Here is a 125859-nt window from a genome sequence, read left to right as displayed (position 1 = left end):
ACTGCGAGCCCTCGTGGTTCACACCGACTCCCAAACACCAGCATCATAAAGTTTGCAGATGTCTGAAATAAACCGGAGTCCGTTTAAAAACTCTCGAGTCTTCCTACACCCGGCCTCATCGCAGCAGATCCAGAGGTCTCAGAGGATCCTGCCGAACTCTGGAGACTCCTCACGTTAGAACAAACACAATTCAGCTTGTCTTTGGCTCGTCTCCACCTTCCAGCTGCAGCAGTCTGCAGCAGACAAAAGAACGAAGCGACTCCACCCTGCAAAGTTTCACATATCTGGAGAAAACACATTACAGGACATGATTCACTAAAAAGGTTTTCTGTCTTGAGGTCATTAGTCTCTAGTTCTGTCTTTGGTTTCCTTTGTTTCCTCTGGTATCGTGGTGATTTGGAGGGAAAGTTCTCACTTTACATAAGGCCTCATGACTAATTAACAGTAGTTGTGATGGATAAATTGTGTCAGCGTTTCCCTTTAGCACCTGATCTGCTTTTATAATTAAATTTGTTATTTTGCTTGACTGAACTGAAAGTGAATCTTGTGCAAAGGCCAAATAATGTGTTTCTAACCCAGTGTTATATTCTAAATGTTGAGTTTTTGTGTTTCAGTCGAGACTCGTCAGGTCTCGTCAAATCTCTAAAAGAAATAATCAAAGGGAAAACGTTAATAAACGATGGTTTCCACCCACTAGTGTTATCCAACCATTATGTCATTGTTTTATTCAATATATAAGATGGTGTCGTTCAATGAAAAAAGACATTTGGAAAATATGAGGTTGATTTGATAAAGTGTTGTTGTCACGCAGATCTGATGTCGTCCCACTTTCTCTTCATCAACACGTTTTCCAAAACACGGAAACGCTCGGTTGTATAGTTTTCAAATCAAGTTGTTTTTTTTTATGGTCGACATTAACGCTCAAAACATTGTGTCGGTTACACACAGACTGTATAAAGATGGATGACAGACCAGCAAGTAGAGCTCCCCCTGGTGGCTGACTGCAATATAGGTCATAAGCTCCACCCCCTCCATGTTAGTGGGCGGGACTTGGGCCAAACTAGAAAAAACATCAAATAATTTTTTTCAAGAATGATTTCCATAATTTTAAATATGATCTTTTTAAGATATAATTTTATTTTTGATTTCATGAACATCACACATATTTCTTTACAAAATCATCATGTTTTAGTAATGTGTAGAGTCCGGAAGCATAGATACATACATAGATTTCAGACAAAGGGTCTGGCTCCAAAGTCATAAAGATAGCTCCGCCCATATCCCCAGAAAAATTGCGCCAGTTTGTCAAATTAGAGGAAGTGGAGATGTGGCGTCCATATTTATATACAGTCTATGGAGGAGACGTGTTTAGTCCATATTTATATACAGTCTATGGAGGAGACGTGTTTAGTCCATATTTATATACAGTCTATGGCAGGGGTGTCAAACTCATCTTAGTTCAGGCGTGTCATACAGCCCAATTTGATGTGAGGGGGCCGGACCAGTAACACAATAGATTATTACCTGGTAAATAACAACAACTCCTAATATTTTCCCTTTGCTTTTGTGCAAACAAGTACAGCTACGTGTAATGAGCAACATTAAATATCTGAAGAAGTGCAAGGTGCAAGTGCAATTTCTTATTTTATCATAGATTTTCAGCTGATATCTTCAGTATAATTTTGCAAATTCATCTCATGGGCCAGAATGGACCCTCTGGAAGGCCGGTTTTGGCCCCCGGGCCTTAACTTTGACACCCCTGGTATATGGTGTTACATCATAATTTACCATAATTAGAATTTGACACAAATGTTGTCCAGAAACCAGGACTCATTGTGTGTTCACACAAACCAAAGCAATGAGGTCACATGGGTCTCACATGTGGACTGACACCAGATCAGTGTTCACACCTGGACTCTAGAGACCAGATCACTCAGGATGTTTCATGTGAAGGTCTGAACCAGGTCTACGCTGGAGGACTTAAACCCACATTTATTGTTGTCATTTCTACTCCCACACACAAAACAAAAGAAAAGTGAGTTTGTGCGTCCGGACACACATGTGCTGCAGTTTCCCTGCAGACTGTCAACATGAGGCTGGTGTTGTGTAGCAGGCGGTGACCCCACAGGATTCGGTTTCATACGTTCACCCCGCTCCGCTTCCTCCAGCGCACACTCACGCTGAGGAATGTGCTGCACTGTACGCTGAAATGTGAGCCTGTGGGCACAGCTGGGTGTGTGTCATGATGTGATGTACTTGGCTGCAGGAACGAAAACACGGCCTCAGCTGAAGTTTGCACAACCCTGTTGCAGCCTGAATCTTTTCCATCACTTCAGAGTCGCAGACTTGGATTTCCTGGAGACTCACCACGACCACCCCTCAAACCTAAACCCGGTCCTCCGCCTAAACGGGAATGTGTGATGCATGTGTCGGCCGTCACCTCCCTCTGATGTGTGGCAGTGTAGAAGCATTACTGGGCCCCAGTTTACCGTCCCCCAGGGCCCCCCCTCGCTTCTCTGTTCTACTTACAGATGTTCCAGCTGCGACGCCTCCCTCTGCATGAGCTTGTTCTTCTTCCTCATTGATCACAGATTTTCTTCGTTCTATGACATTTCACACGTTGCCTGGAAACAACAACAACAACAACAATAAGGAGAGTTTGAACAAAAGCATCTCAGCGGGTTTTTACGAGGGGAGGATGAGTCTGTCACCGTCGTTCTATGAAGTTATGTCACGAAGAAGAAGGATGACGCAAGAGAAAGTGACATATTCCAGGTCTGGAAAGGTCTGCGGCTCGTATTAGTCACCTCACAGACCAGTGACGCAGAAATTAATTTGTTAGAACCGAGGGTTGTTTATCTTACGCTGGTGTAAATTGTGAGCTGCTTTCTACAGTTAAAACCCAGATTCTGGACAAACTGAAGACGCCCGGAGCCTCCGATATCTTCTAGAAGCTCTGATCATCTGCAGCTGAAGGTTTTTCCCAGAGAAGTTCTCAGATCTTCGCGCTTCACGTTAGTGGAGTCGAGGCCTCGGCGCCGTCTTCATGCTCTGGTTCTGATGATCATCCTCTTCATCATTTATCTGATTCTACATTTGCAGACTTGTTGTCATTTGACCATCCAGAGCCACGAACAGCTGGTTGATCAACGGCCAAACGAGCAAAGAGAAGTTTCCTCAAAATGATCAGTCACCACGTCCTGTGTCTCCAACAGAACCAACCGGACATGACGACATGATGTTTAAAACGGTGAAGTAGGAAGTCTCTCTCTGTGACCTGCACCCTGACAGGGAGGAAGGAAGGAAGGAAACTAGGAAGGAAGGAACAAAAGATGGACGGAAGGAAGGAAGAGAAGAATGAAAGTAGGAAGGAAGGAAGGGAAGAAACTAGGAAGGAAGGAACAAAGGATGGGCGGATGGAAGGAAGGAAGGAAGGAAGGAAGGAAGGAAGGAAGGAAGGAAGGAAGGAAGGAGGGATTAGTCTCTCGTTTGTTCTCAGAATGTTTTAAAGTCTCGTCACTAATGAACAAACGTCTCTGATTCAGTGGATGAATGAATGAGTTCATTCGTTGGTTTTTAACGGGACCAGGACTCATTAAAGTGTCGAACTGATTATTATTATTATTATTATTATTAAAATGTGTTTATATGTTTGTACTTTGGATTAATGATGAAAACGTGACGAGTTAAAGCCCGAGGTGACTCCGAGACGAGGACGTCTTTACGCCACTGTATCACAATCAGCTGCTCAGTGACTCGGTGTGAACTCATACCCGACTTCCCCACATTTCAACAAACTTTTCATTGATAGAGACGAGGAGGAGGACGAGCAAGTGAAGAGGCTTCTAGAGGCAGTGATTGAGACAAGTTAAACTAAGTCTTATCTTTATTTTTCTTTCTCTACGTCTGAATTCACTGTCCTCCCTAGAAAATATTGTCATATCATAAAGTTTATTTAAACGCAGGCTTTTAATTGATTCTCCGTACGTTTTAAATTGTTTCTGCTTCTTAATTAGACCTCTGTTCAGAAGTTTTCATGAAACACGAGTAAAACCTGCTCCTGAATGACAGAGTAGAGGGATTTCATTCAGTGGGCCCATGTTCAGTTACACAAATACTTTCACAATGACACAACTTAGGATGAATGAATGAACTGTAGAGTAACTGATTAGAGTCAGGAGTAGCTTCCTAGCTTCCAGGCTAACAGTACTTCTTAGCCTCCTAGCTATTGGTAGCTTTTGCTAATGTCCTAGCTCATAGTTGCTCTTCCCAGCTAATAGTTGAACTCCTGAGCCGTCTCCTAGCTAATAGCAGCTTTTCCTGTCTCCTCTTTTGAAGGATGAATCCAGACTACTGCCACCTGCTGGTATGAGAAGGTATTTCCTCAGAGCGTAGCTACACACCAGCAGGTTGTTGGTTTTAGCTGTGGTGGCGGTGGTGCAACACGGGAGAAGTCAAACGGCATGTACAAACAAAACGCGACCGGACCTGTCTGAACTTGATGAGAAGTGAAACATCGAAAACAAGTTTAATGCAGACGCGTGGTTGTGGGCATCGTTTTAAGGAATTGGTGATTGAAGAGCGAGACAGAAAAAGAGGAAGAGGAGGAGGAGGAGGAGGTGGAGGAGGAGGTCAGAATGGAGGACAGTGACCAGAGGGTGAGGGTGGGGTGAGGAGGGTGGGTGAGGGAGGGTTGTGCGTACCAGTTGGTGCAATGTGTGTGAAATGTGAACTGTGTGTGGTGTATCTTTGTGAGGACCCCTCTGAGGGTTTGAACAGGCGTCTCTCTGGTCACATGGAAACTCTCTGACGAGCTAAGACTTGTCCGGAGGAGGTTTAACAGGAGGAGAGATTCAGGTGAGAGGAGGTGAACTGTGTCAGCGCGAGTCCTCACAGAGATAGATAGATAGAGGGAGATGTGGGAGTGTTTTTGTGCAGGGGAGGATCCTCTCTCCCCTTCTCTCTCCCTCTCTCTTAAAGCCGATCAGAAACAGAGGATCTGCAGAGCTGAGAGCGAGAGGCACTGAGGAGGGAACACACTTATACTGACTCTTAAACAACAACAAGTGGCCTATTGTGCAAACACACACACACACACACACACAAAAAAAAACAAAAAAACACACACACAGTTGTTTATCAGTTCTTCTTTGGACTCGGGACTGACCCCTCCAGGATACATCCTCTTTCGGACTCCCATCATGCACCAGCGGAGCCTGTTGGAGCTCCATGAGGTCGCCACCCAGTCGGGGGCCCCGACCCCACGGACTACCCAGGACGGAGACTCGCGGAGCTCCAGGCCGAGGAGGGAGTCCGGCCGCCTGTGTCCACCCAGGGTGACTCCTCTCTGGGCATGGCTGCTGCTGGGGGCCCTGGTGGTTCCCGGAGCTTGGAGCTTTCTGACCGAGGTGCAGGAGGAGATGCTGGTGGAGCTGCACAACCACTACAGGGGGCAGGTTTCACCCAGCGCCTCGGCCATGCTGCCCCTGGTAAGACGCCCTACCCACCATAATGGAGATTAAACTAGATATAATGAGCAAATATGGTCCATTTAGTCTTTGATTACAGCTGCACTCATACAGGCATTAGTTGGATTTAATCCCTGTCCATGTTATTAGTGTTTAACGTCTCTAAAAATGTGATTAACAACCTGTTTTTGGTTCATATTTAATGTCTTTTCCTGATTCAATGGGGACACTGGCCCCAAAAGTATATACCTTATCATTCATTCAATAGCTTTTTTTGTACCAAATGTTTTAGACAACAACAATATAAACTTAGAAATGATATTAAGTCACTTAAATGCATTTTAAAAAAAATTGTTTCCAACTTTACATCCTGAGACCAGAGCTTTTATTTACTCTGCATTTTTAATTTGAGACATATAAAAATAGACATCATCTTTGATCAGGAAGTCGTAGTTTTTTTAAAAAATGTCTTCATATGTGGACGCTGGGATTATTTCATTTTTTATATATAAGAAGTCACCAATGTGTGACACAATATTAAACTGTTCGTTTTAATACCTGAGCATGGCTGAGCAAAAACAGAATTGCAAGCAATGAAGTCCCAACGTCCTCAAACGAGTACTTGCTAATTAGCAAAAATTGTTAATTTGTTAAATTTCTGCATCACATCAAACTAGAAACGTTAATAAGCATAAATATTGCTAGATGGCAGACTAAAGCGTCCACTAATGAGGACAATGGGTTAACGTCCCCATATGAGGATCAATCAGTGCGATTTTATGGCGATCTGCATGTTTCTCTATAGTCATGTAACAGGTATTCCTATCAACAAACAAACATAAAGTACCTGACACATAAACATTTTTTGATCATTTTCTGGAGTTTTAAATCACTGGAGTCAAATTGACACCAATGATAATAAGTGTTAGAAGATTTGAGGGTAATAGGACGGTTAAATGAATCGGTCTCTGTCCTATTCTATCGCATCTTTTACCTTGACGTCCAAATAAACTTGCCTGATACTAAGTCTTCCAACTTTTTTAACTTTAACTTGCGTGTCTTCAACAATTCTTGACCATTCATCAAAAAAGGTTTAACTTGAAAGCTTGAAAAAGCAACAGTATATGTCGAATAGTGTACGAGTCCAGGAAGTTAGATTCTTTAGCTGAGATTGAAACTAGTCACTTTTGTTGCAACATTCATCACAGGCCAAAAGACATTTTAAAAAGGCAACTGGACTTGTAGAGTTTTGAGAAGATGAGGACGCAGGGTCTCAGGAGGTCAATCAGTGCGTTCGTCTGAGTAGCTTCTTCAGTTCTAAGGGACTTAAGAGAAGTTTGAGGTTTAAAATGGGAAACTTGTTGGTTAAAACCATCATTTAATCCTCAAATTCCCTCCAGTCCCTTAGAACGGAAGAAGCTACTTATATGAAACGTCTTCTCAAAACTCTACGAGTCCAGTTTCCTGTTTCTTAAACGTCTTTTGGATATAAACCCTGACCTGAATGACTCAAAACCTTCGTAGAAATTTAACACAACCTACGTCAGCTGTGATCCGTTGGATATTTTGTGGGTTTTTAGCAGTAAATGTGTCACTTCTTTAAGGAAGTGAGTGATGTAGATGTGCTCTGTGCCAACCCACATATAGGAAGTCTCATCTCAGTGGCTCGTCTCCCGTCACCGCTGGTTAAAAATGGAATGCAACAGCTGTAAATAGCGATAAGCTAACTATGGCTACAGTAGGGGCTGGGTTACTGGGACGGTGTAAAGGTTATGTTGAGTGGAGAGGTAGGACATGAATGAATGAACCAATGAGAAGCAGGAAACAAAATAAAATTTAATAAAAACATACAATATCAGGAGCAAAAAGCGCCGCAGGGCATCCAAATCCAAACAGCTGAAATCAGAAGCATGAGGAACTGAACCCAAACATCAAAGAGAAACCAATAAACCAATCAAAGAGGGGCGGACACAGACACTAAAGACGAGCTTCACAAAATAAAACCAGCAAACACGATAAAAAACCAAACAGGGTCAAAGAAAATAGTCCAAACTAACTCCAATGTGGTTGATGGCTAAACTTAAATGTTAAAGTTGTAACCTGACAGGCCGGTTTGTTCCGAAGGTTTATCCCCTGATCCTTTCATGATGGTGGACATTACCCTTCACATTAAACTGGCAACTGTTTATTTTGGGATCTGAACCAAGCTACTGCTGGTCAAAAAGTGACAGTTTAATCATTTCAGTGCAACATAATCTCTCTGGACTGTTTGTTGTTGTTTGGCTGCAGCCTTTGACCCGAGTGGATTCCATGGTTTGTGTGTAGATGATCTCCTACTACCACCTCATGAAAACATCCACATCACACTAGGTTCTGACTAAAGTCTGACTAACTTCGTTTTACACAGCGGACATGGTTAGACACTGGACTCTGGTTCCTCCTCTTCTTCTTGTTTGACGTCAGATCTGATCTTACTCAGCTTCTTCTTCTTTTGCTTCACTTGCTGCGTTTCCATGAAAGTTTGTACATGTTTCCATTGAAAGATGTTTTGTGATTGAGCTGTTACTCAGGTAAAGTCTCGTCTTAGCCTGGAAATATCCCATGATTCACGTTGAGGAAGACGGATTTCAAATGAACTGTTCATGTCCAGTGACGAGGAAATGCCACAAAAAAAGGTGTTTCCGTTGCACTACAGTGCAGAGATACAATTTTATATCGATACGTCTGAAAAACCACCTCAAGAGAGCGTGGAAGTTTATTAGTGGGATATTTAGGTTGTGCTCATTTCAAGGAGGAATGGAAACGCTGTCTTCTTTTACTGTGTTCTTCTCCTCCTCTTCTGGTTCTTCTTGTTCTTGTTATTTTCCTCAGAAGAGGGTTTGATGCCGCAGTGATGTGGTTTGGGTTTATGGCAGAGCTATAAACTAAAATCAGGGTCAGAGCCGATATCAATCTCCAGACACTAATCGGGACATCCCCAACTCTTCCACTTTCATTTTTTTATTTTTTAGATATCCCCATTTTTGATTCGCTGGTTGGAACGGATCCTGTTATGTGGATGTACTCAGTCAGCTGGGTCCTTTGACTTGGAACAGAACTGATGACTGATGACACACAAAAAAAGAAAAGACAAGAACACAGATTGATGGCGGACACAGGCTCGTCATTGTTCTGCTCTAAAGGTTTTCTAATCTAATCGTGCTGAATTCATAGCAACAGCTGATCTTCGTTGTATGAGGGTGAAGTGTCACTTCCAGACGTCGGAGATAAACTGGACATGGGGAAAATAGTTTCTTCTTCCCCCTGTTTGTTTGAGAACACAAACATCAGCTTAGATTCACCTCTTCAGTGGAAACTCGAAGCTGAGAGTTTTAAATATTTAAGTATTGAGAAACCGATTGTTGGTTTGGATCCGTGGCCCCAAAGGACTGAACTCATACAAGAGTAAAAACAAAAAACATTCAAATGTTGAAATGCAACGAGTATAAATAAATCTAAGAAACTATGTCAAAGAGAGACTGAGTCTCCTGATTCTTTAAGTTTTTAATACTTTAGAAGTTATCATTTATGATACTTTATAATACTGAATGAAACCGTCTCCATGAAGGTTCTGGTGCTCAGCTTTACTTTCTAATCACTCAGAGTGATGTTGATCCAACTATTGAACTGACATGTGTTCCTAATATTTTGACATATTACTCAGTGGGCTCAGTGAGTTTAATTGAATCCAGTTAAAAAGCGCCACACACTCCATCCTCCACTATCAGTCAACACCTTCTGATTATTTAGATGAGAATGAATTCACTACTGTACCTAATTAAGTGGCCACTCTGAGTGTTCATCACTTTTGCCTCCTACCCAATAGTAGCTCTTTCTAGCCTCCAAGCTAACAGTGACATGTCCTATCTCCCTAGCTAATAGTAGCCTTTCCCAACATCCTAGCTTATGGTTGCTCTTCCCAGCTAATAACGGCAGTTTCTACCCTCCTTCCAAAATGTGCTGTTTTGAGAACTACATCTCACAACAGAAACATCTTTTGTTTGCTTTTAAATGATCCTTGTGCATCAGGTGGGGGTGGATGGATGGGTCAATAAAACATTGGACTAACCCGGAAACCACCAATAATTTCCTGTTTTAAACCCGTCTGAACCCAGACTGTGCTCTCTCCCTGAACCTTAGCCAGGGCTGTTGTGTTTCCTCTAGTGTTCCTAATGAAGTGACTGTACAGACACTTTGATCATTTCATATCTGTCAAATACTATATTTAAGCTACTGAGTCCTCCACCTCCAATATGAATGAATGCATATAAGACATCAGGTGTCAATGAGATGTACTTTTACTCGTTTGATATTGTGGTGATGTGTGATGTCCCATCTAATCTCAACTAATCATCAATTAAAAAATCTCAGACGTCTGTGACTTTGTTGTTAATAGCTTCCTCTTCTTGTATTCGGTAGAACGGTGTAGACCAGGGAAGAGTTTATTTGACATTGTTTAAAAAGGTCCTGGGTGTCTATTAGTACAAGATGAGATCTAGTGTGAAGAGAAATGAAACCATCTGGTCTGAGACGTCCGTTTAGTAACAGCAACACAACTGATCCTGACTTCCTCTTAGTTCTTGTCTTTCTATTGTCTTTCCCAGAACACAAACACTCATGTACAGCTCTCGCTTTCTCTCCTCGTCTATTGTTCCTGCTCAGTCTTGTTGTAATTACCCTCGTCTGTATCAGGGTTTTGTCTACGGTGGCAAACAAAGCAGGACGACTCCTGCAAATACAGAAATGTGCTGCAAGACGCACAAACCACAACGAAAACGTTTCCAGAAAAAGAAAAGTGATGAACCTGCTGCTGTTCGCTTGCTTTAGTTCAAACTCATTTTAGCCCAATTCAGACCAGTAACACAACAGAATAATACATAACGAAGAACAGGTTATGTTTATATTTAATAAACTACCCTTTAAAAAATGAAATTTCACACTGTTTTGAGCCGTCGCTGATTTAATACACAGAGAGAAATCGATTTTTTAGGGTGTGATTGTTCACTTCAGTGAGGTCAGTGTAAAACAGTGGATAACAAATAAGGAATAGAAGTTATTTTCATTGAAAATTTGAAGTCTTCTATGTAATTTTCGCACTTTAAATTCATGCTGCGGACCAGATTAGACACTCTGGCGAGCCGTTTCTGGCCCACAGGCCTTATGTTTGACACCTGAGTCTAGAATATTAAGGAAAGTGTCATTTGGGATTTTCAATTTAAAAAGCCTAAAAAATGCTAAACCAGTAAATTTACCTTTGGTTCTTTAATGTATGAAACCAGAAAGAGAAGCAGATGAGAAACCAGTGGTTGTTGGATTCATAGAAAACCAGAAGTTTCTACCAGAAGTAGAAGAAGAAGATATTTCCGTTCGTCCGTTAGTTGATGCCTAAACGGAGAGTTGACGTTTATTCATCTGAAACATCCAAATGTTTTGTGCTGATCCATGAACATGTCCACAGTTTCATTTGAGAGACTCATAGATACTGTGTACACTGAGGCTAACAAGGCTCAGGTGAGAATAACGAGGGGGCGGGGCATGTAAAAACAAAACAGGTAAAAAGTACCTGTAGTAGCAGTAGTAGTATAGCAAAGTTTTAAAGATTATAGTTTGTGTTTGACTGGTCATTGCTGCTTTTACGTCCTGTTTCCTGATAAAATGTGCTCTTATCTCTCGTCTTATCACATTAGGAAACACTTGGTTTTAAAAGTGTTGAAGCCTGATACCACAGACGACCTGGAGTCTGTTTCTTAATCTCATCAACCAGGTTATTTCCCACATTTCATTCGTCCGTCCAAGATGCATATTGAGAAATAATCTAGTAAAGTTGTTCTGAAGCCTCTCTGTTGGGAACTGATTCTACCACCAGCTGTGATTGGTCCACGTGGTCACGTGGTGATTGGAAACAAGTGTTTCTGCTTCAGTATTTACAGCTGCTTCTCCACCTGCACAAACCTACACCATAGACATGGATTTGTTTGTTTGTTTTTTTAAATTATTTACAATTATTTCTTTTTTTTAAGCCCTAATCTGCGCTGCCTCATTTTGCACAAACCTCCACGTCACTATAGCAACTAATTTTATCAACTTTAACCACCACCACACTGTAAATACATAATGTCTTTTTGTTTCTATTTTGTCTCTATATATTTCTCAGAGTTGCCATTTTTTTAAATTTTTTATTCTAATATTTCCTGTTTCTTCTCTCTCTATATATATTCTCTTATTCAACCTCCAGGTCCATAGATTAATATGGTCAATAAAGATGGAACACACTGACTCACACGACTCGACTTTGGCAACATTTCAGTCGCCATTGTTAAAAGTGAAGCGGGAAGTAGAAATTAAAATTAACCCGACTGGTAAAAAAGACACAACGCCGCCTAGTGTTTGGGAGGAGTTCTTGCAGACGTTGAGACAGTGGGAACGGCCTCTTAATTAGGCAGAATTTGAAACCTTAATAACAAAAAGAAACAAATGAGTTAGACAATAATTCACCCCCGTACAGTTGTCATGAATGATGAAATAAATTATTGAGACCTTCAACAATTTATTTCACTATTCATGACAACTGTACGGGGTATTTGTACCAAACATGTTTAATGATGCTGTAAAGTTGGGCTTTTTAACATGGGGGTCTATGGGGATTTGTTCCCGTCTGGAGCCTCTAGTGGCCACTAGATGAACTGCAGATTTTTGCACTTGGCATGGGTTACTGCTCTAGTCCTGCAGATGGATAAACTCCATTTAACAGTAGTCAAACACGTCATCTGAGCCCCATGGAGTTGAATTAGTTCATAATGAGCCATTATAAACTCATAATTAAATCTAGAATTGTGTTACCAGAGGCTGATTCTAATAAGAATCGATGAATCTTGATGAAGCATTGTGACTTTTATTCGGGTGTTGTATGTGGTAAATAAATTTTATTAATTTAATTAAACATGATGAAACCCGAACTTGCGTAACTAACTTGCGTAACACCAGAACCGCAAGATCGGTGCGGTGGAGGAGAGAATTACTTCATGAGAATTTATCTTTCTGAGGTAAATTAAATTATGCAAACAAACAAATATATTCACTGTAAACCTGCAGCTTTGCTCCGGTAGGAAAAGAGTGAACGCTACAACAACTAGCGCAAGAAGGCAGTTTACGAAATATACTTTGGCTTCACTTCTACACGTTACACAGATCTTTATGTCCAGTCTATGACTCACACTAGCATAGGTCCAGATCTCTCTGGTCCAAGACAAACGCTCAGAGAGAAATCCAGATGACCAGATACCTTGTGTCAGAAAGTCTAAAATTAAATGTGAATATTGTTCCAGAGTCACGTCCGGGGCAGACTTTACAACAATGAACTCTAGATTCTTGACCTGAGTCCGTACGCTGAGAACAGACGGCTCATGTTCTCCATACTGTGAGCTGCAGATATGTATAGCCTGTATAAAAATAGGCTGCAACTCAGCACCATCAGTAGCATTTAATCCACGGCGTGTTTTTATATCACTGAAGCAACCAGTACAGCAACTAACCAGAGATAAAAGGTAGAGTTACTCATATAGTATTTTTATTTTAATTGAAACCCCTATTTACTTATTTTAGTTTTATTTTTGAGTCTAAAACCAAATTCAAATACCAAAAAGTACAAATAGAGACCCTTTACCTACAACATGTGTTCTATATTAAACGCAGTCATTTTTTTTTTTTTTTATCATTTTGCATTTAAAATTAAATAACAATATGCAGGTTGAAATATTTATTTATCTACTTTTTTATTTCAAACATGTCCAACAGCAGAGTGGCCGTGTAACTGCCGTAAACATAAACGTATACAACGTATTCAAGCTTTAATTTCACCTGGGGACTGAATAAGCTCTCTTGGCCGATTGTGATTGGCTCAGCAGCGATAGGGGCGGGGCCTACTGTGTACAGGGGACTTAGATTGACAGGTCCAGTGTGGTGCTCTGTGTGAAGCAGTGCTCCTCCATTTATCCCTTTACTAAAATATGCCGGGTTCATGTTAATGTTTATTTAAAGTCATTTAAATTTGTGGGGGAAATTTAAATACCGGTATATATAAAATGTCTAATCAACCAAAGATTTTGCGACTCATATCTGGTTCCTGGTCCTTAAACTAATGTAAACATGTATTTGTCACATTAGAACATCAGAGCTGATTCAGACACTTGTCAACATCATCACATTAGAAACATTAGGACACTTGTTCTTCTTCATGGTTCCTAATAAACCAGTTCAGAGGGGGACCTTGTAGACCACATTAGACCCTGATTAGACCTGACAATGTTTCCTGGATCTTCTCTGAAGTTATCAGATGTGGTTCCCCGGCCTATAAAGGGTTAATCAGGTGCCCTCATTAAATCGAGGGCTGGTTTCCAGAGAGCGTTTGGGTGTTTCCGTTAATGTCAGACAGAGCAGGAGTCAGGGAGTTGAGCAACGAGGGAGGACGAGGGTTGAGAAAGAGCTGAGCAGCGAAGGGAGTGAACGCAATGTTTAGGTAGAGAATGAATGGGGGTGGGGGGGGGTCATATCCACAGTAGAAAGAACATAATGATGAAGAAGGAATGTATGGAATGAAACATGTGAAAGAGGGTGAGAAGATAAGAAGGAAGAAACGATTTTTGAAGATTTTTATTTTTTTTTTAAAAAAAGAGGAGGAGGGTGGAGGAGTAAGATGAGATGTGGAAGAGGAGGGAGGTCCTGAGCTGAACTGGGAGGAAATTACAGAAGACAGATTTCAGTTTGTGTTGGCAAGAAGAAAAAAGTGATAAAATGTTACTGTAACCTGGACTGAGACATCAGGCCAGTAAGACTAGTTAATGTAGAACTGAAGAAGAAGAAGAAGAAGAAGAAGAAGAAGAAGAAGAAGAAGAAGCGAAAGAACAAAATATGAAGAAAAAGAAGATGAAAGACATAGATGACAGAGAAGAAGAAGAAGAAAAGGCAGAGGAAGAGTAGGAAGGAGGAGGAAAAGAAGAGGAGAAGAAGCTCCTCCCCCTCCATGTTAGTGGGCGGGACTAAAACACTAAAATACACGTCGACGATGGTTTCAGTCATTTTAGGTAAAACATTAAACATTAGAAACAGGATGTGACATGATGGCAACAACCAGTTGCCATGCCAACCACTCCGTAAAGAGGTCCTGTGTAGCAGCAGAGCGTAGTGTTAATTAAACACAAGCAAAAGGGGGTCTGGAGGAAGTGTGGGCGGGGCATCGACCGACATCGTGACTCCGCCCTCAGACCGTACTGATCAGACTACAAAGTGGCAAGATGGCGGCACCCGTATCCCCGGGAAAATAGTGTCAGTTTGGCTGATGGGTGGAAGTGGAGACGTGGCGTCCATATTTCTATACGGTCTATGGTCAAAACCTACAACTTAACATAAAGTGTGTTTGTTGTCTAAACAAGAAGAAGAAGAAGAGTCTGGATGTGAATCCTGGTGTCATCTATGAAAGTTGAGTGTTTTGTTCACCCATTATCCACCCCAACCACCTCCTCCAGTTCATAAATGTCACGTTTCACTCAAAATAGGAAAACAAAATGATTTTAGAAAGTTGCTATATTTCAAACAGACTGTACAACAAGGAGTCTTAAATCCAGCTGAGACCAACAGAAACTCGATCAGCTGTTCACCGAGCGGACAACCTCCAGCTGATCAGATGCAGATGACTGAGAGAGTTTCCTAACGCGGAGCAGATGTGGAATGTGAAAGAGACCCCTGACTATTGTTTGTGGTGTTGTGTGTCATTGCTGGACAAATAAACACACACACACACACTCACACACTGATATTAAACCCTCGGGATCCTGTTGTTCATTCTTTCGGTTTCTTAGCAACCGTGACTCAAACCACGAGACGGAGACGAGAGTTAAACATCTGCTCCGTCATCATGACGTGACGATCGTCATGTGAAACTTTTATAAAAATAAATAATAAAAATAATAATTATAATAATAATAATACTTAGGACTCTTCAACTAAATTATATCCAAAGATTTAATAACATTTCTGCATAAAAAAATGACAAAACATCAGTAGAGTCCTGAAAGTAAATGAAGAGAATCCAGACAATCACATGAAAATCAAATATTACTGCATCTCAGTGAACACTAGCTCCTTCTGGCATCACAGCTAATAGGAGCTAATTATTGCTATTATTATTATTATTATTATTATTATTATTATTATTAATAATAAAGCATCATGGCTTTTTCTCCTCCAACGTTATTCATAGATCATTTGGAACATTATAGAAAGACGGTGTGACATACAACAGTGTAACCATATGCTCTAGTTCAGTGGTTCCCAAGCTTTTATCCTCATCTAAGAAAAGCAGCTAACAACAGCTCATTCTAGCTTCCTAGCCTCCCAGCTAACACAAGCACTTCCTAGCCTCCTAGCCTCACAGCTAACAGCAGTTCTTCCTTGATTCCTAGCCTCCCTGCTAACAGTATCTCTGCCTAGCTTCCCAGCCAACAGAATCTATTCCTAGTCGCCTAGCCTCCCAGCTAACTGTAGCTCTTTCCAGCTTCCTGGTCTCCCAGCTAACAGAAGCTATTCTTAGCTTCCCAGCTCACAGCAGCTCTTCCTATATTCCTAGCCTCCCAGCTAACAATAACGCTTCCTAGCCTCACAGCTAAGAGTAGCTCTTACTATCCTTCTAGCATCCCAGCTAACAGCAGTCTTCCCTATCTCCCTAGCCTCCCAGCGAACTGTAGCTCTTCCTAGCTTCCTAGCCTCCCAGCTAACAGTAGCTTCTGCCTAGCCTTCATAGCCAGGAGTTCTTTGGTGTCAATTTTGTTTGGACCTTGACAGTGTGTCTCAGTTGAAGTTTGTTTTTAGTTTTTTTTTGGTAACAGTGGAGCTCATAAGTGCTTGCTCAGGCTTTGGATACACACCATGTCCTCGTGTGGTTTCAATATTTACTACTTCTTTGTTAAACTGGGCTCAAAAACCATGACTGGCATTTAATTCTCACACAACTCTGTGCCAGTGAAAAAAAAAACAATAACGAGAAAATGCTGAGCAAGGACAAAATTTGATTCCTCACAAGCATTCTAATTAACTTTTTATCTTTTTTTTTCCTTTCTGTTTTCTTCTTGTCTTATTTATTATTAAATGTGTTGCAATACAACACACATATATTAATATTCTACCACTTTATTCTTATTCACCTTACCCCCTCTCCAGGGTCTGGACGTTTATCGTGTAATAATTACCAAGATTTCAAAGATGCAAATAGGTGCAAATGTGTGTGCAACATTTACACTTTACAAGATTCAATCAAGCTCAAAATACACACAGACATGTTGATATTAATCGCACACTACATGGAAAATCAAAGTATTTTTATTTTATTTTGAAACTATAAAACATCTCGTAAAACAAGGGAATCTCAGGGAGTCTCATAAAATGGCTCTAAAATTGGGGAATCTTCCATGAATAGCTGCTTAAAATAAATAAACGATGGAGCTAGGAACTTCAAATGTGGTTCATCTGTTCCAGGGACACGGAGACTTGTCCCACTCTTCCTGCATCACTAACAACCGTGGGACAGACTATAAAAATGTCTTTGACCACATGAATTCCACTTTAAATTACCACGAAATTACATTTATTGCTAAGAATTACACTAAATAAGAATTACATGCACATTCCAGTTCTTCTCCGCTAGCTCTGGTATCAAAGAATAAATATGTGTAGCTAGCAACTATTTAGTTGTGTTTTATTCTCTTGGTGTCATGCCAGATTATCCAAGCCTGGGGCAGGATTACAGTTACTCTGGTTATAAGTTAGTATGATCGTCTGATTTATTACACAAACACTAATGAACATGTGTGTATAGAATAAAAAACAGGGACTGAAGGAGCCCACGTAAATCAGAAGAAAACAACACAACAAAAAACACATTTCCTTATATATTTATCAGATTTTGGGCACATTCCCCACTGTGCAATACCCCATAGTCGATGCTACTGTCGAGCACACTTGTACATATTTTTTTGCGTTGATTTGTGTATTCTTATTCTAATTGCATGCATTGCTCTTTGTTCTGAACACTGGTACACTCTGATGTGCTTACACTGCTGTAACTTAAAGTAATTTCCCCCTGGGATCAATAATAAGGCCGAGCGTATCGATTTAAATATCGACAGCATCGATACCAAGGCTAGTATCGGTACCGGATCGATACTAGTGCGCTGAAGCCGATACTTTTGTTCCAGTCTCTCTTCTATACATCCAGTAAATTATTCGTCACAGAGTTCATGCAGCTTCTCTCCAAGTCAAGACTCACTTCTTTGGTGGAAAATGAATAAGCAAACATTCAGATTATGACATTTTGTTACACTGTTCTTATTTTGACTTTTATTTTTACACTTGTGTGTAGTTAATACAAACAGGCTTATTTGCCTTAAATATTTGTCCTGTGTTTTATCATAATCAGTATCAACAAACTAAAGTTTTAGTTAGTTATTCAATGATGCGATACTAGCCCTGTATTAACTTGGTATCAGATCATTAGCAAAACTCCCAGTATCGCCCACCCCTAATTAGTAAAGTAGTTCTGATTGTGAGTCTGATCATCAGATGTTAAAAGCATCAGAGGAGCATGTCTGAAACTTTGGAGCGTTTCCAGTTAAATTAAATTAAGATGTTTGTTTCGCTGCCTTAAAGAAAAATCTCTGTTTTATGTGACTGCTGAGTCAAATGTGGTGACCCAAGTGTGGACTTTACCTTTCACCACGTCAGTTTACAGAGAGGACGCATCAGTGACGGTGGGGAGGAAACATGGTGACGGGTCGGACTGTGGTCGGAGGTCAGGGGTCAGACTGGGGGGGGAGACTCTCCTGGTTTATCTGCACTAAAGGAAACAGAATTAAAAACAAAAAAATGTGAGGCATGTTTTAAAATGTGTGACTCACGACAGAGCGACTTCCTGACCCAGCGTGTTTTGTAATAAATCTGAACGTTTCCTTTGTATGATATTAAACGTCAGCTGTTGGAAGTGACTTTCAGAGACGGAGCCAAACAGCAAAACTTAATGTCGCATTAAAAACGTCAAACTCCGTCCTTTTAAAAATCTCTGTGATCAGGATGACACAGCTGTGCAGTATTTGTATAACGTTCTCCTTGAGAGAGTTTTTACAGGTCATAAAGCGCAGATAAATCCAAAAACAGACGATTAAATTATCACGATAATTAAAAGCAGATTGAAGGGGGGTAAAAAAAAAAAACAACAAGCAATAAAACAAGTTTAATCTCATAACTCCACAAAGAGGCTGTTTACTTCTTCAGCTTCAGACGATTCATGAAAACAAAGACAAGAAAAAGAACTTTCTGTGAGTTCATTTAAAATTTATCGTTTCCCTTCGTGCTCGACGCGCTTGGACTCGTTTGTTCAGTCGTGTCTTCTGCACACATTGTTTTGCTTTAAATCGAATTAAACTTTCAGCTTCCAGGTCACAAATTGGACACAAATGTACAACACAGAGGCAGCGAGAGAAAAATCTACTGCAAGTTTTCTTATAAAAGGAGGCAAAGAGGGAAAAAAGAGGAGACACAGGAGATAAAGGTTGGAAGTTATATTTAAGTTACAGTTAAGTTCACGAACTTGCGTTGATGTTTGACTGCCAGTCACCTCGTTAGCAACGAGCCAACGAGAAAATGACTTCACATAGGAAATGAGGATGAGTACGGAAACCCTCAGCGGCCATGTGTTCATACATATTATTTCCTCCATTTTTATGTGATAACAAGTTAATTTCCTCTGTTTTCTCATGATCTTGAGTTATTTATCTCGTTATCTCAGGAAAACAAAGCTTAGATTTTTCGAGATCTCAACCAAATCCTTATCTAGCATACATTTAGGCACAAAAAAGGCTTGCCTTACAGTAGACCTATTATATTAGGTTATTATTTTACTACCTTATAGTGTTAAAGGCATCCATCAGTCACTATGACGGAACTCTATCAAATTAAATATATCAAGATAACGAGGTAAATAACTCTTGAGAGTTTGGATCCAGAGTCGGAGCCAGTTACAAAGAAATGTTGGATTATACACTGAATCTATGTATTTATTTAAACCCAGCCCCATTATGGAGTCAGACTTTGTAAATTCTAACTACCTATTGGTGACGTTATCCCAACAGAGCTCATTTACAGTGTCGTGTTTGTCTCACAAAACATTAAAGTTAAATTTACAGAAAAAAACTGTAAATATATTCGGTTAGTTTAGAGCACAACGACTCATTTAACAGCTTTGATACCGTTCTTTTTAAGGTCCTACAACACCCATTTCACGGTTTGGTTGTCAAAGGCAACTGTCAATCATCATGATGTCACATCCTGTTTTAATAGCATCAAATGCTGAAAAAGAAGAATGGACACTTGAATGCACAACATGATTATATTAACAGAAACTGTGTCCAGTTAAAACTAGTGCTCTCAAACGATTAAAATGTTTAATCAGATTAATCTCAGGGTTGCTGTGGATTAATTTCGATTAATCACGATTAATTTCATTCATTTTAATTAATTGGGTTTCATTGTTCATGAGAAAACAGATTCCAGAAAGAAGGGCATATATATATATATATTAAAAAATATATAATATTTAAAGTGTATTTTAGCATTTTAGTTTGGCCCAAGTCCCGCCCATGAACATGGAGGGGGTGGAGCTTATGACCTATACTACAGCCTCCAGCCACCAGGGGGAGCTCTACTAGCTTTGGCTTCAATTTAAAGGATTTTTATCTCTTTAAAGGACAAACAGTGAACCCAATTACTTTGCTCTGATTGGTTGGAGGACTGTTTAATGTTCTCTGGTTCCTCTTTAGAGGTGGGACCCGGCCCTGAAGCTGGTTGCCGAGGGCTACGCAGCCAAATGCATCTGGAACCACAACCCAGACCTGGAGGACACGGGAGAGAACCTGTTTGCTGGAACCGGGTCCCTGGACCTCAGTGCCGCCATGGAGAAATGGTTCCTGGGTGAGTTCATGGCAGATGTTTCACTGGTGGAGACAAAAAAAAAAAAAAGAAGAAGAATTAAAACAAGAGAATGAAAACGGGACATAAAACCTCCCTCCTTTTGTCTCCTTGATGTTGTTATTTGTTTGTGCCCCCTAGAGGCCAAAACGTGTAATGCCAGAAATAAAGTGATGCAGTTTCATTTTTTACTTTCAGAACATCTGGACTACGACTTCCAGAACAACAGCTGTGACGAAGATAAGATGTGTGGACACTACACACAGGTCAGACACACGCAGTGTTAATACACACAGACACACAGTATTAATACACACAGACATGCAGTATTAATACTGGTGTGTGTGTTTCAGATGGTGTGGGCGGACACACACAGAGTGGGCTGTGCCTTCCACCTCTGTAACACTATGGAGGGTCTGGACTGGGAGAGAGTTTTCTTCCTGGTCTGCAACTACTTCCCAGCGTAAGTACTACTACTACTACTACTACAGTATTACTACGACCACCACAGTACAACTACTACTACTCCCATAACTACTGAACTTCTACTGCACAACTACTCCTACTGCAATCCTGTGACCACCACTACATTATAAGTACTGCTACCAGTACTGCAGTACGACTAGCTCTACTGCAGTACAGAAATGACTATCATACTGTACGCTATTACTATTTGTACTACTACACCTCTTCTAGTACTTCTACTGCTCTTCCATCACTATTAGTACCACTTGTATATTTTCTGTTACTACTGTTGCAGTATTACTACTACCACAGTACAACTACTACTACTAGTACAATAACTACTGAACTGTTACTGCAGTATATGAACTACTATTACACAACTGCACTACTACTACTACTGTGACTACTAACTCTACTGCAGTACAGTAACAACTATGCTACTTCAGACTGCTACTGATTGTACTACTACACCTCTTCCAGAGACTACTACGTCAAATACTAGAGTTACTACGGCTGGTTCTGCTGCTCTTACTACTACAGATTATAGTACTAGTACTTTAAACAGGGGTCACCCCCACCACCAGTACTACAGTTATGGGATACTCTTGCTTCTACTTGTACTTTCACTGCTACTAGTACAGTAGTACACGTGCTCCCTCTAGTGGCCAGGAGTGATAGATAGATAGATAGATAGATAGATAGATAGATAGATAGATAGATAGATAGATAGATAGATAGATAGATAGATAGATAGATAGATAGATAGATAGATAGATAGATAGATAGATAGATCCAGATGTTGGTGTGTGTCTTTTCAGAGGGAACTATGAAGACCAGCGTCCATACGTGGAGGGAGACTGGTGCTCCCAATGTCCTGAAAACATGCAGAAATGTGAAAACAACCTCTGTGGTAAGACTCATAACAACAACAACAACAACAATAATAATAATAATAATAATAATAATGTTTCCATGGAGACCACATTAATAGATGTGTTTGCATCGGTCAGTGTAGAAGTTTAGTTGATGAAGAGGAGCATCACATCCACTGGAAGTAGAAGAAGGAGGTGGGGGGAGGAGGAGGAGGACAAGGGATGTTTATCCTCAACACTTAATTGATTCAGTAAAAGAAGAAAACCAGGATGTTTCCATGTGTCTGGAGAAAGAAAGAAGAGAAGAAGGGAGAAGGAGGGAGAAGAAGTAGTAGTACTATCTCTTCCATCTCCTCCTCATGTTCTCCTCACTCCTCACTCCTTGTCGTCCCTCATCTCCTCCTCCTCCATGTCCTCTTCCAGTCTCAGTCTTAGTCTTGTCTCCATCGTCACTGTCCTCATTGAATCTTTGGTTCATGTTTGTTTGTCCACCTCCATGTTTCTGTCCCTCCTTGAAACTCCTCAACCAGATTTAGTTCAGGAAGAACTAGAGAACCGAGACCAGGAATCGGCTGATTGGAGAAAGGAGATGCATTAGACCTGAAGCAGTTTAATATTAATACAGAAATTAACTTTTTCTTTGTTTTTTTTTTCTGCTTGGTGCAGTACTGGAGGAGTACGAGGATTTCACGTCCAGTCCTCCGAGCACCGACAGCCCTGATCAATTTACGGACACCCTACCACCGGCTACCTCCGAGGACACCACCCAGACTCAGGGCACCCCCACAGCTGAGGACGCCACCACGGATGAGGACGCCACCACGACTGAGGACGCCACCTCGGCTGAGGACGCCACACCCCCTCCTGAGGCCCCGTCACCAACACAGGAATCAGAGGAAATGACTGAAGTGGACACAGATGAAACTGAGGCGACAGAGAGAAATAAATCTTCAGGAAAGGAGAAGCCAGTGAGAAAGACAGACAGACAACAAACAAACACCAGCAACAAAGCTGGTTCAGTGTCCTCCCCGCCCGTCCTGTTAGCCTGTCTGACCGCCATCATGACTCTCAGGCTGTGAGGAAGAAGAGGAGGAGGAGGAGGAGGAGGAGGAAGAGGAGGACATGATAGCTTCTCCTCTTTTGCACTGACTGCACATCACCTTCTTAATCCGAAGTCTAAAGCAAAAACAGGTCAAGTAATAATTCACACTCACCAGGAAACAGCTGACGCCTTCGTCTAGTCCGACCAGTCACTGAAACCGCAGCTAACTTCCTAACGAGGAAACACATTCAGACGCTAACTGAATAAAATAAGAGTTCTGAACGGATGGGGAGCCTAGCTTAGCTTAAAGATGGACGCTGGGTTTCTACTAATGTGTCTAACTCATGAACAAGAGGACGCAAAAAACGTAACGAACGAGTTCCCTGCAGCTTTGGAAAAAAACATTTAATCATTTAAAATCATCTGATCCTGATCTGATGTTAAATGTCCTAGAGTTGGTCCCCTGTAGATTCCTAAAGTCTGTCCGCGTCTTCTCCTAGAGTCGAATGGATTCAGTCCAATAAATCTGTCTTGAAGTTAATGTAGCGTGGAGAGGGGAGCTCGTACCTTGTGTCCTCCAGCGCTGCCATAAACTCCCGAAACCCTCTCCGGAAGATTTGTTTCCAGGAAACTTCATTTACACAGCAGACCTGGTTAGAGACTGGATACTGGTTTTTAGTCTTCTGATTCTGATTTATTTCAGACCTGATCTTACACAACTTCTTTGTCTTTATTTCATTGTCTCATTTTCTTGTGGTTCTTCTTCTTCTTCTTCACTTGTTCATCTTCTAATGGTTCTTCTTCTTGTTTTTCCATTTGCTTCATTGCCTACCTTTTTGTGGTTCAGCGTTCTGTGTTTGTTGTTGCTTGGCTGCAGCCTTTAACCTGAGTTAAGCCATTTTATTTTTTGGTAGTATTGAATGATGGTCTCCTATCACCACCTCACCAAACCATCCACATTTCACCAGTTAGACATTAAACTGCTGTCTTTAAAACAGAAGAAGTTTAAAGTCTGGAGGTGGACCTTGTTTAGGTCCTAACTGCAGTAGAGATTAGTTTGATCCAGAATGCCCAGATCATCTGAATATTGATTAATTAAGGTTTTGTTTCCTTGTGTGAGGCTGAACATTTATTTGTCCCATTGTTAAAATGTTCTGGAAGCTCTGTTTTATTCAGCAGGTGGACAAAGACAAAAGACAAGTGACGCTTAATTCCCAGGAAACAAATGAAGCAACGTTTCTGAACATCTTCTTTAATCTGACAATGAATTTATCTGTTGGGTTTCCAGAAAGTCAGCCTATATTCCAATGAATGGTTGAAAAACATAAATGAATTATGTCATCTTACCCCTGTCTTGTTCTTCGTCTTCTGTGGTGGTTTAATGGCATTTAATGAAATTATTGTAGCGCCACCACTGTGTTCATCTCACTGATTAAATTGAAAGTTCCCACAAACTTGATCCAGAGTCTAAAACTAGGCCAGTTGTTACTTCATCTTCTAAAGACCCTGAATGTAAAGAGGTTTTATTTTTATCTTGCTAATAGCACCGTCAAAGAAATGCATGTTTTTACGATCAGAAATGTGTAAAACTAAAGGAGCAGAATGCTAAATGCTAATAAAGGAAGGGACTGCAGTGCTGTGAAGAGGCGGAGCTTCATACTGGGATTGTTGGTGACCCCGGTTTAAATGTACAGCGTCAACTCATGTGGAAAAACCACTGAAAAGCAAAAAGGAGCGGGAGACATTTTTATTTTAAGTTTAGCTGAAACATGAATTTCAAACTGACGACCCTGCTTCTTCTTCTACTTTCTACAAATATCTACGCTCAGACTGGGACGACACCTGGACAGACTCCAATGATTCACGTATCTCAGTTGATGGGAAATTACCACAGTTATCTTTAGTAACTTTAGCACAGATGGCTGTACGTTTCTGTATATAAGATTAATAAAGAAATAAACCTGGTTTCTTCTTCTTTTTTGAGGACTTATCTGGCTCCTTAATCCATTAATGTTTTCAAATAATAATAGCTCTTACTAGCTTTTTAGTCTCCCCACTAATAGTAACTGTTCCTAGCATCCCAGCTTCCTGACAAGGGCTACTTTTAGCCTATTGACCAGGAAGAGCTACTGCTGACTAGGAGGATAGGAAGAGCTACTGTTAGCTGGGTGGCTAAGAAGCTAGATTGAGCTACTACTAACTTGTTGCTTAGCTAGGAGGCTAGGAACTAGGAAGAACTACTATAAGCTTGAAGGCTAAAAGGCTAGGAAGAGCTACTATTTGCTAGGAGGCAAGGAACTAGGAAGAACAGATATAAACTTGAAGGCCAAAAGGCTAGGGAGAGCTTAGTGGGGAGATTAGTGGGGAGACTAAAAAGCTAGTAAGAGCTATTATTAGCTTGTTGCCTAGGAAGAGCTACTATTAGCTTGTTGGTTAGGAAGAGCTACTTTTAGCAGGAATTTAATGCCACAAAAACAAACTGTTCAGGCTGATTTAACCATTACATCCTAGATTTTCAGTAGCTAACCAACAGCTGCTTGTCATATCTTGACCTCCTGACGTCCTCCCTTTCCTCGTCCACGTCTCGTCTCAGTGGATGGATGAGAACAGGAAGGACCCTGCCTGGGTCCTCTGGCCACAGATTGAGACTCCTGCTGCAGAGTCCACAGTGACCCAGTGATGCTCAGGCCTCTGGTGATGACAATGACAGCAGCCTTTCCCCAGGCCCAGACAGTACAGAGGGATGGAGGAGGAGGACAGAAAGAGAGAGAAAGAGACTCACAGAAGATAAAGAAGAAATCAGAGTGACGTGACCTCCAGACGCCCTCCATCTTTGGCCCATTATTTTATTATCTCTCTTTCTTTTATTATCCGTCTCTGTTTTGATCCCAGAACATCTCTGAAAGAACTTCTTCTCCTTGTCCTCTTCCTCCGTCTTCTTCCTATCCTTATTCTCCTTCTTCTTCTCCTCCTTTTATCGTTACCTTTTTATCTTTTATCTGCTTCTCCTCCCTTTCCTTCTCTTCCTCCTCCTTCTACTTCTTCTTCTCCTTCTCATGATTTGTTGCAGACTCATATTTGATTGACCCGTCCTTCTCTCTACATCCACCGGGTGGCGCTTTAGCTGCTGCACATAACGACCTGAAGGAATGTTTTTATTTTTATTTATTGCGTTTATATTATTTGAGAAGAAGAAGAAAAACTCCCAAACACAGGAAGAGATAGAGAGAGATGTGGAGGAGAGAAAATATGAAACCCTGAATGGATGCTTCAGAGGAGGCTGCTCTCGACCAATCAGAGAGCTCTGTACCCCCTCCTCCTGAATCCAGGCTCTGTGATTGGCTGACAAGAGCAGGGAGCGAGGGGAGAATTAAGAAAGAAGAAACTGTCGGATGAGGACAGCTCTGATTATCACACCTCTGTGCCTCTCTCTCTTTCTTTCTTATTCCTGAGGAGAGACAGGAGGAAGGAGGAGGAAGAGGAGGAGGAGGGAGGAGGTGTAATGCGATGGACCTGCTGCCCACCCACCGACTGCTGCTGCTGCTGCTGCCGTTGACAGCGCAGCATCATGGGAGCTGTAGGAGGAGGAGGACAGCTGATTAGCCGAGGATTGTGGGTCATCAGAGTTGGAGAGATGTGAGCTCTGGTGGGCGGACGAGGCTCAACAATCTCTCTCTCTCTCTCTTCTGTTCTCCAGCTCTCGTCCTGTCCTCTAATCTCTCCATCTTCCCTCTCCTCCATCATATATCTTTATTTCTTTTCCTCCTAACTTGAACCTGTTCGAGGATAAAGGAAGGATGGGTTGTCGTTTCACTCGGACCAAGGTGAGTGAGCTTCTGCAGGTGTGTTTATGGATGAGGAGAGAGAGAGAGAGAGGGATGGTGACTAGGATATGGACAGAGGAGGAAGAGGAGGAGGAAGAGGAGAGGGTGGATGAGATGTGATGACCTGCTCCCCGTCAGATCCCCGTTAGACATGCAGCATGAACACAAACACTCATCTCTAACCCAGATAGCAGTGCAGAGAAGGAGGACGTGTTCAGACGTAGCGTTAGCTTCGGTCCACACTGATCTGGTCTCTAGAGTCCCGGTGTGAACACTGATCTGGTGTCAGTCCACATGTGGAGGTGGTCTGGGACCCATGTGGCCTCATTCCTTTAAACACCATGAGTCCTGGGTCCCTTTAAAGACCACCTACTCACCAGAAGAGGAGTTTAACTCATTCATTCATTCATTCATTCATTCATCCTAACCATCCTTATGGGTCATAACAACCTGAATACGTGACGTCTGTTCATTAGTAATTTTAAAAGATTCTGGCCTTGGAGCCGAGAACCAAACTAAACTAGAAACTGAACTAGAATAAACTCAGGAAATTATTGAATGTGAGAAGAATTTCTTGCTGGCTATGAAGAGCCACTATTAGCTCGTTGGCTAGGAAGAGCTACTGTTAGCTGGAAGGCTAGGAAGGTAGGAAGAGCTAGTATTAGCTAGGATTCTAGGAAAAGCAGCTATTAGCTAGGAGACTAGGAAAAGCTACTATTAGCTAGGGGGCTGGGAAAACTACTATTGGCTGGGAGGCAAGGAAAATTACTACTAGCATGTCGGCTAGGAAGAGTTACTGTTACCTAGAAGGCAAGGAATGCCTACTATTAGCTTGCTGGCTAGGAAGAGCTATTGTTAGCTGGGTGGACAGGAAGGTAGGAAGAGCTACTATTGGCTAGGAGGCTAGGAAAAGCTACTATTAGCTAGGGGGTTAGGAAATCTGCCATTAGCTGGGAGGCTAGGAAAATCTACCATTAGCATGCTATTACACACTTGTTGCATGATTTGTCTGGCTCTGATGTATAAGGAGCCGTGTGGACTTAATTCATTTCCTCAATAATCATGTTTACTAGCAGAGATCACAGCGGAAGCTTCCAGGGTTATAGGAAGTTATAACTTCCCGAGACCCAAAATTCTGTTTGGAATAGGCTCTATGTTTCATTTCTCCAAGGTATAAAAAAATCAGCTTTGAACAGGAAGTAGTTTTTAAAAAATAAATTTCCTCATATTTGGACACTGGGATTATTTCACTGTATATTAAAAGAAAATGTCACCAATGTAACAAATTATAAAGATATTTATTTTAATACCTGAACATGGCTGAGCAAAGACAGGATTACAAACAACAAATGACGTCCTCAAATGAGCTAATTATCATAGTTTGTCACTGTTGACAATAGTTGTTAAATGTGCAACTAGAACAGTTAATAATCATAAATCAAAAGTTTATTAAGAACAAAATCTGATGAGGCTCAAAAATTCCCACTATCATTTTTCTACACGACTACTGTATTGACTCTTCGCTACCACTAGATGGCAGACAAAAGCATCCACGTATGAGGACAAGGGGTAAAAATTAAGCAGAATAAGGAGCTGCCACAAACCTAAAACTTAAAGTCCCCATACGAGGACACAGGATCTCAGGAGGTTAATCTGAGTTGATGCATGTCTCTACAATAACGTCAATAAATAATAATGTACAGAAAAATGGCACAGTTCATGGTTCTGAACCAGCGTAGAGACGCATGGGCGGATGATGTCGAAGTTGGTTTATTTGCATACAGAGCGTGAAACTGAGATTGGATGTGGAGCTGTAGTCAGAGTCTTGGTTCAGCTCTTCATTGAACCTCGTCCAGCTTCAATCTTCGCGCTAATGGTTCACACAGTCAGTGAGAGAGCGACAAGCTGCACCACATTTCCAACACATTTTTGGTGAAGAGCGTGATGTCAAAGAAAGTTTGTCTGATATCATCTTCTTTTTGATGCGTCAACCAGTCGTGGCTTTGATTAGCCTCCCTCAGGATGATGCTGCAGCCACCATGCTTTACTGTAGGGTTGTCATGTCTCAGGAGATCAGAGAATATTTATTGGAGAAGTTTCTCTTTCCATTGATATAAAGCATCACATAGCTGGAGCTAACAGGCTAGCCTCAGCTAACATAGAAAACATGCAGCCAGACTAATCGAATTTTACAATGAAGAATTTGTTCGTCACTGTAAAATAGTTCAATAGTTCATAAAATCCAAAAGCAATCTAGAACAAATGGAGCTGATATTGTTTTTATGACCTTCTCTGGTCTTTTTGAGTCTCTTCCCTATTATTTTACATAAACTATGAACCACAGGGTGAGTGGACTGATAGAATCTGAACCATGTGTCTCCATCTAGTGGTCTAATTGTGATACAGATAATTAGCACAATGCAGCGATCTTGTAATGAAAGTTAGCTTAGCATCAATATGTAGCATGTAGCCTTGGTGGCTAGTATCTTATACATTGAGATACATTGAGACCTGGGTCACAGAGATCATTTTAGTTGGACTTACTAGAGACTGAATAAATAAAATATATTAAATTAAATTTTGCAAAAAAAAAAAGTAAAATCTGTCACTTCATTTCAAAGAAGTAGAACAAGTTATTATCAAGAGACAAGAATTATTCTCCAAACCTATAAAACTGTAGTTTAACACAAATAATGACACAAAGCTTTGACAGTAACTTTCTGCACCATATTAGTATCAGACTGAATCCTACGTCCAGTTTATTTTAGATAGTTCTTAGTTTACCATTGGGCCGCTTTCCATGTGAAATCTTTACTGTAACTTCCCAAACAGATGCAAGATAATTAAGTTTATTTCTTCATATTTATTATTTTAGCTCATTGCCAAATTTGTGAATATATTGCTTCAAACAGGCCATGAGGAGTTCTCTGGTTTCTTCACAGCCACGGATCAGTGCGTCCCTGCGAGTTTTTTCTTCTTGGAAAGTGTTTGTGTTGGTAACTGAACTCTCCTCCTGCTTGTTGGAGCGTGAAGCCACATCTCAGTAATCGCTGTCAGCTCGTAGCGTTGCCATGTTTTCACTTAGCGCAGCGTCTCCTGGCTGAACGCCTCCTCCATCAAAAGGCCTCGTCACGCTATTTACCCGAAGCCGAGCGATGGCAGGATGGAGGTTTTTCTGGAGATTATCCGGCTACGCGTTGACGCCGTGGTGCATGGAAACAACACACCTCATCAGAGCAAAAAGAACGAGAAGAGACCAACGCAGGAGGGAGGTCATAACTCGATCTGATGGCTGCTGAGGTGAACCCACCGCTGGACTCACGAGACATGAGACGCAGGACGTCCACAGACAGTCACTGCACATATCGGTCAACGCTTCCCGTCAACATGAGAGAGAAAAACAAGCAAAGAAATCGGTCACGGGCTGCATGAGAGAAGAAATTTTAGATCCACACAAGACTAAAACAAAAGTCATGCTGCAGAATATTAGTCTGAAAAACACAAACACACAAATTAATACCTCTGCATCAACTGGACTGTCTTCCAACCAATCACAGTCCATCACCACATAAAACCTTTCTACACCCTCTGTTCCACCCATTTATGTCTCTCCATTAACATTGCAAAGATTTCTTATACAAACTGATCTAACCTAACCAGAGTCCTAGTTCTAGTCTACAATATGTCTGTTTATATGTTGTTGTATGTTATGGATATCTGGGTAATATACCTATGTCTATTATTCGAGGGTCCTCCTATTAAATAGCTTCCTTGGGGACCCGTAACTGTTGCAATTGACCAAAGTTCCCTAGTCCCCACTTTAAACAGAATAAAACCAAAAAGTGGCATTTAAAGAATTCTTTGTATAAAATGACAAAATGTACAGTACTGTGCAAATGCTTTACGCAGGTGTGGGGAAAGAATGCTGTAAATTAAGAATGCTTTCAAAAATAATGATTGTTTATTTTTTAAACTTAGTACAGCTGATGAAAAACACATCAAGTTTATTTGCCTCCTAAATCTGAAGATGTCCAGCAGAGACATCAGCTCATCCATCTACTGTCTGGAGAAGTCTGGACACAAGCGGTCTTCATGGAAAAGTTGCAGCTAAAAATCCATCCCTCTGACATGGAAACAAGGCCAAGAGACTCAACTATGAACCAGAACATAGGAACTGGGCTCAGAAACATCTGGACTGATGAGTCAACATGTGAAATATTTGGCTGCAGTTTGTTGACTGAAGGGCTGGAGAGAGATACAATAATGAGTGTCTGCAGGCAACAGTGAAGCATGGTGGAGGCTCCTGGAGAGTCTGGATTAATGGTCCTCAATGCTGAGAGATACAGGCAGATACTGATCCATCATCAACACCATCAGGGAGGAGGAGGACTGGCCCCACATTTATTCTGCAGCAGGACAAAGAGCCCAAACATCCAGCCAAGGTCATTAAGAACTATCTTCAGAGGAAAGTGAGTCTGGGATTACATGAAGAGACAGAAGGATCTGAGGAAGATCTGTGGTTAGTTCTCCAAGACGTTTGGAACAAACTACCAGCCAAGATCCTTCAAGAACTGTGTCCAAGAAGAAGAACTGATGCGGTTACTTCCATTTTTGAAAGCATTCTTAGTTTACAGCATTTTCCACACCTGCCTAAACCTTTTGTAAAGTACTGTATGTCATGTAAATAGGGTGAAAACATAAACTAAACCTCTTTTGCACCTCGCTGATATGTAATATTGCCTCATTTTCCTGAGTACACAAAAACACAAGTCTAACATTTCAGCATGTGTTTTGTACTTTCAGGACTTGCTGATGTTGTTGAGTCATTTTTATGCATAAAATTCTGAAGAAAGTCAAAACTTTTCACGTACTTTCTGTATCTGCGGGTTGAAGCTGAAGTTTTGTCTGAGAAAGGATCAACAGGGACCTCCTCTCACAGCTGCTAGAGCTGCATGTAGATGTTTGATCTGTCAGAAGAAGTGTGTTTCTCTGTGGGTTCTGCACCGTGCACTTTACCCATAAAGAGAATATATAAAATCCATAAAACAAACTTGAACTTGTAGCTGCATTAAAAAAAAAAGCAACAGCTCAAATACCAGAACATTCAGTCTTCCATAAAATCTGACGCTCTTTGTGTGAACAGTACAAAAGAAAAATGTGACTCATTTCCTACTTCAGTCAAATCACACAGTTTATGATCTCCATCTTCCTGATGAACATGTCTTAAAGTGTCAGAGGAAGAAGTGGCAGATAACAAAAAATGTGTACTTAAGATTCCTCTTCATTACATCAAGTTATTTGATTAGGTTTCTGGGTTTAACTTGTCAACAAACATGCAGGAGTGAAATAGTGGCAGCCATCTTAATAAACAATGACGAGACAATAATCAGAAGTTTGAGGATGGTGGTGATTCTATAATGTCATTTTATAAAGTTCATACCTTTCATTGTATCCTAACATCTCCTACATTAAAATACTCAGTCGTTAGCATGCTAGCTGCTAGCCTCAGTGACAACAGTTGCCTTCCAGCTGGTCTCATGACTCATGGTTGAAATTACCTCTTGAATACCAAACATTTAGTTTTCAGAACTTAACAACCAAGAGCTCATGAGTTCAAACCTAGGTCAGTTGGTCTCTTCCTCACAGAACAGATGGTTTGTCCCGGTCTGAGTCAGTTGGTTTCCTCCAATCTAGATCAAATGTTTTGCTCCAATCTAGACCAGTTAGTGTGTTCCAATCTGAGTCAGTTGGTTTGTTCCAATCTTGATCAGATGGTATGTTCCTATCTTGAGCAGATGGTTTGTTCCAATCCACATTAGATGTTTAGTTCCAATCTGAGTCAGTGGCAACAGTTGCCTTCCAGCTGTTCTCATGACTCGTGGTTGAAATTACCTCTTGAATACCAATACACTGGGTTTCCAGAACTTAACAACCAAGAGCTCAAACATAGGTTTAAAACCAATCTGAGTCAGTTAGTTTATTCCAGTCTAGATCAGATGGTTTGTTTCAATCTAAATCAGATGGTTTGTTCCAATCCTGACGTCTCATGTCTAGTCTGATTCCAACGTTCTCAGGTGTTTTGGCTTGTGAAGCATTTATTAATGTGACTGATAACATTTTAAATGTTTTCTGTTCTGTGAGTTTGAAACCTTCTCTTGAATTATTTAAAAAATAAACGACTATAGTCAGAGAGAGAGAGTGAGAGTCTGTGACATCTTTGATTGACCTGACAGAATCAAAGCAGCTCTCTGGATTTCTTTTTGCGTGCTAAACATCATTTTGTGCTGAGAACCGAGAGTGTCGAATTTTGCAGAGTTTTGCACTTTGAGACTGAAAATTGAGTCAAAGCATCACAGACGAAACCGAGGGAGAAAGAGAAAGATGAAGAGAGAGGGATGGATGGAGAGAGGGATCAGTGTTGGTTACTGTCAAAGTGCAGTGGAGCGCGACTCACTTCTCCAGGCTACAGCAGCACATCACTCTCCCACCGCTCTCTTTCTCTTTGTGTGTCGCTGCGTTTGCATTCGTGTGAATGACGAACTGAAGCAGGTTTCCACATGTGTGAACCTGTGCGTTGGCGTGTGCACGTTGTTCTGAGTCCATCTGTGCTTGTGCGTTCGTTGGTCTTTGTGTCAGATGGACACCCAGGGCTCCTCCACAGACACTGGTCCAGGGGTCACGGAGCTCCGCATCCTGACCTACATGGAGCCAGGCCTCCTTAGCTTCCTGTATCTTCACTTTCACACGTGACGCTTTAACGCCGGCCTCCACCATTATACTGCACTTGTTGTCCTCTCGGGGAACTCGGCAGAGCTAATGACTGACTCTCCTCCAGGGCCCAAGCTGTCCTTTCATGTCCAGAGTCAAATGTGGACGAACTATGGAATACAATAACTACTGACACTACACCTCTTACAATGCCACTAATTTAGATAAGATGTTTGTTGCAATCTGAGTCAACTGACACAAACATAAGAAACTGGACCACTTACAGTTTACTTAGTCTCCACTTAACGGCTTCTGTATAACCAACTACATGATCATCATTACCTGTATCTGTCTTGCTGCTTGCTGTTGTCTATTGCTCTGTTAATGTTGTCATCTGATGTCTTGGTTGCTGCATTTGTTTTAGCTTTGAGCCTTAGCCTAATGGCTAATGCCAACAGTTCAGTGATGGACGACTCTTTTTGCTTTCTAATTTTAACAACTTTGATGTTTTTACACAGATATGATAATGGTTCTTAAACATACATCTTACCAAAAGGACTACAGTTGAAAATGAGCCAGCTGGCTAACAGTGGCACATTTACTATTAAGTTGATTAATGCTCTATTTAAGTAAATAAATAAATGGAAAACTAAAAGAATAGGTGTCTGAGCTCTCTAACTAAATGTGAGGAATGAACCATGAATCAGAACATGAACAGCTGGTATAAAATAAACCAGCCTCATTCTGTTAATGCAGATTATTTCAGCACATTGCCACTGCTGTAGTTTAACGTCTGTTCAGTCAGGTGGGGGCCCCTTAGGGAGGTCTCCCACTGTCCTTTAAATCTTAGCTTGTTGTCACTGCTGTAATATAAAGTTTGTTAGGTAGGGCTCCTTAAGGGGGTCTACTACTGTCATTAGAACCGTATTGTCACTGCTGTAGTTTAAAGTTTAACAGGTGAAGTAGGGCTCCTTCAGGAAGGTCAAGAAGATTCAAGACAGAGAAGAAGATAAGAAAAACACACATGAACAAGACATAGATGGAAGAATAAAGTAAAATAAGAATGAGAATCAGGTAGAAGTAAAATTTACGAAAACATGTGCAGGTGGTGTAGTTTAGATTTTGTTGCGTCAGGTGGGCGCCCCTTAGGGAGGTCTTCTACCACCACTGAAAACCTCCCACACTGCCACTGCTGTAGTTTGGAGTCTGTTCAGTCGGGTGGGGGGTCCTTGGAGAGCCCCTGACTGCCAATTAAAACACACTGCTCTAATTTAAAATCTGTCAGTCCTTTGGGGGGGCACTCACTGCCCTGGGGTGCTGTTTCGTGCCTTGCCTGTCAAGAAGTTACATCTCTGATGGTTTGTTACTTGAAAAAAAGTATAATTTGAGAGAAAGTTTCTTCTTCTATGAATAATTATAAGAGAGAAAAGATTTAGACGAAGCTTTGCAAAGGTTGGAGATCAAGTGAGTTTGGAGTTTAGAGTTGGGGTAAGACTTATAAACGGTTTATCAAGGAAGCAGATGTTTTCGAATGACGTGAAATTGTTACACCACTAAGATGAATGGAGGTAAGGGATTTGGGACTGTGCTCAGAGTTTGGTAACAGGAGGGATGGTCTTTAAAAAGTGGTTTAAAGGTGAAGGAACACATTTGGGACAGTGGTTTAACTTCATGTTGAGGAGTTGGGAACCGTTCCCGGGTCGGATGGGATCTATTCTAGGTGTCCATACCGGGGGACTCCTGCCAATAAAGGAAGGCATCCTGGAGGCATCTTCACCAGATGAACCTCAAACAAAAGTATTTTACATTAGAGAAAGAGAGTCAGTTCAAGAAAATGGAGTTAATAATCTCTTATGAGGTTCCCTTCACATTTCATGTTATTTCCTCTGGCGACAGAACGGCAAAAACGTACGTTTATTTGTTTTTTATCTACCCAACATTTTTGTCCATCTGGTGGTACATTCCAGTCTGTAATCTGAGAGCATGGGGTCATAGAGGGTCATGGTCTGGAGATTTGTAGTTTTTTATACAGCAGCTGTTCCCACTAATGAACACACCCTCAGCCGGAGGAAATAAATCAGCTGGAACACAAACATGAAGTCTCGTCTCTCCTGGTATCCAACGTTTCTTTAAAAATCTTTTTATATAAAGAGCATGAATCATATTCTGTGTTACGCAACACAATTTGTAGTCAAGCATGCAAGACAAATTGATCCAGAGAAACGTCGTTGGTTCACTTTATCTCTGTATGTGTACTCTCTGGAATTTCAAGTTTTTTTTTTGACAATAAACGAGATTTTTTCTTTTCACCAGGCAAAGACTCATGAACCCGCTCGCCACCGACACGTCGAGGAGGTGCACTTCGTGGACGAGTATGGCCAACCAATCACAATGCAGATGGAAGGGAAAAGGGGTCGTGGCCACCGGAGGCGGAGGTCTCGGTGCACAATTGAATGCAACGCCCCAACAGAGAGGCACTGGGAGGCCCTGAGAGCCATGGGGCTGATGGAGGGCGAGGAAGGCCAAGGAGACGGCTACGGGGCAGGGTAGGTAGCACTGGGACACTGGACAAAGGAGGATGAGGGGACAATAATAAAAACATTTATGATAATTCTTCATGGGTTCATTTAGGTTTGACAAAACCAGAATGATCCAGGTCCAAACTCTAAGTCTCAGAGGTTCTTGTTTCATTGTTGAAGGTTTTGAGTCTGTGTGTGAATACTGATCTCATTACCACTGCTGTAGTTGAAAATTAAAAGATACCCAAGATGATTATTTGCTGTAGTTTTTAGTTTGTCAAGTGGCTCCTTATCCCTAGAACATTAAAGAATTTCCTGTACATTCACGTTAAGTTCAAATGTCAATATAATTAACACAGATGAATTGCCTAGGGCAGACACAGATTTGGGACTATATTCTGGCAAAGCACCTGAAAACCAGTCATGCCGGTGTGTTGACAGTGACTGGTGTTCAGGTGCTGTTTGGCGTCTTTTGGAAACTGTTTTGATCCTGTTTCCCTTCCTTTCAGTGGATGGTTCTCTAAATGAATAGAGGCTACACTCTCAAGTTGGGAAATTTTTTTGGGGACAGGGTCCAGAATCAGATTAGATTAATGGCGTAGGAGAAAATAATTGGGAATATGCCACATCAGTGATAGAAGACTTTAAATTTATAGACACATTTTGTAAGGGACCATTTTTCACTTGAGCATTTGAGGAGAAAGTTCAATTTTCAAGGTGAGTCTCTCCTCATAAATATTCATGAGAGGAGGTTTGTTCTGCTGATGCTGCTGCTGTCACTGCAAAACCTTTAACGATTATGAATGTAGATGAAGATTTCTATAAATATTCAACGATGACTTTACATAAATAGATTCATCAGACTAGTTTCATGTTTTGTGATCCGAAGTTTAGTCTTACTAATACCTCCTGATCTCTTCCTCTACACCACAGGCCCTACTATGGTCACATGACCATGTCACCTGACTTATACTCAGCCAATAGTCACATGATGATGTCGCCTGACGTGTATCTGCCCAATGGATACCTGCCCAGATCATCCAGTGACCAGCACCCGGGGAACAGCTACCTGCCCAGCGTCTCCTACAGCTTAGACCACCTGGACAGACTGGACTACCAGGTCATTCATTTTTATTGTGTTTACTGCTGCAAGGCTGCAAAAGTAATTAATCCACTGCTCTAATCTTTAGTTTCTATTTCAGGGTCCAGACATGTTGCCCTACCAGCCCAACTCAGAGAGCTGTCTGATTGGCTGCTACAACTCGGAGGAGGTGGAGCCAAAGAGTTTCCCCAGACAGGTAGCTAGGTTCAGAGTTTCAGCTGTTCATTCATCCACCTTATGCTCTAATTGTTACAGTTTGGTTATAAGTGAAGCAGGGCTGTTAAAATGAACATGGATTAACACATCTCAGGCAGTTTGTCCAAGTAGAGTTACTGTAAGACATGAACAAATGTGCAGTTGATCCGGTAGTGACAGGCAGCAGAGCCAACCCATAAAGATGGAAGACGCAAAACAGCACATTGGTCCTCTCCATGGGACATTTGAGGACAAAAAAACCAAGACGGACCAGTGGAACCACATAAAGTATTATCACACTCGAAATAGCACATTAACCAAGCCAAGCGTACGTTAGTTGGGGATTCTGCTAGCACTTGACAAAGACAGGCTGGCAATGCTGGCTGCAAATATATGTCCACTCCTGGAACCACTGTTGACTGTGAGAACATTGCAACATTGGAAATAAGAAGCGGTCAGTTCCACTCTTGTTGGACAATGCTAATGTGGACAAATGTTGGCTCAAAAAAGACACAAAAAAGTTGTTAAAAGTTTTTTTGTTGAAACTGTTGAAGGTGCTTAATCAACACATGAAGTGCAGATATATTCTCCTCTTTCTGTAGTCTGTTTACTCAGCAAATAGATATTCATTAATACACAGGACGAGATGTTACAATCCCTTGTGCCATGATCTAAGGCAAAACTCCCTTAGAAGTCAGGTCCAACTGGACAACCAACCAGCAGACCAGTGGTCAGCTACTAACTATGTCAGAAACGAGATACAATTAGCCTAGGTACAGAAATGAAAAACACCAGCTAATTAGCCTAGACACCAGCTGTAGGTAGTAGAGATGATGGGAATGCAACTACACTCAGACCAGGACATCTCATCCTTCTGCCTATGTCAGAAACGAGGTACAATTAGCCTTGAAACGGGAGAAAAAAAACACCAGAAAGCACCAGCTAATTAGGCTAACCACCAATAGTATGTAAGAAATGATGGGACATGCAACTGTGCTTCAAACAACATTCCCCTCTGCCAAGATCAGAAGTTACACACAAGAAAACACCAGCAAACGAGCCTAACTAGCAACAGTAGGCAGTGTGCAGTGTGCCGCACATCACTGGGGTTTCCAAGTGGGCTCCTCCCTTTACTGATGTTTCGTTAAGTTAGGCCAGGAAGGCTTAATAGTGAGCTCCAGCGTCCCAGAGTCACCCCCCTCAATGCAGCCACCGCGCCACCGTGTGCCTTTCAACCGACAGATTAGATTAATCTAACTACAACTGCTACCTAATGTTAGCACATAGCTAGCCTTACCTTTAGCATGCTCCCCAGCTAGCGTGCTTCCTCCGTAACCGCTGACTCGCTTGCTCCGCTGCCAGGGACATATTCTTTACGGCAACACTCTGTTGTTTTCCGCGAATGCCCAACTCTCAAAGAGCAATGGTGGATTTCGCCACAAATCCACGTATCCCTATCTCTATCTCACATATCTATCTCTCTTGCGCTCATTCGTCTCTTCAACTCTGTCTTCCCACGGGACAGTTTACTGTACAAAATACACTATCTATTCTTTCTCAGACCACAACAGCACGTCCGGTCTTTTAAGGGTGGTATATCTGTTGTGGAGCGCTCAGGGCGCCATCTAGGGCGGTCCTCAGCTCCCAGGCTCCGCCCACACTTAGCTGCCCTACATTATGCCTGTGCTTCCCTGATCTGGCCTTATCTCCCTCCTGAACAAACTTTAAAACCGAATGACATTTAATCACGATTAATCGAAATTAATCCACAGCAACCCTGAGATTAATCTGATTAAACATTTTAATTTTTTGACAGCACTGATATGAAGATTTTATGTTGTACCTCTGTAAATTTAGAGCATGTTCTGATCTTCTAACGTTCAAATGATTTCAGTTCTCTTTGACTTTCACTTTAGTCCGACTATCGTCCTCACTGGAGGTCTGACCGTCTACTCGGCTACCTTCCCCTGAGTGAGCTTGACAGTGGGCTAGGCTGTGGCCCTGACAGCCCGCACCACCGGGTGGCGCTCTCCGAAGCTGAGACAGACGCCATGTCGTCGCTGCCAGGCCACACCCCTTCCTCCCAAGGCTCCTCCTCTTCCTCTGAGTCCCTCATCTCGTCTGAACCCAGCGACTCTGGCTTCCACAGCGTCAGCACCGGGGAGCACAGACGGCTGCACAAGATCCACGGAGGCCACACTCAACGACAAGCTCACCATCTGCGCTCGGGCCACTCCCCTCGAGAGCAGAGAGGACGCTGGGATTTGGAGTCCATCCCTGAGGCAACACAGATGACCCACCCCGGAGCGCCACAGGCGTCCCGCTGCACTGTGGGAAACAGCACCACCACAACAGTTCACTTCCACAGAGCTGAGAGGAGTCCCACTTTGCCTCGTCACCATTCGCCACCCTCACCCTCAGTCGGTTAGTAGAACTCTATAAATGTCCAGAAATGATCTGTTAAATGCCATCACCTGTAGAGAAGTGGTTAGACGTGGAGGTATCTTCTAGGTATACTCCTCTTTTCTCACATAGTAAGCTAACAGCAGGTTGAAGCAGTCACTGAACTTGAGCTGCAGCGCTTGTTCAAACAGTAAATATTTCTGGACAACAAGAGCAGCTCGGGTTTATTCTTTCTCTTGTTTACAACATTTCAGTCCTGCACACGTACAGAAAAGCATTGATTCACTCATGGTCAGGGTGTGCTTTCAAGAGGACGTGCATCATTGTATAACAACAACCATCAAGGAGTTGCTTTAGAAATAACCTCTTAACTGAGTGCCACAATCAGTTTGATGCCTTTGGACCTAATAATGCAGAAAAACACTTCAACAAATGCCACTCAACTCATCCAAGTGTGTGAAGTATGTTTAACACCAGCTAGCTGCAGGTCAATTCAAGCTTCAAACCTATAAAAACAACTGTACAACTGTTCTGCCATGCTGGGTGAAACTAGAGAAACTACTCGTTCCATTGATGCCAAGTATGACAACGCTGGAGGTAACTAGCTGGCCTCAGCTAGACAGACAAAACAAGCAGCTAAACATTGAATTTCACATTCAGCATGTCAAAACATTTATATTTAATATTTATTAAATTCTCAAATTAATTGACAAAAAATTAAATTCATATTGTTTTTATCACCTTTTGTGGTCCCTTTGAGTCAATCCGCACAAAATCTCCATCAACTATGCAATACACGGTGACCTGACAGAATCTGATCTGATCCCTTTGTCTCCATATAGTGGGCTAATGGTGGTACTACAGATAATAAACTCAATGCAGCCATCTTGTAGTGAAAGTTAGCTTAGCATTGATATGTAGCGCGCCTTGGTGGCTGGTTTCCCTGGGGAGGAAATTTCCATCTTCTTCTGGATTGTATCATGAGCTCAATGGTAGAATGTGATGATGTCCAGGAGAAACCCTAACCCTAACCCTAACCCTAACCCTAACCCTAAATGTCCAAAGGCTGAATTGTGTGTACGTTGCCTCCTGTAGTGAATCAGTAGCATTTTGGAGCCAGATTCACTTTAAGTGGTAAAAACCCAATGTGGATGATGGTATGATTGGTTTGATCCAAATGTCCAAATGGAGAGTGGACCTGGTTCTCTTTTAACTAGAACCTTTGGAGAACATGTGAGCTTTGTGGTATTTCTAGAAACTCTGGGTCCAGGTCTGGTCCAGGGGTTGATGAATGAGTTCAGAATGATGTCATTGCTATCAAGGTGGTTTCTACTCTCTAATCTAGAAGATATTTTAGTTCATCACTAATTAATCAGACACAGTGTCACTGAAGTCTGACCTATACATACCAGGTAGACTAGTGTCTGCGGAGACCAGGGTCATAGAGACCAGAGTCCATAGAGACCATTGTCCACAGAGACCACAGTCCACAGAGATCATGGTCAAGAACATGGACCTGATGGTCCTGGCGAGAGTCTTGATTTATTTTGGGTCTTTTTAGGTTGAGGCCCTAGGGATTCATAACTTTCTTCTGTCTTCAGGTTGTCGTACTGAGCCTTGCCAGCGGAGGGCGCTGTGGTTAGAGCAGCAGCAGGCTGGAGGACGGATGATGGAGCCTCCGGGAAGGAGTCAAACAATAACCGATCTGAGTCAAGGACAGCGGCAGCGCAGGGCAAGTCACCCCAACATGACAGATCCAAACGCAGTCCAGAACGGCCAGCCGGGTACGACCCCCAAGTCACTGGGGCCCAGGAGCAGGGCCAGTTATCCCAGTAACTGTCACCCCACCAGTCACCTCAGCATAGACAGAACCAACCTAACCGGTCACCAGAACTCACCCAGGAACAGCCAGAGCTCAGTTCGCAGCCGGGAGGAGGACTCCCTCTCCAAGAGTCCCGGTTCTGGATCCAGTGGAACGTCAGACTGGCGTGGCTTTCAGACTCTCGGGAATCACACCAGCAAACCCAAAGGTCCCTGTGTTCCTTTATACAGCACACTGGGGGCCCCGCAACGAAGCCCCCACTCTCCGCCCTCTCCCCGCTCCAGACTGTCCAATCAGAAGTCGGTCAGGAATCAGCTGCTCAAAGCTCGAGCTTACCGACTGGCCAGGGAGCGCAGTGAGGTCACGACGGACGAGGAGGCGCGAGGAGACGGAGGCAGGGACGGTGATGAGGAAGGGGAGGACGGCCGACTGGCGGGGCGATACTGGAGTCGCACCGAGAGGAGGCGTCATCTGGCGTTGTCACGGCAACACCGAGAGAGGAGAGGAGGGGAGGAGCAAGGCGGGGGAGGTCAGGGGTCGCTGTCATCTCAGACGGTGCTGGAGCTGAGCCACATGAAGCAGAACCGACTCAGGAACAGCAAGCTGCTCGACGACTGGACGACAGTGGAGGAGCTGCTGACCCACGGGACCCGAGTGGAGAGCGACAGTCAGCTGTGTCCGAGTCCTCTGCTGTCAGTCACCACGGTCTGATGGCAAACACGATCAGCGTTGGTTCCTCAGATTCATCACAACTTCACTAAAGAGACCCACTTTGAAAGATTGGTGAAGATTTATGGAACAGATTGGCAGCGATGTGGAGACCAGAGATCAGGTGATGTTGAGGAACTTTCTCCCCAAATGTTCATCCACATGGAAAACACCGTCCACAACTTCGATACACCCCCTGAATTCAATGTGGTGATAGTCTGGTGAACCCAGATGTGGCAGTGGTGATGGTATTTTCTTTTCAGATTGAAGAAAAGCTCCGTCCACGCTAGGGATGGCCATAGATAAGATTTTATTGATACAGATGCCATTATCCATTATGTTTATCGATCCGATTCTTTCTTATCAATTCCTCCTGTGAATTTTTGGTTTGGAAAACGTAGGAGTTCATGGTTTCGTGTAAACAACAGAAATTTTATCGAATTTCTAAAGAAGAGATAAGAGCTTGTGTAAGTAAACAAATAGGAAACTGGTCACTGGATCCTCTCTAGCTCTGATCTGCTGAGACTTGTTGACCAGAGATTGTCCAACACGTAGCGCTCTCTGTATTTAATGACATGCGTTGTCGACAAATGCTTCAGCATGTTGCTTGCAAGCCTTGATTGAAATTACGGAGCTGCATAAATTGCACGTTGCACATGTTCCTTCTGGTGAAATTAAGTCACTTTGGGCCATTTCACTCTCTCCTCCATCGTGTCTTCCTTATCATCATGTGATGTGAAAGATGAGCTTTGAGTAAAGATTAAGGATTGGGATATAGATGTTGTAATTTACACACATAACCAACGCCACCCAAACACTAGTCGGCGCTGTGTCTTTTTTGCCAGTCGGGTTAATTTTCGTTTCCACAAATTCTGCCCAATATGATTCATACAAATGTCTGTATCACCAATCATTTAATCTTACCAATTCCTTATTAATCCAAAACAATCAATTCAAACATTGCGGAGATGGAGAAGCAGCTGGAAATATTAAAGCGGAAATAAGCTGCTACTAAGTGGACCAATCACAGCTCTTGTAGTTATTTCTGGGGAGGTGCACATCAGCTACGATGCTACACTAGAGGACAAGGGAGTTTACCAATATGCGTTGTCTTTTCTGTTGTTGTGAAACAGCATCAGCACCATTTGACCAAGTACTCGGCACAGCCAGGGAAAACACTGATGTACCAATTCCACCAAAGTCTGTACCTTTGAGTCGGACCGGTCATGTGCGAAATACCAAGAAGTCCTAAGTTTGTGCACTTGTATTAATAAACACCCATAGAAGTCGGCGCTTAGTGTGGGCAGTTTGTAAGTATGTGTTCTTGCAGCTGTTCCAAATTACTGCGGTACCATACAGCATCCTCCTGTTGTCCAGTGTCCGAACTGGACAAGATTGATTCTGAAATGCAAACTGCAGAGAATGCAAACTTCTTTGTGTCTGCTTCTTATGAAACCTAATCAGTTTTTTCCAAATTCTGTTCCACTTCAAAGAACTGCAAAGTCTGTACTTCAGAGTGTAATGTGTTTGTGTTTATTGATAAATAAGGGAATTCTTTTACATGTGGATGGAGCTTAACTACCTGACATCTCTCATCTACAAAGTACAAAATACTTTCTTTTGAACACGTCTGAGACCCAACGTTACCAACACAACCGTCAGCAACTGTTGATTCTCAGTGGGTTTAGCAACACTACCGCCCCCAAACGGACATGTGATTGTAAAGTTTGAAAAAGCAAAACACACCCAACAAGAGGGTTGTCAGAAGGGAAAATTGCAGAAATTGAACTTCCACTGCAAGCTTAGTGAATTTGGATCTGGAGGTGTTAGAACTCACCGCAAGAACTAAACTATCACTCTCACCAAACTCTGGTCAACCTGGGTTTCAACCAACACTTTTTTTCAGCTCAGTTTTATTTAGAACGCGCCAGTAACAATCTTTATTATCTGAAGACTCTTGAGCCTGAAACCTTCAGTGTTTCTGTTGGAGCCTCTAATCAGCGCCTGCTATAGACGAGACAGGAGTCTAAGGAGATTTATGAGCTTCAGACTCATTAACTGGACTTCACACACCAGACTGTCTGTGAGCGGCATCGAATATCACACGACTAATTTTGTTGCCTTTGTGAAAAAGTGTCACCATCTCTCTTTCTGGCCGACTGCCTTTGTTTTTTTATTTATTTTTTTGTGTGTGTGTTTGTCTTGCATCTGCGTGCCATGAAATGTCAAAGTCGACTGTGAAATTACATAAAACTGTTTCGGGGGCTCCGCTCGCCGTGGGCTCGTTAAGGGATTTCTGCACCTTCATGATCAAACACTGTCTTTTTTTAGTCATCTGATTTTAGAGTTTTAATCTCCACGCTCTCACTCAGACTGGGAGAGTAAACAAATGAGGCGCTATCAAGTCTCCACTGTGTGCAGCTCGGTTCTTAAAACTAATCAAATAAGGGTTTTCATTATTTTTCCTGTTACAGCTTCTCAGATGTAAGGATTTGCTCGTTACAGATAATAATAAACGGACAGTTTGGATGGTTGGTTGATCAAACCTGTGAAGGGCTACAGTTGAGAAAACAATAAGCACTAGTTGCAAACCCTTTTGTATTCCTATTATATTTAAATTTGTGATGTAAATAATCACAAACATGTCAAGGTTTTCAACACTGATTAATCAGTTGATAATTTCCCTCTGCACATTTTGAGCAGCTAAAAGTCCCGAAAACAAATATGTTCTTAACACTTTCCTACAGAAAAGTAACAAATCCTGACATTTAAGAAGCTGGAACCGACAAAGAGTTTAGAGACTCTAAAAAGTTCTGAATCATCTACATTTTCCACTGAATATTAGCTCTGCTAATAAATGGAAGTTGGTCTTTGGTGCCAAATAGTACACCGCGAACCATAAATCACTAAATATTACCTTTAAAGGAACAATTTTGGAAATACATGGAGTAATTTTAGCTAAGCTTAGCATAAAGATTATAAACAGGAGGAAAACAGCTAGCCTAGCTTTGTCTAAATGTAAATAAATCACATCTAAAGCTCATTTGTTAAGATATGTTGCACAAAAATGTAAAAGTCGAGTTTTGAGATGGATTTACTAGGCTAACTGTTACCGTATGTTTCCTGTTCTTTTTGCTAATCCAAGCTAAAAAATAAAAATAAAATAAAAAACTCTCAGCAAGAGCTAACCTTGTCTTAGCCGTAGCTCCTAGTTTTGCAAAACTATTCCTGAGGTTGAGTTACTTTATCTTAGCATAAAGATCGTAAACAGGGAGGAACAGCTAGCCTAGCTGGGTCCAAAAATGAATAAATTAGGTGTAATTTATTACATATCTCGTACAAAAATAATTTAAATTTCACCAACTTATGGTTACACAGGGAGTTTTGTGATGGATTTACAAAGCAAATTGTTACAGTATGTTTCCTGCTAATCTAAGCTAACGTAACTCTTCTTTTTCTGTAGCTAACCTTCAAATCTGTTCCCTCAATATGTTTTATTTTCTGATATAAAACTATGAAAGTCACAACCAAACGAGTCAGGTGTGAAGTTTCAGACACGTTGGAGTGAACAAACGATGGAGAAACGCAAATCAGGGTTAAATTATGACGTGTTCACTTGTTGCACGATGAAACTGTTCAATGCAATTTTGTTAAATATGACAAAATGTCCATTTATTTTCCTATTTGCTTTGTGAGACCGTTGGAGGAGGAAGTCCCATTTCTTTCTCTAGACTACTGTAAATGTTTGTGTGTTTACGGGGGAAAGAAAGTTTGATACTTGTTTGTGGTGATTAGCCAAAGATATTGTGTAACTTTGGGATGTGGACAATCTAGAATAACTATCAATGTAAAAGTATATTTTCTAATCATACTAGTTTTATATATGATATCGTTTATTTTGCCTGGAGTCGGTTACTTCTGTTCTCCACCAACATCCTGCTATGCTAGTGTGTGTACATAGGTATTAGCGTACAATCAACCGTTAGCATAATCAAGCTTCTTTATTACGGTCTAAACCCAGCATGCTAACTCCTGATTAGCACAGAGCAAGCATTTCAAAAACAAGGCCTGAAGTGTCATTAGTGCAGAATTCGTCTTGTGTTTCATTTATTTTGCCAAACTCAGAGGACGGGACGCTCTGCAGCCACATACTTACAAGAATTTAAAGAAAATAAATGAACTCACTTTAGCTTCATCCTAGCACCAAAGACAATTCTGAAATGGGATTTTTTTTTTCATAACTGTGATTTCTTAAAATTTTCTTGTGTTGTTGCCAAACTTCAAACTGCTCATCTGTTTCAGCCCCAAAAGCCTTTTTTCGAAATTAACGGGATGCAATTCACCAGATGACCAGCGGGGGGGGGGCAGAACAGAAATGATTGGTTCCCGTTAATGTTGCACAAAAACAAAAAAACAAGTTCCCACAGTTTCACCAGTTCCATCTGGAGCGCGAAGACACCAGACACCATGAATGTCGACGAAATTCGGAGTGTTGTGGTGATGATCGGAGAAAAATAAGACTTTGGAGACACCGTCCACCATTTTTCATTCTACCAACAAATCCACCGCACTGAACAACCAGATGGTTGTTAGTATTTTCTTTTCAGAACAAAAGAGTTTGCTCCGTCTGTGACCCAGCAATATGTTTACGTCCGGATATAGACGAGAGGGTTACCAAGGCAACGAGAGTCTGGGGCATCAGCTAACGGCTACAAAGACCTGTGGACTTAGCTAGCTAGATAGCACATTATTTAATCCACGCAGAGAGCAGCTTGACATCATACGTAGGAACAGGAAATAGTTGCAGGAAGAAGCTCATGTGGATTGAAAGGATGAAAGGGTTCATTTTCTGGCTCTGAATTAAAATACTATTTCCTAATGTGGTGTGACAGTCTAAAACCTAGCATTCCTATCTGGGAGCTTCATGTCCTCCAGGTTTTGTGAATCTGTTTTGTTTTCAGGGCTGTGTGCAATAATCCTGGTTCAGGTTGGTCTGGTTCTGGTTCTGGTTCTGGTCGGCGTCGTGCTGAGCTTGTGATGAGGGTGGGAGGGGCTTGTCCTGACGATGTGTTTTTGTTTATAATGTAATTCAGTTTTCATGCACCCTGTGACCTCACACATGTGACTGAAAATCTGGATCATGATGTCTGTGAAGCTTAGTGAAAGATTTCCAGAACTCGTGTAAAACAAACGTCAGTAAACTGTGAGATTTTAAAACGCTCTTTGTGAGTTTGACTTTCTGTTGAATGAAATCATCAAGAGCAGCGAATAACATCGGATTACACCGGTCATCATCATCATCATCATCATCACCATCATCATCATCATCATCATCCAAATAATCATCATCATCATCATCATCATCATCCAAATCATCATCATCATCATCATCACACTGACAGGTTTGGACCACGTTAGCGCCTCAGTGCTTTTCCATGGCCGTTGCCAGGGCAACCGGTGTTCCCACGGCAGCAGATTTCTCAGCTTCTTGGCCTCGTCACCATGGAGATGCTGGAGGCGAGGGGGAGTTGGGGGGTTGGGGTGGTCCAGATGTTTTTTTTTTTTCCCCACAGTGTGATGTCGTGTGTCTCGGATGAAACTCGTCGCTCACGTCATCAGGCTGGAGGAATCTAAGGAGACAGCTGCGTCACCATGGCAACAGGAGATGGAGATGCAGCCGGGTGCGACCTCTGGCGTCAGAGCGACGACTCATCACAGGCCAGCTTCTTCCCAACATGATGAGGTTTATTAGGAGCGAGTGCACGAGTGAAACCCGTCCTGATCTAGTTTTAGTCTCCACCAAGGTTCTGTTGATATTTCAAAAAGCAAACTCAAGGCCGACCTTTTCAGTTTGGCTTTTAATTGAATCGTAACAACATATTGACTATTTAATAATTTGATCTCTTTTACCGTTTTAGTAGTTGGCATTTTATTGTGTTATTAACTTACTTTTGTCACTTTCTCTCTTGTATCCTGTCTCTTTTTGCATCTTTATCATTTCTTATTCAGATTTTTTTTCACTTTTTGCACTTATGTTTTATTCCATTTTTATTATTCGTGGAGTTTTTATTGACAGATTCTACCTTCTGTTGCTGGTTTTATCCAATTGGTGTTTCCTCATCTACCATAGCGGATGGATAGATGGATGGATGGATGGATGGATGGATGGATGGATGGATGGATGGATGGATGGACGGATGGAGGGATGGATGGATGGATGGATGGATGGATGGATGGATGGATGGATGGATGGATGGATGGACGGACGGATGAGGATTTCAATCAGACTTCATTAGTGAATCTAATGTGAGTGGGACTGAGCTGGACTGCGGCGGTATTTGTTAAAGGAGCGTCACAGATGACATTTATCTGTTTGTGTGACCATTATTGTAAATTAACACCCGTTAAACATGTTTAACACCCAGGCTGAGAAGGCGCTGAAACGAGGTCATCGTTAACCGTTCATTCAGCGTGAAAAGCTCAGAGCCAGAGAACAGTCAGTGAAAACTCCAGAGAACATTTTTCAATAATGTTCCAATTAGAGCAAAGTTTTGTCAGTGGAGAAAAGTTTACTGACCTCACTGTTTACTGACAAAGAGAACATTAGAAACATTAGACTAAAAAGAGCCAATGTTACGTATCGGTGACGTTATAAGATCATTTCAGGCCCATGTGTTCAGACGTGTTTCCATCAGCGTGATGAGACTCAGTTCCTGGTTTAGTTTCTATCAATCAGAGATTTTCTTCAGTCTGATCAACACATGTTTGTGTTCAAGTGTATGATGACAATGGACAAAAGAGCTTAGTGAGGAAGGAAGGAAGGATATAAAAGAAAGGAAAGAAAGAAACTCAGTCATGGAGGAAGACAAGGAGCCCAAGAACACCAGTGGTTCTCCAGAAGAACCAGATGAATTTTGGGAAAAAGGCAAAGTCCTGACCTTCATCCAATAGAAATGTTGGAGCATCATTTGATGAGAGGAAACCGCCAACATCTGGACTGAAGAACGTACACACTGGAGACAAAGCCTCACTTAGTTTTATAATAGTATGATAGTTCTCTTGGTTTCTTTTTCTGTACTTCACAGGGTTAAAAATAATCAGTCTTCTCTTCCTCTCTGAAGTTTATCACTGTGAAACACGCCTCTGCTTTTCTGTATCAGTTCCTCAATGTGTTCAGAACGTTAGTGCCCAAAATGACACAGAGAGAAGTGAAACTTTGACCTGAGCTCCTCGTTCATGACTGAACAGGAGGTTGTAAAGATTTAATTTTACTATAAAACCATTAAATGAACCTCAGACGTTATCAAGTTAAAAACTTCAGCGTTGGTTTCATTTCTTCTTTGTGTGAAATGTTAAAAAGGAATCACAGCTACAACCCAACACATTATTAAACCTTTATTCATTATAAAACTCCAAAGATGTCCGATTGTCATCTTCACATTCCTTCTGCAATAAATTCATCTGTAATAAGACCAGAACGAGTCCGGACTTCATCGTGACAAATTTATTCCACAAAAATCTACTTGATTAAAGCTCTACAAAGCAGCGCTGCATCCACATCTTAAGAACACATGGAGTGGAAGTCAAACCAGGAGAGGACACCAGGGTTCAACTACAAACTGTACATAAAGATGGACCACGAGTCACCTGCATCACCCCCTAGTGGTCTGATAATGGGACAGAACTTCTTCTTCTATATTAATGTTTGTTGAAGTGAACTTAGTTATTTGATGTCACTATAAAGGTGAATGTTGTTCCGTCGTTTATTTATCCTGCAGGAAACTCTCCTCTAATTCTGTGCGGACGTTCCGTAGAGTTCATGCTAATCAGCTAGCCGGCGACATGTCAACAACCCCCCCAACACACACACACTCTTTGCCACCTCCCGATTAACCTCCTGAGACCCTGTGTCCTCTTATGGGGACATTAAGATTTTAGGTTTGTGGCAGCTTCTTATTCTGCTTCATTTTAACCCATTGTCCTCATAAGTGGACGCTTTAGTCTGCCATCTAGTGGTAGCAAAGGGTCAACACACTAGTCGGTGTAATAAAATGAGCCTCGTTGGATTTTGCTCTTAATAAACTCACGATTTGTTACATATTGGTGACTTTATTTTAGTACAGCGTGAATTAATCCCTGTGTCCACGTGTGAGACATGACATTGTTTTTTTTTTCAAAAAACCACTTCCAGTTCAAAGAGTATTTTTTATACCTCTTAGGTCCCAATGAACGAAAATACCACGGAGGACGATGAATGCACGTCCTGGTAAAATGAAACTGGATCAGCGTTTTTATTTAGCTTCCTCATGCTACACCACAGGTACACCACTTTTTGTCGTCGTTCTCAACAACTTGCAGTAATGACGTCTTTTTGTCCATCTTTATATACAGTAAAACAAAAAACATTTAAAAAATTTTTTTAAAAAAACAACAGATCTGAGTTCACATTAAGATTCCGGTAAAACTGAAAACAAAACAAAACAAAAAATTCATTTAGATCCGTTTTATATTTATTTATATATATTTTTTTTCCAAAGTAGAATCTTTCTTTAAATCCATCTCCAGGAAATTATGTTTTCCTAATTTGAACAAAGGAACAATCAAATCGATGGTTTGATTGTTTATTGTTTTTTTTTTAAATGACCGAATAGAGAGCAGGAGGAGGAGGAGGAGGAGGTTGGGCTCGATGGAGGGCCAACAAAGCTAACACACTGGTTGTTCAATAACGTCATTTCTAAAAGACAGTTGTAGTTTTTTTAAGTTTCAAATGCTTTTCTGGGCTACATAGTTCTTTTCATTCATTTAATTTTTCAGGTGTCACGGTGAAGATTTACTGACTTCCATAATCCACTAACTTAGCCAAAACATTAGGTACACGAGTGATAGCAGTCCCCCGTGACTGTTCTTTAAGATGTGACACTACTCCAGTAAAAGACAAGGATTCAGGGAAAGACCACAGTCTGGCCTGTTTTTTCGACCCAACCATCCACCCCAACCTCCTCCCACTGATCACTCCAAAAAAAAAAAAAAAACATGTATACAAATTCATGACAAAAAAATTATATAAAGTGAAATAAGGTGTGATATGTAATGATACACTGCACTGGCCACTTCATTAGGTACACTGAATGCATTCAGATCTGAATCCTAATTCATGACTGATCTAATGTTCTCCTGGTGTAGAAAAGGTGGTGATTTAACTGGATGATTAAACTGAATTAAAGTAGCTACAATGTCAAAATAATAGGAACACTTGTCAGTTTTAATAGCTCTACAAAATGAAAATCCACCAGAAACTGGAGCGGTAGACCAGCAGCACTGTACCTAATGAAGTGGTCAGGGAGTGTATATGTGCTCTAATTCCAGAGTTGATGGTTCAACTCCCTGATGGCTGAGCGAGTGCGTGAATGAGGAGCTTAAAGTGCAGCACGAACACAAACATTTAACAGAAAACTTCACAGGCCGAGTCTCTGCTGCGAGACTGCAAACAGAATATGCAGAAGAAGAAATGAAACAAGTGTGACGAGTGGTTATTTGCATAATATTGTGCTTGTATAATGGTTTTAGTTAATATCCACAACGGAGGCATTGGCACGACTCCTCCTGCTGACGTTCTAGTTGTCCGCTCCACATCAACACAACCACTAAATTCACAGGTATCCATAGAAACAACATCCGCGTAGATGGTCGGGGGTGGGGGGGGCATTGCTCCGAGTGTTTTGTAATTCCCGCTGATGAAACATCCTTCAGGATTAAAAGCAGGTGAACACAGCCACTCCAGTCACTTTTAAAATAGTGCAAGAACATTCATGTGCTCCTTAAATTGGAATTAAAACCTTCATGGGAGTGACACATCCCAACCAGAATCATTCTGAGGAGCATTTGTAAGCAGCATGAGTCTTTCCCTTACTTTATAACGCTGAGCGCCGACTGATTGTCTGAGTGCTGGGTTGATTATTGCTGAAGGTAAAGGCCTCTGTGGCGTTTTAAGGTGCTCTGACCTGCAGACGTGTCCATAACGCACCAACAAAGTAAATGTGGAAGTTCAGGAAATGTATGTTAGGATTCACTGGTGCCGTTCAGACTTCACATCAACATCTATCCACAATGATCCGGTCTCCGTATCTTTAATGAGTCCTGGTCCCGTTAAAAACCACCACCAGAAGAGGAGCTGAACTCATTCATTCATCCACTGTTAGAAATGAACCTCTTTGTCTCTACAATAAAGCAGCTGTGAGAGAACTTCCAGCTCGCAATGTTTTCTAGTTCCTCGTAACGTATGTTTCCGCAGAATTATTTAAATAAAAGACCGAAGATTTAGTTTCGCTGCAGGAATTTTGAGCAATTGTGGTTTAATGTCTGAGCAACCATGAGTTCCTGGTTCTGAGACAGCAGCTAATACAAATATTCTCCAGACCACATGGTGGCGCTGCTGCTCATTTACACACGGACCGAGATCTGGCTGGGGACGAATCAATGGAGACACATTTTAATTAATGAACACCAGGCAGATGGACCAGGTGACACCAGGTGTTGATGTGAGGTCTGAACGGGGGAAACTTGACATTCATTCATTCATTCATTCATTCATGTGGATGATACGTCCTCGATTATTACTGTAAAATATCAAAGAATCTAAAAACAGCCTGTAGCTCCGGCTACAGTTAAATATTTCTCGGATTCTTACACTTGATCCTAAATCCTGAATTCCTACAAAACAAGAAAAAAAGCCCTTTTTAAAAGACAAGGTGCTAATGTTTTATGAGTTCCCTTCTTCTTTACTTGTATTTCATATTATTTTGGGGGGAAATAATTGCATAACATGAATAAAAGCAGCTCCCAGTGAAGAGCGATGCAACTTGGGAATAAAAAGCTCCAGAGCTGCAGCCATCACCGACTTAAGGCGTCAAAGGTCAGAGAACCACGGCCACTGAGGAGAAACGCCGTCAGAGACTCTGAAGTCGTTCTGGAAGCAGCTGGAATATTTTCAGTCATTTGGAGGCAGCTCGGAAGTCCAGCGTAGTTTCCGTTACAATGTTACTAAATCTCTGAGTGGCTTCACCGGCGTTTCTGGTCATTCAAGTTTGGTCACCAGCTAGACTACTTCCTGGACCAGTGGTCACCGTGGAGACGACTTCCTGGACCAGTGGTCACCGTGGAGACTACTTCCTGGACCAGTGGTCACCGTGGAGACTGCTTCCTGGACTAGGAAACGTTTTTGTTTGTGGTTTTAAAAGCAAACTTGAAATACCGGAGAATGAAGCGACTGTTCGTCTGCAGCGGTCTGAACTCACGTCGCACCGTGCCAATCTAACCGTCGCTCTCCTGCAGGTTATGTTTGACCAAAAACTCTTTGATGGTTGGATGATTGTCAAGCCCCGCCCTCTGCTCCTCCAGCTGGTGCAGAAGCTCCTCCCACTGGCGCTTGTCTTTACCGGTCTGCCATGACATGCGAACCACCGCCCGCAACAACGGCAGCAGGAGGGGGTGGAGCCCGTCGCCATTAAGATGCCAAGTGTCCGTCTGTGGGAGTGGGAGGGGCTTCTCGTGTTGTGGGTGGAGTCCCTCATCCGGTGGGAGGGGCTCATCGGCGGGGGTCAGGACACGGAGGGCGTGGTCGCAGTGGTCTCGAGCCTCCTCCAGCTGGTCCTCCTCCTGGAAACACCACGAAAGCGCCACCAGGGTGAAGAACCAATGGGTGGAGGTCAGAGGAGGGGCCTGGTTGTCATAGTAACTGGCCCAGCCCAGCTTGAGTTGCAGTCTCTTGGCGTTGAGCAGCGGACCCAAGGCCTCCTGGTACCGCGCCACCCTCAACGAAACAAGACAAACTCAACTCACGACTTGATAAATAAACGTCTATGTAGAGAAACAGGAAGAGAGAGGTCGGATGGACTTGGTCCCACCACATCATTTTATTTCAAGCTTTTGTTTAACAACATTAACTGATAATTATTAATTAACTGACTATTGGTCACTTTGTCTTGAACTTTGAGGAGAAGTCACCTAAAAGTGTTTGTCTCAGTGACTCAAAGTGTCAGTCGATTTTCACACAGGTCCTGAAAGTAGACAAAGAGAAACCAACCAAACACATGAAACTGAAATATGAGAGTTGACTATTCAAGAAAATGAACCAGTCTTCCATGTTCTTGACTAATTGTGTCCAGTGTCCAGTGTCCATCCTTTCTTTCTTTCTTTCTTTCTTTCTTTCTTTCTTTCTTTCTTTCTTTCTTTCTTTCTTCCTTCCAGTTCATTGGTCCATCAATGATGAGCAGATGCAGCAGAACAGGCCCAAACCAGGACATTAGCGCCCCCATGTTTCATGGAGGGATGAGGTTCTGATGCTGGAATGCAGTGTTGGTTCATCTCCAAACATTTAAACCAAACTGTTCTACTCTGGTCTCATCTGTCCACTAAACATTGTCCCAAATGTTCTTCGTGGACAGAGAGCAGTGTCTTTGGTTGTTGAGTGGATTCATCAACATGAACATCAGCCAATGTGAGAGAGGCCTTTAGCTGCTTAGACGTTCCCCTGGGTTCCTCTGGTTCCTCTCCCACTATGATGGAGTGATGTTTGTTGGTGGACCACTCCTGTGGAGGGGAACAGTCGTCTTCAATCTGTCTGACTCTCTGTGGATTATTTGTGGCTTCCAGACTCTTTACAGATGGTTGTGGAACCTTTTCCAGCCTGATGAGCAACAACAACTCTTTTTCTGAGCTCCTCACAAAGCTCCTTTGTCCGTTGTCATCACACACTTCAACACATCAACATGTGTTGTGAAGACTGGACTGAAGTAAATCCCTGATTCATAGAAACTAAATCAGTTGATGGAAATACTTCTGGACACATGGACTCTGCTTTAAGCTTCTCTTTGATCTGGAAGATTGGCTCATTTTAATATTTCTGTGTATGTTTGGGTTCTACTTTCAGGATCTGCTGAGTCATTTGAGGCAGAAATGTATAAACGTAAGAAGGAAGCAAACACTTTTACTATTACTATCTCTATTAAATAACTCAAAACTCTCATAATAAGAAACAAAAAGCAGCATCTGATGTTCTGACACAACCTTGATTTCACTCAAACCTAAAAGTCAGTTCATAAAACGTATTTTAGAAGTTCTATATCGACTGTTGTGAGGGGATGGGAGGAGGACAGATCAGGGTTTCTATCAGTTTACCTGATGAGCAGCTGTCCAGTCTGCAGGTCGGTCAGGTAGAAGAAGTGGCGGACGCACGGCGCCCCCTTCAGGGCCGACAGGGAGCACAGGTGAGACAGGTACTGTTCGAACGCCCGGCTACGCTTAGCGATCGTCTCCGCCGTGAAGTTACTGCGTAGCTTCTTTCCTGCAGAGATCAACAGCAGACGACATGTTAGTGTCTTCGGTGACTCTTATTTTTTTATTTTTTTTTATTTGTCGTGATGTTGACTCACGTGGGAAACAGACGCGCTCCATCTGGTCGCCGTGGTTGCGGCGCAAGGTGGCGTGAAGGCGCTGGAAGTCCGAGTAGCGGCGGGTGATGATGGCCGGAGTCTTGTCGCTGCCGCCGGACTGGATCACATGGATGGTGTAGAGCTGAGAGGATTTTTCGAGAATATTGTTGTCATGTTTGGTGCACGGAAGAACAGGGAAAAGGGAAACACTAGCAAAGAGAGAGCTAGCCCACTTCAAAAGATAGAAAGAAAAAAAAACATGACAGCCCCTTTCCTATTGGTGGAAAAATGCATCCCGGCAACCAATCATTCTGGTTTCTGAATTATTAACATCTGGACTCACGACGTATTTGGAGGAGCCGTCCTGCACCACACTGGCATCGGTCACCTCGAACAACAAGCTGTCGGTCTGTCGCCTCCCAGAGGAGGCGCTGCTTCCTCCTCCGAGACCTCGCAAGCTTCTCCAGCTCTCCTGAAGCTGGCGAGTTAGCATGGCAGAGGGGGAGGGCCCAACCGGGGACACGCCCACTGGACTGGCGTCTGTACAAGGCAGGTGAGAGGAGGGTCGATCAGCAGTGTCAGAATTAGCATCACCATAAGCATCACAATTAACTTCGTCATTAGCATCATCATTAGCATTTCTATTAACATCGTCATCAGCATCACGATTAGTTTCACCACTGATGTCACCATTGGCGTCATCCCTGGCATCACCATCAGCATCACTATTGGCATTACCATTTACATCGCCATTAGCGTCACCATTGGCATAACCATTAGCGGCACGATTAGCGCCACCAGTAGCGTCATCATTGGCATCACCATTGCCATCACTATTAGCATCACCACTGGAGTCACCATTGGTATCGCCATTAGTGTTATAACTGGCATTGCTATTAGTGTTACCATTAGTGCCATCATTAGTATCGCAATTAGCATCGCAATTAGCATTACCATTAGTGTCGCCCTACTCCCCGGCTCTGAACGCCAAACAACCATCAAAAACTCCCTGGAACAGTCTAGATATTCAGCGGCTTTAGCCAGTGTACATTTCATCTTCTTCTTAAGGGATTCTAGCAGTTTTTAACTGCTCGTATTTCTTCACTTTTCTTTCTTACAGCCCAAAACCTGCACATAAACCATAGAAGATGTTCATTAGTCACCTGTGCTGCTTAGCCCCTCCTCCATTGACTCTCCCAGGAAGTCGGAGTCGCTGTCCATCCCCGACCCATCGCCCTCAGCTCCATCCTCCAGCCCTCCTCCTCCTCCTCCTCCTTCGCTGTCAAAGCACAGCGTTCCTCCGAGACGATCGCTCACAGACTCCTCCTCCTCCTCCAGCTCCGCCTCCCAGCGCTCATTGTTAAACCCCTCCTCTTCCTGTCTGACGACCTCCTCCTGCTCTGGTCCCGCCCCCTGGCCGTCCTTAAACAGCGAGCGCTTCAGACGGTCCAGCAGCCGGGATGCCATGACGCCACCTGGAGGAGGGGAGGGGTCTTAGGACCCAGGAAATGATGAGGTCATTAATTATTCATGCCTGTACTTGATTATGGTGATGTGCTGCACATGGATACTCGCTCCCAGTGACTAAATGCCATCGACACAGTTCATCATGGTGCACTGACATTCATCACTGCGCCCTGTACTACCCACTCGTAGGCTTATTATCTGGTACAGCTGTATTTACAGGGCAACTCTTGGCCTTCTCTGTATCCACATTTCACAAAAAAAGCACTGGAAACTATTCTTTAAGGTCACAGGACATTTTACTGCTATCTGTTCCTAAAGTTGGAAAAGAAAAATGTGAAATAGCGCTCAGTTATTCAGGGGACTTTTCCTGGTTTAATAAAGGCTCAATAAAAAAATAAAAAATAAAATACAAAATACTGTTATTATTCATACAATTTTTAAAATAATTTAAACAAAAAATCTGTAAAGTTTCCTACATTGGGTGCCACATTAAAAAGGTTAATTTTTACTATTCAGGTACACAACTCTAAATATTTGAGCCATGTCCTTTTTACTAGTGAATCACAATCATTTTTATTTATTTTTTTTTAAACATTTTTTGATAATTATAATCATAACGCAGACTTCGTGGGGCACTTTTAAACTGGAAAAAATATATTTTAAAAAAAATTATTAAGTAACAATAATAACAATAATATAAAATATATAAATTATATATATATGTATATATATATAAAATATAATATAATATAAGATTTTAAATTTTAAAAATACTACAAAACATTAAAACTATTGTCAAAAAATGGTTTTCCACCTGGAGAGCAATGTTAAAAGAAAGGTCTTTAAGTTCCATTTGAAAAATATTTTGAGTTTGCTGAGACTGTACAGACTCAAGCTTCAACAAATACTGTTGTTTACTCTTCTTAAATAGGTGTACTTAATTACTACTACTACTACTAATAATAATACATTTTATTTTAGGTGTCTTTCTGTCACTCACTACATTAAAAACAAGCAATAAAAACATGAATAAACAGTGAACAAGCTTAAAAACAAAAAAAGGCAACGCAGTGGATCAGGTATATAAATATCTATAACTGGTGTTTTTGAATTTTATTACTGACAGTCGAAGTGGATCCGTTCTAGTTCCAGACTCGGGGTCAGTGAAAGACTTGTCGAGCTTTACACGGGCCGGGAGGCTGAGCCGGCTCCAGTTACAGAGCTGGCAGCCGCTCTGAATGGAAATCATGTCACACATTAATAATGCAGCGAGCCTGCAGCCAGGAAAACGACGACACGTAGACACAGCGAGGCCTCGAGGTCTGATCCACTTCATCCGGATCCATCCGCACCACGTCAGGGAGTTTATCCGGGAGGAAATGACTGCAGCACATCTCAAACACTAAGATGTCACGAACCAAGAAATAAGAGCAACGGCCACAGAAAAAAACTTCACTTTAAAGTGTTTACAGTTTCCTTTTCTACCTACCAGCACCTTTTAGTCCATTACTTTCAAATAAATATCAATCGTTATGTAACAAAGAGGAAACTTGAATAATTTCTAGAGTTTTTAAATATACAAAATGTGCATGCTGCAGAAATAAAACACAGATAGTTCCGATTGTTATTTATGGTTCATGGTTCCTTATTTCATTCAGCTGAAGGAGAGATGCTTAGTTCTCATCAGGAATCCAAGATCTAATATTTGTCAGGGTCAGAATATTTTTAAATATTAAACAAAGTGAATTTTTGGCATCATTTTATGTTTTTTGTTTGTTTGTTTGTTTGTTTTTTAAAATCAAACCCTTTAACCAAATTTTCTTGGCCTTATTAATACTTAGTAATTTTATAATAATTTTGCTTCTTTCATTTATTTACTCCAGTAAAAGAGAAAAGGATGTAATATTTGTCCCTGAATGTCAAAAGTTTGTCTTTTTAAATAAGTCACTTTATTATTATTAGTTTATCATTATGGTTTATTTTTTGTTTACATTATACTCTTATTATTTTATTTAAAAAAAAAACATTTATTACTTCCACAAGACTTATATTTATAATTACCACTATTATTAATAATACTATATTATCATTGTTTTAATTGTCATCATAATAGAAATGTTATTATCACTGTAATAACACTATTAATACTACTACTACTACTACTAATGATAATAATAATAATAATAATAATAATAATAAGTTTGATTACGATCTGTATGTCGTTTGATGCATTTATGTAACTTTGTCTAATATATGTTGCAAGCGAAAAAAAAAACAAAACAACAACAACAACAAAAAAACAAAACAATAACTAGCACGGTGCGGCTAAAAACAGTTAGCACTGCTAGTTAGCACGGAGGCCGGGAGAAGTCAAACCCGAGCTAAAAAGACAGTTAATCCACCTAATCGGTTAATTAGTTTAACTTTTAGTGGTTCGGTTTTAAAGCTCGACAGCCTCGTTTCTGGCTGAAAGGTGGATAAAAGCAGCAGGGGGAGAGGATGCAAAGTGCTAACCCGCTGAAGCCTCCTCTCCCTGGAAAAGTTTGTTTACCTCCCAGCTCCAGCTTCGGGAGAACTTACCCCGGGGACTGAAGAGGACTCTCTGCGGGATTCTGCTTAGTCCATGGCGGCGGAGGTTAAAGCTCCGCCGCGGTGTGACTCTCAGGGCTCCCCGGTCCTCGGTTCTATCACCGGGGTCTGGGGTCAGGACACAGACGACGGACGCGCTCCTGCAGCCCGCTGGAGAAGGAGGCGTCTCCGGGCGGATGTGTGATATCCTCCTCCTCCTCCTCCTGCCTCATAGTAGTGATGGGAAGTTCGGCTCTTTTATGAAAATTGGCTCTTTTACCACGGCTCCCAAAGAAGATCCGACTCTTTTACCACGGCTCCCAAAGAAGATCCGACTCTTTTACCACGGCTCCCAAGCAGAGCCGACTCTTTTACCACGGCTCCCAAGCAGAGCCGACTCTTTTACCATAACTCCCAAAGAAGAGCCGACGCTTTTACCACGGCTCCCACAGGAGAGCCGACTCTTTTACCACGGCTCCCGAAGAAGAGCCGACGCTTTTACCACGGCTCCCACAGGAGAGCCGACTCTTTTACCACGGCTCCCGAAGAAGAGCCGACGCTTTTACCACGGCTCCCACAGGAGAGCCGACTCTTTTACCATAACTCCCAAAGAGGAGCCAGCTCTTTTGCCATAACTCCCAAAGAAGGGTGTCTCTTTTACCATGGATACCATAGATCAATGAGCCCTTATACCATGGCTCCCAAAGAACAATCTGCATTTTTACCAAAACCCGAGTCCCTGGATGCCTCATAGTAGTGATGAGAAGTTTGACTCTATTATGACTACCTTATGACTATCTTATACTACAGCTCCCAAAGAAGAGCCAGCTCTTTTACCATGGCTCCCAAAGAAGAGCCAGCTCCTTTCACATGCCTCCCAACGAAGAACCGACTCTTTTAGTTCGGTTCCCAAAGAAGAGCCTACTCTTTAACCGCGGTTTCCGAAAGAAAAGCCAGTTGTTTTTACAGGCCTCCCAAGGAAGGGTCAGCTCTTTGACCCCGACTCCCAAAGATCAGTCAGCTCTTTTACCATGGCTTCCAAAGAACAGTCCGACTTTTACCAAAACCCGAGTCCCTGCATGCCTCATAGTAGTGATGAGAAGTTTGACTCTTTTATGACATCTGACTCTTATACTACAGCTCTCAAAGAAGAGTCAGCTCTTTCCCCTTGGTTCCCAAAGAAGAGCCAGCGCCTTTTACATGCCTCCCAATGAAGAACCGACTCTTTTAGTTCGGTTCCCAAAGAAGAGCCTACTCTTTAACCGCGGTTTCCGAAAGAAAAGCCAGTTGTTTTTACAGGCCTCCCAAGGAAGGGTCAGCTCTTTGACCCAGACTGCCAAAGATCAGTCAGCTTTTTTACCATGGCTTCCAAAGAACAGTCAGCACTTTTACCAAAACCCGAGTCCCTGCATGCCTCATAGTAGTGATGAGAAGTTTGACTCTTTTATGACATCTGACTCTTATACTACAGCTCCCAAAGAAGAGTCAGCTCTTTCCCCTTTGTTCCTAAAGAAGGGCCAGCTCTTTTTTACATGTCTCCCAAGGAAGGGTCAGCTCTTTGACCAATACTCCCAAAGAACAGCCGGGCCTTTTGCCACAGCCCTGAAGGAAGAGCCAGATCTTTTACCACAGCTCCCAAGGTAGAGTTAGCTATTTAATGAACATCTATTCAGGCACACATAAATATGCCGGATTATAGCAACAATGGTAATTCACATCCCCAGTCCCTTGGAAGGTTTCACAAAAACACGATAAGACATAGATCAGGACAAGAGATCCAATATGAGCACCTCACAAGACAGAACATTAGTCCGGAGTTAAAAGTCAATGGTTATAAAACCGGTTTGATTTCAGCCTCTGCTTGAGGTGAGTTTTGAAGGTTTGTAATGTGGGACACTCCCTTGTGGAGAGTGGGAGACTGGTTCAGAACAGACTGGATTTTACAGAAAGAGTATTTTATAATAATAATAATAATAATAATAATAATAATAATAATAATAATAATAATAATAATAGTACACAATAGTAGCACACAACATTGTATTTGATCCCAGCCACTCCCTTAATCCACATTTCGCACTTCCTCCTTCTGGTCACCGATATAGGTCATTAAAGTGGAAAACGTTCAGCAAAAGTTTTTTTCTGTTCTGTATGTAATCTACAATCAATCAGATTCATTACGTACTAATAAATTATACCATTTGTTTATTATTAATCTAGGTATGGAGACTAACTTATATAACCTGGTACATAACTACATATTTTAAGTATTCATAAACTGAGATGGACGCTGGAAGAGAAACTCAAAAGTGAAGCCAAAGCCAAGGTAGAGTTCCCTCTGGTGGCTGGAGGCTACAGCACAGGCTGTAAGTTCTACATGCTCCGTGTTACGGGCGGGATGTTACATGTGTTTGCAAATGTCTCATTCACAACAAGACAGCTGTAATGTGTTTGTTATCACTAGTGCCACCATATGACCACTAGATGGCGGTCATGCTTGCTTAAACCCACATACAGACACTCACACACAAACTGAACTGACTTAAATGGTTTAACCATATTTTAACTTAAATAAGGACACAACTAAGATATTGCCAGTACCAAACCTTACAGATGAAAGCCTCATAAATATTTGGAATTGAGCAACAAAAGCACAAAAAAAAATTAAATGGGAGCATCAAATCACTGAAAATTTCCAGAGCATGTGCAGGAGGTTGCCTTCATTAGCCTTGCAACGTTGACATATAGGAGAAATGTTGTTGACAATTTAATGTAATCTGTATGGGATGTAATATGTTCTGTCAAATATATTCAACTGAATTTGCCTGTGTTTTGTGGAGATCAACGTTGTCTGTGCTTGTTCCAATAATTGATGCCAATCATCCTTGCTGAATACACAACCTAGATCATTTTCCCACTGATAATTTGTGGATATTTTATGATATAGAGGTACATTGTTATTAATGATGCAATATGTAGAAGATAAAGTCCTCTGGAGTGTGGTGGATAGTTGATGGAGAATTGTGTGGACAGACTCCATTCACCCGACTGTATGATCTACTGGCTGGTTACACAACATCCTGATGAATCTGACACCAAGTATTTGAATAGAAGATGAAAATTAGGGTAAAAGTGGGTGTGAATGTCAGATCATTGATTTAAAATAGTGTCGGTGGCAAACTCAGACAACCACCATCTAACGTTCGCCAGGTGAGAGGGAAGGAGTTTCTACCAGGAGAGACAGAATTAAATCCAGTTTTACTCGTTGGTTGTTTAGAGGCAAACTGAAGAAAACAAACAGAGAAGGATGAAGAATTTTCTTCTTTACATCATAGCTGCCTCAGGCAAGTATTTTATACAAGTTATTGATTTCTTTTGTCATTCTTTAAATGTATAAATTGTAGTAGTTCTACAGCAGTAGCTATGTTCATGATAGTAAGGTTCCTTTTCCTCCAGAACAAGACATTATAAAGCTACGTTATGAGAGATAAATGATGCTTTTATTCCAGGTCTAATCTGTATTCTTATCTGTGGCTGCAGGGCTGTGTGCTGCCTCCTCTAAAGCTGAACGTCGTTACCACTTTGTTTATGAACTGAAGAACTGGACTGAAGCTCTGAGTTACTGCAGAGATAAATACACTGACCTGGCCTCTATAGACGACATGGATGATGTGAACGTCCTCAACGCAGCGGTAGATACAAGCAAAATGGTCTACCTCTATGGCTATGTAAGTTCAGTCTTCTTGTCTGAGAATTACAGTGTATCAGCCTCATGTGGCAATGAATAATGGAAATGATTAACATCATCACATTACAACATTAAATAACACCTCTTAAACCACGAGTCTGATCCTGCGTTGGGAAGAAGTTGAGTTGTTGAGTTGAGACTAGAGCAGGATGTTTGAGGATGAATGTATCCGTCATTATTCTGCAGATTAACACAAGTCACTGATCTATTAACCAGCCAGAAGCCAGATTTAGTCCATGTAGGAGCTGTTTGGTGTCCGTGGTAGTGAGGAGTATCTCTGCTTGTTGTTTTTCAGCTAGCCTGGATCGGGTTGTACGATGACGTGAACAGCTGGAGGTGGTCATTGTCAAATGGAGGTTTCTACAGTGATGGCCAGACTGAGTTCAGGAACTGGGCAGATTCACAGCCAAACAATGAAGGCAGTGGTGAACATTGTGTAGAGATAGATGGCGATGGAGCATGGAGCGACGCAGACTGTACCGCACGTTTGTTTCCAATCTGCTCTGAAGTCGACGGTGAGGATCTGAACTTTAAATCAAGCAGTTTGTTTCCTTGACCTGAGTTCAATGATTCTGTTTGAAAAAACATAGCTGCCAGAATGAAGAGAGTCTTAGCACATGTATATTATACTGTACACGTGGGAAAACATCTATCAGAATGACATTTTCTTTGGTCAACTTCATTTTTACGAAATCTTTCATGACACAGTTTCTGGATGTGGAGGTGAATTCTATTGTTCTTCACTGTGCTTCATTCTGGTCTGTTTCCAGGGTCCAATGTGACTTTTGTCCTCATCAGCAGTACCATGACATGGACTGAGGCCCAGAGCTACTGTAGAACACATCACACTGACCTGGCCAGTGTGAGAACCATGACAGAGAACCAGAGGGTGAAGGAACTGCTATCTCCTGGTATCTACTGGATCGGCCTCTTCAGAGACTCCTGGAAGTGGACAGATGGACGTAGCTCAACATTTAACTATTGGAGAGTTGGACAGCCTAATGGCAATCAAGAGAACTGTGTATTTGCAAACTTTGAAAACTCTGGAAAATGGGACGACTGGACCTGTGATAAGAAGATAGCATTTATTTGCTACAATGGTAAGCTACATTTCAGTTAGCCTTTAGGTTTAGCATTTAGCTTTACTTTCCAGATACTGTAAAATTATCCTGCGCTCACACGATGTTGTTGAGTAAATGTAAAAGTCCACTTTCATATTGTTTGCAAATAAAAGTACAAGTGAAAATGAACCATTAAAATAAACTCATGTCTGTAAAGTAACTGTATCGTCCATGACAGCGATGAGACTGTTCAGAAAGTTGATGTGCAGTAGAGATCAGTGGGTTTGTCTTGGTGGACCGATGCTACTCACTGATCCTATAGGGGTCCATGCTAAGCTAAGCTAACCATTTTTCTTTCTGTCCTTTGTTTTAAAGCTCCATTTTCAAAGCATGTGGTGAAAGTGAAGCTGGTGAAAAAGTCCTCTCTGGACCTCAATGATCCAGCTGTGATGGAGCAGATGCTGCAGCAGGTAAATCACATCCCAGAATATTTCTGACGCTTGTAATTATATTCTCCCTTGAATACTTTATTTTAATGGAACCATGAGTCTAGTTGGTCTCCACACACTATGGGCTATGACAAGACAATGCTTTGGTAATATATGTTTAGAATTTTCTTTTTTTGTGTCTAAGATGAAACAGAAGCTGAAGGACCAGGGAGTGAGTGGAGACGTCAAACTGAGCTGGAGGAAGCAGTCGGATGGAAAGGTCTTCCACAAAGAAGAGGAGGAATCAAAGTAGAGGAACTCCAAAACTGATGAGCTGTAAATGTTGTCAGGAAGTCTTATCCTATGAAAGATATGCTTCTCCTTCGTCTTTTTAAAATGAAAAACAGCTTTGCTGTTGTCTTCATATTCAGTCATTTGTGTGGTTGTGTAGAGTTTAATAAGTAATTATGGTATACACGTTCAGCCAAGACATTTAGATTTATCTGATGATCATGTCTCCTTTATTCACCTGTTAATAACCATCATTTATCCAGTGGTTTGTACTAATGTGTTCAGAAATAAAATAACTTTGTTGTCTCTAGTGGAGGCCTTGCATATTCCTTAAAGACAGAGGACTGAGAATTCACCATTTCTGATGATGAGACTGATTAAAAAGATTAAATGTTTTCCTCTAACAGTGCCTCACAACTTTAAAACAAGGATATAAATGAATTCTAATTAGAATCAAATTAGATGTGAACAAATGGACCACAGTGACCCTGTTGGACCAGAGCTGTTAGCCTGTAGTTAGTGCAAAGGAAAAGTCAAACAGCAGTTTTAAAGTTGGAAAAGACGACACACCTCTACACCACTCACCTGAGGGCTTGGATGACCTCTCCTTTCTTTTATTTTGTTTTCAAATGGTAGCATGAGGAAAGGGCACTAAATTATGACTATGTAGTTATTTTTATTCATATCTGTTTCATCTCCAGAGTCGGCTCCAACTTTAGCAACAGTACCAATCACAATATTTGAATGAGCAGCTGATTTGCTTCCCACACTTTGAATCCTGAACAAATGTACACTCAAAAAGTTTTCACCCTACTTCTAAATATGAATTATAAACCGGTTAGCCTTGAGATCAGGCCTCCAGGCAGCAGTTCTCTACAAGGACGGAGTCTGTTTATTCACCATAACATCAGCTACTGCAACTGCTGCAAGCTAGTGGAGCTAGCTTGCAGCTAGTCAACATTGGATGTAACTTTGAGCCAAATGTCTTGTTTTCAATTGGTCTTCTCATAAATGTGGACACATGGACTGGCTACACCCCCTCAAGTAGTCTACACTCCTCTAGAAATACTAGAAACGATGCAATATTTTCTCGACGCCCACCACCCTGCCTTCATATGCCTCGTACAGCAAAACTTTTAGCCGCTATGTCTACACATACGCTGTGAACACAAAAAATAAAGCTGTCTTTGACTTTGATTAAACACAACAGTGTGTATAAAGAGATCAGCCATAACATTATCACTACTGACAGGAAAAGTGAATAATACTTAAACAATTTTCTGACAATTCAGTGTCCTGCTGGGAAACTTTTGGATCTGTCATTGATTCATGTGGAAGTTACTTAGACATGTAGCCAGGACCCAGACCAGACCAGACACCCCCACCCCATAGCAATGACACACATTGGTGTTCAGCAGCCATTCTCAGCAGGATGCAGCCTGACACAGATGCAAAAACATTAAGAACAGCACAAGGTGTTGATCATGTATCTGTGGGTGGACCCTCCCCTCAAAGATCCCCACTTACAACAGTCAACACCCTCAGAAGGACCATGTCCATTCTGCATCCTACGCAGTATTAGGAAGGTGGACGTAATGTTATGCCTGATCGGTGTATGTGCAAACCATACCTCTGATAATGGTGAACTGTATTGTATTGTGTTTATTTCCATGCATCTTCTTTGGTAAAACCCTTCCTGTGTTTCCCTCCCTCTTTCATAACAACGTATTGCTTTGCTCCTTAAAACAGAAATTCCAAGTAAAACCAAATACTAGTCAAACAAGCAAAAATGTAAGAAAATATACCTGTAGCAAGTAAAAGCAGCATAACCGCGACGTGCTACAACACATTAGATTTGGATCAACAACTCAACGTATCGCTCCATCTGCCATGATTGTCTGTTTGTCTGTATCTGTATATGTTTTGAGTTTCCTGTTCAATTTTGTTAAGTTCCTGCGCCTGTTCCAAAGCCAGTTGTGCCTGTTTTCGACCATCCTGCCCGCCATGTCTCCTTGGACTCCGGGTCGCCCATGAGAACTCTTGAGACTCCCTGGACCTTGTTTTTTTTTGAGTTCTATCCCCCCCATCCGGGCAGTTTCCTGTTTTATTTTCTTAAGTTTCTTGTCTTCCTGTCTGTCGTGCCTCCTTGTGATTTACTCTGATTGCTTACTGGTTTCTCCTGGAGTGATTGCCCTCATTAGTTTCATCTGTGTCTTGTCATCCCTCTGCCCCTGTGTATATGTAGCCCTGCCTTTCCCTTTGTTCCCTGTCGTGTTGTTGTTTCCAAGCCATGTTTTAGTCCCCTAGTCTGTTCTTCTCACTACGGCTGCATCAAGCCAGGGCTGCATATGTTTTAATTCTGATTTATTTTTAGGTAAATTTATTTTATTGTTGTGACTTTCAAACACACACGAACTCTGTTATGACCTACCTCTCAATACCTCCTTCTACGCACTTCACAAACCCCCCAAAACAGGAAGAGGGACAGGAGGAGGACCTTATGCTACATCCTAAACGAGTTGCACTGAAATGTTTTGTTTGCATTTAGTTTGAACCCCTGAATATTAACGATTAAATAATTGGATTTTTTTTAAATGAAACTAATTTTTTGTTTTGTGCTACAGAAAAAGGCTTAAATTAGAATTTTCTTCTCTTTTATTTTTGTGAAATGTTGGATAGATCCAACAGAGCTTCAACTGCGTCCCGGGGCTGGTGAGTCCGAATGGGCCATGTTCCGCTTGGCTGTTGTTGAGGTGGCTGTTGCCAGTTGCGGCTACAAGATGCTGGCCATGGCTGTAAACCCTAATCCCCCTGAAGAAGGAGGCCGACGGGGCATGGTTGGTCCGTGGGTCTCTGCAGCCAGGACAATCCCTGAGGCAAAAACTCAGGCATGGGAGGAGTTTGTTGAAGCTACGGAGGAAGACCATTGATTAGCTCCAAAAAGGTTCTGGCAACTGTTCTTGGTGGGGACGGAGAGCTGCTGACGTCACTGGGGACTATTGCCCCACGGTGGAAGGAATACTTTGAGGAGCTCCTCCATCCCATCAACACATATTTCCACGGTGGAAACAGAGCCAGAGGGCCTGGGGTTGGGCCGTTCAATCTCTGGGGTAGAAGTTGCTGAGGTAGTGAAACAACTCCCAGTCAGTGGAGCTCCAGGAGAGGATGAGATCGACCCTGGGTAACTTGAGGCTTTGGATGTTGTGGGACTGTCCTGGCTGACACGCCTCTGCAACGTTGCGTGACATCGGAGACAGTGCCTCTTCAGTGGCAGACCGGTGCTGTGATTTCCAAGAAGAAGAAAGGGGACCAGAGGGTGTGTTTCAACTTTAGGGAGATGCAAATCACCTGGAAATGCAAATCACCCGGGGATGCAAATCACTTTGGAATCTGGGAATCTTTGAAAGGGCTACAGGGAGCTACTGTCAGGGTACCGTCTCTTTAAACATGGGAGTTAGTGTAACCCAGTTGTAGATTACAACCATAGCGTTATTGTGTATTACAATATTGTTATAACATTATAATAAATGAACGCAGATGTGCATTGTTTGTTTAAATACACATTTTTATTTTATTTCAACATTTTTTATATTTACTTTATATTTTACATGAAGTATTATTTTGTTATGGCACCTTTGGGACAGCTATGCTCGGGTCCTCTGGGGGGAGTCAGCGGCAGAATCACAAATATATGCACTCTAAATTTGTTGTTGTTTGCTGCATTTGTTGACTGTTTGTGCCTCTCATTGTTAAAATGTTGAGATTGAAAAAACAGCTACTTCCGGTTGAATTAACATCAATAAATAAAATATTTCAAGTTGATAGCTAAAGCTGTCAGAGCCCTTACCCGCCTCTACTTATTGGCTACATTAGCACAGTTAGCAAACATTTACCACTATTAACACACTTAAACCAAATTTAACTTTAATCACAAATTCACCTGTGTAGTGTTTGTTGCAGTTACCCCACATTTAGCACAGTTAGCATACGCTTAGAACAGTTAGCTTACAGTTAGCTCAGGTAGCCTGTGTGTGAGAAAGTAACGCATGCTTGCGCGCGTATACGTGTGTCATTCAAGTCATTGCCGGATTCCCAAACATAATTTGGAGCCATAGATTAACTCACATCTCAATAAAAGCACAGGACGAATTCGGTTACGTCTATATGTGAAATTATTTTATTCAACCAATACCCAATGATGTGCGATGCAAAGTGAGAAATTATTTTTTTATTTAATAAATATTTTATTTATTCAACATTTGCAATGCGCATGCATCAATCTGTATCGGTGACTCGTTCATTTGCAGGACGGTATTTACGATGTTGCTCAGATGATCCTTCATTTCATTTAGGGATTTGGTGGGCTCTTGTTGATTCTGCAACTATTTTCCTCCAAAGGCGGTACAGCGGCCTGGCGGTTAGCACTGATGTCTCCCAGCGAGAAGGGTCCGAGTCCAGCTCGGGCCTTTCTGTGTGTAATATCTATATGTTTATTGGGTTCTTTGGGCTCTTCCTTTCTTCACTTATAACCTACACGTTTCTGTTCTGCGGCCTCGTTCATCAAACGGTGCATAGAAAATACTCTAAATGTGTACGTGTGTCAGTACAAAAGAATCAAACGTGTGGACACCAGTCCCTTTAAGAATGCGTGAAGGGATTTTATTTTTACCCTCACTGAAATCCAACCCGGTACAGTTTCACGATCCACGGGTTGCGAAATCATGGCAAAGAGAAAGAGGGTCAGTCCCACACGTTTGTTGTTTGTAGCTGAGGGTAAAGGTGCTCACAGCCAGTAACTAGCTAGTTTCTAACACAGTTAACGCCACTTCATGAAATTTTGTAGTGTAGATACTGTTTAATACTTCCCGTCAATGTTCAACTGATCGAGTAATATCTATTACACAATTTCACGAACGCAAATAATACTCTCCGAAGCTCCATCAGTCGTGTTGGTGGCCATGGCTGATGTGCCGGTCTGGCCTCATGACCAATGAGCGTAAACTGATTGGCTAGATGTTGGATGAATAGAGACGGGGATCGATTGCTTCTCCCTGCTCACCCGGAAGTTAAGTCCAGCTTTTTGAGAGGTTAAAAGTTGGAGGTTGAAGGTTTGTGGTTAAAAGTTGGAGGTTAAAGCTTAGAGGTTGGAAGTTTGAGATTGATTTTTTTTTTATGTTAAATTGTATTAGGTTAATTGTTTTATTGTTGAATTTTATGAGGTTGAACTTTTTTTGATGTTGATTTTTATGTGAACTACATTTACCTAGCAATTTATATTCAAACTCTGATGGCGCAGAAAAACTTCCATAGAGGAGTCCCTGATTAATGATCTGGTCTCAGCTGTGGCTCAGGCCTGCAGCTCATGGGTTGCCGTGGCAACCCAAGGTGGTCGTCAATGACGACAGGAGTGCGCAGAGCCTGGACACAGAGAGACGTGGAGAAATAGGTTGATTTTCCCGCTTTTCGCTGGTCTCACATTTGGGCTTACTGTGACAAAACGGTAGCTCCTATCTGGAAAACAAGCAGACCGTGGGCGTCGTAAGACCTTCCTGAAGACTTTGATATGTTTTTTGTCTTTCTGGAGTAAATATTTTGGACACACGTGCGAGTTAAAACAAAAGGTCCCTTCTGTTTGTCTGACTAAATCTTTACATTACAGTCAATGAAGAGCAGACAGGTACTTCACGGCGAACAGAGACTGGCAGTTTAAATTCTGTACGTCTCACTGCTTTGCCGAGCACATTGTGAGAGACAGAACAAGTTTGTCTACAACTGTGGAAAAAATCATGTGTCTAGTATGTAAATTGTGGCCGGGACGAGCGTGGAAAGAGAAAAATTTCAAGCCATTTCACACACGTTCTCTCCCTCTAAGTATGAACATTCAGAACTCTAGAACGAGTTTCCACCGAAATTTTCATGATCATTGAACAGGGATTGACCAAAAACTATAAGACCTTTCAAAACGCAGATAAATACACCAATACACAAGGTCTACATTTTAAAGTTTAAATGATCTCTAGGTGAAAGTATGGCTGAGCAAAAGCCTCATTTTCAATGGGAAATTTGAACTTATGTCGCGAAAAATTCATATTTCGTAAAGAAAAGTAATAGCACGACGATCCCGATCAAACCGCACGTTTTGATATATATAACTTTAAGTTAGTTTGATGAACAACTTTAAGTTGAGTTAAGGGACGAAAAAAAGGAGGAAGAGGAAAAAAGAAAAGAAGAAATGCAATATAACAATAGAGCCTCGGGGTGAAGGGGCTGGAGCCTCGGGCGTGGCCCCGTAGCCCTAACAAGGAAAAGAAGACGATATTGTCGTCATTTCCACTAACTAGAGGCTAGCTAGAGTCAGCTCTGGTCCAACAGGTTCACTGTGGTCCATTCGTTCACATCTAATTTGATTCTAATTAGAAGTCATTTATATCCTTGTTGTAAAGTTGTGAGGCACTGTTAGACGAAAACATTTAATCTATTTAATCAGTCTCATCATCAGAAATGGTGAATTCTCAGCCCTCTGTCTTTAAGGCATATGCAAGGCCTCCACTAGAGACAACAAAGTTATTTTATTTCTGAACACATTAGTACAAACCACTGGATAAATGATGGTTATTGTTATTAACAGGTGAATAAAGGAGACATGATCATCAGATAAATCTAAATGTCTTGGCTGAACGTGTATACCATAATTACTTATTAAACTCTACACAACCACACAAATGACTGAATATGAAGACAAGAGCAAAGCTGTTTTTCATTTTAAAAAGACGAAGGAGAAGCACATCTTTCATAGGATAAGACATCCTGACAACATTTACAGCTCATCAGTTTTGGAGTTCCTCTACTTTGATTCCTCCTCTTCTTTGTGGAAGACCTTTCCATTCGACTGCTTCCTCCAGCTCAGTTTGACGTCTCCACTCACTCCCTGGTCCTTCAGCTTCTGTTTCATCTTAGACACAAAAAAAGAAAATACTAAAAATATATTACCAAAACATTGTCTTGACATAGCCCATAGTGTGTGGAGACCAACTAGACTCATGGTTCCTTTAAAATAAAGTATTCAAGGGAGAATGTAACTACAAGCGTCAGAAATATTCTGGGATGTGATTTACCTGCTGCAGCATCTGCTCCATCACAGCTGGATCATTGAGGTCAAGAGAGGACTTTTTCACCAGCTTCACTTTCACCACATGCTTTGAAAATGGAGCTTTAAAACAAAGGACAGAAAGAAAAATGGTTAGCTTAGCTTAGCATGGGCCCCTACAGGATCAGTGAGTAGCATCGGTCCACCAAGACAAACCCACTGATCTCTACTGCACATCAACTTTCTGAACAGTCTCATCGCTGTCATGGACGATACAGTTACTTTACAGACATGAGTTTATTTTAATGGTTCATTTTCACTTGTACTTTTTTTTGCAAACAATGTGAAAGTGGACTATTACATCTACTCAACAACATCGTGTGAGCGCAGGATATTTTTACAGTATCTGGAAAGTAAAGCTAAATGCTAAACCTAAAGGCTAACTGAAACGTAGCTTATTATTATAGCAAATAAATGCTATCTTCTTATCACAGATCCAGTCGTCCCATTTTCCAGAGTTTTCAAAGTTTGCCACTGCACAGTTCTCTCGATTGCCATTAGGCTGTCCAACTCTCCAATAGTTAAATGTTGAGCTAAGTCCATCTGTCCACTTCCAGGAGTCTCTGAAGAGGCCGATCCAGACTCTACCTAAAGAAGGTAGCAGTTCCTTCACCCTCTGGTTCTCTGTCATGGTTCTCACACTGGCCAGGTCAGTGTGATGTGTTCTACAGTAGCTCTGGGCCTCAGTCCATGTCATGGTACTGCTGATGAGGACAAAATTCACATTGGACCCTGGAAACAGACCAGAGTGAAGCACAGTGAAGAACCATAGAATTCACCTACACATCCAGAAACTGTGTCATGAAAGATTTCGTAAAAATGAAGTTGACCAAAGAAAATGTCATTCTGATAGATGTTTTTCCGCGTGTACAGTATGTGATGGATATCTCATCTATTCCTGGTGCTGCCTGCTGATAAGGATCATCAGGGTGAATGTCTAGCACCTGGCTGAGTGTGGGTGTGGTCTCTGGGCCTCAGTAGAAATGCTCTGCTCAGTCCAGGCACTGTCTCTCTGCAGCTGTATGTTGGTTTGATTCTTGGTTTTCTGGGGCAAAACTTAGGGCACCCTGTTTGTATCTACCCCTACACTGTATAAAAAAATTGAATATAACAGAATTATTTCTGTATTTTTAAAATACAGAAACAATCTGGACAATCAACGAAATGAGACTATGATTTTACATATCAGATGTAAAATAACATGAAATCACATGATATTCCTGTTCTTTTACAAAAACCATTAGAAATACAGATATTTATTGTTAAAATATGATCACAAATGTAGCGTAATTTTACAAATATTTGTCTGTTATTTAATGGAATAAACTGTAAAATTCAACAAAACTTATAACTTTATAAAATCATTTAAAATTACTGAGAAATTAATAGCAAAATAACTATTTAACACTGTAGGCTATTGTGTGTATATATACAATCCAATATAAATCACAACGTCTTGAATTATTTCACAGCATGTCTGAACAAAACATGTGTAATCAGGAGACATTTTACTGCTGCAACGTCTACCTGCACAAACAGAAAAGACAAAAACATGAACGCGACACGTCATTGGAGTGCATGCTTTGAAAAGCGCGGGTCCCGTTTGGATTGGTCGACAGAAATGGTTGGAGAAGAAGAAGAAGAAGAAGAAGAAGAAGAAGAAGAAGACATGCCATTGGCTGTTGGGACACTGAACATCCGTCTTTGACGTTACGCTTAACAAGGTCAACAACCACCACGCGGCTGTTCCCGTTTGGTCACAGAAACTTGGAGCAAACAGCAGCTAATGTCGAGGCTGGAGGAAGGACGAAGGCAGAAGGCAAGTATCAAACTGAAGCTGAGTAGTATTAGCTTTATTTACCACCATGCCTCTGACTTTACTCAGTCGACAAAACCAATCCGCTGGCATGTCGTCAATTGAAATGTTAGCTAACTACGATGACAAAAGCAGGCGTCTTCACGTGGCGTCTGCCACTGTTAGTCATAGATATATATCTATGAGTGTTAGTAGTCAGCCAGACCAACCACTTTTTATTTTATTTACGCTAACGTTAGCTTAGCACTTAACACTGAGTCATTACGTTTACTTTTGTGAACTGACTGACACAGGTGGAGAGAAAGAGGAACAACATTTGTTTAGAGCTGAAACAATGAACAATACTCGATTGTTAACCCTCTTCTACATTTTCACTAGTTTTTCGGCCATAACTTTTACTGCGTGTCTTGAAATGGCATGATTTCTGGCTAGGATAGGAAGCTGGATTTTATGGAACGTATCAAAATGTCAAAGTCTTCTTTCCACGCAGACTGCTCCTACTCCTCCACTTGCAGGTGTCGCTAGTGAGACATTTTAAGTGGATTTTCTTACAAAGAAGAGAGAACAAATGTTTTATAAATGATACTGAGATTTGGTAATGGTTTATTTCAACAAGTTACTCTTTCTTAAAACTAATATTTTCATCTTCCTCTTGCCTCACAAATATAGGAGGAGCGACCTACTCTGCCTTTTTCAAGCTTTTTCACATTTTAATTTTGGTGCAACACTAGTCAGTGGTCAACATGAAATTCAAAACAATACTGATAAATATGTAAAGGATAAGCTAAAGATCATCTTCTAGTTTATTGAGGGGAGATCTGCTAACACAGTTTAGGTCGACTTTTTCACAACCAATAGCATTTATTTTGATTTTGGCAAATTTCATGATTCATCTTTTTTTTTTCTTTCTCTCTGCAGATAAGTGGTGAGGGTTGATTTCATGGCATAAACTGGTGGTTAAGAACTCCACTCCTTTCCATGCTGAACTGTGAAGCAGTGTGCTCCGCAGTAGGAGAAACCTTAGCTAAAGAACCCAATGTTGAGCAGCTACCGAGATGCAGTGGAAAGGCACTCAGTACAAAATGGGTCTTTCTGTGTTTAAACCAAGGTGAGGCACTTGAATTCAGACAGTTTCAGCTCATGCTTGTGATGCAGGACCAGCATGTATACTTTATTGTTACACCTCATGATGTGTCCTATGTGCCAGCATTTGCATTGTATAAAGTGAAACAAGCATGAAATGTTGGAAGCCTGAGCAGAAACTAGATTATTACCATTTGCATGTGTACAAGCTTTGTGGAACAAGAGTAATTTCACTTAAGCATAGCATTGTTGACTCTGAGTCATCTGGAGAAAGATTAAAATCTGACAGTAACAGTATTTTTCATCCCTTCTAGTCCTCCTAGTCATGGACGCAGAGAGTTCGCTTCTGTCTTCATAAAATCAGTGCCTAAACTGAGAGACCCTGAACCTTTGCTGGAGCATCTGCAATGTTTAGGAGTTGAGGACCTGAGCTACCTGCAGGAGCGTGACCTCCTTTCTGTCCTCAGACAAGTTGAAGCCAGGAAACGTCTTACTGCTTAAAAACACAAGTATGTGTTTCAATTTGTACAGAATAAACTTTCACATTAAAAAATGTGCATAGTCAAAATGTACTTATTAGGTCCACCTGTTCTAATCAATGCAGTCCAATACAGCAGTTCTACTATGAATTATACTTCAAAGAATTTTCTCTACATTTTTGTTGATGTTTTGAAAAAGGTGATGACTATACACTACACCTTGTTCATCATTGATTTCATAGTGGGTCTTAGTGGTGGTGTACTGCATTATATTGAGAAAGTAACGGTTTGAAATATATCAATGGCTACTGAGGATATAATTATGTTAGGTAATAATATACCCAGATTGAGCTATGTGATGTCTGTGTTTAAATATTACTACTATCTGTCCTTTAATAAGGCCAACAACATGTCTTGGACAGTCCTCCAAGCAGCCAGAGCAATCAACAGTTGAGCAGAGCCAGTACCAGTACAAGTCCAGTAACACAGTCTGACCAGATGCCCCTCTCTGGTGACTACATGCATCTGTTGCACACATGTGTGTATCTGTTTTGGGTTAGATGGGCTGAAAAATAATAGAATCTACTTGTAACTTAGTGTAATATAGTACAATCAGCAGCAGTGAATTGACAGTGTGCTTATAAATCAGTATCATCAGTTGGGTCTATCTTCTCTAGATTCTGATTCGGTAGCAAATGACACACAACTAATGATGGGATGGGATTATGGGATGAAGACAGGATACTTTATCACAATGTGCAGAAAAAAATGACTTTTGTATCCAACAGTAGCAATAGTTCCCCCAACAACAATATGTTGTTCATTTAGTTCCCATGTATAGTCAGCCTGGTGTGTATTTTCTTTGTAGTATGTTGAGATCTTGCAAGCTTGTCTCTCCCAAAGCAACAGTGTCGTCTATAGTGGGACTCGTGTGACTGCTGTGGTGTTGGAAAAGGCTGGATCTTCTTGCACCTTTATCCTGGTCCTGCCTCTTAAACTGTTATTAGCTGTTATTATTTAATAACCGCTAATATTTTCTGTCTTCTCTTCAGGTGGTTACAGCTCAGAAACTGCAACTTCACTACGATCAACAAGTAGTTCAAGTATGGACACCACACCTCGTCTGCTGTGTAGAGCAGGGGTCGGCAACCTGCGGCTCTTTCGTTCCTCTGTTGCAGCTCTCTGCAGCGAGCGGTGCGGAGCAAGGATGCTGATCAAAGCCGTTCACTTTTTCACACTAACTAACTGCCTCAGAATAGCGGCAACTAGTCACTCATTAGTGAACGAGCGAGAGTTACACAACAACTGAATGACACTGAATGCCACACCACACTCATGGTTGTAACATCAACCAAAAAACACTGAACTCCCACAGTGCATTGCAGCTCATTTACTAGTTGCTGTCGAGTATTTAATTCAAATGTATTTTTATTTTAGTGCGTTAGTTTTTTTAAATATAATTCTAAATTTGAATTGATGGTGATCTTTTAACATTAAAATAAAATGTATTTAATTTTTTGTTGCACAAAATATATAATTTTTTTTGCATTTATTTACCATATTTTTAGGTTCATTCAGACAGCAGCTGTGGACCTGGTCGCTGTGGTAACATTATTATGACTAACACAAATCAACAAAACATTCACCCCATCAGACCAAAAACTAGTCACTACAGCTGCAACAACACATGATTACATTAGGATCGACATCAGGGAAATGAAGCCAAATAAAGAGCAGTTTTGAGTTTGATAAGGCTCCAATGACACAATATCCCTTTGTCTGAATCTGAATTAGATTCTGCTGATAAATGTGACCAAGGGACAAAGTGTTGCTCAGTATTAGCAGTGATATGTATCACACAATCTAATTTTTGAAACAGAGCCAGAGGGCCTGGGGTTGGGCCGTCCGATCTCTGGGGTAGAAGCTGAGATAGTAAAATAACTCCCCGGCGGTGGAGCTCCAGGAGAGGACGAGATCCGCCCTGGGTATCTTAAGGCTCTGGATGTTGTAGGGCTGTCCTGCTTGACACTCCTCTACAACAATGTGTGGACATTGGGGGGCATCGCCACTGGAGTGGCAGACCGCGGTATCAGACCCCATCTTTAAGAAAGGAGATCACACTCCTCAGCCTCCCTGGGAAAGTCTACACCAGGGTGGTGGAAAAGAGGGTTTGATCGGTAGTTGAACCTCAGATCGAGGAGGGAAAGGGCAGCTTTCGTCCCGGGTGTGGAACCCTGGACCAGCTCTTTACCATCACTAGGGTGCTGGAAGGGAGATGGGGGTTTGCTGATGTGTTGAAGGCTTATGGCTGTGTCCCCAGAGGCATCCTGTGGGGGGTGTTCTGGGAGTATGAGGTGGACGGCTCCTTGCTGAGGATCATTTAGTCCCTTTACCAAAGGAGTGTGAGTTGGTTCCATGTAAGTTGTTAAGTCAGACTCCTGGTGGGGGTTGGACTCTTCCCGAGAGATTTCTAGGCACAGTCGGATGGTGGAGGATGTCGAGTTCATTGATCTCGTCCCTGCTTTTTGTGGATCATGTGGTCCTCTTGGCTTCATCGATCTACCAGCTCCAGCTCCATAACTAAGCCCAAAGCCAGCTCCACTAGCTTGCAGTAGTGGCAGTAGCTGGTGTTACGGTGATATAGCCTTGAATAAACAGACTCCATTCTTGTAGCCTGTAGAGAACTGCTACCTGGAGGCCTGGTTTTGAGGCTAACCCGTTTATAATCTAGTAGGTGAAAAGCTTTTTGAGTGTATAGTTGTTCAGGATTCAAAACAGATGAAAATCAGCTGCTCATTCAAATGTTGTGATCGTAGTGTTGTTAAACTTAGAATTGACTCTAGAGATAAAAATGAATGAATAAATATAAATAAATAGTCCAAAAGGCCTTGACAACTGGACTTATAGATTTTCTTGAAGATGTTTCACCACTCATCCGAGTAGCTTCTTCAGTTCTGAGAGACTAGTGGGAAATTGAGGTTTAAATGGGAAAACTCTGTGGGTACACCCACCAGAAACTTGCTTGACCAGAAACTGATGCCACTAATTTCCATAATGACTGGTGCTTACCTGTTAAGAAGGGACACTGTGTTCCCAGGCTACTTACACTATGACTGGAGCTCTAATGAGGCTATTGTCAGTGGGAGCCTCCAGTGTCAAGGTGTGAATGGTGCTGAAACTTCTTGGGGACAGAAGTCAAAACTGAATTGTAAATCGTTGACAGATTAAATCTCAGTCCACCTCCTCTGTTTAGAGAAGGTTTTTTCACTTTGACATAGATGGCTTCCTTTACTCCTCTCTCAAACCATCTGTCCTCTCTGGCCAGGACTTTGACGTTGTTATCCTCAAAGAAGTGTCCTTTGTCCTTCAGGTGGAGGTGGACTGCTGAGTCGTTTCCTGATGAGCTGGCTCTCCTGTGTTGGGCTTGTGGATGGGTTGTTTGGTTTCCTCAATTTACAAGTCTGTACATTCCTCACTACACTGAACAGCGTACACTACATTACTCTGTTTTTTTCTGGGTGTTTTGTCTTTGGGATACACCAGCTACATAGGGGAGGATGATGTTCTTTCCGTTGCTGTACTCCTCTTCCTACTTCTTCTCCTAGATGCCCGGCTGGAGAGGTCGCAGTAGCTGATGTTATGGTGAATAAACCGACTCCGTCCTTGTAGAGAACTGCTGCCTGGAGGCCTGATCTCAAGGCTAACTGGTTTATAATTCATATTTAAAAGTAGGATGAGAGCTTTTTGAGTGTACATTTGTTCAGGATTCAAAGTGTGGGAAGCAAATCAGCTGCTCATTCAAATGTTGTGATTGGTGCTGTTGCTAAAGTTGGAGCCGACTCTGGAGATGAAACAGATATGAATAAAAATAACTACATAGTCATAATTTAGTGCCCTTTCCTCATGCTACCATTTGAAAACAAAATAAAAGAAAGGAGAGGTCATCCAAGCCCTCAGGTGAGTGGTGTAGAGGTGTGTCATCTTTTCCAACTTTAAAACTGCTGTTTGACTTTTCCTTTGCACTAACTACAGGCTAACAGCTCTGGTCCAACAGGTTCACTGTGGTCCATTCGTTCACATCTAATTTGATTCTAATTAGAATTCATTTATATCCTTGTTTTAAAGTTGTGAGGCACCATTAGAGGAAAACATTTAATCTTTTTGATCAGTCTCATCATCAGAAATGGTGAATTCTCAGTCCTCTGTCTTTAAGGAATATGCAAGGCCTCCACTAGAGACAAAGAAGTTATTTTATTTCTGAACACATTAGTACAAACCACTGGATAAATGATGGTTATTAACAGGTGAATAAAGGAGACATGATCATCAGATAAATCTAAATGTCTTGGCTGAACGTGTATACCATAATTACTTATTAAACTCTACACAACCACACAAATGACTGAATATGAAGACAACAGCAAAGCTGTTTTTCATTTTAAAAAGACGAAGGAGAAGCACATCTTTCATAGGATAAGACTTCCTGACAATATTTACAGCTCATCAGTTTTGGAGTTCCTCTTCTTTGATTCCTCCTCTTCTTTGTGGAAGACCTTTCCATCCGACTGCTTCCTCCAGCTCAGTTTGACGTCTCCAGTCACTCCCTGGTCCTTCAGCTTCTGTTTCATCTTAGACACAAAAAAAGAAAATTCTAAACATATATTACCAAAACATTGTCTTGACATAGCCTGTCACCATCAGCAAGTGTCAAAAGTCCAGACCTAACCCACCATTCAGTTGTGTGTGGAGACCAACTAGACTCATGGTTCCATTAAAATAAAGTATTCAAGGGAGAATGTAACTACAAGCGTCAGAAATATTCTGGGATGTGATTTACCTGCTGCAGCATCTGCTCCATCACAGCTGGATCATTGAGGTCAAGAGAGGACTTTTTCACCAGCTTCACTTTCACCACATGCTTTGAAAATGGAGCTTTAAAACAAAGGACAGAAAGAAAAATGGTTAGCTTAGCTTAGCATGGACCCCTACAGGATCAGTGAGTAGCATCGGTCCACCAAGACAAACCCACTGATCTCTACTGCACATCAACTTTCTGAACAGTCTCATCGCTGTCATGGACGATACAGTTACTTTACAGACATGAGTTTATTTTAATGGTTCATTTTCACTTGTACTTTTTTTGCAAACAATATGAAAGTGGACTATTACATCTACTCAACAACATCGTGTGAGCGCAGGATAATTTTACAGTATCTTGAAAGTAAAGCTAAATGCTAAACCTAAAGGCTAACTGAAACGTAGCTTACCATTGTAGCAAATAAATGCTATCTTCTTATCACAGATCCAGTCACCCCATTTTCCAGAGTTTTCAAAGTTTGCAAATGCACAGTTCTCTTGATTGCCATGAGGCTCTCCATCTGCCCAATAGTTAAATGTTGAGCTACGTCCATCTGTCCACTTCCAGGAGTCTCTGAAGAGGCCGATCCAGGCTGAACGTCCAGAAGGTACCAGTTCCTTCACCCTCTGGTTCTCTGTCATGGTTCTCACACTGGCCAGGTCAGTGTGATGTGTTCTACAGTAGTTCTGGGCCTGAGTCCATGTCATGGTACTGCTGATGAGGACAAAAGTCACATTGGACCCTGGAAACAGACCAGAGTGAAGCACAGTGAAGAACCATAGAATTCACCTCCACATCCAGAAACTGTGTCATGAAAGATTTCGTAAAAATGAAGTTGACCAAAGAAAATGTCATTCTGATAGATGTTTTCCCACGTGTACAGTATAATATACATGTGCTAAGACTCTCTTCATTCTGGCAGCTATGTTTTTTCAAACAGAATAATTGAACTCAGGTCAAGGAAACAAACTGCTTGATTTAAAGTTCAGATCCTCACCGTCGACTTCACAGCAGATTGCATATCGAAGTGCGGTACAGGGTGCGTCGTTCCATGCTCCATCGGTATATATCTCTGCACAATATTCACCACTGCCTTCATTGCTTGGCTGAGAATCTGCCCAGTTCCTGAACTCAGTCTGGCCATCACTGTAGAAACCTCCATTTGACAACGACCACCTCCAGCTGTTCACATCATCGTACAACCCGATCCAGGCTAGCTGAAAAACAACAAGCAGAGATACTCCTCACTACCACGGACACCAAGCAGCTCCTACATGGACTAAATCTGTCTTCTGGCTGGTTAATAGATCAGTGACTTGTGTTAATCTGCAGAATAATGACGGATACATTCATCCTCAAACATCCTGCTCTAGTCTCAACTCAACAACTCAACTTCTTCCCAACGCAGGATCAGACTCGTGGTTTAAGAGGTGTTGTTTAATGTTGTAATGTGATGATGTTAATCATTTCCATTATTTAGTGCCACATGAGGCTGATACACTGTAATTCTCAGACAAGAAGACTGAACTTACGTAGCTATGGAGGTAGACCATTTTGCTTGTATCTACCACTGCGTTGAGGACGTTCACATCATCCATGTCGTCTATAGAGGCCAGGTCAGTGTATTTATCTCTGCAGTAACTCAGAGCTTCAGTCCAGTTCTTCAGTTCATAAACAAAGTGGTAACGACGTTCAGCATTAGAGGAGACAGCACACAGCCCTGCAGCCACAGACAAGAATACAGATTAGACCTGGAATAAAAGCATCATTTATCTCTCATAACGTAGCTTTATAATGTCTTGTTCTGGAGGAAAAGGAACTTTACTATCATGAACATAACTACTGCTGTAGAACTACTACAATTTATACACTTAAAGAACGACAAAAGAATTGAATAACTTGTATAAAATACTTGCCTGAGGCAGCTATGATGTAAAGAAGAAAATTCTTCATCCTTCTCTGTTTGTTTTCTTCAGTTTGTCTCTAAACAACAAATGAGTAAAACTGGATTTAATTCTGTCTCTCCTGGTAGAAACTCCTTCCCTCTCACCTGGCGAACGTTAGATGGTGGTTGTCTGAGTTTGCCACCGACACTATTTTAAATCAATGATCTGACATTCACACCCGCTTTCACCTTAATTCTATTTACAATTGAAATACTTGGTGTCAGATTCATCAGGATGTTGTGTAACCAGCCAGTAGATCATACAGTCGGGTGTATGGAGTCTGTCCACACAATTCTCCATCAACTATCCACCACACTCCAGAGGACTTTATCTTCTACTCCCATACACTCACTACATTCTTCTCCCATACAGATTACATTAAATTGTCAACAACATTTCTCCTATATGTCAATGTTGCAAGGCTAATGAAGACAACCTCCTGCACATGCATTTTAATTTAATTTAATTTTATTTTTTTTTTTATTTTTTCTGTGCTTTTGTTGCTCAATTTGAAATATTTATGAGGCTTTCATCTGTAAAGCTTGGTCCTGGCAATATCTTAGTTGTGTCCTTATTTAAGATGAAATATGGTTAAACCATTTAAGACAGTTCAGTTTTGTGTGTGAGTGTCTGTATGTGGGTTTAAGCAAGACCTTTTCTTTCTTTTTTATTTAATTTTTTTTTTTTTTAATTTATTAAATTTAATTTTTTTATTTATATTTATGAACTGGTTTCTTTTATTTTTATTCTCCATTTTTCACACTGTTTTCATGCATTTACTTATTTTGAGATATGTGTATTTTGGCTTTTTTCTTTCTTTTTGGTATTGTATTCACATTGTTATTTGAGCATCTGTTAATAAAAAACATATCTATGCAAAAAAAATAAATAAATAAAAAATATCCGCCACGCAGTTATTTGCCTGACAAAGTATGAGCCTTCTGCCTCCATCTAGTGGTCATATGGTGGCACTAGTGATAACAAACACATCACAGCCGCCTTGTTGTGAATGAGACGTTTGCAAACACATGTAACATCCCGCCCGTAACATGGAGCATGTGGAACTTACAGCCTGTGCTGCAGCTATGGAACTTTGGAACAAACCTTTTGGACCAAAACTTTTGCAAATGATATCACACTGGACTATTATATCTGCACAACAACAGCATGTTATCATGTAAGCACGGGCTCACAGAGCTGTTAGCATTGGATGTTTTTTACAGTATCTGCAAAGTAAAGCTAAATGCTAAACCTAAAGGCTACCTGAAACGTAGCTTACCATTGTTGCAAATAAATGGGCCAGTCCTCCCATTTTCCAAACTTTCCAAAGTGTGCTTGTGCACAGTTCTCATTATCCCAGTTGTCATTAGGCTGTCCATCTCTCCAATAGTTATATGTTGAGCTACGTCCATCTGTCCACTTCCAAGAGTCTCTGAAGAGACCGATCCAGACTCTACCTAAAGAAGGTACCAGTTCTTTCACCCTCTGGTTCTCTGTCATGGTTCTCACACTGGCCAGGTCAGTGTGATGTGTTCTACAGTAGCTCTGGGCCTCAGTCCATGTCATGTTACTGCTGATGAGGACAAAATTCACATTGGACCCTGGAAACAGAGCAATAAACCATTTGTAGTATATTATCTTCTTGTTTTTCTCTTCTGTCCCTTTCCTGTGCTTGGGGGTTGTGAAGGATGTATAAAGTTAAAGGTTAATGGTTAAAGGTCAAAAGGTCATTTACCAGATGCCAGTTCATAAAACGAACCAGGACATACAACCTAAAGCTTTGTTTGTGTATGGGGGTTCTCGGGGATGACCATCCTATATAAGGTGACTGTGGGAGCTGAATGGCAGAGGGGATTCGACGATTGTCCAGAGGCTCTCTCAGATTCGGCAAGAGTTTGACATTGTTCTTTCTTGTAAATAAACCTTTTTAAATGCAAGATAAGACTTGTCAGCGGTGATCACTTCTTTCTTCAGCACATCAATATACAACACATTAAAATAAACTCATGTCTGTAAAGTAACTGTATCGTCCATGACAGCGATGAGACTGTTCAGAAAGTTGATGTGCAGTAGAGATCAGTGGGTTTGTCTTGGTGGACCGATGCTACTCACTGATCCTGTAGGGGTCCATGCTAAGCTAAGCTAACCATTTTTCTTTCTGTCCTTTATTTTAAAGCTCCATTTTCAAAGCATGTGGTGAAAGTGAAGCTGGTGAAAAAGTCCTCTCTGGACCTCAATGATCCAGCTGTGATGGAGCAGATGCTGCAGCAGGTAAATCACATCCCAGAATAACTTTGTTGTCTCTAGTGGAGGCCTTGCATATTCCTTAAAGACAGAGGGCTGAAAATTCACTATTTCTGATGATGAGACTGATTAAATAGATTAAATGTTTTCCTCTAATGGTGCCTCACAACTTTAAAATAAGGATATAAATTAATTCTAATTAGAATCAAATTAGATGTGAATGAATGGACCACAGTGAACCTGTTGGACCAGAGCTGTTAGCCTGTAGTTAGTGCAAAGGAAAAGTCAAACAGCAGTTTTAACGTTGGAAAAGACGACACACCTCTACACCACTCACCTGAGGGCTTGGATGACCTCTCCTTTCTTTTATTTTGTTTTCAAATGGTAGCATGAGGAAAGGGCACTAAATTATGACTATGTAGTTATTTTTATTCATATCTGTTTCATCTCCAGAGTCGGCTCCAACTTTAGCAACAGTACCAATCACAACATTTGAATGAGCAGCTGATTTGCTTCCCACACTTTGAATCCTGAACAAATGTACACTCAAAAAGTTTTCACCCTACTTCTAAATATGAATTATAAACCGGTTAGCCTTGAGATCAGGCCTCCAGGCAGCAGTTCTCTACAAGGACGGAGTCTGTTTATTCACCATAACATCAGCTACTGCAACTGCTGCAAGCTAGTGGAGCTAGCTTGCAGCTAGTCAACATTGGATGTAACTTTGAGCCAAATGTCTTGTTTTCAATTGGTCTTCTCATAAATGTGGACACATGGACTGGCTACACCCCCTCAAGTAGTCTACACTCCTCTAGAAATACTAGAAACGATGCAATATTTTCTCGACGCCCACCACCCTGCCTTCATATGCCTCGTACAGCAAAACTTTTAGCCGCTATGTCTACACATACGCTGTGAACACAAAAAATAAAGCTGTCTTTGACTTTGATTAAACACAACAGTGTGTATAAAGAGATCAGCCATAACATTATCACTACTGACAGGAAAAGTGAATAATACTTAAACAATTTTCTGACAATTCAGTGTCCTGCTGGGAAACTTTTGGATCTGGCATTGATTCATGTGGAAGTTACTTAGACATGTAGCCAGGACCCAGACCAGACCAGACACCCCCACCCCATAGCAATGACACACGTTGGTGTTCAGCAGCCATTCTCAGCAGGATGCAGCCTGACACAGATGCAAAAACATTAAGAATAGCACAAGGTGTTCAAATTCACTAGATCCCAAACTGATCATGTATCTGTGGGTGGACCCTCCCCTCAAAGATCCCCACTAATAACAGTCAACACCCTCAGAAGGACCATGTCCATTCTGCATCCTACACAGTATTAGGAAGGTGGACGTAATGTTATGCCTGATCGGTGTATGTGCAAACCATACCTCTGATAATGGTGAACTGTATCCCTACATGATGTGTCCTGATCTTTATTGTGTTTATTTCCATGCATCTTCTTTGGTAAAACCCTTCCTGTGTTTCCCTCCCTCTGTCACAACGTTTTGCTTTGCTCCTTAAAACAGAACTCCCAAGTAAAATCAAATACTAGTCAAACAAGCAAAAATGTAAGAAAATATACCTGTAGCAAGTAAAAGCAGCATAACCGCGACGTGCTACAACACATTAGATTTGGATCAACAACTCAACGTATCGCTCCATCTGCCATGATTGTCTGTTTGTCTGTATCTGTATATGTTTTGAGTTTCCTGTTCAATTTTGTTAAGTTCCTGCGCCTGTTCCAAAGCCAGTTGTGCCTGTTTTCGACCATCCTGCCCGCCACGTCTCCTTGGACTCCGGGTCGCCCATGAGAACTCTTGAGACTCCCTGGACCTTGTTCGTTTTTGAGTTCTATCCCCCCCATCCGGGCAGTTTCCTGTTTTATTTTCTTAAGTTTCTTGTCTTCCTGTCTGTTGTGCCTCCTTGTGATTTACTCTGATTGCTTACTGGTTTCTCCTGGAGTGATTGCCCTCATTAGTTTCATCTGTGTCTTGTCATCCCTCTGCCCCTGTGTATATGTAGCCCTGCCTTTCCCTTTGTTCCCTGTCGTGTTGTTGTTTCCAAGCCATGTTTTAGTCCCCTAGTCTGTTCTTCTCACTACGGCTGCATCAAGCCAGGGCTGCATATGTTTTAATTCTGATTTATTTTTGGGTAAATTTATTTTATTGTTGTGACTTTCAAACACACACGAACTCTGTTATGACCTACCTCTCAATACCTCCTTCTACGCACTTCACAAACCCCCCAAAACAGGAAGAGGGACAGGAGGAGGACCTTATGCTACATCCTAAATGAGTTGCACTGAAATGTTTTGTTTGCATTTAGTTTGATCCCCTGAATATTAACGATTAAATAATTGGATTTTTTTTAAATGAAACTAATTTTTTGTTTTGTGCTACAGAAAAAGGCTTAAATTAGAATTTTCTTCTCTTTTATTTTGTGAAATGTTGGATAGATCCAACAGAGCTTCAACTGCGTCCCGGGGCTGGTGGGGGACATTGAGTCCGAATGGGCCATGTTCCGCTTGGCTGTTGTTGAGGTGGCTGTTGCCAGTTGCGGCTACAAGGTGCTGGTCATGGCTGTAAACCCTAATCCCCCCTGAAGAAGGAGGCCGACGGGGCGTGGTTGGTCCGTGGGTCTCTGGAAGCAGCTGACCAGTACTAGATGGCGAAGTGGTCTGCAGCCAGGACAGTCCCTGAGGCAAAAACTCAGGCATGGGAGGCGTTTGTTGAAGCCACGGAGGAAGACCATTGATTAGCTCCAAAAAGGTTCTGGCAACTGTTCTTGGTGGAGACGGGGAGCTGCTGACGTCACTGGGGACTATTGCCCCACGGTGGAAGGAATACTTTGAGGAGCTCCTCCATCCCATCAACACATATTCCACAGTGGAAACAGAGCCAGAGGGCCTGGGGTTGGGCCGTCCAATCTCTGGGGTAGAAGTTGCTGAGGTAGTGAAACAACTCCCAGTCAGTGGAGCTCCAGGAGAGGATGAGATCCACCCTGGGTAACTTGAGGCTCTGGATGTTGTGGGACTGTCCTGGCTGACACGCCTCTGCAACGTTGCGTGGACATCGGAGACAGTGCCTCTTCAGTGGCAGACCGGTGCGGTGGTTTCCAAGAAGAAGAAAGGGGGCCAGAGGGTGTGTTCCAACTTTAGGGAGATGCAAATCACCTGGAAATGCAAATCACCCGGGGATGCAAATCACTTTGGTATACAAATCACCTGGGGATGTAAATCACTTTGGTATACAAATCACCTGGGGACGTAAATCATTCAAATGTTGTGATCGGTAGTGTTGCTAACGTTAGAGCCCACTCTGGAGATGAAACGAATATGAATAAAAATAGCTATCAGTTCTCAACAACAGACGTCAACTAGAAGATTCCCTCTGGGAATTTTTGAAAGGGCTACAGGGAGCTACTGTCAGGGTACTGTCTCTTTAAACATGGGAGTTAGTGTAACCTGGTTGTAGATTACAACCATAGCGTTATTGTGTATTACAATATTGTTATAACATTATAATAAATGAACGCAGACGTGCATTGTTTGTTTAAATACACATTTTTATTTTATTTCAACATTTTTTATATTTACTTTATATTTTACATGAAGTATTATTTTGTTATGGCACCTTTGGGACAGCTATACTCGGGTCCTCTGGGGGGAGTCAGCGGCAGAATCACAAATATATGTGCTCTAAATTTGTTGTTGTTTGCTGCATTTGTTGACTGTTTGTGCCTCTCATTGTTAAAATGTTGAGCTACTTCCGGTTGAATTAACTCAATAAATAAAATATTTCAAGTTGATAGCTAAAGCTGTCAGAGCCCTTACCCGCCTCTACTTATTGGCTACATTAGCACAGTTAGCAAACATTTACCACTATTAACACACTTAAACCAAATTTAACTTTAATCACAAATTCACCTGTGTAGTGTTTGTTGCAGTTACCCCACATTTAGCACAGTTAGCATACGCTTAGAACAGTTAGCTTACAGTTAGCTCAGGTAGCCTGTGTGTGAGAAAGTAACGCACGCTTGCGCGCGTATACGTGTGTCATTCAAGTCATTGCCGGATTCCCAAACATAATTTGGAGCCATAGATTAACTCACATCTCAATAAAAGCACAGGACGAATTCGGTTACGTCTATATGTGAAATTATTTTATTCAACCAATACCCAATGATGTGCGATGCAAAGTGAGAAATTATTTTTTTATTTAATAAATATTTTATTTATTCAACATTTGCAATGCGCATGCATCAATCTGTATCGGTGACTCGTTCATTTGCAGGACGGTATTTACGATGTTGCTCAGATGATCCTTCATTTCATTTAGGGATTTGGTGGGCTCTTGTTGATTCTGCAACTATTTTCCTCCAAAGGCGGTACAGCGGCCTGGCGGTTAGCACTGATGTCTCCCAGCGAGAAGGGTCCGAGTCCAGCTCGGGCCTTTCTGTGTGTAATATCTATATGTTTATTGGGTTCTTTGGGCTCTTCCTTTCTTCACTTATAACCTACACGTTTCTGTTCTGCGGCCTCGTTCATCAAACGGTGCATAGAAAATACTCTAAATGTGTACGTGTGTCAGTACAAAAAAATCAAACGTGTGGACACCAATCCCTTTAAGAATGCGTGAAGGGATTTTTTTTACCCTCACCAAAATCCAACCCGGTACAGTTTCACGATCCACGGGTTGCGAAATCATGGCAAAGAGAAAGAGGGTCAGTCCCACACGTTTGTTGTTTGTAGCTGAGGGTAAAGGTGCTCACAGCCAGTAACTAGCTAGTTTCTAACGCAGTTAACGCCACATTTTTAAATTTTGTAGTGTAGATACTGTTTAATACTTCCCGTCAATGTTCAACTGATCGAGTGATATCTATTACACAATTTCACGAACGCAAATAATACTCTCCGAAGCTCCATCAGTCGTGTTGGTGGCCATGGCTGATGTGCCGGTCTGGCCTCATGACCAATGGAGCGTAAACTGATTGGATGACGTTGGATGAATAGAGACGGGGCTTCTCCCTGCTCACCCGGAAGTTAAGTCCAACTTTTTGAGAGGTTAAAAGTTAGAGGTTGAAGGTTTGTGGTTAAAAGTTGGAGGTTAAAGCTTAGAGGTTGAAATTTTGAGATTGATTTTTTTTTATGTTAAATTTTATTAGGTTAATTGTTTTATTGTTGAATTTTATGAGGTTGAACTTTTTTTGATGTTGATTTTTATGTGAACTACATTTACCTAGCAATTTATATTCAAACTCTGATGGCACAGAAAAACTTCCATAGAGGAGTCCCTGATTAATGATCTGGTCTCAGCTGTGGCTCAGGCCTGCAGCTCAGGGGTTGCCGTGGCAACCCAAGGTGGTCGTCAATGACGACAGGAGTGCGCAGAGCCTGGACACAGAGAGACGTGGAGAAATAGGCTGATTTTCCCGCTTTTCACTGGTCTCACATTTGGGCTTACTGTGACAAAACGGTAGCTCCTATCTGGAAAACAAGCAGACCGTGGGCGTCGTAAGACCTTCCTGAAGACTTTGATATGTTTTTTGTCTTTCTGGAGTAAATATTTTGGACACACGTGCGAGTTAAAACAAAAAGTCCCTTCTGTTTGTCTGACTAAATCTTTACATTACAGTCAATGGAGAGCAGACAGGTACTTCACGGCGAACAGAGACTGGCAGTTTAAATTCTGTACGTCTCACTGCTTTGCCGAGCATATTGTGAGAGACAGAACAAGTTTGTCTACAACTGTGGAAAAAATCACGTGTCTAGTATGTAAATTGTGGCCGGGACAAGCGTGGAAAGAGAAAAATTTCAAGCCATTTCACACACGTTCTCTCCCTCTAAGTATGAACATTCAGAACTCTAGAACGAGTTTCCACCGAAATTTTCATGATCATTGAACAGGGATTGACCAAAAACTATAAGACCTTTCAAAACGCAGATTAATACACCAATACACAAGGTCTACATTTTAAAGTTTAAATGATCTCTAGGTGAAAGTATGGCTGAGCAAAGGCCTCATTTTCAATGGGAAATTTGAACTTACGTCGCGAAAAATTCATATTTCGTAAAGAAAAAAAATAGCACGACGATCCCGATCAAACCGCACGTTTTAATATATATAACTTTAAGTTAGTTTGATGAACAACTTTAAGTTGAGTTAAGGGACAAAAAAAAGGAGGAAGAGGAAAAAAGAAAAGAAGAAATGCTATATAACAATAGAGCCTCGGGGTGAAGGGGCTGGAGCCTCGGGCGTGGCCCCGTAGCCCTAACAAGGAAAAGAAGACGATATTGTCGTCATTTCCACTAACTAGAGGCTAGCTAGAGTCAGCTCTGGTCCAACAGGTTCACTGTGGTCCATTCGTTCACATCTAATTTGATTCTAATTAGAAGTCATTTATATCCTTATTTTAAAGTTGTGAGGCACTGTTAGAGGAAAACATTTAATCTTTTTAATCAGTCTCATCCTCAGAAATGGTGAATTCTCAGCCCTCTGTCTTTAAGGAATATGCAAGGCCTCCACTAGAGACAAAGAAGTTATTTTATTTCTGAACACATTAGTACAAACCACTGGATAAATGATGGTTATTAACAGGTGAATAAAGGAGACATGATCATCAGATAAATCTAAATGTCTTGGCTGAACGTGTATATCATAATTACTTATTAAACTCTACACAACCACACAAATGACTGAATATGAAGACAACAGCAAAGCTGTTTTTCATTTTAAAAAGACGAAGGAGAAGCATATCTTTCATAGGATAAGACTTCCTGACAACATTTACAGCTCATCAGTTTTGGAGTTCCTCTTCTTAGTTTCCTCCTCTTCTTTGTGGAAGACCTTTCCATCCGACTGCTTCCTCCAGCTCAGTTTGACGTCTCCACTCACTCCCTGGTCCTTCAGCTTCTGTTTCATCTGAGACACAAAAAAAGAAAATTCTAAACATATATTACCAAAACATTGTCTTGACATAGCCTGTCACCATCAGCAAGTGTCAAAAGTCCAGACCTAACCCACCATTCAGTTGTGTGTGGAGACCAACTAGACTCATGGTTCCATTAAAATAAATTTTTCAAGGGAGAATGTAATTACAAGTGTCAGAAATATTCTGGGATGTGATTTACCTGCTGCAGCATCTGCTCCATCACAGCTGGATCATTGAGGTCCAGAGAGGACTTTTTCACCAGCTTCACTTTCACCACATGCTTTGAAAATGGAGCTTTAAAATAAAGGACAGAAAGAAAAATGGTTAGCTTAGCTTAGCATGGACCCCTACAGGATCAGTGAGTAGCATCGGTCCACCAAGACAAACCCACTGATCTCTACTGCACATCAACTTTCTGAACAGTCTCATCGCTGTCATGGACGATACAGTTACTTTACAGACATGAGTTTATTTTAATGGTTCATTTTCACTTGTACTTTTTTTTTGCAAACAATATGAAAGTGGACTATTACATCTACTCAACAACATCGTGTGAGCGCAGGATAATTTTACAGTATCTGGAAAGTAAAGCTAAATGCTAAACCTAAAGGCTAACTGAAACGTAGCTTACCATTATAGCAAATAAATGCTATCTTCTTATCACAGGTCCAGTCACCCCATTTTCCAGAGTTTTCAAAGTTTGCAAATGCACAGTTCTCTTGATTGCCATGAGGCTCTCCATCTGCCCAATAGTTAAATGTTGAGCTACGTCCATCTGTCCACTTCCAGGAGTCTCTGAAGAGGCCGATCCAGGCTGAACGTCCAGAAGGTACCAGTTCCTTCACCCTCTGGTTCTCTGTCATGGTTCTCACACTGGCCAGGTCAGTGTGATGTGTTCTACAGTAGTTCTGGGCCTGAGTCCATGTAATAGTACTGTTGATGAGGACAAAAGTCACATTGGACCCTGGAAACAGACCAGAGTGAAGCACAGTGAAGAACCATAGAATTCACCTACACATTAAGAAACTGTGTCATGAAAGATTTTGTAAAAATGAAGTTGACCAAAGAAAATGTCATTCTGATAGATGTTTTCCCACGTGTACAGTATAATATACATGTGCTAAGACTCTCTTCAGTCTGGCAGCTATGTTTTTTCAAACAGAATAATTGAACTCAGGTCAAGGAAACAAACTGCTTGATTTAAAGTTCAGATCCTCACCGTCGACTTCACAGCAGATTGCATATCGAAGTGCGGTACAGGGTGCGTCGTTCCATGCTCCATCGGTATATATCTCTGCACAATATTCACCACTGCCTTCATTGCTTGGCTGAGAATCTGCCCAGTTCCTGAACTCAGTCTGGCCATCACTGTAGAAACCTCCATTTGACAACGACCACCTCCAGCTGTTCACATCATCGTACAACCCGATCCAGGCTAGCTGAAAAACAACAAGCAGAGATACTCCTCACTACCACGGACACCAAACAGCTCCTACATGGACTAAATCTGGCTTCTTGCTGGTTAATAGATCAGTGACTTGTGTTAATCTGCAGAATAATGACGGATACATTCATCCTCAAACATCCTGCTCTAGTCTCAACTCAACAACTCAACTTCTTCCCAACGCAGGATCAGACTCGTGGTTTAAGAGGTGTTATTTAATGTTGTAATGTGATGATGTTAATCATTTCCATTATTTAGTGCCACATGAGGCTGATACACTGTAATTCTCAGACAAGAAGACTGAACTTACGTAGCCATAGAGGTAGAACATTTTGCTTGTATCTACCACTGCGTTGAGGACGTTCACATCATCCATGTCGTCTATAGAGGCCAGGTCAGTGTATTTATCTCTGCAGTAACTCAGAGCTTCAGTCCAGTTCTTCAGTTCATAAACAAAGTGGTAACGACGTTCAGCATTAGAGGAGACAGCACACAGCCCTGCAGCCACAGACAAGAATACAGATTAGACCTGGAATAAAAGCATCATTTATCTCTCATAACGTAGCTTTATAATGTCTTGTTCTGGAGGAAAAGGAACTTTACTATCATGAACATAACTACTGCTGTAGAACTACTACAATTTATACATTTAAAGAATGACAAAAGAAATCAATAACTTGTATAAAATACTTGCCTGAGGCAGCTATGATGTAAAGAAGAAAATTCTTCATCCTTCTCTGTTTGTTTTCTTCAGGTTGCCTCTAAACAACCAACGAGTAAAACTGGATTTAATTCTGTCTCTCCTGGTAGAAACTCCTTCCCTCTCACCTGGCGAACGTTAGATGGTGGTTGTCTTAGTTTGCCACCGACACTATTTTAAATCAATGATCAGACATTCACACCCACTTTCACCCTTAATTCTATTTACAATTCAAATACTTGGTGTCAGATTCATCAGGATGTTGTGTAGCCAGCCAGTAGATCATACAGTCGGGTGAATGGAGTCTGTCCACACAATTCTCCATCAACTATCCACCACACTCCAGAGGACTTTATCTTCTACTCCCATACACTCACTACATTCTTCTCCCATACAGATTACATTAAATTGTCAACAACATTTCTCCTATATGTCAATGTTGCAAGGCTAATGAAGACAACCTCCTGCACATGCATTTTAATTTAATTTTATTTATTTATTTATTTTTTCTGTGCTTTTGTTGCTCAATTTGAAATATTTATGAGGCTTTCATCTGTAAAGCTTGGTCCTGGCAATATCTTAGTTTTGTCCTTATTTAAGATGAAATATGGTTAAACCATTTAAGACAGTTCAGTTTTGTGTGTGAGTGTCTGTATGTGGGTTTAAGCAAGACCTTTTCTTTCTTTTTTATTTAATTTATTTATTTTTTTAATTTATTAAATTTAATTTTTTTATTTATATTTATGAATTGGTTTCTTTTATTTTTATTCTCCATTTTTCACACTGTTTTCATGTATTTACTTATTTTGAGATATGTGTATTTTGGCTTTTTTCTTTCTTTTTGGTATTGTATTCACATTGTTATTTGAGCATCTGTTAATAAAAAACATATCTATGCAAAAAATAAAAAATAAATAAAAAAATATCCGCCACGCAGTTATTTGCCTGACAAAGTATGAGCCTTCTGCCTCCATCTAGTGGTCATATGGTGGCACTAGTGATAACAAACACATCACAGCCGCCTTGTTGTGAATGAAACGTTTGCAAACACATGTAACATCCCCCCAGTAACATGGAGTATGTGGAACTGACAGCCTGTGCTGCAGCTATGCAACTTTGGAACAAACCTTTTGGACCAAAACTTTTGCAAATGATATCACACTGGACTATTATATCTGCACAACAACAGCATGTTATCATGTTAGCACGGGCTCACAGAGCTGTTAGCATTGGATGTTTTTTACAGTATCTGCAAAGCAAAGCTAAATGCTAAACCTGGGTGGAGTTGGATTGCTATAGCCTTGTGATCGGTCAGTATTGTGGGATCTAATTTTATTAAGCCCACCTTATTTCCTAATTCTGCTGAAATTAACCAAAACTCCGTGCAGGCCTGGAGGGCTCTGTTCTGGGAGGTCATCAGTCCACACGTTCATCAAACACTGTGTTGAAATCTCCTCCCCATGAACTTACCGCAGAGGGAAACAATGTCAACTACTGATCTATTTGTATTCTATTGTTGAGAAAACAATGTTACTGCCGAGTTTACTCTTGGCAGCTTATGTACTGATGTCTGCCATCAGAATGAGCCATGTACCATTATATGTTGTAGGATGGCGCCCCCTACTGAGTGACTGCTGCCGTGGGAAAACCACACATTTCTTCCCCAACAACAACAACAAAATAAGACACCAACATTTTCCTTATTAGAGAATGTTCAAGTTAGTTTTCAGCTTGTGGAAGGATACCCAAAACGTTTGACCCACGTCATACATTTTTAAGGCAATCCCACCAAATACTAAGGGAATGTATGTTAACTCGTGACCTCAAAGTAAGAAAATTCTGAAATATTCTCTCTCTCATTATTGTGACATTTAGGAAATAGAATTAACTTTGCTAATTCTAACGGACCTAAAACAGGGTGAGGAAAAAAAAAAAAACGTCTTAACTTCTTATGTTCAGATTGCTACTGTTCCATCTCTCCTGTGGTTTATACCTAATATTTGACATAAGCAAGCGCTCAGCAGACCTGGGGGAACCTGACCAGGTGAGTTGGACCCAGTCCATTCAGCAATTTGTTGGCAAACATTAAAATCTTGAAGCCTGATCACGTGGTTAAAGTGGGACACAGCATTTGTTTATGAAAATTCTCAGTTATGCAGGTCATGTTATTAGAATTAGAAAACCCGCAATAGGGAAATTGCTGAACAGCATTGAATGTAAATATGGTAGATTTATTTGTACCAGAGTTAGCTACTAGCTAATTAGTCTCTTAGCAGGAACATAGAGCTAACACTAAAACAACAAGCACACCTGAATACAGACAAATATAAAAACATTGTGACAAAACAACACCTTCAGACAACAACTAGGGATGTATACCGAGTACCGGTATTGTTTGGTACCAGTCCAGAATCTTAACGGTACTGGGGAACTAACATCACAGAATGCATGGTTTTATAATGGAGTGGCAGCCAGATTAAAAAGTGTAATTATAATGGAGGTCTAAAAGCCCCATCATCCTACTGTTTATTCTATTTTGATGTCACAGTGATGATAACTGCATGGCTTTTTCTCTAGTGCCTTGAGAGTTTGTTTCAGCTTCTTCTTCTTCTGCACTGAAGAAGCTATTTTGATGGTTTTACACATGAATAGCGAAACGTGTAAAGATCAGTGTATTTATCTCTGCAGAGCTGCGGTGCAGTTCTTCAGCTCATAAACAAAGTGGTAACGGAGTTCAGCTTTAGAGGAGGCAACACACAGCCCTGCAGGGATAAACTGGACATTTGATTAGCAAATGAGAACGAGCTGATGACAGAAGTACGATACAGGACTTCTTCCTTTAATCAACACGGCTGAACAAACTCTGCATTATGTGAGTAGGAAAATTCTTGGTTACAGAAGCATCTGTCTTTACAGATACTGTGTCTCACAGAAAACCACCAGACAGATGTGAGGGAAGGTGTTTCTGAAGTTTTCAGAAATGATCCTCTGCATCCACAGACGACAGGAGCAAAACAGAACAGAGCAGCCTAGGATGGACTGTTTTCTTCTCTGCATGATAGCGGCATCAGGCAAGTTTTATACAACCCATCATTTTATTACTGTGGTGTCAATGAGTGACAACTGTAAAACCAGTGATTGTAGTTCTAGTATTATCTCTGTTGCTGTACTGTATACAGAACATTTGCATTGATTGATTGATTGTCTTTATTTCAAACACGTAAGTAATGAAACAAAGTAAAACATAAAGTAAAACAGATAACAAAGACAAAAACATGTGGATTAATAAGTAGACAAATAAATCAAAAGCAGAGATGGTTTTCACCTGCTGAAAAGAGAGCAGGACGAAGTGGAAAGTTGTCTAGTTTCATTTAGACACAGTCAATATTATTATTAACATATTGGTATATATAGTAAAAAAAACAAAAAAAAAACAAAAAACAACACATGTCACACCTTAAAGCTACTTAATAAGAGCAACATTTATCAGAATCCTGACCTGTTGTATTCTTGTCTGTGGCTGCAGGGCTGTGTGCTGTCTCCTCTAATCCTGAACGTCGTTACCACTTTGTTTACGAACCGAAGAACTGGACTGAAGCTCTGAGTTACTGCAGAGATAAATACACTGACCTGGCCTCTATAGGCGACGTGGACGATGTGAACGTCCTCAACGGAACGGTGGATACAAGCAAAATGGTCTACGGGAACATCAGCGATGTAAGTCAAAGTTAATGTTAAACCTCAACCTGGCAAAATCTAATGCTTTATTAATGAATTCATCAGTCTCACGAAATGGCTTTAACCCTCTGGACTCCAGAGAATAACGGGCCGTTTTTTGACTACTTTTGGTTTTACCTTTATATTTCATCTTAAAAACAGTTTACATTGTTGCCACGTTCAGTATTATTCTTTTCAGCACAACCTCACCTGTGTCATTTTATAGTCATTTTTCTTTCATTATGATGAACTGTATTTACGCATTGGACCTAAAACCAGACTAAAACTATGAAATCCCAGTAGGAATAACTTACATTTTTCTCTGTGAGAACCATGAACTTATTTAACAAACCATTTTTATAACTTAGGATGTAAATTTCAAAAGCTTATGTACAAACAACAATTGTATTTGTAACTATTTGAAGCATTTGAAGCTGGTGAGCGTTTTCCTTTTCACTGTTTCTCTGTGCACCGGACGCGCATCAGCATGACGGTAATATTAACAAAAAGTTTGCGGTAAATTATTTTGAATTAATCTAGTTTTACCTATCAACACAGTTTAAAAACTGGTATAAAGTTTGAAGTTAGCACTTTATACACAAGTTGAAACAGAGATTCAGTGACGCTACGCCTCTTAATCCACAGCCATGTTCCTGATCGCTTTCCTGCTGTGCAGTCCCCTCATGCCCAACAGCTTGACAATTTTACAATTGCCTACCAGCTCCTCATACTTGTCCCACTTCATCTCAAAAGCCTCCTCCATCCGGTCTTTCGCTGGGCACTGTTATGACAAAATAAACAATATCTTGTCATGTCAAACTTAGTGTGATCCAGAGTCGAGACTTCTCCACCTTAATCTATCCCCAAGCCATTAAGTTTCATTTTCTATAACGTTCCACTGGGTCATATATAGGACGGCAGTAGTTTTTTTAACAAATCGTAGCTCTGTATTCGTAGCATTTTCTTCGGATTTCATTGATATAAGCCATTATAGGATTCAACCAACACAACCAACACATTTTGTTCCAAGCAATAAAAAACAGCACTTATCAAAACAAAGCCTCATATCGATCCAACAATCAGTATCATCCAGATCAAAATGCCTCTTTTGTTTTGATAAGTGTCCAAACTGTCAATTTCAGTCTTATATTCAGTCCAAAAACTACTTTTAGTTCCTAAAAATCCACAAAGAGCTGTTTCAACATCTTAGACAAAGAAGTCTCAAAAAATACAATAGAAACTTCAGAGTCTTGTCTTTCAAAAAAGACTAAGATCATCAACAGCGTACAGTTTACTTTGGGTTTGTTTTAAAATGGTTTTCTGCAAAAAGGCTGGAATACTAAGGGGTTAAAATAAGCAAACAATGATCTACTTAATCTAAATCTCGTCAGAAGCCCACAACAGGTCAGAGTCTTTGTGTGTGATAATGAGGCATGTTTGTGGTTGTTCATTTCAGAGAGCTTGGATCGGGTTGTTCGATGACATAAACAGCTGGAGATGGTTGATATCGTCCAAAAATTTCTACAGTGATGGTGAGGCTGAGTTCAGGAACTGGGGGCCTTCGCAGCCAAACAATTTAAAGAGTGTTCAACACTGTGTTGATGTGTTGAGCGATGGAACATGGAACGACGACAGTTGCACCCTGCAGGTCCTAGCAATCTGCTCTGAAGTCAAAGGTGAGGATTTTAACCTATGGAGAACAAATCAGTTTGTATTTTGAGCCGAACTCTCTGCTTCTGTTTGACACTTGTCTTCCAAACTTCATTTAGTTTTGAATTTATTTAGTCTACACACTACACGAGGTCGGGTAGCTGTGGAGTGCGGAAGTCCGAGGTGTTCCCTATTCATTCTGTCTCTACCTACAGTTCATGGCCACAGAGGAGGACTGGAACAAACATAAACTCATAAATCGAAACCTTTGATTTACAGCTCAGTTCAATACGAACTCACCAACAATCTGGAGAGAAAAATCCACCGTTTTTCAGCAGATGACCTCAGATGTGGAGTTACTGACCCTCATCCCAGCCACTTCCCACGAGGCTGCAAACTGTCCCACAGTCTGATGCAGCCAACAGAACCACATCATCTGCAAAAAGCAGGAATGGGAGTGTGAGGCCCCCATATCACCCCCCCCTCCTCACCCTGGCTGTGCCTTCCCATCCAGTCCATAAATGCAATGAACATGTCCAGGGGCAAGGGACAGAGTCCAACACCCACCGGAATCACATTTGACTTTATACAGGGACTGGATGAATGGCTGACCGGTATCTCGTACTCTCTTGGTAGGCCCTCTGCAACTCCACAAAACACATGTAGACTGGATTGTCAGACTCCCATATTGCCCCAAGCAGCTCCACAAAGATAAAGAGCTGGTCCATTGTTCCACAACCCAGAAAGAATCCATTGCTACTCCTGAATCCTCAAATTCGACTGTCAGTTGGACTCTCTCCCAGGGAGGCTACGGGGTGTGATACCCCGAATGAGCTGTAACTCTGGTAAAGTCTTGTCTCGGTATCCTGTAGTTCTCTTAAATTCTCGTCACTTTGAGAAAGATGGGCTTGAAATCACATGACCCCCTACGTTGCACTTTTGCTATATACCTATAAAAATCTATCTGAAAAACCAGTGTAGGTGTTTCTGTTACATGTTTTTTTTTTATTGAGATATTTAAGTTTTGCGCATTTCTAGAGGGAATGGAAACACAGCACCTGACGATTAAACCGAGAACAACGGGGAAAGGCAGCGTAATATGCACCCTATGGGCATATGGGTTAACAAGACACAGGCGAAACAGAAATTACTCAAAAGCCAACACCATGACACTCCAACACCTCGTTGCATCAGTCTATATCTGCCGATGGAGGCCCAGTGCAGCCTTGGATGGGAAATAATCGGGTCACTGTCTCTCCTGGATGGAACAACCTACGCCAGTTGGGTGTGGATTGCATATCTGGATGAAATAACCTCAGTTTTGATGATCAGACCTTTCTGGGTCCTGGTTTTGCTGCTGTTGTTGGAGAAGAAGACAACACCCAAACTATACCCAGCGCTTCTAATACCATAACATATGAACCTGTGAATCTATTTAACATAGAAATGTAATATGTGTATTTTACTTATTTATCAGGTTGAGTTGTCTTGTGTCTGAAATACAAATTAGTTCACGGATCTCTAGTTCTTCACTGTGCTTCACTCTGGTCTGTTTCCAGGGTCCAATGTGACTTTTGTCCTCATCAACAGTAACATGACATGGACTCAGGCCCAGAGCTACTGTAGAACACATCACACTGACCTGGCCAGTGTGAGAAACATGACAGAGAACCAGAGGGTGAAGGAACTGATACCTTCTGGACAAAGGGCCTGGATCGGTCTCTTCAGAGACTCCTGGACGTGGACAGATGGACGTAACTCCTCATTTAACTACTGGGTAGATGGACAGCCTAATAACTACGGTGGAAATCAGACCTGTGCACTGGCAAACTTTGGAGAGTCTGGAAAATGGGAGGACTGGCCCTGTGATACGCAGACAGCATTTATTTGCTACAATGGTAAGCTACGTTTCAGTTAGCCTTTAGGTTTAGCATTTAGCTTTACTTTCCAGATACTGCAAAAAAACAAAAACATATAAACAAACAAAAAAATATAAAATAATACTTCATTGATCCCCAGTGGGGAAATTCAAACTCTATACTATGCTAACAGTAATGCTATGCTCAAAGCCCTGCGAACCTGTGCTTAAACACAGCAGTTCATTGAGCCAAATACTAACATTAGCATGCTAACGTATGCATATGATGTTGTTTTGGAGATATTGTCTTTTTAATAACCATGTTAGCATGCTATCATTAGATAAATTATCAGTATGTAAATTACAGATGACAAATAAACTCATGTCTGTAAAGTAACTGTATCGTCCATGACAGCGATGAGACTGTTCAGAAAGTTGATGTGCAGTAGAGATCAGTGGGTTTGTCTTGGTGGACCAATGCTACTCACTGATCCTGTAGGGGTCCATGCTAAGCTAAGCTAAGCTAAGCTAACCCGGTGATGTCCATTTATCTCTCTGTCATTTTCAAGTTCCATCCTCAAAGCATGTGGTGAAAGTGAAGCTGGTGAAAAACTCCTCACTGGACCTGAATGACTCAGTTGTGATGGAGCAGATGCTGCAGCAGGTAAATCATTACAGTCAAACCTCAAATTCAGCCGTTGATCCCAGTCACTCTGACAGTGGATATAGTGACTATGTCTTATTACACTTATGCTGCTGTTGTTTGCTTCTTTCTTGGGGCTAACTTGAACCTTTAGTAATGAGTTCATTAGTAAGTAGATAAAGGTGATTTCATGGTCATGGGTTTTCCGACTCTAAGAATACAGCATATTGATCTTATATCGTGATATTTGTGTAATGCAAAATGCTCCTGTAAACTATATTTTAAATGAAAGAATCCAGGATGTAGCTGAAAGAGCTATATTTGTGTCCCAGATGAAACAGAAGCTGAAGGACCAGGGAGTGAGTGGAGACGTCAAACTGAGCTGGAGGAAGCAGTCGGATGGAAAGGTCTTCCACAAAGAAGAGGAGGAAACTAAGAAGAGGAACTCCAAAACTGATGAGCTATGAAAGATGTGCTTCTCTTTCGTCTTTTTAAAATGAAAAACAGTTTTGCTGTTGTCTTCATATTCAGTCATTTGTGTGGTTGCGTACAGTTACACGTTCAGCCAAGACTCAGTCACTTTATTGATCCACACAGGGAAATGGTTTTGTCCAAGCTTCCCAAGACCCAAGACATTTAGATTTATCTGATTATCATGTCTCATTTATTCACCTGTAAATAACCATCATTTATCCAGTAGTTTGTATTCCTTAAAACCAGAGGACTGAGAGTTCACTATTTCTAATGATGGAACTGAATAGATTAAATGTAAAGTTGTTCCAGAGTGGCAATCTGAATAAACAAAGTGAAAAACCACAGTCATGCTCCAATAGGAACAATCAAATTAGATATAAATGAATCACAATGAATCTGTTGGACCAGAGTCAGCTGTAGCTAGCCTCTAGTTCTGGGGTCACCAACAGGCGGACGCATACAAACCAAGACTTTCAGCCAAAATGAAGATTTAAAAGCTGACAGGGCGCTTCTGTTTTAACCAGCGCAGCTTTTGCAGTCGTTACGGTCGTGGTTCAGCAGACGAGGAAACGTACAGACCGGTTGCATGCGAGTTAAGCCATATCAGGTGATACTAGGTCATCCAGTCTGTGCACTCCAGGCGGTAAACAATGCCACTATAGAAGCCTTCATGGCCTGCATGACTGTGGCATGAGCTGGATGCAAAACAGAGGGAAGCTGGAGGCGAACGCTGTCCCTCTCAGTGTTTTGGTGACAAAATCGAAAAAACAAAAAACACTAACTTGAAGTTTTATTGGATACCAGCCACAGCCAGGCATAGACGATTTCAGTTGATTAAAATGAAAGATTGGAGTGAGACAATCATCAACAGCACTCTGTTTATATCAGGTCAGATTAATATGTGGGATACGTGTTGGGGGATTCTTGTTAATGCTAATGCTAACCGTTAGCTAGCGCAACGTTAGTTGTATGTTTCAGGGATATCCAAGCAGAAGTTGCATTTGCTACACTATCCTCCACAGTGGTTCCGTCTAACAGTTTGTATGCATTCAGTTTTTCTTACGCTAAGCCGCTTGGTTTCACATTAAGGTCGGTGTAAATGTCTGGCCATTGCACGGTGGGCAGTCCTGTCAAATCGTCCATCCACCGAGTGAGACCGTAGAAGTCAGTGAATATCAGGCAGAGTCAACTTTTTTAAAATAACAATCACGGTCTCAGATAGTGAGTATATTATTAGATTTTCTAAAATATGTGTTTTCCTTGTCTATTCTCGCTAAATCATTCTTGTCATTGAAATATACTAACCTGTGTTTACAAGCTAGCGTGTTTGAGATGTTTTGCTTCCGGCTAAGCCCCGCCCCTCATCTCAGCGTTGCCAGATGTACGATAATATGCATAATCAAGCCAATTTGTACACCACACAGAAGGACGGCAATGGTCATCCTCATTTATATGGGAATAGCTGAGGTCCTGTCTGCGAAGACTACTGGGCCATGGAGACCAGGGTCCAAGCTGTCTATGAGTTGATGTTGACGTTATGTTACGTGACAATTAATCTGGTCAAAAGCTTTTTTGTTTTATATATTTTTGAATATTTTTATGTTCTATTCTTTATCCACCCATACGTGCACTGTTTGTGATGTTGAATGTTGAATGTCTGCTGCTGTTGATGAAAAATTTCCCCACTGTGGCATAAATAAAGGCTTATCTTATCTTATCTTATCTTATCTTATCTTATCTTATCTTATCTTATCTTATCTTATCTTATCTTATCTTAATGTTATGCCTGATCAGTGAATTCTATTTGCGAGAGCGAACTTAAAGAAAATCTACTCTTATTTTATTTTCAGTTTATTGTTCTATTTCAAAACAAGACGTAGAGTTGTGCGGTTTAATCCGGTGCCTCTGTGACCGACAGCACTTAAATGCCACATTTCAGTCGTTTCAAGTGTCAATATCTCCGAGGGTATGTGAAGGCATCCGAGATGACGTCATGGCTTCTCGCCGTTACCATGGAAACGCAGCAACTAACTTTAACCGTTAGCTTAGCCGAGCCCCACGGACCAGAATCCGTTAAATAAATAATTCCTAATTTCACGTTATTCCGGGTGAGTCAGACTTTGTTATTATTATCATCATTAGTCACATGAATATTTAATAGCAGAATTCTATTTTTCTACGGTTCGCAGCGAGTCATTAGCTACAGTTAGCTTAATCTTTATAAAAGTCGGCTGTTAGCTTTGTGTGTTCCCAGACTAAAGTTAGCGTCAGCGAAAGTTTTATTTCGATTACATTTTATTTGTACTTATTCGTTTAAAACTCCTCCCTGTGAGGAACCAACTGGCCTGTGATTCGTTTTTATTATTATCAATATTAACTCTCTGTATATATCTATCTATCTACTTTATTTAGTCTCACAGTTCTGCCGTGAAGTATCTAACGTTGCAAGGATTGATGCTGGTTTGAAGGCAAAGATGTGACTGTGTGACATGTGTGAATAAATAAAAATAAAAAAAATCTTTAATATCTCAAAGTCTAGATTTCCATTACTTTATTCCATATCCTTGTCTTCTTCTTTTGCTCTTAAGACAACATATTTCCAGTAACATGCAGCCATCTTTAAAGGCTTTGCGTCAGTTTAAAGGAAGAGAAGCTATATTTACTTGTTGTGTAAACCCGAGATGTGTGATTTTTATTTATTTTTTTGGGTCAGAGATGGACTCAGACCTCGAGGATCAGGTCGTAAGTGGAGAGGAGGTCCAGGAGGAGCAGCTGGACTCCCATGTTTCACCTCCTCTGGAGCTTCTGTGAGTGTCACCACAAACAACACACTCACAAATGAACGAAATCAGTGTCAATATCAGTCAACATAAGGAATTTGTCAATAAACATGAAGTTTAAAAAGGAAGAAAGATACACAAAATATATAATTTACAGCAAAGATGTGCAAATAAAGAGTCAAATATATAATATAACATGAAATACAGGAGGCTTTGACAAATTTGACCGAATGTCTTTGTGTCACATATTTTGATATAAATGTGGTCTAATGCTCATGGATTCCAAGAAGAAGTCTCTGATGAATAGTAATCAGTTGAGAAGAAGTTTATTTTAGGCTTTATTAATAATCAAACAGACCTGATCAGTTCTGACACATGAAGAAGTTATAATAAGGTAGAAAAACTGAGTCAGTGTAATGCACAGACACAGGTTGTGGGGATGTTGTGTTAATGTAAAGGTGAAGTTAAAGAGGAGGGGGCGGGGTTGAGCCTAAATGATGGTTGGTGATGAATTAGGTCATTAAAGGTACAAATCCAGTTGATAGTAAAGATCTACATCCTTTTAAGGGATTTGACGTCGTAGTTCGTCAAGGTGTGTGATGATGGGATTAAAGTCATTGTCTCGGCCTGCTGTCCTTCCCCAGCCCTCAGTCCTACAGGACCAACTCTCCTGACGAGGTTCGACTATTGGCCATCGCCGACAACTTCCAGCGTCAGTACTCACACTTGTGTCCCGACCGCAAACCTCTGCTGCTCTGCCCCGTCAACGAATGTGGCGTCAAGGTAAAAATCTGCAGCTGCTCCATTGTTTGTCTCCACCTAGCGTTCTACATCTAATAATAACCTTTGTATTTCCTTACATTTAGAAGTTTGTGTCTACGAGTCTTCGGCCCACACCCACGACCCACTGTGAACTCTACACCTGGCAGGGCTGTGCTGCCTTCGTGGCTGACTTCCTGTCTCTGGAGCCTCTGGAGACGCCCACAGAGCTGGTCAGACAAAAAAAAAAAAAAACTCTATAAGACACTATAATAACAACCAAACTCATGTTCACATACACGTCCTTAATCACTCTTAATCCATCACGGTGTTGGTGTCTCCTGTTCCAGCCCAGACACCTGTTCTCTTCCACCTCGGTGCTGCAGAACCAGAGAGGCTCCTGCGTTGAATATGCCGTCCTGCTGTGCAGCCTCCTGCTGGGAGCCAACTACGACGCCTACTGTGTCAGCGGATACGCTGTCAAAGAGATGTGTGAGGCCGACCAGAGCCTGCAGGACTGTCCCCTGCTGGACACTGAGGCCAAGGCAAGTTACTGATGTGTATGTCTCTGCATGTCTCTGCATGTCTCTGTGTGTTTCTGTACGTCTCTGCATGTCTCTGTACATCTGTGTAAGTCTCTGCATGTCTCTGTACGTCTCTGCATGTCTCTGTATGTCTCTGTAAGTCTCTGCATGGCTCTGTATGTCTCTGTAAGTCTCTGCATGTCTCTGCATGTCTCTGTACATCTCTGCATGTCTCTGCATGTCTCTGTACGTCTCTGCATGTCTCTGTATGTCTCTGCATGTCTCTGCATGTCTCTGTATGTCTCTGTACGTCTCTGCATGTCTCTGCGTGTCTCTGCATGTCTCTGTATGTCTCTGTAAGTCTCTGTAAGTCTCTGCATGTCTCTGTATGTCTCTGTAAGTCTCTGCATGTCTCTGCATGTCTCTGCGTGTCTCTGCATGTCTCTGTATGTCTCTGCATGTCTCTGTATGTCTCTGTACGTCTCTGTACGTCTCTGCATGTCTCTGTACATCTGTGTACATCTCTGCATGTCTCTGCATGTCTCTGCGTGTCTCTGCATGTCTCTGTATGTCTCTGTAAGTCTCTGCATGTCTCTGTATGTCTCTGTATGTCTCTGCATGTCTCTGTATGTCTCTGTACATCTCTGCATGTCTCTGTATGTCTCTGTATGTCTCTGTACGTCTCTGTACATCTGTGTAAGTCTCTGCATGTCTCTGTAAGTCTCTGCATGTCTCTGCATGTCTCTGTATGTCTCTGTACATCTGCGTAAGTCTCTGCATGTCTCTGTATGTCTCTGTATGTCTCTGCATGTCTCTGTACATCTGTGTACGTCTCTGCGTGTCTCTGCATGTCTCTGCATGTCTCTGTATGTCTCTGTACGTCTCTGCATGTCTCTGTACATCTGTGTACGTCTCTGCATGTCTCTGCGTGTCTCTGCATGTCTCTGTATGTCTCTGTAAGTCTCTGTAAGTCTCTGCATGTCTCTGTATGTCTCTGTAAGTCTCTGCATGTCTCTGCATGTCTCTGCGTGTCTCTGCATGTCTCTGTATGTCTCTGTATGTCTCTGCATGTCTCTGTATGTCTCTGTACGTCTCTGTATGTCTCTGCATGTCTCTGTATGTCTCTGTATGTCTCTGTATGTCTCTGCATGTCTCTGTACATCTGTGTACGTCTCTGCATGTCTCTGCATGTCTCTGTACGTCTCTGCATGTCTCTGTATGTCTCTGCATGTCTCTCCATGTCTCTGTATGTCTCTGTACGTCTCTGCATGTCTCTGTACATCTGTGTACGTCTCTGCATGTCTCTGCGTGTCTCTGCATGTCTCTGTATGTCTCTGTATGTCTCTGTACGTCTCTGCATGTCTCTGCGTGTCTCTGCATGTCTCTGTAGTCTCTGCATGTCTCTGCATGTCTCTGTATGTCTCTGTAAGTCTCTGCATGTCTCTGTATGTCTCTGATGTCTCTGCATGTCTCTGTATGTCTCTGCATGCTTGCATGTCTCTGTATGTCTCTGTAGTCTCTGCATTTTCTCCCGCATGTCTCTGCATGTCTCTGTAGTCTCTGTAGTCTCTGCATGTCTCTGTATGTCTCTGTAGTCTCTGCATCTTGTCTCTGCATGTCTCTGTATGTCTCGTACTCTCTGTACTCTTAAGTCTCTGATTCTGTAAGTCTCTTGCATCTTTATGTCTCTGTATGTCTCTCGTTTCATGTCTTTCTCTACTGAGCAGCTTTTCAGCATAGTAAACCCGCCTACTTCCTTAAATTTAAACAATTTAAACCTCCAAAAAATGTGTCAGGTTTTTATGTTTTTTTTTATTTTGACAACCTAAACAGCTCTTTAAATACAACGAACCAGAAAACCTGTTACAAGGCCAGATCACCTTAAATCTGACGGATTGATCTTAAATTGTAAAGAGACACGTTTAAGTGGTTTCACATCTTTTCTACTTCCCTGTGAGCCAAGGTAAAGAAGTCTCATGTAATAAATGCGCCGATGGTGTGTTTGTCTAAGTCTAAAGCATGTTCTTGCTCTGTGAACTCATATGTTTAGTTGAACTTTGAATTGAGCCCAGTTCAGAGTCAGACCCACTGAACCCGGCTGCTTGGTTGTGTTTGTGTGCAGAGTGTGACTTCACAGGAGAAAGAACAGGAGGTTGAGTTCAGAGTGAAGCCTCAGACGGAGCTGAAGAGTCGGTTTCTGAGCCGACAGGAGGAGAAGAAGCAGGAAGCTGAAGCTGCTTTGCTCCAGAAACAGAAACTACAGCAGGTGACGATGATGGTTTCACTGTAGACTCTTTCTATTTGGCCTCTACCCAGATATTAAAACATAATCTAAAACGTCGTGAAAAATATTTTTAAACATGTGTCTTCTACGAAGCAAAGAGGACCATATGTGCATGTATGTGCATGTGGTTCTTCTTGCTTACATCTGGAGAAAATACATTACATTCTTAAAACAAACAGGAGACATTTCAACAAGTATGGGGTGGATTTTATTCAGTGTTTTAAAAAAACAACAACAAATGATCTTCTCATCTGTTGAACGAACCTGGAGCAGAATAAAGACAGAACTCTGTTAATCACTGGATTGTGACTGGAGTCCAATGAGTCAAGTCAACTTTATTGTCAATTCTGACATGAGCAACACAATACAGATTTGAAATGAGCTTCCTCAGAGGCTACGGTGCAGCAACTAAACAAAACATGTAAACAAAATGTGCAAATGTTGAGAATATGTAAAATATAAATATAAAAATATATGTAGAACGAAGACTAAAGAGAGAAACGTGATATAGCACACGACAATGTTTTATGAGTTGCATAAAAATATTGTTGGATAAAAGAAAAAGAAAAAGCAAAAGCAACAGCCACTCATCCCTCAGACTTCACTTTATTCTTTATTTAACATGCGACCTGGGCCATGATGTGTCCCCAGACACGTTTCTCCTTATGCATCAACACGATCACGTGAATAATTAACCTCTTCCCTCCAGGAGAGTGAGCAGCGACCTGCCGACGTCCTGCGGGGGCTCCGGGTTCACTGCTGGGTGCTGGTTCTGTCTGGGAGTCGCAGCGTCCAGGAGAACTTCTTCATCGACCCCCTGACCGGGACCAGCTACGCCACCGGCTGCGACTACTTCCTGGGCATCGAGAGCGTGTGGAACAACTTCAACTACTACGTTAACATGCAGGACTGCAGGAAGGGCTGCACTGTGAGTCCGCGACAGCTCCATGACAAGACGCGACACAAGACACAAGACATGTTGACAATGACAATGATGGGGCAAAAGGTGGGTCTTCAGAGATGCTCTGATGAGTGGTAACTGTGGAGGTAATAAGAGTTTAGATTAATAGTAGCAAATATGTAATAAATGAATAAAAAAACTAAAGTAAAACAGCAGCAATAAATAACGTGTAGCATGGATTAGATTAAGAATAAACATAGTGATACTGACATGAGGGAATATTGAACAAATCTCCAATTTAAATGATTCGAAGTGTTTGCATCCTTCTCCAATCTATACACACACGTTTAAAGTCCTATAACTTGTATGTACGACTAAACAAAGCATCACATTTTGGCCACGGAAACAAACAAACGATTGAGCGGCTCATAGAGAACAGAATGGAACCAAAACACATAACAAACAAAACGAAAAATGCCCCTAACACACTGCATTAGTGTAATGTTTCTGTTTCATGTGTTTGTGTGTTTACTTTCAAGACACATAGAAATCAGCTGACATTTAAAGTGTGTGTGTGTGTGTGTGTGTGTGTGTGTGTAGGACATGTTGTTTGACGTGGAAGATTTAAAGACGTGGGAGCCGGTGTTGTACGGTGGAACCAGCAGGAAGCAGCTGATTCTTTCCATCCTGAAGAGAGAAGAGAGCAGGATGATGGCCAAAATCACCGAGGAGGAGGAGGAGGAGGAGGTACCCAGTGTGTGTCTGTGTGTGTGTACGTCACCATTTTCTTATCGTCAACAAAGTAGTAAGAAGTAAACAAAACAAGAAGGAGAGAAGAAGACTGAAACAAAGAAAACACAAAACTCAGTTCTCCTTCATTTCTTAGTTGTGAACTTGTTGGTTTTGCAGGACGAGGAGAAGCTCCGAGTGTTTGAGATGCCGAGATCCTGGGTCACTTACATCAACATCTCAGAGAAAGGTGAAAGCTGCAGCAGTCTGGTCTGGTCTGGTCTGGTCTGGGTCTGGGTCTGGTCTGGTCTGGTCTGGTCTGGGTCTGGTCTGGTCTGGGTCTGGTCTGGTCTGGTCTGGTCTGGGTCTGGTCTGGTCTGGTCTGGTCTGGTCTGGGTCTGGGTCTGTGTCTGTGTCTGGTCTGGTCTGGGTCTGGTCTGGGTCTGTTCTGGTCTGGTCTGGTCTGGTCTGGTCTGGTCTGGTCTGGGTCTGGGTCTGTGTCTGGTCTGGTCTGGGTCTGGTCTGGGTCTGTTCTGGTCTGGTCTGGTCTGGTCTGTTCTGGTCTGTTGGTCTGTCTGGTCTTGGTCTTTCTGGTCTGTCTGGGTCTGGTCTGTCTGGTTGCTGGTCTGGTCTGTTCTGGTCTGGTCTGGTTTCTGTTCTGTCTGGTCTGTGGTCTGGTGTCTGGTCTGTTGTCTGGTCTGGTTTCTGGTCTTTGGTCTGGTCTGGTCTGTTGGTCTGGTCTGGTTCTGGTCTCTGTCTGGTTGTCTGGTCTGGTTGTCTGGTTGTCTGGTCTGGTCTGTTTCTGGTCTGGTCTGGGTCTGGTCTGGTCTGCTGGTCTGGTCTGGTTTGGTCTGGTCTGGGTCTGTTCTGGTCTGGTCTGGTCTGTTCTGGTCTGGTCTGTTCTGGTCTGATCTGGTTTGGTCTGGTCTGATCTGTTCTGGTCTGGTCTGTTCTGGTCTGGTCTGGGTCTGGTCTGTTCTGGGTCTGGGTCTGGGTCTGGGTCTGGTCTGGTCTGGTCTGTTCTGGGTCTGGGTCTGGGTCTGGTCTGGTCTGGTCTGGTCTGGTCTGGGTCTGGGTCTGGGTCTGGGTCTGGTTTGGGTCTGGGTCTGGTCTGTTCTGGGTCTGGGTCTGGTCTGGGTCTGGTCTGGTCTGGTCTGGTCTGGTCTGGTCTGGTCTGGTCTGGGTCTGGGTCTGGTCTGGGTCTGGTCTGGGTCTGGTCTGGTCTGGTCTGGTCTGGGTCTGGTCTGGTCTGGTCTGGGTCTGGTCTGGTCTGGGTCTGTTCTGGTCTGTTCTGGGTCTGGTCTGGTCTGGTCTGGGTCTGGTCTGGTCTGGTCTGGTCTGGTCTGGTCTGGGTCTGTTCTGGTCTGGTCTGGTCTGGGTCTGGGTCTGTTCTGGTCTGTTCTGGGTCTGGTCTGGTCTGGTCTGGTCTGGTCTGGGTCTGGTCTGGTCTGTTCTGGGTCTGGTCTGGTCTGGTCTGGTCTGGTCTGGTCTGTTCTGGGTCTGGTCTGGTCTGGTCTGGTCTGGTCTGGTCCGGGATCAGTGATCGTTGATGAATATTCAGCTCCTTCTCTCTGGAACATGTTGTAAAATGATCTAGAACCTGAGTTTTTAAATTCACGTTGAAGGTTGGTTCAGTGGGACTTTCCCTGGTCCAATAAGAATGAGGAGCAGGACAGACGGACTTCAGGTGACGATGACGTGTGTAGAGAAACCAAACCTCTGTCAGAACAACACAACAAGCGGCGCTTTGTTCAAAGAGGACGTGATGTGATGTCTTTTTTTTTGATGGGACTGAACCACAGCATGAGGGAGGATGTAGTCGTCACACATCGCTGTGTTGCTTTCTCGCTGGTAAATGTTTTAGGGATGTCGGTGTTTCCGGATTAATTTGTGTAAACAGAGTTTACGGTGCTGTCCCCACATTTGCATCCGTCCCTCTGATAACTTCTTCCTGCTGCGGCTCCAGAAACAAATACCGCACTTGACATTTCCTCATTTCTATTCTAATGAACCTCTATCTCTCATCTCGTCTGTATTAACCACTGACACAGTCCACATCAACGAAAGGTGATTTACATAAACAGACGTGTGTGTGGTGGACGTGCTTTCACTTTTTATTCTGCTTTCTGTTCATCTCCTCTTTCTGTTCAGCACTTCATTAAATTAAACGTTCGTTAATGTCGTTTCCAGCTACGTTCAGACGGAGAGAGAGAGTTTTAGAAAGTCCAAACATTTCCAGATTCTCTTCAAATGTGTTTGACATAAATGTTGATTCACAAAGAATTTATAAACGAATTATCATTTATCACTTATTTGGACCTTCATTATCTTTGGTTAAGATCTCTATTAGCTTCGGCTAAGATCTCCGTTAGCTTCATCTAAGATCTCCATTAGCTTCAGCTAAGATCTCCATTAGCTTCGGCTAAGATCTCCATTATCTTTGGCTAAGATCTCCATTAGCTTCGGCTAAGATCTCCATTAGCTTCGGCTAAGATCTCCATTATCTTTGGCTAAGATCTCCATTAGCTTTGGCTAAGATCTCCATTAGCTTTGGCTAAGATCTGCATTAGCTTCATCTAAGATCTCCATTAGCTTCAGCTAAGATCTCCATTAGCTTCGGCTAAGATCTCCATTATCTTTGGCTAAGATCTCCATTAGCTTCGGCTAAGATCTCCATTAGCTTCGGCTAAGATCTCCATTATCTTTGGTTAAGATCTCCATTAGCTTCGGCTAAGGCCATCCCTATTCTACCTGGAGTCCACACCCAACACATTTATGTTTACACTGCAGTACTCAATTACACAAAACACATCATACCACAAAAACAGCACAAACAACAACTAAAAACACTTGACATTTCCTCATTTCTATTCTAATGAACCTCTATCTCTCATCTCGTCTGTATTAACCGCTGACAGTCCACATCAACGAAAGGTGATTTACATAAACAGACGTGTGTGTGGTGGACGTGCTTTCACTTTTTATTCTGCTCCATTATCTTTGGCTAAGATCTCCATTAGCTTCATCTAAGATCTCTATTAGCTTCGGCTAAGATCTCTATTAGCTTCAGCTAAGATCTCCATTAGCTTCATCTAAGATCTCCATTAGCTTCGGCTAAGATCTCCATTATCTTTGGCTAAGATCTCCATTAGCTTTGGCTAAGATCTCCATTAGCTTCGGCTAAGATCTCCATTAGCTTCGGCTAAGATCTCCATTATCTTTGGCTAAGATCTCCATTAGCTTTGGCTAAGATCTCCATTAGCTTTGGCTAAGATCTGCATTAGCTTCATCTAAGATCTCCATTAGCTTCAGCTAAGATCTCCATTAGCTTCAGCTAAGATCTCCATTAGCTTCGGCTAAGATCTCCATTATCTTTGGCTAAGATCTCCATTAGCTTCGGCTAAGATCTCCATTAGCTTCGGCTAAGATCTCCATTATCTTTGGTTAAGATCTCCATTAGCTTCGGCTAAGGCCATCCCTATTCTACCTGGAGTCCACACCCAACACATTTATGTTTACACTGCAGTACTCAATTACACAAAACACATCATACCACAAAAACAGCACAAACAACAACTAAAAACACTTGACATTTCCTCATTTCTATTCTAATGAACCTCTATCTCTCATCTCGTCTGTATTAACCACTGACACAGTCCACATCAACGAAAGGTGATTTACATAAACAGACGTGTGTGTGGTGGACGTGCTTTCACTTTTTATTCTGCTTTCTGTTCATCTCCTCTTTCTTTTCACCACTTCATTAAATTAAACGTTCGTTAATGTCGTTTCCAGCTACGTTCAGACGGAGAGAGAGAGTTTTAGAAAGTCCAAACATTTCCAGATTCTCTTCAAATGTGTTTGACAAGATCTCCATTAGCTTCGGCTAAGATCTCCATTAGCTTCATCTAAGATCTCCATTAGCTTCAGCTAAGATCTCCGTTCGCTTCATCTAAGATCTCCATTAGCTTCGGCTAAGATCTCCATTAGCTTCGGCTAAGATCTCCATTAGCTTCATCTAAGATCTCCATTAGCTTCAGCTAAGATCTCCATTAGCTTCAGCTAAGATCTCCATTAGCTTCATCTAAGATCTCCATTAGCTTTGGCTAAGATCTCCATTATCTTTGGTTAAGATCTCCATTAGCTTCGGCTAAGATCTCCATTAGCTCCGGCTAAGATCTCCATTAGCTTCAGCTAAGATCTCCATTAGCTTCAGCTAAGATCTCCATTAGCTTCGGCTAAGATCTCCATTATCTTTGGCTAAGATCTCCATTAGCTTCGGCTAAGATCTCCATTAGCTTCAGCTAAGATCTCCATTAGCTTCGGCTAAGATCTCCATTAGCTTCGGCTAAGATCTCCATTATCTTTGGCTAAGATCTCCATTAGCTTCAGCTAAGATCTCCATTAGCTTCGGCTAAGATCTCCATTAGCTTCGGCTAAGATCTCCATTATCTTTGGTTAAGATCTCCATTAGCTTCGGCTAAGATCTCCATTAGCTTCGGCTAAGGCCATCCCTATTCTACCTGGAGTCCACACCCAACACATTTATGTTTACACTGCAGTACTCAATTACACAAAACACATCATACCACAAAAACAGCACAAACAACAACTAAAAAACACCTCACGACAATCTACAAACCAACATCCATATAGTACAGGACCTAGTTCCAGTTAGCATTAACAGCAGAATGTAGCTGTTAGCATCCTTCATAACTGGTCACTTATATACATTAGAAGTGATTCCAGTATGTTACATCTACCATAACATAGTTTGGATCTTATAAAACCTTTTAACATTACATTCATTAATTATTCATTCGTTATTAAGTATAAAGTAGCCTCAGCTATCATGGACATGAACAACCAAGTAAACAAAGTGAACTTTATTCTTATTTCTATCTGAAGTGGCAGCGTGAGACTATGTATTAGGTAAACTAGTGAAAACATTCTATTATAAAGTCCTGCTCTACGTCCAGTCTTCAGCATTAGTGTTTATTGGTGTTTAATTCATTCCAGAAACAGAAACACAAACTCCGTCCTTCAGAATGATCATCCAGGTCAGACACCATCGTTCTAATGGACCCGGCCAGTACTGAGCCTGTATGTGAATGTAAATCATGGTTATTGGCCAGGTCTGTGTTTCATCTGGTTCATTCACACGAGATAAACTCTGTGTTTTACTCTTATTTAGTTACTTTGCAAATGATAATTGGTACTAAAAACTGACCATAATGACCAAGGACCTGTCACTGTTTAAACCAGATGAACATGTTGATGGTGGATTTAAGAGAAAAAGAGGCAGAAAAAGACCAAACTGAAGAAAACTCACCCAGATGCTGATTCTCTCTGGATTAGTTTTATCTGTGACCTCTGTGTCACCAGAAACAGGTCATTCTCTCAGGATTAAGATCCCAGACGACCTCTGACCTTATCATAAATTCCCGGAGGTCCCAGATTAATCTCGTCCCTGAGAACAGTGTGTTGACTGTGACACTCGGCTGATTATGAACTGAGCTGTGTCCCTGTCGTTCAGACCTGGAGAGGCGTTGGCCTGGAGGACAGAAGCTGACCCGCTACAGGAAAGCCGAGCTGGAGAAGTTCGCTCTGCGCGTGAGGCCCGACGGGCTGATCACACGTCTGACCACGTTCACGGACCTGCAGCGTGAGTCGCTTTCTGACAGCTGCTAAAACGCCTCAGATATCCTGGGAAATGCAGCGCTGCACCCAAGAACTACAGGGACACACTCATTCACATTACACGCTCATGTCGGTCTGGTTTAAGGCTCGGACGTGGCCGTGGTGAAGGAGTGGTTTCAGCACAGAAGTGACCACCTGGACACGAGGGAGGTCAACAGGACGGAGAACGTCACAGCAGAACGGTTCACGGCCGGACGGCGTTTCCACCTCCTGTGTAAGTCTGAGCACAAACGATAAGATACGGCCCCGACCCCACGAGCAACAGCAACAAAACTGAAATAAGAGATAAAACAACGTGCTACGAATAATAAACATAACAAGGGATTAAATCATTTATGATGAAATCTAGAAGGATAATCGTGTGTGAGCGTCTTTCAGTCTCACTGAGGAAAGAAAATCTGTCATTTTAAAAAGCAGCAGCAGTTTCTACAAATAGAAAAGTTTACTCAGTAATAAATAAAGATGAAATGCTCCTGAAGGAACCTGGAGCAACATGTGAAGGAGCTGAAACAGAGAGTTTCTCTTCTTATTGCTAATTATACACATCAGCGACATGTTTGGAAGAGATTCATGAAGCTTGGAGAAGATTCATTCAGTGAGAAGATGATAAAAAATCTTTTACAGTCTCACAATCTCACATCAAACCTGGAAATCTACCGTGAAGAAGTTTCCACCACAAGAACAAAAGTGTTGAGTTCAAGTTCTATTCTCAGTAATTAACGCTGCATAACAATTATTATGATTATTAAAACACAAACTTTAAGCCTTTATAGGACACTCATCTGATTTTCAGCCCTGAGTGGATGTTTTGTCATATTATTTTTCTCTTCATACACAGCATCAGAGTTTAATTTATCCACATCAAGTTATTGTGACATCGTTTGGTCAAACGATCCCAACGAACTTATAGAAATGATTCATCACACGGAGGAAATTTGTCAGACACTTCTACCGATCAGTCGCCTCCTTCGTCTGCCCCTTTAATTATTAATTATAACACACTCCCATCCCGTCCCTTTATTTATATCCTGTCATGTTTGTTGTCTGTGATTTTTTTAGTTAGTTATTTAGAGAAAACCTTTCTAATACACCAGGACTCATAACATTCATTTAACCAAACACTTGCTCCAACTTTAGAAGAAAGAAAGAAAGAAAGAAAGAAAGAAAGAAAGAAAGAAAGAAAGAAGATGAGAGAAAGAAAGAAGGAAAGAAAGAATGAAAGATAGATAGAAAGAAAGAAAGAAAGAAAGAAAGAAAGAATTAAAGAAAGAAGGAAAGAAGACGGAGAGAAGGAAAGAAAGAAAGAAAGAAAGAAAGAAAGAAAGAAAGAAAGAAAGAAAGAAAGAAAGAACGAAAGAAGATGAAGACAAGGAAACAATTAAAGAAAGAAAGAATTAAAGAAAGAAGGAAATAAAGAAAGATAGAAAGAAAGAAAGAAAGAAAGAAAGAAAGAAAGAAAGAAAGAAAGAAAGAAAGAAAGAAAGAAAGAAAGAAAGAAAGAAAGAAGAAACACTATAATATTTGAGTTATACTAAGACATTTAGATTTGTTGTTGATGTTTTGAGTATTTTATTTCTTTGGTGAGATGAGCCTGGTTTGTTTGTTCTGGTACTTTATCTCTTGTTTTATTATTTTCTTATGATCCTGGTTCCTAATAAATCGTGCTCAGAGTCCATCTGATTAGACCTGCCAGTGTTTCCTGGATCTTCTCTGCCTGACGACACCAAACGTGACTGAGAGGAACAGTGATATGAAGTGAGCTGTGGTTCAGTCCACAGGTTTATGTCGCTGCCCGATGGCTCTGAGCGGGAGGTGGAGTTCAGCCGAGCTCGTGTGGACGATCTGGTGAAGAGGACGGTGTCTCCGGGGGAAATGACGGAGACGTTCGCCGGCCGGAGAGACTTCCTCTACTACAGACACGTCTGCTTCAACCAACAGGCGAGAGACGAGGACGAGCGCGTCCTGGTAAAGTCACTTTACATTCACCGGCCACATTATTAGGTACAGCTGCCTTTCTGTCTCCTTCAGACCTGCATTAGATTCGACCAGGTCCTGGAAACTTTCCTCAGACTGAAGCAGCAGGATGATGCGTTCAGGAGCAGCTCGTTCTCCAGGTCTCTGCATTAAACCGTCTGTGTTTGCAGAAAGTGGTGGAGCGTTTCCACAGGAACGAATCCAAACCCGCCAACGAAGACGTGGCCCAGAGGGTTTTCCTGGTGCAGCAGGGACGGATGGAGGTGACCTACCACCTGATGGACTGTAGGTTCATCCCCTCCAAGAGGAGCTTCATCAAACCCAAGGAGTCGACCGGGACGATCAAACCCGAACAGTTCACGCCTGAGCTGGTCTCCACCTTCCAGGTCGGTTCAAACGGGTTCTCCAGAGTCCAGGTCTGAGTCCAGGTCTGAGTCTGGGTCTGAGTCCAGGTCTGAGTCCGGGTCTGAGTCCGGGTCTGAGTCCAGGTCTGAGTCCAGGTCTGAGTCCAGGTCTGAGTCCGGGTCTGAGTCCAGGTCTGAGTCCGGGTCTGAGTCCAGGTCTGAGTCCAGGTCTGAGTCCAGGTCTGAGTCCAAGTCTGAGTCCAGGTGTGAACCCTGATCTGGTGTCAGTCCACATGTGGAGGTGGTCATGTGACCTCCTTCCTTGGTTTAGTGTGAACCCACTTTACTGAGTCCTGGTCCTGTTAAAAAACACCTTCCTTCCTTCCTTCCTTCCTTCCTTCCTTCCTTCCTACTTTCATTCTTCCCTTCCTTCCTTCCTTCCTTCCTTCCTAGTTTCTTCCCTTCATTCTCCTTCCTTCCTTCCTTCCTTCCTTCCTACTTTCATTCTTCCCTTCCTTCCTTCAGTCCATCCTTTGTTCCTTCCTTCCTAGTTTCTTCCATTCCTTCCTTCCTTCCTTCCTTCCTTCCTTCCTTCCTACTTTCATTCTTCCCTTCCTTCCTTCCTTCCTTCCTTCCTTCCTTCCTAGTTTCTTCCCTTCATTCTCCTTCCTTCCTTCCTTCCTTCCTACTTTCATTCTTCCCTTCCTTCCTTCAGTCCATCCTTTGTTCCTTCCTTCCTAGTTTCTTCCATTCCTTCCTTCCTTCCTTCCTTCCTTCCTTCCTTCTTCCCTTCCTTCCTTCAGTCCATCCTTTGTTCCTTCCTTCCTAGTATCTTCTATACATTCTCTATCATTCCTTCCATCCTTCCTCTCCATTTCCTTCCTTCCTTCCTCCCTCCCTCCCTCCCTCCCTTCCTTCCTTCCTTCCTTCCTACTTTCATTCTTCCCTTCCTTCCGTCCATCCTTTGTTCCTTCCTTCCTAGTTTCTTCCCTTCATTCTCTTTCCTTCCTTCCTTCCTCTCCATTTCCTTCCTTCTTTCCTTCCTTCCTACTTTCATTCTTCCCTTCCTTCCTTCCTTCCTTCCTTCCTTCCTAGTTTCTTCCCTTCCTTCCTTCTTTCCTTCCTTCCTTCCGTCCATCCTTTCCTTCATTCCTTCCTAGTTTCTTCCCTTTCTTCCTTCCTTCCTTCCTTCCTTCCTCTCCATTTCCTTCCTTCCTTCCTTCCTTCCTTCCTTCCTTCCTTCCTTCCTTCCTTCCTCACATTTCCTTCCTTCCTTCCTTCCTTCCTTCCTTCCTTCCTACTTTCATTCTTCCCTTCATCTGTCCATCCTTTGTTCCTTCCTTCCTAGTTTCTTCCCTTCCTTCCTTCCGTCCTTCCTTTCCTTCCTTCCTTCCTAGTTTCTTCCCTTCATTCTCCTTTCTTTCCTTCCTTCCTTCCCTCCGCTCCATTTCCTTCCTTCCTTCCTTCCTTGCTCCCTCCCTCCCTTCCTTCCTCTCCATTTCCTTCCTTCCTTCCTTCCTTCCTTCCTTCCTTCCTTCCTTCCTTCCTTCCTTCCTCTCCATTTCCTTCCTTCCTTCCTAGTTTCTTCCCTTCCTTCCTTCCTTCCTTCCCTCCCTGGTTCTGGTCCAGTTGTAGGTAGAGATCCATCAGAGGCAGCAGCTGATGCAGTATTGTACTGACCACATGGTGGCGCTGCAGCTTCAGACGTGTGGTTGTGGCTGAGGACGTATTGGTGGATTATTGGTGGATTATTGGTGGATTATTGGTGGATTATTGGTGGATCTCCTGGTTCCAGTCACACCTGTATCTGTTGCCGTGTCCAGGTGGATCCATCGGAGAAGCCTCTGGGTTCTCTGGCTCTGTTCAACATCCTGGAGGATCTGATGAAGGACGAGAGGACGGTGATCGTCCAGATCTTAGAGTCAGAGAAGGAGGTGAGTGTGTCCACGTCTCCGGGACTAACACACACCTAAAGGTTCCTCAGAGTATTCGTTACAACACCGATTAAAAGACCACAACTTGCATCTGTTTGTTTGTGTCGATGTGGACACAAAGTGTTGATGTTTGCGAGCTTGTGTGCGACGGTAACTTGAGTGCGGTGTCTCTGCTGGTGTGTAGATGTGCGACATTGTGAGGTGCAGAGAGCAGGAGGAGGCGGAGGTGGAGCTGCAGATTCCAGAGGAGGTTTCCAAGGCGCGCAGAGAGATGCTGGAGAAGGTGAAACTGAAGCCTGGACTCTGCATGTAATTACTGAGGAACCTCGGTGCACGAGGTTCAAAGCTGAACCAGAGGTTTACAGGAACTAACGGGGAGTTTTCTAGGAAAGGAAAGAGTCTGATGGAGGCTCTAAAAGTAGAGGAGTGTGTGTTCACGGCCACCAGAGAACGGTGGAGGCGGAGCTTCTGGATGAATTCTGTTAAACTTCACGTCTTCTCACGTCTGTTCGTCTCCGTTTTATCTTCTGACGAGCGGATTAGTGACGTCGTGTCGTTAAAACCCAAACAGGAGCGTCTGGCTGCAGAGGAGAAGTCTCAGCAGGACAGGCTGAAGGTGGTGGACCCCCTGGCTCCCTACCTGGTCCACTACGGGGACGTAGCCGGTCTGAGTCCCGAGGAAACGCTGCAGCTCTACCACATGTGTCTGTACGACTTTAAGGCCCGAATAGTGGAGCAGCTGGACCTGCTGCAGGACCGATGTGAAAAGGTACCGGTCCACGGTTCTTTCCTCCGTCAGTAAGAACAGGAGAAAGTTTGGAGCTGTTTGTTGTTCTTATGTGAACGTCTTTAAACATTATTATTATTATTATTATTAGTGTTTTGAATTGGGACGCTAATTTTAAGACTTTAAAACAGGTTCCTCAACGTTAAAAAGAGACAAACATGAAGATTTTTTAGCCGTCGAGATCAAGAATATTAAACTTTTTAGGAAGTAGGTTTATAAATACGTTAGCGTTTCTGTTTATATCAGTGCTTTTATTTTGAAGGCATCTAGGTGACCAGGTGAGGTCATAGCTAGTTGTTTTACGTCCTTTACAGATGGTTTGTGATCTCAGGTCAGAGATTTATTAGAGGCTGTTAGATTTTACTTTCAGACAGAAACTGTTTGAGATCAGATTCAGAGACGGAAATAAAACCTGTGGTGACTTTTGTGTTTGTTCAGGAGACTGAGGAGCTCAAGGAGAAGCAGCGCTGGTACGAGGAGAACCAGCGTCACCTGAGTGAAGAGCAGCAGGAACAACACCACAACTACTGCTCCGAGAAAACGCTGCAGATATCTGCCACGCACAAACGCCTCCACATGTACTGACACACATTTTAAATTTCAAAGCCTTGAACGCGCACTTAGAGACGCTTAAAGGTTTCTATGCATGAGAAGAAAAACAAAGTCGACTAAAGCTCCTGTGACATGGAGAGAAAAACATGGGTCGGGTTTTTCTTGGGTTTTTCTCTCCATGTCACAGGAGCTTTAGTCGACTTTCAGCAGTCGCACAAAATGAAACAGACACAAGTTTCTGTTTCATGATTCTATGAGTGATTTTTATGCAGAAACGTATTTGTTTATTGTATTTTTACGTGCATGTATTTACCTCAGTGCTTGTGTCTGTTCCAGGCTGCAGCTTTCAGTCCCAGAGAAATACTCTTCATTTGATCAGCAGCTGAGGAACGACCCCCGCATCTCCCCCCACCTGGCCGGCTCCGACTGAAGCCCCGCCCCCTTCTACACCTTCATCATATTACAGATTCTATCAGAACCCAAACACAAACCAAACCTTTGCTCTTTGCATCCTTCACCTCTCTCCTGAACCAGTTGGTGTTGATCCTCCTCTGGCTTTGGAGGAAGACGCCGGGTTGTGATGACGTCACACTAACACTACAGAAAGTCCCTCACCAAGAACGGTCTTTGTGGACGCGTCTCCAGGTGGACGTCAGTCAGCTCCTGATTCTCTGAACCGTCTCCACAGGACGTCCCTCAAACACCCTGTAGTCTCACCACACACAAACGAGACCCCGCGTCCTCAAACGGGGACGTCGCAGCTTATTCTGCTTCATTTACACCTGTTGTCCTCGTTTTGTCTGCCATCTAGTGGTAGCCAAGGGTCTATACACTTGTTTATTTATTCTTATCAACTTTTCTGGGATTTCATCGTTTCCAATTCTGCTTTGACATTAAGATATAAAACAGTTTTATATTTTGGTTACATATTGGGGCTTAAATTTTAAAATACAGTGAAATAATCCCTGCGTCCACATCATTTATTTCAAGAACTACTTCCAATTTTTATATTTTCTAGAAGATCTTAAAATCAGATTCTTAATCTCGTCTTAAAGAAATGAAGATGCATTTGAAATAAATGTTTTGGTGTCACGAGGTTGAGGTGGTGCAGACAGAACTGACTCCAGCGCCTCAAAAACAACAGGAATTAGTTGTGGACTTTCTCTTCTGAGTCCAGCTGGAGACAAACCTGAGCCAAAAGTTTACGTGTTTTATAATGTGGACAATAGTAGAATTTGATGATGTGCAGGTGAAATAAAATGGTCCAGAGTTGAACTGTGAGCACGTCGCCTCCTCCAGCACGAATCCAGGAGTTTATTCAGACATCGAGTGTTTGAACTTTGTCAAAAAACAAAAACCCAGTGAAACATGAGGAAGTATCATCCTGGTGTGTATGTGTGAGTGTTCAGATGTCCCTCGTGTCCCGGTGGACATGCTGCTGCTGCTGTGATGCTGTGATGCTGCTGCTGTGTGCAGCTCTGTCCACTAGATGGCGCTGAATGGAAGAAGGAGAAGAATCCTGGAGCCACTGGAGAAGAGTTGGGATTTAATTTATCACTGTGTGTATTTCACGGTCAGATTTGTCTGAGGTTCTGAATTCTGACATTAAGATGATTTTTATCTCAAATTTTCACGTGGTTTTTCTCAAGATTTTGTCTTTTTCTCTTCAACTTTAATCTCAGAAATTTAACATTTAAATTAAACTGATTAAAATCTGAGCGTTCAGATTAATTTCTCAAAATTCTGACTTTAATATCAAATTTCTGATTCCTTCAGATTCTGATTCAGATATTTGGCTTTTTTTCCTCAAAATTTTCAACTCAACTTTATTTACAGAGTAATTTAAAAACAGCCGAAACAAAATGCTGAACACGAGACAAAAAAATAATAAAACAAAAAAACACTAAAGAATAAAAATGACCTCAAAATGTAAAAATGATGCTTCAAAATGAAATTTTTAACCTCTACATTCAGATTTATTCTCTATTCTCCTTTTAGAATTAAAGTCAATGAACGAATTAAAATGACTCAGTATCAGTTTAAAGTGTCTCTAAACTCTTCTCCCTGTTAATATTATGAATTGAATCATGTGTGTAGTGAATGAAGGGACTTTGTGTGTTTGTCTCTTCGTCTCTTGCGGTTCTCTCCGGAACTTTAGTGCGTGCAGAGCTTCCAGGGACCATGAGGACCGACCCCCACCCTCCTTCGCGTCCATGAACCCGGACCAGACCCGGTCCCTCGGTCTCTCGGTCTCTGAGCCTCCTCCTCTCGTCCCCGGCTCCTTGGACGGACTCGACGCGGATCCGGAGCCCGAAGGTGAGACTCGGTTGTTGGTTGTTGTTGAGTTGAATGAAGCCGAAGGAAACAAAGACAGAAACAGAGACAGGAGTAGGAACAGCTGCTTCCTCTGGACTGAACCGACCTTAGAAACCAGAGAGGACAGGACCGAGTCTCTGTGTTTTATATTTCCGTTCCCTGGGTTAAAGACGGTGAGTGGGTTTGTAGCGATGTTACCGACAAGACTGCTCCTGGTTGACTCGTCCTAGTTGGTTGACTGGTCCTGTTCCGGGTTGGTTGACTGGTCCTGGTCTTGGTCCTGTTTGACTGGTCCTGGTTGACTCGTCCTAGTTGGTTGACTGGCCCTGGTTTACTGGTATTGGTTGACTGGTCCTGGTTGATTGTCTGCTCCTGGTTGACTGGTCTGGTTGATGGTCTGGTCTGGTGGTGCTGTCCTGGTTGTTTGGGTCCTGTCTATGGTTCTGTCCTGGTTGACTGGTCCTGGTCCTAGTTGGTTGTCTGCTCCTGGTTGACTGGTCCTGGTTGACTGGTCCTGGTTGGTTGACTGGTCCTGGTTGACTGGTCCTGGTTGGTTGACTGGTCCTGGTTGATTGGTCCTGGTTGGTTGTCTGCTCCTGGTTGACTGGTCCTGGTCCTGGTTGACTAGTGGTTCAGTGGTTAAAGAGCAACAGGGACAGAGCAGCATCACAACTGATGGACAAAGACACAAGACAGCAACAAACACAGGAACTACAGCAACATTAGCAAATGTGTCAAGAAACACAGCAACAACATAAACGGCAAAAACAACAACAATAGCAAGAAACAGCAAATAACACAACAACAGGAAACACACAGATGATTCCTCTAATTGTTTCTCAGACAAAACAAACTGATGTAGGATGTAACTTCAAAACACAAACTATTAACAAATGCATATTTTTAAAAAAACATCTACATTTAGATAAATAAAAACTACAAACTATATTTTCTCTTTCACAAATTAAAGACGTAACATAAACTGTGAAATATAACTCACATGAAAATAATTATAAAAAATGTATCTTTAAAAGAAATCCAGCATCAAAATAACTGAATGAATAATAGAAATAAACGAACTAAAGCTTTCATGTGTTCCTAGTTTGGGATTTACATGTTTTTCTTTTCTTTTAAGTAACATCAGCAGATCTGGTCCAGTCACATGACATCGAACACATGAACTCAAAACTAGACTACGCCCCCTGTTGTTTAAAAAGGGAATCACACATCTGTGTCTCTTCTTTACGTCCTTAATTATAAGTCTTGGTTCGTTTACACCGGCGACATCTAGCGACAGGAAGAACAATTACACCCTCTTCCACTAGAGGGCGGCAGGAAGCTGATTAATCTGTCCACCTACCTGTTAGCTTTCAAACAACAGAGTAAGTCATGATGCTTGGATTGAGACAGCGCTGGTGGTGATGGATAAACACTGGAAAATAAAAATAAAATCAATCTGAAGTGAGTCCTGGAGGAAGTTGTGACCCAGAAGAAGTTCCTGGTCTGAGCTTTATGGGGGGACCCACAGAGGTGAAGGTCCTGGTCTAAGATGGAACAAGAGGTTCTCTTTGCTTTGGATTTAGTTTTACTCTGCTCTGCTTGGTGTGTGGAGAAGAGCTCTCTAACAGAACCAGGGTCCAAGAAAACTCCAACGCCATCTCCAAACAAAACCCCCGCCCCTTCAAAATAAAAGCACAGCGTGAATAGACTGCGGGTACGTGCAGTACCAACAAAGAGATTTTTACACATTCTTAAATAATTCATTCTCTGTAGCTTTGGTCTGTATCTGTGCACTATTTGTTGTTTGTTTTTGTTCAGTTGTGGTTTTATAATTATTTTTATTTTTATTTTTTTCTGCAGCCAATGGGACTCGAGGTGGAACTTAGCTGTATGGCTACAACCTTTTCCACTTTAAAAATAAATCAAATAATGTAAATACCAACTGGTAAATGTTCAGCTCAGTGAGTCAGACATGTGAGGACGTTCTTTAGGCCCTGATTTCACACACAGTCAGTAAACTGAGAGTAAATTATTTCATTTCTGTGTCATTCTCTGTGACACTTTCATTCTGTGCTGTGGGGTTTTTCTGGCGTAAACTCGT

The 125859-nt window shown here is 41.8% G+C and overlaps 7 protein-coding genes across 9 annotated transcripts in view; 5 read left to right on the top strand and 2 right to left on the bottom strand.

Annotated features, from left to right (window-relative positions):
- Nucleotides 1-4794: 4794 nt before the first annotated feature.
- LOC125009479 (peptidase inhibitor 16-like) lies at nucleotides 4795-24860 on the top strand. The gene is made up of 6 exons (XM_047587487.1): nucleotides 4795-5489; nucleotides 20369-20519; nucleotides 20715-20782; nucleotides 20870-20979; nucleotides 21800-21891; nucleotides 22520-24860. Exons 1-6 carry the CDS (start codon nucleotides 5202-5204, stop codon nucleotides 22930-22932), a joined length of 1122 nt encoding a protein of 373 aa, XP_047443443.1. The 5' UTR covers nucleotides 4795-5201; the 3' UTR covers nucleotides 22933-24860.
- Nucleotides 24861-26362: 1502 nt separating this feature from the next.
- On the top strand, nucleotides 26363-47393 carry LOC125008967. The gene is made up of 6 exons (XM_047586403.1): nucleotides 26363-26719; nucleotides 35741-35973; nucleotides 36880-37066; nucleotides 37149-37244; nucleotides 39160-39667; nucleotides 41248-47393. The coding sequence occupies exons 1-6, from the start codon at nucleotides 26693-26695 to the stop codon at nucleotides 42177-42179; spliced, it is 1983 nt and encodes a 660-aa protein (XP_047442359.1). The 5' UTR covers nucleotides 26363-26692; the 3' UTR covers nucleotides 42180-47393.
- Nucleotides 47394-49556: 2163 nt separating this feature from the next.
- On the bottom strand, nucleotides 49557-59957 carry snx21 (sorting nexin family member 21). The gene is made up of 6 exons (XM_047587123.1): nucleotides 59654-59957; nucleotides 56770-57099; nucleotides 55950-56146; nucleotides 55607-55748; nucleotides 55353-55518; nucleotides 49557-53985 (listed from the first exon to the last, which is right to left on the bottom strand). The coding sequence occupies exons 2-6, from the start codon at nucleotides 57071-57073 to the stop codon at nucleotides 53487-53489; spliced, it is 1308 nt and encodes a 435-aa protein (XP_047443079.1). The 5' UTR covers nucleotides 57074-57099; nucleotides 59654-59957; the 3' UTR covers nucleotides 49557-53486.
- A 3232-nt stretch (nucleotides 59958-63189) lies between these two features.
- LOC125009829 (macrophage mannose receptor 1-like) lies at nucleotides 63190-65479 on the top strand. Its single transcript, XM_047588051.1, has 5 exons — nucleotides 63190-63369; nucleotides 63685-63904; nucleotides 64160-64489; nucleotides 64826-64920; nucleotides 65084-65479. The coding sequence occupies exons 1-5, from the start codon at nucleotides 63304-63306 to the stop codon at nucleotides 65189-65191; spliced, it is 819 nt and encodes a 272-aa protein (XP_047444007.1). The 5' UTR covers nucleotides 63190-63303; the 3' UTR covers nucleotides 65192-65479.
- A 26820-nt stretch (nucleotides 65480-92299) lies between these two features.
- LOC125020215 (C-type lectin-like) lies at nucleotides 92300-93508 on the bottom strand. Its single transcript, XM_047605529.1, has 3 exons — nucleotides 93443-93508; nucleotides 92998-93127; nucleotides 92300-92652 (listed from the first exon to the last, which is right to left on the bottom strand). The coding sequence occupies exons 1-3, from the start codon at nucleotides 93506-93508 to the stop codon at nucleotides 92300-92302; spliced, it is 549 nt and encodes a 182-aa protein (XP_047461485.1).
- Nucleotides 93509-103959: 10451 nt separating this feature from the next.
- On the top strand, nucleotides 103960-122302 carry ccdc135 (coiled-coil domain containing 135). 3 transcript variants are annotated; one of them, XM_047585966.1, is made up of 18 exons: nucleotides 103960-104282; nucleotides 104888-104981; nucleotides 105599-105737; nucleotides 105821-105946; nucleotides 106064-106258; nucleotides 108360-108503; nucleotides 109231-109527; nucleotides 110023-110169; nucleotides 110332-110401; nucleotides 115688-115816; nucleotides 115937-116065; nucleotides 117623-117816; nucleotides 117996-118211; nucleotides 119993-120103; nucleotides 120288-120386; nucleotides 120675-120872; nucleotides 121329-121468; nucleotides 121779-122302. In XM_047585966.1, the coding sequence occupies exons 2-18, from the start codon at nucleotides 104890-104892 to the stop codon at nucleotides 121870-121872; spliced, it is 2520 nt and encodes an 839-aa protein (XP_047441922.1). In that variant the 5' UTR covers nucleotides 103960-104282; nucleotides 104888-104889; the 3' UTR covers nucleotides 121873-122302. The 3 variants fall into 3 exon arrangements, with proteins under 3 accessions (XP_047441922.1, XP_047441935.1, XP_047441931.1); XM_047585979.1 differs by having other exon boundaries at nucleotides 103962-104282; nucleotides 109231-109449; nucleotides 110338-110401; XM_047585975.1 differs by having other exon boundaries at nucleotides 103962-104282; nucleotides 109231-109449.
- A 1334-nt stretch (nucleotides 122303-123636) lies between these two features.
- The window catches only part of LOC125008392 (helicase ARIP4-like), a 51493-nt gene continuing 49270 nt past the window's right edge, over nucleotides 123637-125859 (top strand). Inside the window, exon 1 of the mRNA XM_047585611.1 lies at nucleotides 123637-123758. Within this exon, the coding sequence (XP_047441567.1) occupies nucleotides 123656-123758 (103 nt within the window). The 5' untranslated portion in view covers nucleotides 123637-123655. The remainder of the gene's footprint in view (nucleotides 123759-125859) is intronic.

Source organism: Mugil cephalus, chromosome 1 (assembly GCF_022458985.1).
Source record: "Mugil cephalus isolate CIBA_MC_2020 chromosome 1, CIBA_Mcephalus_1.1, whole genome shotgun sequence".
Taxonomy (NCBI): Eukaryota; Metazoa; Chordata; class Actinopteri; order Mugiliformes; family Mugilidae; genus Mugil; species Mugil cephalus.
Note: the sequence above shows the minus strand (reverse complement) of the source record. Positions and strands in the feature narration are given on the sequence as shown.

Coding starts and splice junctions, on each gene's coding strand:
- LOC125009479 (XM_047587487.1), top strand. CDS start 5,202: ATGCACCAGCGGAGCCTGTTGGAGCTCCATGAGGTCGCCACCCAGTCG. Junction 20,783..20,869: donor TGTGTGGACACTACACACAG/GTCAGACACACG, acceptor TGTGTGTTTCAG/ATGGTGTGGGCGGACACACA. Junction 21,892..22,519: donor ATGTGAAAACAACCTCTGTG/GTAAGACTCATA, acceptor TGCTTGGTGCAG/TACTGGAGGAGTACGAGGAT.
- LOC125008967 (XM_047586403.1), top strand. CDS start 26,693: ATGGGTTGTCGTTTCACTCGGACCAAG. Junction 37,067..37,148: donor TGGACAGACTGGACTACCAG/GTCATTCATTTT, acceptor TTTCTATTTCAG/GGTCCAGACATGTTGCCCTA. Junction 37,245..39,159: donor CAAAGAGTTTCCCCAGACAG/GTAGCTAGGTTC, acceptor CTTTCACTTTAG/TCCGACTATCGTCCTCACTG.
- snx21 (XM_047587123.1), bottom strand. CDS start 57,073: ATGGCATCCCGGCTGCTGGACCGTCTGAAGCGCTCGCTGTTTAAGGAC. Junction 55,749..55,949: donor ACGGCTCCTCCAAATACGTC/GTGAGTCCAGAT, acceptor AAATCCTCTCAG/CTCTACACCATCCATGTGAT. Junction 53,986..55,352: donor ACTGGACAGCTGCTCATCAG/GTAAACTGATAG, acceptor TGTTTCGTTGAG/GGTGGCGCGGTACCAGGAGG.
- LOC125009829 (XM_047588051.1), top strand. CDS start 63,304: ATGGATGATGTGAACGTCCTCAACGCAGCGGTAGATACAAGCAAAATG. Junction 63,905..64,159: donor AATCTGCTCTGAAGTCGACG/GTGAGGATCTGA, acceptor GTCTGTTTCCAG/GGTCCAATGTGACTTTTGTC. Junction 64,490..64,825: donor AGCATTTATTTGCTACAATG/GTAAGCTACATT, acceptor TTTGTTTTAAAG/CTCCATTTTCAAAGCATGTG.
- LOC125020215 (XM_047605529.1), bottom strand. CDS start 93,508: ATGGATGATGTGAACGTCCTCAACGCAGTGGTAGATACAAGCAAAATG. Junction 93,128..93,442: donor TGTTCTACCTCTATGGCTAC/GTAAGTTCAGTC, acceptor GTTGTTTTTCAG/CTAGCCTGGATCGGGTTGTA. Junction 92,653..92,997: donor GCCAAGCAATGAAGGCAGTG/GTGAATATTGTG, acceptor GTCTGTTTCCAG/GGTCCAATGTGACTTTTGTC.
- ccdc135 (XM_047585966.1), top strand. CDS start 104,890: ATGGACTCAGACCTCGAGGATCAGGTCGTAAGTGGAGAGGAGGTCCAG. Junction 110,170..110,331: donor AGGAGGAGGAGGAGGAGGAG/GTACCCAGTGTG, acceptor TTGGTTTTGCAG/GACGAGGAGAAGCTCCGAGT. Junction 115,817..115,936: donor CACGTTCACGGACCTGCAGC/GTGAGTCGCTTT, acceptor GTCTGGTTTAAG/GCTCGGACGTGGCCGTGGTG.